The sequence below is a fragment of the Dipteris shenzhenensis genome, chromosome 32 (genome assembly GCF_047967505.1).
Source record: "Dipteris shenzhenensis isolate YYH24624 ecotype China chromosome 32, Dip_SZ_1.0, whole genome shotgun sequence".
In the NCBI taxonomy this organism is placed as follows: domain Eukaryota; kingdom Viridiplantae; phylum Streptophyta; class Polypodiopsida; order Gleicheniales; family Dipteridaceae; genus Dipteris; species Dipteris shenzhenensis.
This window is the reverse complement of record NC_141627.1, coordinates 33,599,359-33,743,537: the sequence shown is the minus strand read 5'-3', so window position 1 is coordinate 33,743,537 and position 144,179 is coordinate 33,599,359. Positions and strand designations below refer to the sequence as shown.

The following is a 144,179-nucleotide window of genomic DNA, read 5'->3' as shown; positions in this document are numbered from 1 at the left end:
TGGGGACAATGGTAGCATTTCTCTTAGAGAGTCTATCTCAACTAGAGTGAATTATCTCATCTGCATCGATAAATGCCCCACAACATCCCCAACTCTTTCTCTAATGTCAACCCCTCATCGTGGCTGATGATGCCTCACTATGGAGAGGCAACCTCTCTCAACTAGTGAGTGGCAACCTCTCTTCACTAAAGAGAGGAGGCCTGCTATATGGAGAGGCTAGAAGGGCATGAAACAAGGTCATGCGATATTGAAGAACCCACTGTATTGCCTCTATATTGGACTCATTAAGAATGAAGAATGCGATATGGACTATGGAGAAGAAGTGATTTGAGGGAATTTGTAATGTGTAAGGTGGAAAAGAAGAAAGTGGATTGCGAAAAAGCAAGAAGTGGAGTATGGAAAAGAGGAAGTGGACCATAGAAGTGGTTTATGGAAAAGTGGAAATAAAAAATTGGAATGCGGGAAAAGAGAGCAAAAGACAAGAAGGGGAGGTGGAAAAGAGAAGGGAAAAGACAAGAGAGGGGAAAGGCAAGAGAGGGGAAAAGAGAGGGAAAGAAAAAGGGGATGAAGGGAAAAGAGAGGGAAATACACGAAAGAGAGAAAAGAGAGAAGAAGAGAGTAAAGGAGAGGGGAAAGGAGAGAAAAAGAGAGAGGAAGGAGAGAAAAGAGAGAAAAAGAGAGAGGATGTAGAGAAAAGAGAGAAAAAGACAACGGAAAAGAGAGCAAATGAGAAAGAGAGGGCAAGAGATAAAAAGAGAAGGGAAAAGCTTGCAAATGAGCAAGAGAGAGCAAGAGAGAAAGAAAAGAAAAAGAGAGAAACCTAAAAGTGAAAGATGTAAAAGAGATGGAAAAGAGAGGAAGAGAGAGGGAAGGAGAGCAAATGAGGTAGGCAATGCAAAAAGAGAAGGAAAGATGTGAAAAGGAGGCAGAAAAGAGATGGGTAAAGAGAGGGATAAAGGGAAAAGAGAGGGAAACACAAGAATTGGAGATTGAAAAGAGAAGCGAAAGACAAGAGAGGGGAAAAGAGAGGGATGAATAAAAAGGACGGGGAAAGACGAGAGAAAAAAGAGAAAAAGACAAGGAAAAGCGAGAAGAAAGAAAACAAGAGAGGAATTAGAGAAAAAAAGAACAAATGAGAATGCGAGGGCAAGAGAGAAAAAGAGAGGAGAGAGACAAAAGGGAAAAAGAGAGAAAATAGGGTGAAAGAGAAAAAAGAGAAAAAAGAGAAAAGAGAGAAAAAGAGAGGGAGAGAGAGGGAAGGAGAGACCGAAATATGTGGAAAGGAGATAGAAAAGAGAGGGAGGAGAGAGGGAAAGACGCAAAAAGGAGACAGAAAAGAGAGGGAAAAAGAGAGCCAATGAGAAAGAGAGAAATGTGAGCAAATGAGAAAAGACAGGGCAAGAAAGAAAAGAGAAGGAAAAAGCTTGCAAATGAGAGAGAGAGGCCAAGAGATAAAAGAGAGAAAAAGAGAAGGGAAAAGAGAGGAAAGAGATAAAAGGAGAAGGAAGAGAAGAGGAAAGGAAAATCCTACACCCATCTTATTTGCTTATGCGTAAGGTGTTGTTAATGGCACTACAACAGTTCAGCTCATTTTTTATGCTTTTTTCAACGAAAAATACACTAATTGTTTCCCCCAAACTCTGATATACATCGAAAATGACATCTATATTAGCATTCATAAGGAAGCATAAAAAATAACGTTGTTATTAAAGTCAAAATTTATGTTGATATGCAGACTTTCGATGTTAATAGCAATGTTTATATCGACACTCTTATCGATGGTTACTGAGTTTTCTATAGGCCTCTTTTGACGCTTTTTTTGATGTTAATATCGATTCTCGAATACACGTTTTGATGAAAATATTGACGCTAATATCGATGCTGGTAGAAAAATCCTAAAGGCTTAACGATGCTAATATCGACGGTTAATTTTGTGGATAAAATTTTTTAAGGGGAGATTAGGGCTTAATCTGCCCTAATCTGCCCTTTTATAAAGATCTCTATTACACTATAGTGGCCATATATTGAATTGTTTAGAATTGTTCATTACAAAATTGTCATGTTACATCATATGAGGTAAAATATTGACAATATATACAAGTCTGCACTCTCTCTGTATGGTTGTTACTCATCAACAGGAAGATGGGTAGAATGTACGAGCTTGTCCTCGCTGTTCCCATCCTTGTCCTCATCCTCTCCACTCCCACTAGCACCCGCTCGACTATCATCACCCCCATAGGCTCCCTCTCCAAGTGCTGCAGCATCCTCCTGGTGAGCATCTCTCAAGTATTCATCTCCGTCATCCTGTTCAACTCGTCGGCACACAATTTGCATGGTTAGTATATATATATTTGAGAGCATTTCCAAAAAGGTAAATGTAATAAGGGCTTACATTGAGGAGCGATACAAATTCTCCTCTCTCTGTGAGTAGGTTCATTAGAGCTTCCATGTTGGTGTTGCATGCATACTTGTACTTCTCATTCGTGCATTCTTGACCCATTTGCATAAAAAAAAATCATAAGTATACATGTTAGTTTTAGTGATCGACATGCTACCCAAAATTATACAATAAAAGATTGAAAGAAGAGGTACTAATAAAAAAGTTTTCGAATGCAACCCTCCCACCAGAGCCCAAGTGGGATTGGCCCACTTTACTCTTTCTCACAGCTGCAAACTTCTTTTGTTGAGCATATTTTTGCAGGTCCTTTAACTCCTTTTTAACAACTTTCCAATCTTTTGCATGGACACAAGCAGGCTTGGATTCCTCGGCCTTAGCCTTTCTATAGATTTGATCTTTTTGTGACTTTAGCACCTGGGCCATTTTATTCAGCATCCAATGGTTGTCAAACTCAAGGTCCTCAAATGTCACAGGGAGCTGCGCCTTTAATGTATTCAGGATATAATCATTTTTCTTTTGTGGCTACTTGCAAAAATCCATCACTACCCTCTTGAATTTGGAGGATACAAGCCGTGCATTTGTTTTATAATCTGGGTACCTCTAGAATCCATTATTATTTTATACTCCCTACTAACCTCATAGGGGAGGGTGGTGAAAGTTTGGGAGTCTTGACTCCCCCCAATGGCACTGCGCGTACCAAAGCCCAATTTTCTATGTCGATGTTGTTTGTCTATCTGCTTGTCTGTTTGTCTGTCTCTCTCTCTCTAGGTCCACCTTTGGTGGTGCCTTGGGAGAACTCTGTGAAGGTTGGTAGACCTAACACTCACTATCTCTCCTCGTCCGACTCATGCATTAGTCTTTCCCTAGTATTGGGATCTAGCTTCATGAGTAATTTGCACACCTTCTTTGTACTACTACCCGACGTAGTACTATCGAAGGAGGATCGCTTTATATTGCTTGATCCTCCACTCGGCATCCTTCACAAAATGAAATGGGAGGGTTTATTTAAACTCTATTTAAACTTTTGAAAAGATTTTATTTAGACTTTAGAATGCATTCTAATTAAACATGCCTATGCTTAAAGGGAAGAAGCATGTGCATAAAGCTTTGAAGCAGATGCATAGAGCTTAAAGCTTTAAATCATATACATAAATCTTTGAAGCATATGCTTCAAACTGGGCATAAATCTTCAAGAAAGGATACAAAAGAAAATAGAAAGGGAGAAAATAGATGAAAATAGAGGCCAAGCATGAAATGTTTTTCACCATCACTTGTTTCTATTTATATTCTTGATGGACTCGCTTGCTTATACCTTGCTATCTTAATCGAAATTGTCTTTTGTATTTCTCTCCTTGTGCGCATCGTGGGTTCGATGGTTGGTGCTCAAGCACTTGGCAGATGAAGATTAATATAGTTTGTTGATTAAGATAGCAAGGGAGGAAGTGAGTCCAATTAAGAATATCAATAGAAACAAGTGAGGATGAAAACTTTTTCATGCTTGGCCCCAAAGAAAGCTTAACGCTTTGAAGGCTATGCAATGTATCTTATCTTAAAGATTTATGCATATGCATAAAGATTAAAGCTTTGAAGGATATGATTATTTTCAGGGAAGGGAAAGGGAATTTTTTTTTATAGAAAGGGCAAGGATTCCAGGGAATCACCATGGTGAAGTCTCCATCTGCTTCAACAATGTGTTTCCTAGAATCCCCGCCTCTGAATAAAGCTTTAAAGTATATGCTTCAAGCCTTGAGAAGCATATACGTTTGAAGCAAATAGCTTAAATCTTTGAACCATATGCTTAAAGATTTAAATCTTTTAAGCATATGCTTGAAGCTTTATGCATAAAGCTTAAAATTTTAAATCATTAACCTATGCATATGCTTTAAGCTTTAGGCATATGATAATTCAACTTATTAAGCATACATTTGTTTTAAAAGAAAGAGAAAGCATATATTTCAAGCCTACTTCTAAAAAACATACATTCATAAATCCTAACACTCGTAAATTGAATTATTTAAACATACATACATTTTGAAATAAAGGGTGTTGTCTCTGTGCCAACATGGACTTAACTTTCAAGGCTAGTGCCGTGTCATCACCGAGTCCCTTAATTACCTTGCGGACGATGAGGTGATGCAACTCACAAAATCCAAAGAACTCACGCCATGGATCTGCACTCCCAAAAGTCTGCATGCAGACATAACTTGGATGCAAACCTATGGTCGAGTCTCAGCAATCCGAGCTCAAGGACACCTTGCGCCCTACCAGACCACCACCTACCAACCCCTTGGAATAATAATACTCTTTAATCGGGTGCTACGGGCTCTCCAAGACTCACTTGAGTCCTTGGTGAGCAATTTTGAAACAATTCACGTAGCATACCGTGAAGAAATAACCGAGGATGAAGAACAAAATGCAATCACCCTCTTTCATACCACCACCCCCCCTGCAGATCACCGCCTCCACTAGATCTCACCCAACCCACCCAACAAGCTACCCAATGTCCTCTCCTTGGACAACACTACCTGAGTACTTGTCCAATGCCTCCAACACCACCACTGCACAACACGGACCCTCCCCATCCATCACCTTCAATGCTCCGGTCGACCTCCCTGACAAGACATTCAACATGCTGCTCAAAGCAGCACATTTTGTACAAAGTATCGATGCCATGACTCCTATAGCCCCCCCAGAGACAGAGCCAATGCCGCTTGTTGCTGAGATGACGAAGCTTTGCCATCCCCGTCAAGGTCTCCTCCTGAAGATGTTCATTGGCATCCACATTTGTGGTCCTTCCAAGAGTTGCCAGATAGGAGCCAGATAGTGTGCTCATGCACCATTGGAAGCGCTAGCTTGAGGGTTCCAACCTCCATCGCTACTATGAGATTCTAGAAGTGCTCCCTCTCACACAATTTATAATGCAGTCATTCGATGACTAGCAACGACAAGCGCATCCCAAGCGCACACAAGGAGGATACAACCTTGCCCCTATCCCCATGACCGATGCAGATGCCGGTCTACAGCCCAATTGGTGGCTCCCCTTTTTTGAAGCTGAAAAAATTTTGGCCCTACTATTGCAGTGCGCCCATCGATCGTCGAGTCCACCCACTCTACATGCCCATGAAACGACGTTGGACTTGGGTGGGCCACCTTTCGAGCTCTCTAGCAATAGGGCTCCAATGTGCTGTACAATTTTCCGAAGTACAACTTCCCAAAAGAAATGACACAGGATGGTTTTTGCTCTCACCTCTAGTCATTCAATGACACCTACGGCTCCGTCCCCAATCTAGCCATCGTCGTCGCCGTCCGCTTCAATCGCCTCATCCTCTTACTCCTCTGTGATCTTTCTACCCACAGCTGCCCCATCGACAACCGCATTCACAATCTGACCAACCAAATTGTCTTCAACCCCAACGTTGGTCCATCTCAGTTCCAGGAGCTCGGCCTCTACCTATGTGTCCACAACCTCCATGGGCATCACCTCCGCACTTACGAGGATATGCATGCATCCCATTTTTGGAAGTACCACTCGTACCTTGCTTGCCTCATGTCCAGGTAGTTGGACCGCTATGCCATCTTGCAGTTAGTCCTCTCCACCACCACCCTCCAGTGGGGCTGACCCAAGGATGGATCAGCAGCAATAGGAAAGGGGGCAGTTAACATCCACAGAGTACAATCGCCAAATGTAGGGTAATCAATGAGTAAAGGTGACCAAGCCGAATGATCTACTTCAACAGGATAAGCTCAAGGGAGTTTGATACCCAAATACACCAAGGTCAAAGATTACAAGCAACGTGCACACCGGAGGAGTATAGCTCAAACTCAGGGAGTTTGATCCCCAAATACCCTAAGCCCGCCCAAAAGTCCAAAGATTCCAGGCAACGTGCACAGGTTGTATGTTCTAGCTACCCCCGCCCAGAACTTCTAGACCACGAAGAGTGCATGCGCCTTGCACTATTTAGCTCCACATCCACAAGAAATAGTGACACCAACAAAAATAGCCCCGGAAGAAATACAGCTCAAACTCAGGGAGTTTGTTCCCTAAGTATTCCGAAGAAAAGGCTTCCCAGCAACATTCAGGATTTGATTACCTTTGAGTGTCTCACGGAAGCCTAGCCTTGTCACTCTAGGTTTTGAGCCGCGTTCATGAGGTTCAAACACCAAACAGGTGAAGGTGTGAGGGCGCACAGGGAGTTTGAGCCCCAAATCACCCGAACCTAGGAGTGGCAAGGCTAACACAAGCACTATTTGGGAACTAGTTAGGACCACCTCCTAACACTAGGCTTGTCCCAAGCGCTTTAATATGGTTAACAAAAGAGCTATTTCTGCTAGTAGGGAGAGTCGGTAAGACTAGCAATATGCCTTGGCACCCTACGAGCCCAAGAGCCCATGGTTGTAAAGTGAGGGAGAGTGCTAAAAAGAAAAAGGGTTGGCCCTCCCTTCAAAAGGTGACTTGTATAAAAGGCCAAAAGTTTGACTTTGGTCTTCATTGTTGTTTGCACAAGTTTGAATACAAGCTCCCTCTTCTCTTCCAAGAGAGTGTTTTGGGTGTTCTCTTGTTTCCATTGTAGTGCCTTTGTGGTTGTCACTCTATCCCCCTTCACTCCCTTCTCCTTCTTCCCTTCCTCCTCCTCCCTCCTCCCTCCTCCTCCCTCCTCCCTCCTTCTCCCTCTCCCTCCCCTCTTCCCCTTTCCCCTTTCTCATGTGAAACCACATTGCAACAATCCAGAGGCTGCATGAGTGACACTTGCAAATGGCTCGTGCTATGCATTGCTCCCACAAGGAGTAGCCGGGAGTGGAAGCTCCGTCGGCATATCTTCAACTACCCCATGACACGTGAGTCACCGCTGAGACCACACCACAAAATGTGACTTATGTGTGCTCATCTTGGCTAGCTAAGGAATTGTATATATTGTCATTATCGTTCAAATATCTTCTTTGTTGATTGATTATTTTTCTATGGTAGTTGAGGACCTTATGTGAGTTCTTCTGTTGCTACTAGTTTTCTAACTAGGTGATTATCACAAGGTTGTATGTTATGATTTGCCACTTTATAAAGAGCTACTCTATGCTGGGGTCTGCAAAGGCATGTATAGGTTTGCATGTATAAGTTTACTTGCGTAATGATTCTACTTACTATGTGCATTTTCATGCTTTATGCATCCTTGACCTAGAGTCGGTGCCATCTACTCTTTCTTCATAAGGTTTCTAGAGGCATCCTCTTTGTGTGTCATTTAAATTCTCATAGAGCGTCACATTGTTCACAAGATCATCAATATGGGTGCAAAGGATGGCCAATATGATAACATTTCTACTGGTTCGGTAGTAATCTATTTAGCTGTTGATTATATTCTTTATTTGTGGCATCACCAATTGTGACTTCAAAGGTGCATGGAAAATGTGGAGTGGTGCATAGAGCCTATTGCATATACTCTAGTCCCTAAATGTAGCATTGTACAAGTCTATTTCAATATTCATGTACAATTAACACGCCGATAAATTAGCATCACATGCCTTTGTTTCCCATGGTGGTACACCACACAATTAGATATTGCTAATCTATAAATACAGTTTAACAAAAGGGAATGGTCATGGCCTCATGATCTATTTGAAAAACATATATATCAAATACAAAACTACTTTTCAAGGTTTGACTTGGAATCTGTATACATGGCAAGAAGTCTAGCAAATTTCAAGTTTTTGTATTTACAAATGGCTTACTGGTTTGTTTTTCTTCCATCCAAAATGTGCATCCATGAACAAATATGTATATATTCATGTATGCACATGCACACATATAGACATGCACAAGGACGTGTACATGCATAGGCACACAGGTGCGCTTGTGTGGCGTAAATGAATGCGCAAAGGAACACAGACACATACATGCAAGCATGCACTTGCCTTGCACTATGCTAATGAAAAATTCAATGAATCTAGATTATTGAAAAGAGGGATGAGAAAAGGAGTTACATCCATTACATGTGTGTAGTGATAAACAAGAGAAACTCTCCTCTTGTGAAGTTTGAACTTTGTATCTAGAACAGAGATAGAATTCAATTTGTGAAATTTCAATGTCAAATAGATTATTGGAAAGAGGGACGAGATTAGGAGTAAATTCCATTACGTCTGTGAAAATTTCAATGAATTGATTATTGAAAAGAGGGATGAAACGAAGTTTGAACTTTAAATGTAGAATACATAGATAAAAGTCCTCATTGATATCAATGTGTTTGTGCTAAAGCTTGACCATTGATGCAGTCTTATGTACAAGTAAAGAGCCTCAGTGATGGCATGAACTCCCTTACACCACCCGAAATGACATTGGAGAGCCTGGGTCTTTGTCTATTCATCAACCTTGTATAACTGTTTGATGTTGCTGCTGCTGTTGCGATGCTTTGGTCTTTATCATGGCAGCTGCAGCTGCCTGTAACGAGGTAGTGTCCGTTGATGGCTTTCTACTCCTGTTACATAAGCACGGCCAATCAACGCACTCTGAAGGAAAGCCCAGAAAACAGTTGAGGCATCCCAGAGGACATTACTCCTCGGCCTTCCCTCTCCCTCTCTCGTGTGCTGTGCTATGGCGCTTATTTATGCCTTTCTGTATCTGTGATCTTTACCTTCGTTTGACGTGTATAGGGAATCCTGCCTTGGGCACGTGAACTGGTAGAAATTCTGAACCATCTTCGTTTCCATGGCGTTCCCAACTACAACAGTTAATAATATCCCACAGATCAATTCTAAGGAAATGGGGTGTGACTACAACCTGTCTAAGAATCGGAAATGAATATTTACTTGACATGCTACAAGGGTTAAATCTTAAAACTGGAAGACAAGAATAGACGCCCTATATAGCCGATCACCTGTATTTCAACACAAAGTGGTGAATGAACACCATCAATTCCAAATGAAGCAACTCTCTCCCCATGCACGCGTGAAGGCCACTTCCAAATGGCGTGAAAGTATACAGCTTCGGCTGCACCTGCCCACGATCGCATCAAAACAACCATTGCCAAGGATCATAAGTAACTGCTGGGCGTTCTTGGGCAAGAATCAAGGCTCACAGCAGAGAAGTACAAAGCTCTGGAGTCTACTTTGTGTCGGGAAGCTACTTGATAAATAAGCTAAGACGAAGCCTTACACTAAAACGAGATGAATCGAAGTCCTGGGGGTGTGGGAAATATTCTGGGTTCATATGGTATGTTGCATGTGCCACGATAACTCTCCAACCTCGAGGGAACACGATTCCTGGTTTGAAACCCCAAAACAAGTTATTAGATACAATGCTTCACCTTCACCTATACGCTTGGTTCTATAAGTTACATAAAATTTTTACTATGCGATTCACTGTCTTCTGAGTAATGCTGCTCATTCCCGCAGACCTTGATATGGTACATCTTCGAGCGCTTCTCTGTACGAGAATTCTACAACGTTGGCAAAGCGCAAAGTTTCTTTGATTACCTGCAGGCATCAATTACATTATGATGAAAATGTCGATAAAATACTATGCAGTTGCTTTCGTCATCATATAGAATCAGTTGCACATTCCAGAATCTTTAGAATTTAAGGTCCTTACCCGTACTGTAAGCTGCATCTTTTCTTTCACATCGTACCATTTGATATTTTCATCAGAGCTCTTCTTTCCTCGAATCACGTGATGCTCGGTCTGGTCGAAAGAGGCGAGTTAATAAGCTAGGCATGCAAGCAACTCTCGATTCTGGAAGCAGGTAACCGTGTGATCCTGTAGGGATGAAATGGTGTGTACCAGAACCCTCCCTAGAAGATCAGGCTGTTCTGTAAGCATCTTTATGGTCCAACACAAAGCGGCCGCAGAGGAATCGTATGCAGCGTAAAGGAACGTGAGAATGTTATCGTGAATCTCTTCAGGCCTCAGCTTCGTCCCATCCTCATCTTCCAGCGTCATCATCAGTCCAAGGATATCTCCGTGGGGAGAACTGTCCAAGCTTCTGAAGCTGATTATCTTGTCTAGAAGAGCACACGCCTTCTTTCTGCTTTCCTGGACGACCAAATGTAAGGTCAAGCGGGGTGCTTATTAGAAACACGACTCGTTCTTGTTTGCAACAAACAAAGAATATGCAGATCTTGTTGATCGGGAATATATAGTAAATCAAATAGGGCAATCACGTGTGTGCAGCAGGTTGATCATGAGAACCTTGATTGCCTTGTAGTAGTTTGTTCCGGGTACGTTTATCGGCAAGGAGCTTACTCCACGTATCAAGTGTTCGCATGCTCTGGTAAGCTCCTCCTTCTCATGTTGAGGCGCAACACCAATTATAAACTCCATGGCTACCTTAAAAACGTACTGATAGCTTTCACGCGGCACCGCAGACAAAAAAAATTCAAGTCTCAGCCACGATAATTCACATTGCGAGCGTTTGAAGTCTTTATTGTTGGGATTCTTTCCTACACAAACTTGTTCTTCTGGAAGTTAAAAGCGCTTATAGAAAACCACAAAATTCAGACATTCGAGAGAACGAACCCTTTTGGCCTCCTCCAGCGTATTAATCACCCTTCCCTCCCAGTGCCGAAGGACATCTAGGGCAATGGATTCAATAACAGGAATGGCGCGCTCGAGAGCTTCCGGAAGCAATGGGCTATGCAGGATCTTCCGGAGATCTGCATGCACCTTCTCGTGTTGATAGCCGAAGAAATTATCCCCAAGTAGTTTCTCGATCATGGGCAACCCGCGTTGGCGAAAGGAACTTGCCTGGTCAACCAGGACAAACCTCGCTGCTTCTGGGCCAGCCACAACGATCGACGGGTATCCAAACAAGTGGGTCTTGAAGACGTCGCCATATCTGCGGAAGCACAAGGAGCAGAAAGCTTAGTTCGAAGTGGAAGCTGATCGCCAAATACATTTATACATGCTCCTCGGCCACAATGCAAAAGCTAAGAATAGACAACCCTGCAGAGCTCTTTTGGAATTTCTTTTTTTTTTTGCAAAGATCTCTTTTGAAATTTCTAGGAAAAGACTGCCGATAGAAGTTTGATGAGTGCCTGTGACGAACAAGACGAGAAGGCGATGCTGAAAATCTGCAGGCTAGTTGCTTGTGCAGATAAAGACGCTACGTTGATGATACTTACTGTTGTTGCCTTGTGATCCAGAAGGTTTGGCGCTGGGTCTTCAAAGCGAGAGACTCTCCTAGACAGGGCAAGCCAAGGGAGCCCGGTGGCAATGGCAGACCTCGAGGGGTGGTAGTTCTGAGCCTATTGTAGAGAGGCAGCAATGCTGCTGTGGCTAGCATCACCGTGCCAACGGCAACCCATACAAGCTCCATTTCCCTGCCCGTCACCATGCTTGACGGTTTGTGTATACTGCTGCTATATGATTCGTCCTTAATCGTACAGCCAGCCTTTATCTTTGCATCTCAATCGAGGATAAATTCACCATAACCTACGTTCTGGACCTATATTCGGGATTTATCTTTGCATCTCAATCGAGGATAAATTCACCATAACCTCGGAGGATTCAGCCCCTCTAAGTGAAGCAGATTGCGGAATGGGCATCACCCGAGGCTGATGAAGTTCACTTTAGGTCCATAGATATGACTACTCTTAGAAGGCACTGAATGGTTGAAGATAGCTCTGCGGCTTCCATCCAGGGATTGTATTATGCGGTGTTTAGGCGGGCGGATTGATGTCTGTACGCGTTTGATGAGAAACAAAGAAGGAATGTGATATAAGGGCTTCATGTTGCGATTGCTGTTCAGGGACCATAAAAGCGATTTTGCAAAGTTGCGACGTTCAAAATTTTGGTTCAAAACGTGAGATTGTGTGAGAGAGAGAGAGAGGATCGATCGGGATCGAGTGGTGAAGGGTTGTGTTTGTGGAGCTAATATTGTGTGGTGAATGGACGTGTGCATGTGCGCAACGTTCCACTATCAATCCCTCACGATCATACATCATCGAGGTCCTCTCTAGGTTGAACGTATGTGTGGGTGTGTGTACCACTCAGCCCCTCTCGAGGGCAGTTTGCCCCTAGTAGGTGATGGTCAAGAAAAAGAAAGGAAAACCAGATTTGCGGGGCCGGCAACCTTTCCATAGTGGATCACCTAACTACTAACTCAAAATTGAAGCTCAATCGTTGTATTTTATCAAAATTTTAAGGAAAAAAGAAAATCAGTAAAATAGTGGACATGAGACTCGACACAAGGTCCCTTAGGACCCGATCCTCCTTGCAAATATCAAGGGCGGTGATTTATTATTGATTTTGTGATGTCCAACAAATACATGAATAAGGCGATACAATAACTGATCCTCGTTGCAGTTTATACAATATTGTCACATAAATCACTACAACCAGGTGTAGTCATCCTTCAATCTTGCATCCATCTTGGATTTCCTTGCTCCTTGGCATCGATAACATGCATAAACGAGAGGAATGTTGTAAGAATTTAGATTGAAACCAAGAAATTTTGAATGGACTAGTAATTGAAAATACTTATATAATAATATATAATGTAAAATTATTATAACCACAACGGGCCCTTTCCTGGGTACCGAGATGCCGAGAATATTAGCGCCAAGGATAAGTCTCACGAATGGATAAGAAACTGGCATATTACCTGAATGTCAATAGTCGTAATCGTAGTCGAATGCCAGTAAAATCACTACGAGATCTCTGCGCGATAGGCAAAATTCAAATTCTCATCGTCTTTTGGCAATTTCTTTGATCTTAGAGACAATATCCCAAAAATTTGCCAATATGAGCCTGAGAGGCTCTGCATGTGTCCTTAGCAGGATGATTCCAACATTCTCAAATCGTTTAGTAGAATCTAACCACTATCATTAGAGGAAGTTTGAAGTAGAGCACGTAACATTCTCACTCTCCACTTAGACGGCATTACGTGCCTCTCCAACCTCGAGAAAATGGGAGTTTGAACACTATAGTAAGTCGAGCTTTTAGGCTTGCAGTGAGAGTAGAGCATAAGGTCATCGCAAGGCTCTCCAAAGCTTCACATGCCAAGGCTATGCCATGCTAGCCTTCATCTCTTCAAGGCCCTTGCTAAGCTTATGTGCTAGCACTTGCTTAAACACAAATCCATCTTGGCAGCATGCTTGCAGCTACTTAACACCAAATCTTGGAGGTTGGCTGAACCTCACAACAGTGTCTCCACTGTAGCTGACGTGATGCGCGGAGCTCGCGCGAAGTGATAGACAGATAGATTGATTGATCAACATCATTCCCATAGAGCTCTAATCTCTCATTTGTCTCGCAACCTCAATCTATAAACAAAAAATACTGAATGCACATTAAGACTTGGAGAGAATCTTAACTTGGAATCTTGGTTGAAGACACTCAAGAAACAAGACCTCTCCATTATTGCTTGAAGACATAGACAATGTTGACAATCATGTGCTTGTTATGAATTATATAGATTTATGACAAAAGCACTTCTATGCTTTTCTCCCATTCTTTTGATAAAAAGCTTACTATGATTTTGCACCTTGCTTTTCACACTGTAAGATTTTCTTGAAAAGAAACAAGGCAATATGCATTTCAAACCATAATGGTATTTAATGGGTATGATACTTTAGGGAGGACTTAAAGTAATTGATTTCTAGACATGATTTAAACTAAAAAAGTTTAGGGCATCTGCACAATACGATACACATAAGAGATAAGCACGTAGGAGGATAAAAGCACATCGATGCATATTTTTAACACGAAGCTTACAAATATATTCACTAATTTCTAAATTAGTTTTTGATATTGTACATACTCCTTGTTATATGATTGACTAATATACATTAATTTTTTGAAGAACATTTTTTTATTCTCAAACTTTTTTTTATTTTTTAAAATTATTTATTAATAAAAATAAATATTATATTAATATTTTAAAATTAATTTAACTTAGAGATTTTATGGGAGGTAGGATATAATTAGGTTTATGATAGTTTTTTAGGTTTAGTATAAGTAGCATAAGTTGCAGTCCCTCCTTCATTCCGTACTTCATTCTTCAATCATCTTGGTTCTCTATTCATCTGAAGCTATTGCATGAATTGGCAAAATTTTCAAAATGCTACAATAGGTGAGTTGCTTCCAACCTATTGCATATGCAACAACTTCCAACTGTGAAATCGATTCTCTCTCTCTCTCTCTCTCTCACACACACACACAATCCTCTCTCACCTTTTTTCTCCAATTTTTCCCTATTTCCCCCAACACCCCTCTTGCCCTAACTCGTATTTACCTTATCCTTCCTCCCTAATTACCCTTATTTTCCCTAATTTCCCCTAAATTTTATTAGTTTTTCCTTAAACCCCCTTCTCTTCCTATTTTTTCTAATTTTTTTCCTTATACCCCCCTATAACTTTTTCCCAATGCCCCTTGTTCCAAAACGTTATTTCCTTATATATTTCCTCTTACTTTTCTGAATTCTTCAAAAATTTTAATGATTTATCCCCCATGTTTTATCTTAATTCTCCTTATTTTCCTAAGTTTCCTTAAAAACTGTTTATTGTTTTATTTTTTCTTATTTTTCCTTTATTTGCCTAGTTTTTTCCTTATTGTTTCTTTTCCTTAAAAATTTTATGCTCTGCCCTCCCCCCCCTCCCTTTTTCTACTCTTTACATTACTCCTTTCACATGCTTTTTTTAAGGGTTTAATTCCACTCTTTACATTTTTTAAAGTTTTAAATTCCCCATCTCTTAATTCCCTTAATTTTATCTTTGTTTTCCTTAAATTTTCCTTATTTCTATCTTTTTTCTTTTTCTTTTTTTATTCCTTATTTCTATTTCTTCTTATTTTTTCTTTTCTTAAGCTTTCCTTTTTCTTCTTATTTTTCCATATTGTTTCTTAATTACCTTAATTTTTTCTTAATTACCTTAATTTTTTCTTTGTTGTCCTTAATTTTTTCTTATTTCTATTTATTCTCATTTTTTCCTTTCTCTCTCTCTATAAAACCTTTTTATAAGTCTCTCTCTACTACAATTTTTTATTCCTAATGAAACCCACTAAAACCCAACCCCAACCCCCCTGCTCTGTCAACTACTTGTCGCTCCAATTCTCCTGACTTCCTACTTCCCTGATCGTCTCTCTTACCAGACTCAAAAACTCCATTACCTATAAAATGCCTCACCATACCCGCCCAGTCACTCCCAACTGCATCCTTCCTAATTTGCTCTCATTGCTCTCTCTGGTCATTAGGGAAAAAGGGAACTCATTTTGGGGCCCTGTAAGAAATTCACTATTTTTTGATTTATTTCTCTCCTAAAAGACCTCAAAAATAGTAAAATACGGAAACGTGGCTCAGATTTGTCAGTAAGGACTACAGAACTGTCAATTCAAAAAGGAATAAGATAATCTTTTGTCTGACTAACACGATTTTGTATTAAATATCCTCTTAGATTTTTTTTTGTTTACCAAAGATTCCGCATCTCTTTGGCCGACGTGTGCAGGTCTTTCATTAAGAGTCCATCACTAAACTTAGTTATTGCAAGTTTTCAAAATATTCACATGGATACCGCCACACTTCCACGATTCATGTTACAAAATGACTATGAGATTGAAAAACAAACTTCGCAACCTGAGGAGCACAAAAAATGGCCGATACTAGTGAGTCACTATCTGAGAAGAAGCGATTACACCATCTTCACATCGACTTGGAAGAACAATATGCTCCAGCACAAAAAAGACGAAAGGATACGGTGCTGAATGCTCAACAGCGGGAAAATATGAGAAGAGAAGGGCTTCAACATATTGACTTATGGTGCGATGGAAGCATATATCCAAAATGTCAAGTAAAAAACTCTACACCTCCATTTGTCAATCCCACCACATTACTGAGGTTTGCCGGCGATGGACAAAATGGACTTCTTGGTTATATTTCAGCGCAGTCTGCATTTGCGAAAACGTATAAAATGATGTACCTACAAGAAAAGGGGGCCAAGATGGAGGAGATAGCCATTCGTGCAAAATTGGAGCAGCAGTTGCAGAATGAAATTGAGGAGCATTCAAAGAGTAAAAAAGAGTTGACAAGAGCAAGAAAGAAGAGAACCGTGCTTGGAGACAGACAACGTAGCAGGAAGATTAAAAACATTGCAAATTTGAAGGCTGGGACTGGTGGATGCAAGCGACGAATTCAGGAAGCAAGGTTAGATTGAAATTTATCATTTTGTATACTCAAAAAGGCTCTCTTCCAGACTATATCTATTTCGTTGATTGTCGCAAAATAAGAATTGAGGTGCTGAATAATATAGTCATATTGTGTTGTTATTACAGGAAATTATTGGAGCCTGCAAAAGAAAATATGGACCCGAACCTTCTTCCTGTTAAACAAATGAAAGGATTGCTTTCTTGCGGTGTAGCAAAAGGTTTGATTGAGGAAAAAAAATACAAAACAGTCAAACGCAATGTTGTAGAGGACTTTGTATCCAATAATCAAGTTGATGGCACTATAATCCAAGAGGCTCTTGATGTTAGTGGAGTTAGCAGGAAGGGATATAGTTCGATTTTCCATGCGATATCCTCAACTTTGAAAGATCAAAGGATTAAACGAGTTTTACTGCCAAATCCAGCAACCGTGTGGAGGATAAGAGGTCATTTGAATGAAAGTATAGATGAATTTATTGGGCAATATATCCATATTGAAGAAATATTTCATGGTGTTAAAGGAACCACTGTGTATGATCCTTGGAACAATATATTTTTAGATCTGCAACAACTTCAAAAAAGAATGGTCGAGTTTTATGGAATAACATTTGAGGAGTGCAAAGGCATTTTGAAATTTGTTATCAAACTGGATGAGTGTGAGGTTGTAAAGGAAAAGAAAATGGAAAGAGTTACTATTACATTGATGAATGGAGCAATTGATACATCATTGACTGAAGCGAGTTCGAAGTATTTTAGTGTGCAGTCAGAGAAACACATATGGTGGTTAGGCTCGTTCCAGGTATGATCATGGGTTGTTTTATACTTGATTTTGGTCATTGTTTTTAAATCTGATATAGTAATACTTTTGTTTCCTATAATCTCGCAGGTGAAGACCGAAGACCATGAAACACTAGATTGGGTGTTTCACCACACGGAAATACCAACAATAATCAAAAGACAAGTGCAAGGCGAGAATCTCCATGTTGCAGGAAAAGGTGATTTTCAAGTAGAGTGGCAGATGGCCGGGGATCTTAAAACACTTAAGTGCATGTATAACATTAGTAAAGGAGGCAACTCAAAGTCTCCTTGTCTTTACTGCAAAGAATCAGCTCAAGTAATGGATTCAAAATGGTGGAAGAGAGCACCTAATAGAGATAAAGTTGACCCTGAATTCAAGGCCATTCTGGACATTCCACTATGTAATGTTCACATCTGCACATTGCATGGTCTATGTCGAATTATTGAGAAATTGGTATTTTTATATATTGGATTTGCTTGGAAACTCCGTCCCGAAAAAAATAGAAAGGATGCTCTTCAAGCATTGGAAAAAGTGTTATCCGATATAGGCCTGCATGGAGGAGATGTTCAAATCACAAAGGATTTTAAAAAGTCTACCAATGGCAAGGAGGTACCAAACAAGCCCTCTATTGGTGGTGTTAAGGCAAGAAGATTCTTGTCTCGACCCAAACACAGTAAGCAAGTAAGGCAAGGTAGAGCAGTTTCAAAGATTAATTATGGATTGTGGAAGCAAGTCCATAATGTTGTGAAAGATCATGAGGCAGATGGGGAAGCACGAAATAGGAAGGCAGAGGTGTGGAGGTCTCTTGATCAACTCTTCATGTTCTGTGACAAAGTAACATGGACAAAGAGTGATTACAAGAACTTTGAGGAGGCAATTAAACATTTTGGAAAGTCAATGAAAGACGCGTGGACAACCTGCAATATAACTCACTACATGGTAAGGTTATGTCTTTTTCTTTTACTTAAGTGTGATCTTCTTTTTTTTTATTACTTACTATGCATTCTTATGTCTTACAGCATATCATATACAACCACCTTCCCTATTTTTTTTTTAGACACACACAACACTATGGAGGGAGTCAGAAGGCGAATAGTCTAAAGGAAGTCTTCCAATGGTTTTACCGAGGCATACTACAGAGGCTGCATGCTAAAAGAAACGTTGCTAGCTCCAAAATCAAGCTTGCTTTTCTTCTAGCCCAAAAGCAAAGACGAAGACAAGCTCTAGACAATTCAATTGCAGCAGAGAGACATAGACAATGGAGGGAATCGAAGATATTTAGAAACCATAAATGGACAAGTAAACATGAATAGGACTCATTTGTAACTTATTGGTGTTATGTCCACATGTTTTCAAACTCATTCAATAGAAATTTTTTTAGTGGAACAAGTGACTCTTGGTGTTATGCATGAAAAAAATTTCAATGTGAAACATATGATCTGAACTTAATACAATTTGTTTACAATTTCAATATATTGTTCATTTAATATTTAACGACACCACTCTATGTAAATGTACAAATCATTTCATCATCAACTTATTAATCATTTATACAAGATCATACCAGATATCAAAGACTTTATACAAATCAGTTCAAATTTAATATAATGTTTGTGCTATATTCGATGACTAAATCCTATTTCTCCCAGGGCCTGCCGATCGGAACTCTCTTTTTGATCTTGATTGGAGTCTTTTTCTTCTTTATTGGCTTGATGTCGACTGTCTCTTTATCCTTTTCTTCAGCTCTCTCCACCTGTTCCTCTTCTTGGACTGTGTGGCCTGATGCAATCATGGGTGGCTCTCGAAACCTTACGAGCTGGTGTTTTCCATAGCCCTCCAGATATTTGGGGTCCTTAACACCACATGCTAATGCATAAGAAGTGTAAGACAAAAAGTAAGCAGCCCTAGAGGCCTGCTTATTCACATAATCTCCAAATATATCTATGGCAGACAACCTCTCTATCAAAATGATCTTTTCCTTTTGCCATGAAAGAGCATGTCCACCTAAAGCCCTGGACAAACATTTTAGGAAGTAAACAATGGCTTCTCCATTGTTGCTCAACTGCCTATGGTAAATAAAGATCTTGGCACTGCCTAGATCATGAATATAATGAGCTAGGCCTGACATTTTGCGAAACCCAACCTGCCTGCTTCCACTTGATCTCTGGAGGAATGTGTCATCCTCAATTTGTAGCTGCAACATATCAAAGGATTGGAGTGAGACAATACACAACCTACAAAACTAAAGTTAAGCAGAAGTCAAAGTATATGGTTTGAAGTACCTTCTCATTTTCATCAGCAACAAGCAGTTCATCTTTCCAAAGATTTATCCCTCTCCCTTCTTGTCCAGCCTCTTCTCTAGTCTTTTCTGTGTATAGTGCTGAGAGATTCATAGCTTCCTGTGTGAGCTGGAAGGCAGCTTCATCTGGCTCTTGGAACTTTTCAGCCTCTTTAAAACAAAATGAAAGGGCCTCTACAGGATCAAACATTGTTTCCAAAGCCAGTAGTGAATGGTCATCCTCTATGCCAACCTCCTTGTCAAGCCTTGAAGCCTGGGCAATAAGGGAAATGGCATAGTCCTCCCTCAAATCAAACATCCACTCTATATCATGGAGGAAAACATAATCCTTTCCACCAATCAACACACCTGGAAGCATGGGCACTGCATAGTTGCTGCTCTGAACATCAAAATCTTCAACTGGCTCTGCTCCCCTCAGAGTTTTTTTCCTCAGTTGAACAAGGTCAAGAGCAGCCACTTGCAGCACCTCATCCTGAAGGTTGATATCTTCTTCTTGCTCTGCCATTTCTGTGACCAAAGAAACATCCTCCTTTTCAGAAGCTTCAGATGTGTCTTCTTCTTCTATTTCTTGCCCTTGTTCATCCAAAGACTCCTGACTGAAGACAATGTACATAAGAAATGCCATGCTCTCCTCCAGCACTCTGCACTTTCTGGTGTGTAAAGTACAGTTGAATTTATAGTGATCAGGCAGGCTGTCAAATCTTCTGTTCACATGGTACCTCAACCTGTCATTGGAGACAATATGATTAAGGTGCACAAAAACCTTTTCTCCTCCCACAATTCTTCCTGCCTCTGTCAGTTCTTTGAAGGCATCCTAATAGTCTGAAAGAAAATCTTTGTGCTGCTCCAGTACAGAGCTCATTGTGAACTCCATGTTGAAAATACTGTGGTATATATGGAAGTTACTCTGAGCCTTGCATTTGTGAAGAAACTCAAATAGGAGCAAATCTGGAGAACTGTCCTCTTCTAGTTCCATTTGTTTCTTGATGGAAGAATCAGCACTCTGCTCCAGCCTCTTCTTTTTGCCTGTTCAAAAACTTATATACTATGAATTCTATATGCTGACATATGCAATCAGTGAATGCATTGTATATCACCAGATAATTCCTTCATGACATCTCATCACTCACCTGGTGATTGCTGTGGTCTAATAATAGAAGCAGAAAAGTCCAGCTTCCTCTTGAAAGGTGGGGCCTGGGAGCCAGCTGTTCCAAAACAAAAACATTTCTCATCATCAAGGAAGATTTCCACAGGGCTAAAGATAGCAAATTAATGAGGTAGAAGTGAGAAACAAATAATACACAGGAATTTGCAACAAAATGCGATATGGGCTGTTTAGAGAATTGTAAACCACTCTCCTCGCATTTTGTTGCAAATTCTCAAATTCTGTTCATGTGCATGTCAAATCAAGCACTTGGTTCATCTCAGTGATTCCTGGACACTATGATCTCATATGCAAGAGAAATAATGGAATGAGTGAAACTATTCATGAGGAATGTGTCAACAATAGGAATTTGCAGCAAAATGCGATATGGGCTGTTTAGAGAACTATAAACCACTCTCCTCACATTTTGTTGCAAATTCTCAAGTTCTGTTCATGTGCATGTCAAATCAAGCACTTGGTTCATCTCAGTGATTCCTGGACACTATGATCTCATATGCAAGAGAAATAATGGAATGAGTGAAACTATTCATGAGGAATGTGTCAACAACACGAATTTGCAGCAAAATGCGATATGGGCTGTTTAGAGAACTATAAACCACTCTCCTCGCATTTTGTTGCAAATTCTCAAGTTCTGTTCATGTGCATGTCAAATCAAGTACTTGGTTCATCTCAGTGATTCCTGGACTATGATCTCATAAATGAGTGAAACTTTTCATGAGCAAGGAGTCCACAACAGGAATTTGCAGCAAAATGCGATATGGGCTGTTTAGAGAATTATAAACCACTCTCCTCGCATTTTGTTGCAAATTTCTTGTTTCTATTCATATCAACCTACAATCTAATTTCTGTGTGATTTACCACATTCTTGAACAGTATTAATTGAAAATGTAAGAAGAAGGATGGAGCTGAGTGAAGACATTGGGACATCAAAAATCCAATGGATGGAAGAAATAAATGTTGAAAAACATTGAAACCAAACTAGAACTCTGACCTTTTTTTTCCTTTTCCATGCTGATTGAGTTGCACTGGTAAATCTCCTGCTCTTTCTCTAGCTTGAACTTTGCACTCTAGGTAACCTGGAGATCTGGCAGTACTGTCTTCAGGTAGGTTGCAGTCTAGATGGAGTGTGCTGGGTAGGAAAGGATCAGAGAGAAAGGATCATAAGAGAGTCGTGGCAGGGATGAAAGATTGGAATCCAGGGGAGGGAAAAGTGGTTGTGGTATTGATGATGAAATCATGAATGGCACAAGTTCCAAGGAATAAAGCGTTGAAAAAGTGTTGAAATCTTTGGCCATCAAAGATTTCAACACTCACTCTGGACAAAGTGTTGAAATCTTTGGCCATCAAAGTCACCCTGTGAGCATGGGCTGCTACAAGCATTGCATCCTCAAAATATTTCTCCAGGTAATCCTCTGCCATTTCCTGCAAGGAAAGAATGGCAGTTCTATTCCACCTGAACCCAAGGTTCCAACTGTCACAAATTTCTCTCACCAGTCTTTGAAAGGGTGCTTTGGGTATTGCAAAACCTATGGCTTTCTGTTGCCTCCTTATCTCCCTTAGCACACCTGCACCCTTATTCAATCTTTTGGCCTTTTGCTTGAGCAAGCTCATTGGCTTACCCTTCCTGCCATGTGAAGCTCTTCCCTTTGGAGGCACACTAAACTTCTTGGAACCTGTCCCAGATGCTGTTGCTGCAAGACCTGGTCCTTTGCCAACTTGCCTTGCAGTTGATTTGGTTCTTGCCATCACTCTGAAAAACTGCATACAAAGGATTGGAAAGAGATCACAGACATGAAGAACATGTTCTAACAAAGAAAAGGCAATCACAGGGGTGGAAGAAGCCAAATAGAGAAATTTGCAATAAAATGCGATATGAGCAGTTTGGAATTTCAAACAGGTCCACATCGCATTTTGCTGCAAATTTTTTAAATGAAATGCTGGTGCACTCCTACAGTGATTTCTATGTTTCTCCAACCAAATACAGTATGAATGGAGATTATGCAAGAAGATCACACGCAAATATCACACTTGAAGATCTGCATTTCTACAGTGATTTCTCTGTCTTGGTTTGAGCCTATGCATTTCCATACAGGATGTAATTTTTCTATTTTAGGCAAGAAGATTGCAGAGACTAAGGGGAGTCACAAAACCAGAACATGTTCTCACAAAGAAAAGGCAATCACAGGGGTGGAAGAAGCCAAATAGAGAAATTTGCAATAAAATGCGATATGAGCAGTTTGGAATCTCAAACAGGTCCACATCGCATTTTGCTGCAAATTTCTGAAATGACATGCTGGTGAACTTCTATAGTGATTTCTTTGTCTCTCCAGCCAAATACAGTATGAATGGTTTTGTGCAAGAAGATTACAGCTATGGAAGTCAAAAAACCAAAACATGTTCTAACAAAGAGAAGGCAATCACAGGGGTGGAAGAAGCCAAATAGAGACATTTGCAATAAAATGCGATATGAGTAGTTTGGAATTTCAAACAGGTCCACATCGCATTTTGCTGCAAATTTTTTAAATGACATGCTGGTGCACTCCTACAGTGATTTCTATGTTTCTCCAACCAAATACAGTATGAATGGAGGTTATGCAAGAAGATCACATGCAAATATCACACTTGAAGATCTGCATTCCTACAGTGATTTCTCTGTCTTGGTTTGAGTCTATGCATTTCCATACAGGATGTATTTTTTCTATTTTAGGCAAAAAGATTGCAGAGACTAAGGGGAGAACCCATTGTTACTGACCTGGAATCTATCTGTGGATGTGCTGTGCTGCTGAGGAGTAATCTGTGCTGAGGATCATTCTGTGCTGCTGGACAAGATGCTGATGCTGCAGAGTATGGAGGTAGGGAGGCAAGAGAGCAGAGCCTGGAGGGCAAGAGTTCTAAAACAGGATACCACAAAGAAGTACAAATAGAATTAAAGAATCATAAGAGTGATAGGAGTTGTTTAATTTGCATTCATATGATTGGTGGATGAGGATCTATTTAGTGGGGATTGGATTATGTGATGAGGACTAGGTAACCCCTCACCTTTTAGTGGGTGGTCAACCCCTTTTTATAGTGTGGATCATTCTTAGACTTTTGTGTTATGAAGGTAATAACTAATCTTATATCTAGTGGATTGGATCTACTTCTTGTGGTCCTCCATTCTCGATCTCTTCCTCTCCTATCTTGTGAGCTTCTCCTTTCTCCATCTTGAGCACCCCCTTCTTTTTTAGATTTGTACAATAGAGTGATAGGAGTGGTTTGACCTGCATCCACATGATTGGTAAGTCAGGATATTGGATGGGGCTTGCATTAGGGCTCACACCACTTGTATGGTGTGAAACATTCTAGCCTTCTTTGTTATGAAGGTGATAGCTAATCTCATATTTATTGGATTGGCTCTACTTCTTGTGGTCTTCCATAATTTATACATGAACATAATAGAACCTCCATAACTTCATAACCACTTGTTATGATGTAAAAAGTCACATAGAATATAAACATATTAGGGCTACATGATGTTGGAATGCCAAGACTTAATTTAGCCCTTTTAGAAATAGGCTCCCTATGTGTGCTACATACACATGTACCAATCTTTGTTGCTACATGCACAAAGCAAAGATAGTGGTGGTACACATGACCGCACAGTAAAGAAAGCACCCAAATGAGTGGGTGACAAAAGGGAATGCAACAAGCCCAATAGTGGATCTAATCATTGGCCTTCAAAAATTTACCACGCACATCCTCAACAATCGATGGAAGTGGATAAATGACCATGGGAGGCTTGAACGCAACTTTGGCCTTCAACTACAAATTGAAATCTCTATGGGCTTGAGCCTCCTCAATCATCCTATCTATTTGTAAAATTGCAAAGTGCAAATATATACAAAGCATCAATTTGAAAAACTACAAAATTTTATATACAAAATATTAGCTCAATATCACAAGTTATTTTTTTAGACAAGCTTTTGTAATGATAAGGTGCTAGATGGAGAAAATAATGAGCTGTATGGCATACACAAAGCAGACAATATGTGTTATGTACCATAGATTGTGCTACAAAACTTGTTTAACAATGCTCTCAAGGGGATCACTCATAAATATGTAAGTGTAGCGCATGGATTCAAAAAGAAGTGCTTTCTTATATCTTTTTTTACATATTTTTTCATACAAGAATATGATTTAAAGGTGGTATTCATAGGATGAATTGAAAAAGGATGTGTTTTATTCATATTTTTTTAATAGATAAGGGACTTTTACATCAGGCCTTGAACGCATGTGATACAAAGGATTTACATATAGTGAAACCCCCAAGCATGGGGTTCACTCATAAATATGTAAGCATAGCACATGGATTCAACATAAGGTATTTTTTAAATCCTCTTTTTACCCATCTTTTATAAACAAAAGGGTACCATTTAAAAGGGGAATTCAAAATTGAATGAGAAAGCGTGCAATCATCCACTAAATTATGGTCTATGCACAAAGGGTTGGGGGTATTGTCTCTAATATCGACAAAGAACCCACGACTAGAGAAGCCGAGAAGCATGCATGGAGGAAAGAAAATGACAAGGCCATTGGCATGATGGGGAGAGTGCTAGGTGAAGATTATTTTCATCACTTAGATGTCACGAAAAATGCAGCAAAGAAATGGATCATGCTTGAAGCTCTATTCAGTGTAAAGATGCATCATTCCAAAGCCAACCTGAAGCAGCAACTTTATGACTTGTGAATGGATGACAATGAAGATCTGGCCACGTTCCTAAATTGCATGCAAGCATTGTTGAAGCAGCTGCACAAGATTGGATCCAAGGTCGATGAGGATGATCAAAAAGCCATACTGTTGAAGAGCCTACCCTCACGATCCCATGACAGGGAGAATAGAGAGAGAAGCTTCCTGCTCAAAAGAAAGTAATAGATTTGAAAATAGGGTTGGAGCAAGAGAAATTTGAAATGGAGCTCAGAATTAAGGAACAGGGAAGAGGAATGAGAGAGGAGTGTGGTAGTTGGATGGGAGGATTTGGTTTTAGGACAAATGGTGCAAGTTTGGTTACTATTGAGCCAATTTTTCCTACTCTCAATCAGTACCCGTGTATAGAACAATGTGTACCAAGTACTAATACCAAATACGAATGTCAAATAACTACGGGTCTTGATCTAGTCAAAGAAACTCAAGAGATAAACAACATTGAAATCAAAATGAAATCAGTTCCTCTAGCAACACAAGGTCATGGCAGCAGCATAAACACAATATTAAATGCAAAAAGTGGACAATTGAGAACAATGACTCGCTTCATGAAATAATGGACAGAAACAAATACAATAATGACAGAACAATTGCAGAGCAATTTATAAAACAAGGAGGGGCCAATGAATATAACTGTACACAAGCCGTTGCGCACATACAAAATTTATGCAAAAAAAGCCAACAAAACACGCTGCAAGAACAAAATGATGATACTTCAATGAATAATTCCAACATTCAAGTGCCTGAAAAACATTCAAAGCACACTAGGGAAAGTATTTCCCAAGTAGCCTTGAATGACAAATAGAGAACAAGGAACAAGACCACCCGCTATTGTCATAGTCCATGGTCATTACACGATGATGAAAAGCTCCTTTCAATGCTAAAGAATCACCATTGAAATCTTACAAGGACATTGCTAATACCTTTGCAAGTGACATAGGACATACTACTAAGACCACATCCCAAGTCGCTCACCATGTGAAATATCTCACTAGGAGAAAGGCTATCCATCAAGACAACTGCTCGAGCTTGACAGAAGCAAAGGCCGTAACATGCTTCAAACATGCTATTGCCGATACTCCTACTTACCCTTGCTACTATTGTCATAGACTATTTTTCCTTCAACAGGTAACAGAAGCAACTGTGATAACATTCTTACATGAAGAAGTTGCATTGCATCGGCTCAACTTTATTGACAGTGTACACGTATGCAAAGCTTGCTTGCAAGGTGTTAACAAAGACAAAATTCCACGATATACTGACCCAACTAAAATGGATTTAAATACATCTATCAAAGAGATATCAAGTTTAAACCAACTCGAAGAACGCTTGATAGCACCACATGCAACTTTTACACAAATACGACAATACTCTGGATATGGGCAATATATCATGAAAGGGAGCATCATCAATGTACCGAACAACATAGATATTGTACAATCCATTTTGCCATGCCAATTAGATGATGGAACAACAATTTCTGTTGTAATAAAAAGACGTTTGGAGTACAGAAACCCATACACTACGGGAACCGTGCATCCAAACCATGTTATGAAAGCTCTACATATCTTGATCGACAAGCCTATTCACAAGGAAGCAAACATACCAATCTGAGCAGAATGGCTACCACTTTTCAAGCTTTCAACGACTACAGCAAAGGCCATCAACACTGAAAATACAGAGAATTGTATCACTGTGCACAAAGTAACACATATGAAGCATGCACTCACATGCTTTTGCATGGTTTTACAAGTTCACACACTATCTTTGACAATGAAACTCAAGTACTGGCAATAGCTCCAAGTGAAGACCAAAAGCCAATATTCATACTGACAGACAAACACTATGAAGAGCAGAACTATTCAACTTTATTCAAGCTGGATATCCAAAGTTAGAAAAAAACTTATAAAATAATAGCTACCACCAAAGTATAAAATAGGAGATTCTTCACGAAGACAGGCGCCATGCTTTACATACACCAAGTCTTTTTTTCAAAGTAGTAAGTATACTTTCCAAAAATGTTGCAAGCTTTGCATGGATACGTATACGAAAATCAAAGCTACAAGGATGTGAGCTCACACCAAAAGACATTAAAACAAAACCTAATCTGGATAAAATCCTACAATCGGACATAGGATATCGAGACTTGGTCCAACTTCGGACATCGCCAGACTATCTGGAACACCTGCGCAAACAGGTGTTTGCAATGATCAGACAGCTAGGGCCTCCAACATTTTTTGTGACCTTCACAAGTGCAGAGAGTAGGTGGGCCACTTTGACAACTGCTCTAAGAAAACTAATGACTCAAGAACTTGGGCATGACAAAAGAGAAATTTATGTGCATGAGATAATACGAAATGACCCTGTAACATGTGCACGCTATTACAATCACCGAACGCAAGCACTGAGAACACTCTTGAAAATGTACGATATGATGTTTGGACAAGTAGATGATTTTTTCTCAGTCACAGAAGCCCAAAATCGAGGAAGCCTTCATGAGCACCTACTCCTTTGGAAAGAAACGCTCCATGCTACAACAACACAACAAACGATAAAGTAACAGAGTTTGTAGAAAAATATATATCTTGTGAGGAAAAACTATTGGACCCTATTATCTGTGACATCCATAGAAAAATATATATCTTGTGAGGAAAAACTATTGGACCCTATTATCTGTGACATCCAAACACATCATCACACTTACACTTGCAAAAGAAAGGAGCAACAAACATGTCGATTTCATTATCCTTTACCATTAATGAGCAAAACGACGATTCTTACACTGCTAAAAAATCATTGCAAAGAAGTAATGAAAACACTACAAGAAATATACGAAGCATTAAACTCTGTCTCAAGTTCAGATGACTGAACATTGCTACAGTTATTAGAAGAACTTAACTTAGATGAAGAACAATATCTAAAATGCCTTCGAAGTAGCTTATGAAGACCCACTCTTTTTTTGAAAAGACCGTTGCACAGCATATGGACAAATTGCTTCACCAAACATGTAGCGCCTCTTTGGCAAGTGAACACAGATGCACAATTCATATTGGACCCTTACACAATGGCAAGCTACTATACATTGTACATCACCAAGGTTGACAACACAATCACAAAAGAACTACGTGAAATAGTGGCGCAATGTCATTGAGACCAAACTGATGCAGCAACTAGGATTCGAAAAATGGGAAGTGCATTTTTGAACATGTAGCAAATGTTGACACAACAAGTAGTGTATATAATTCTATTACTTCCAATGTACCATTCATCAAGACCATGCCAGTTCATCAATACATTGCCATCAAAAGACCGTGCTTTTGTTTTGAAACCGTCTATAGTGCTGCAAACCTTGCCAGATGATTCGACCGATGTCATATGTCCATCTTTGATTGAGAGATACATTTGCCACGGCCAGCCTTCATTGAGACTTTCAAAAGATATAAGTCACAAATAATAGAAACTCAGGACAAGTTCACATGCAACGTGCAAACAACTTGTGCCAGCAACAGCATAAAATGAAACGAGATAGAACAAAGATCTCATGAACTAGCAACAACTAAATCACACAACACACTATGGATGGAAGCTTTTCAAGGAGCAACACTGCCAAAACCAGCTACAACAATCAACATAACGAACTATGATCCCACTCCTTATATAAATGCCATTGCCACAAACACAGTTACAAGACAGGAGAAGACGAACCAACCAATGTTTAAAACAATTCAGTTAAAGCATGTCATGTTATCATCCCTAGAATATCATCATCAAATTCAACGCTAAAACTGAGAACAAAGGCTAATTTTTGATGACATAATGTACAGAAAGAGAATGAGCCCTACCATTCCATTGCATATTTTCATCACCGGAGTGCAGGAACACGAAAAAGTACTATCCTAAGATTACTAGTGGAGCAACTAGCTAGAATCTACAACAAAGGACTAGGCGCTGATCCCTTGAAATTGAAAGTTCTAAAAATTGCATACACTGGTAAAGATGCATGCCACATAGATAGAAGTACAATTCATGCATCTTTAGGGATTCTAGTTAATTGTAAGAACTTAACACACCTGCACTTACAAAACAACCCTGAACAAGAACCTTCCACTACCAACAATAAACTAGACATGCGAGCTAAGGCTTGTAGCGAGCTCAAAGCAATAGTAATTGATGAAGTTTCCCTTGTAGGTAGTAGAATGTTCAGATTCATTGATCAGAGATTATGTGACATCATGCACGTTCAACATTTGCCATTCAGTGGCCTCGATGTTATTTTAGTTGGTGACCTATGCCAAATCCCTCTTGTAAGAGACAAATTGATATTCCACGAAACATCGGTTCTCCAACCTGCACAGTTTTGGCAAGATTGCATTTACCAATACAAGTTGACAGAGCCTATGCGGCAAGAGGATCTAGAGTTTGTAAGCATGTTGAACAGGTTCAAAACAACAATGCAAATAGATAACAACATAAACAGCACTTGCTATAAGCCTCTCCCAGCTAACTCAACAATTCCTCACTTGTTCTATTATGTCAAATCAACCAAACACCACAACAATATGATCCTCAACAAAACAATAGGACATTCTTTTACATTTCATGCAACTAATACACACAAAAGCACATGCCCTGAACATTTTTACCTACCTGATAATCCTCAAAAAATAGCTGGTTTGCACAAAACCTTGTAGTTCAAAATAGAAATAGCCATAGAACTATGTGTGGGAACTACAACATTAACAACAGACTAGTAAACGGTGCTGATGGTGTTTTCAAAGGAACAAACATTGACAATAAAGGTCCAATTATCTAGATCGAATTCCATAACCAAAAAGCAGGTGAGGTTACATGCTCAAGAAACAAGCACTTATATGTGGATAACATATAGAACCAACGGACGCTGATTCGACAAATAACAAAGGACATCAAAATTGGTCAAAACAGGCACCACACAATAACAAGAATGCAATTCCCAACACAACCTGCGACTGCTAGAACAATAAATTGTTCCCAAAGCATGACATTAGATAGTCTTGCATTTGATCCAACAGGTTCAACAAAACACGACCTAACGTATACAACACTATCACATGTACGCCACAAAGATCAATTGTACTTGCTAAAGACAATATCACACAAAAAATTCAAAATTGATCAAAAGGTCCAAAAGGAAATGACAAGACAATCCACAGAAAGAGCATGGAACTTAGTTATTCCAAATCTGCATCAATACAAAGACAGACACTTGATTCTCCAATCATTAAACACAAGATCTTTACCTTCGCATTATGAAGACATCAACCATGATCCTAATTTACAAGCCTTTGATATACTCTATTTGCAGGAGACAAGAACCCATGATCCATCCCTCTACTTTGACCGATCGCAATATAAAGCAATAACAACAAACAACAAAATGGGCACTGCTATACTCTACAACAACATGCTATCACTCCACATTGTCCAAGTCAATGCCACAATTGAAAACGAGTTCATTGCAGTACACATCAAGCCTTGTACAAGAAATTCATTATTTGTCATTTCGACATATCGCTCTCCAAGAGCAAACATTGATACATATCTACATGAAGTGCAAGATGTGCTGATGCTCTCACCACCAACATGTCCAAGAATCGTGCTTGGTGACTTTAACATAGACATGCTAGCCTCCAATTCAGAACAATTAAAATTACAAATGCTCATGGACAGCTTTAGCATGAAGCTCACATTCAAACAAGCAACAACGGTACATAACTCACAATTAGATCATATATGGACAAATGCTCATTTACAAGACAGCATATCTGGCACCATATTGGACTGACCATGTTCCAATTTACATTGCCTATCACATGCCAACACATATCCCACAATTCGTCCCTCCAGTGTAAGTTCCTTACTATCCCCACCAATCAACAAAATCACTATTCAGTACCATAATAGAGACTCTAGAAAATTGATTATGTTTATCTTATGCACATTTACATGCTTCTTAAAATTAAATATGTTTACGTCATGCACAATGACTAGGGCATTTGGCTGCACCTAATGCCAACAAAGCATGCATCTAACCAAATTCCTTGTCCATTCAAGAGACCCCAATGTACACCCTCATTGCTTCAAAGACCTCTGCTAAAGAACAGCATCTCAGGTAGTAATAAAAAAAAGTTTCAATTCTACACATTCTTAACATACTTTCATCCGCTACAGTATTCGGTTATAGTTAACACAAACAGGAGATTGTCTATCTTTTCCAGATCCCAAAGAATAAGATACAACAAGAAAACAAAGGGCTTGACAACAATAGCATATTTCCTGTCTTGAAACACTCTTTCACAAATTCTAGTTCCCCCAAGAGAAACACCACCACAGTTTCTCAATGTACATGGCTTCAACAATTGACCCTGTTTCTGTAACAGCTACATGGTATTGATATAATAACAATACTTTCATATTTCATATATTCACGTACACATACATTCTTTTTTTTTCGACACAATTGTTTTTAAAAAAATGTTAAACTTTACATTGAGTATAGAAGGCAGTGTTCACGAGTACTTGTACTCCCTTGTTTATTTACAAATATAAATATAAATATAAATTTCATATATACATATATATATATATATATTTATTTATTTATTTATTTATTTTTATATTTTTTGTTTATTTGTAAATTAATAAGTATATGTTCAAACATGCATATATATATAATTTTAAATATACCTAACTAACATATCTAACCTAGGTTAATTAGCTTAACAAACATGTCTAACTAAATCCTAAACCTATATCCTAACCTATGGTTTACATAAGGCCAACCTAACTAAACCTAAACCCTGTTAGATATCAATGCTCCACTCTCGTGTAAATACGCGAGAACCAGCTAACTCTACTTGTAAGCCCCCCATATGAGGAGAAGGCATTTAAGTAGCTCGGTTATCCGGTAGGTCCTGGTTTGGACACCAAATGGGGGCCATGTGTGGCCTGATGGCTGGACGGCTTCAGATAGAGTTGGCATACTGCCAACTAGGCTACATGCAAGTGCGGGAAGGCATCCCATGATTGACCGCACTGAGGGTAGACGGAGCATTTCTCGAGGCAGCCCACTCTCAGGTTGCGGGGCCCGTTTGGAGCCCCAGATGATCCCGGTTCTATCGTGTGGTCGGAGGCCTATTTCGAGACCGACATCCACTTGGCCGGTTTGGGTGGATTGGGTCGGTCTCCCAATTGAGTCTAACCGACTATGACTAGTGGCTATCTAAGAGCAAGCCTGTGAAGCGCATTATCATCACTGGCTACAGCAACCCTGATTCCTTAGCATCCAGCCTCCGTCCTCTACTGTTTCCAGCATGCCATCGAAGCTCCTCTCACAGGAGCGCACGGTTGGGAGGCAGCACCATCTATTGTATCAGTTTTACAGTAATCAAATTTTTGATTCTCCATACTATCTGCTTTTCTCTCTTGCATACGAGATCCTGTTATCTGTTAAGCACAGACGTTATATTGTTTTCTTACATGGTATCAGAGCCTGGACTCTAGCAAGAAGATTTGGTAGTGTGTTTTTGTTTGCGAGCAGATTGTGAGAGATGGCGCAACCCACAAGACTGCGAATCCCACCGTTCGACGAAAGCGGAAAGTTGGACGGCACTAACTATCCACTCTGGAAGTTCAAGATGAAGAGAGGATGAAGACCATCCTAAGCGCATACGAGCTTTGGGATACTGCTACTGGGGTGGACCTGAAGCCGGTTGCGAGACCGAATCCAGCCAATGCAGCACAACAGATAGTATCAACTGCGGATGAGATTCTTGCGTGGATAAGAAGAAATGCAGATGCACTGTGTTCTATTGTCTGCAATGTAAGTGATTCTGTCATGGCGTTAATTCAACATGTCACCACAGCAGAGGAGGCATGGATCTTGAAAAATCAGTACGAGACCACGAATCATACGCGGATTCAAAATCTAGAGACTCAACTCGCGAACGAGAAACTGTCTGAGTCTGAAACGGCATAGAAGTTCATCACCAGGGTGAAGAATCTGCGTGATCAGATGACTGCGATTGGCATCACCATCACCAATGAGAATCTAGCACGAAGGTGCATACGGATCCTCCCACCAAAGTACAACGGTCTTGTTACGACGCTGAATACGCAAAATAAAAATCCACCCCTCAACTTTGAGGATTTCAGCGCAATGCTTCTAGAGGAGGAGATGCGTCAAAAGATGAGGACTGGAGAAGATTCGGCTTTCTATGCTGGATCAAAGAAAGGTATGGGTAAGGACTCTAGTAACCCATCTTCTTCTGATGATAAAAAGAGAAAGAAGAAGATCAAGTGCTTCTATTGCAACAAGGCAGGGCACAAGCAGAATGAGTGCCGGAAGAAGATTGCAGATGAGAAGAATGGAGTAAAGAAAGAGTCCAGCAATAGTGCACAGACAGCACTAGTAGAGCTGTTCGTAGCAATTGAGGAGATTTGCACGGAGGCAGTTCATGTACCTGTGGATGAACCTTGGATTATTGACAGTGGTGCATCACGCCACATGACCAATCGGAAGGATTGGTATACCTCTCTACATCCGATAGGGAATGACATCCTGGTAGCAGTCGGCAATGATGCAAAATGTCCAACAAAAGGAAAAGGTACGATTGCTCTCAAGTCAGATGGAGTTGTAAAACAGTTGTCTGATGTTCTTTATGTGCCAAATATCAAGAGGAACTTGTTGTCCGTTTCTACGATCACAGATCGGGACCTCAAAGTTCAATTCGATAAGAATGGTGCACAGATTTTGGATCTTCAAGGGAAGGTCATTGGTAAAGGTACACGGCGCAACAACATCTACGAACTCTCAGCTTTCAGTGCTCGAGCCAATGTGAAGAACACTAAGGTGTGGCATGAGAGGTTTGGTCATCTAAACCTTAGTTCTTTAAAGGAGATGCATAAAAGTGGAATGATTGCAGACCTACCAGAAATTACAGATCTGCCTAATGTATGTGAGGCTTGCATGATGGGCAAGAAGCATCGATAGCCCTTTCCTAAAGAGGCCAGTAGGGCAAAGGCTCCTCTAGAGCTCGTTCACACGGACCTCTACGAAAAGATGGAAACGGAAGCTTTGGGTGGTTCCTACTACTTCATGACGCTGATCGACGACTACAGTAGAAGGATATGGATATACTTCCTGAAGACTAAAGATGAGGCTTTTAGTAAGTTCAAAGAATGGCATGTAATGGTCGAGAAAGAAATGGGAAGGAAGGTGAAGAAGTTGAGATCAGACAGAGGTGGAGAGTTCAAATCAAGTGAATTCGAAAGTTACTGCAAAAGTCACGGGATCAAGAGGCAAAAACCCCCGCCACATACTTCATCATACTCCTGCCTATTTCGCACATGACGCGCATCTTGCGTTCTGCTACTCCATTTTGCTGTGAGGAAAGATTTGCCAAAGACTTTCTGGGCTGAAGCATGTAACACGGCAGTTTACATTCTAAATCGTAGCTACACGAAGGCTGTGAACGGCCGAGATGACTCCAATGCAGGCCTTCTCTGGTAAGAAACCTTCAGCTGCACATTTCAGAGTTTTTGGATGTGATTGTTTTGTGCATGTCCCTGATGCTAACAGGACCAAATGGGAACCGAAGAGCCGGAAGTGTATTTTCTTGGGCTACAGTGAAGAGGCGAAGGGTTACCGTCTCTATAACCCTATTACCAAGAAGGTAATAGTAAGTCGCGATGTGGCCTTCTCAGAACAGCCGCATCAATTGGAGGAGGATGCTTCCTTCCCAGACAACCAGGACCAGGATATCCATCTAGTACAACCACCAACAGCAGACCGAACTCCCCCAACGGTGCTTGGGGGGATTCAAGATAAAGAAGAGGAAGAAGAGCCTGCAGAACCACAATGGCAACAGCCATTCCCGAAGTGGGTAGAGCAGCTTTTGGACGACAGAGAACCTCCAACCATTGAGGAGGAACCATCCGAACACCGCCGGTCCAAGAGATTAGAGGAGCAGAGAAGGGCGCAGGAACACTTGGTCAACTACGCATTGATGACAGTGTAAGCCCCCCATATGAGGAGAAGGCATTTGAGTAGCTCGGTTATCCGCCGGTAGGTCTTGGTTTGGACACCAGATGGGGGCCATGTGGTGGCCTGATGGCTGGACGACTTCAAATAGAGTCGGCAAACTACCAACTAGGCTACATGCAAGTGCGGGAAGGCATCCCATGACTGATCGCACTGAGGGTAGATGGAGCATTTCCGGGGCAGCCCACTCTCAGGTTGCGGGGCCCGTTTGGAGCCCCAGATGATCCCGGTTCTATCGTGTGGTCGGTGGCCTATTTCGCCGACCTCCAATCGGTCGGTTTGGGCGGACTGGGTCGGTCTCCCAATTGAGTTAAACCGACTATGACTGGTGGCTATATAAGAGCAAGCCCGTGAAGCCCATTATCATCACTGGCTACAGCAACCCTGATTCCTTAGCATCCAGCCTCCATCCTCTATTGTTTCTAGCATGCCATCGAAGCTCCTCTCACAGGAGCGCATTGCTGGGAGGCAGCATCATCTATTGTATCAGTTTTACAGTGATCAAATTTTTTATTCTCCATACTATCTACTTTTCTCTCTTGCATACGAGATCCTGTTATTTGTTGAGCACAGATGTTGTATTGTTTTCTTACAAACCCTGACTAACATATCTAACCTAAATTAATTAATCTAACTAGGATATCTAACTAGCTTAATTAAACCTAAATCCTAACCTATGGTGTATATAAGGCCAAGGTCTTATGTGGGTGCCCCCCCACATAAGGCGTGCAACTTATGTGGGGGGGGGCACCATATCTGCAAGAACACAGTTGAGAAGGTTGCTTAACTCAAATCATTGCATTTTCCTTGCCATGATGAAAAGATGTCGATAAAATTGGATGGAAAATGAAACATGTAATAGTGAGGAGATTGAGGCGAGAGCAATAGTGCCAACAATATCTCACACAACATCAATGATGGGACAGACAAAAATTGTAATAGGGCAATAAAAGCGAGAAGAAATTGTAAAAATTCAAAGCCAAAACCACAAAGTAGAAATCAGTATATCAAAAGGAGAAGAAAACACATCGAAAAGAATAGAACAAGGATATACCCAAAGGAAGCAATTAGAGGAAGTAAGGGGTAAGTAGAGAGTGATCGATGGGATGGCAGGAAGGAGGCCGAGAAGGAGAGGCGAACAAGATGGGAGGGAGCAGGGAGAAAGAGGGAGAGGAAGAAGGGGGCAAGACTCGAGAGAGAGCAGTAGAGTGAGAGGGAGGGGCTGGGAGAGAGCGAGAGAGGAGGAAGGGGGTGGGAGAGAGCAATAGATCGGGAGAGGAGGAAGGGGCCATGATAGAGTGAGAGAGCGGCAGAGCAGGAGGGAGGGGGCGAGAGACAGAGAAGGGGACAAAGAGAAGGAGGGAGGGAGTGAAGCGACATAGAGAAGGAGTGCGGGAGCAAAGGAGGGAGGAAGCAGCCAAAGAAGGGGAGGGAGGAGGAAGGAGCATGCAAGAGGATTAGATGTGTAGGATTAGAGGATTGGAGGGGAGGCCAGAGGATTGGAGGATTGGAGGCGGGCGGGAGGATTGGGGGCAGGTGGGAGGGAGGGAGGAATGGGGCGAGGGGAGGATTGGAGGGGAGGCAGGAGGGAGGGAGGTGAGGATTGGAGGGGAGGTGGCAGGGAGGGAGGGGCTGAGCAGGAAAATGAAGAGGGGGGAGTGATGGAATGAGGGAGGGAAGGAGGGAGGGAGGGGGCACGAGGGAGGGGATGAGGGATGGGGAGGGAGGGAAGGGGAGGAAGGGGGGGAGGGGGAAGGGAGAGATTAATTGGGAGGGAGGGAGGGGGAGGGAGGGAGGGAGGGAGAGATTAATTGGAAGGGAGAGATTAATAGGGAGGAGGAAGGGGGTAGGTGGGAGGAAGAGGAGGAGGGACGGGGAGGAGGGAGGGAGCGGAGGGGGGGAGAGGGAGAGGGAGGGAGAGAGGGAGGGAAGGAGTGGGAGGGAGAATTTAATTGGGAGGGAGGGAGGGGGCAGGAGGGAGGGAGAGATTAATCGAGAGGAGGAAGGGGGAGGAGGAGGGGGCAGGGGGAAAGGAGGGAGAGATTAATTGGACGAGAGGAGCCACTAATTGAGAGGGAGAGAGAGATTAACATTTGATTAAGTTTTTGGAGGGAAAATTAGGAGTTTGAAAATTTCTATATAAAGAGCTGGTCTTTCTTTTCCCCCTTCATTTTTTCAGTCGTACTTGGGGAGCAAACTTTCAAGTAAGTCTTGATTATTTAAAAAAAATCAAATTCGTGCTCTATCTAGAGGAGGTTGTCACTTAGGGCATGATATTGAAAAAAAGCCAAAAATGAAGGTTAAAAAACATAAAATACTTGAAAATGTAAAGAAAGTATAAAAGGTATGTGAGCACATAAGGCATACGCCTTATGTGCCCACATAAGGCTTGAGCCTTATGTTGGGAAACTAGGATTGAGCCTTATGTGAGCAGATAAGGCCTGCACCTTATGTGCCCACATAAGGCTTGAACCTTATGTTGGGAACCCAGGATTGAGCCTTATGTGTGCACATAAGGTGTGCACCTATGTGCTCACATAAGGCTCAAGCCTTAAGTCATTTTATCCACAAAAAATTTAAAAGTTTTGAAGTATATATTTATTTTTTAATCAAATTAAAATATAAAAATGAGGGTTTTAAAAAATATCTCTCCATATTTTATTTGTAATCAAATTAAAATATAAAATGAGGGTTTTTTTAAAATATAGATTTTGAATCTTATTTTAAATAAAAATATAAAAATTATGGCTTTAAAAAAAAGATTTTGAATTTTATTTTAAATTAAAATATTAAAATGAGGGCTTTTAAAAAACGTTTCTAGATTTTGAATCTTATTTCAATTTGATAAATAAGGAAAAATATATTGAGGGTTTTAAAAAACTTGTCTACTATTTTTTTTAAAATCAAATTAATACAATAATTGCACATTTTTAAATATTTTTAAATTTTGTACAATAAAATGCTGGTTTTTTGTTCAACCACTCTTGACATTGGTCATGAGGGTATGAATAATGGACCAACGTGTATTTGTGATATAGGTAGACTTGGTGTTTGCACTGAGAGGGAACCGATCCAATGACGTACTCAATCAAATGCTTTTGGATTCAAACTATTAGCTTATTGACCTTATTTAAAAGATTTCCATTTCCAAGCTATTACAAATCATCAAATAGTTCTCAAGGCAAGAGAAATGTAAGAGGTGACAAATGATGGCACCAATTCCAGAACCCAAGAGGCATGTAATGCTATCCAAATAGAATATACAAGAAATTATAATGAAAGTTTGTTGTAAGAAACTTTGCCTTAGAAGAGTTACAAAGGAAGATTGTGAGGGTATATGTGTAGTTATTTGGAGCAAGATAGGGCCAAATAGACATAATCATCTTCTTCAAGAGTTTTCTTGCTTCCGTTAACAACCTAAAGGCAACTTAAAGACAATGCTACGCAAACATCAGTTAATGTCGATGGTTGATGGACTAGTCACACTGAGCATACTAGTTGTTAAGTGGATTATCACATGGTACCTATTGCCATGACCTCATATTGCACAAACAATGCCAGATGGAAGTATCGTGTGCCAATGCTATCTTGGAAGACAATGCATTGCCACAATCTCATATTCCACAAACAATGCCAGATGGAAGTGTCATGCGTCAATGCCATCTTCCTTTAGGAATGACAAAGAAGGTTGTGCTAGAGTCCATTACTAGAACATTACAAGACAGAGAAGAGAAATAAATTTTTAGACTACTTTTAGCAAAATTTGGCACATACAATTTTGCAATGTGAACACGCCAACAAAGCAAAGAATGTCAAAACGCAAGACATGTGATGAATAGAAATTTTCCATTGAGCATAGTTAAGGCAAGAAATGACAAGGAAAATATATAAGATGGAGAGAAATCCATTTACATCATGTGCAAGATGCTAGAATGGTGTATGCTTCTTGGAGGGAGGTGGGATTATTGGCAGAGCAACTTGGAGCAAACTACAACCATCATCTCGATCTGACGGCAAGTGTAATGGAAAATTGATTGGCAATTGCTATACGGAGAAAGGACTAAGGCCGATCGTGTCTAGAGTAGAAGAAGAGCCTAGCAAATCCGACAAATAGAAAACAACACAGTGGGAAAGCCACAATGAGAAGGCCCTTGGGATTACTGGCAGAGCACTTGGAGCAAACTACAACCATCATCTCGATCTGATGGCAAGTGTAATGGAAAATTGGTTGGCGATCGACCCTCTGTTTGGATCTTGACTAAAGGACTCAGAGGTGATCTTAAAACAAGATTTCTTTGGTTTTTAGATGGATGTCAACATTTCCCTCTATGAGCATCTGAATGAAATGAGAGCTATTCTAGAACAACTCCTAGATCTAAAGGTGAAAGTTGAAGATGATGATATTAAAGCGGTTCTTCATACTAGCCTCCCACTGACCTATGTTAGGATCATGAAAATTTTATGAGTGAATGTAGAGATATCTTTGCCCAACATGATTGCAATCCTATTGGATGATAAGCGTCAACAAAAGATCGATGAAGGTTATGATATGGAATGCTTTTATCTCCAAGGTGCCTATAGGTAAAAATAAGATGGTGAAGAAGGATAATCGCCCATGACTGTCTTGTGGCTATTGTGGAAAACCCAGGCACCAAGGAGAATTCTGTTATAAGAAACGTGAAGACACAAAAAAGAATAGAGAGGCCAAAAAAGTGAAGGAATTGGCATATGCAGTAGAGGCCCATGAAGATTTCGCAGGGTTGTGCAAGGTGGAGGACACAACCTATGAAGAATATGCCTTTAGGGCTACATAGAGTTCCCAGATGATGAATAAGCTTTTGTAATAAGGCCAACACCCCATTGAGGCTATTGTCTATCTAAGTCAAGTCAGTCTTGTATGCCCAGTCGAGTGATAATTGTAAGTTTCTCACAATGGCTTACTTTTGAAGACTCACACTTGATTTTGTGGAGGGTTGTTTGGTAGGTGTCCGAGTTTCTATCAGCTTGCAAGGCCAAATTCTTTGTTTTGGATTTGCAAAATTTGCTGACAGGTTACAGAGTTCATTTAGAAGCTACTTACTCTTCATTTGAGGGGGGCATTGGAGGCAAACTTCAGAGGGCTTTAGATTAGAGCGGCTTAGGGGGAATTAGTATGCATTTTGATGTGTTTCAGTATTGCATGCTTAGCATGGAAGGATCTCCGTGAAGGATAATATCTAAGCACAATTCTAGGAGTTCCCTTTAGTCACACACGTTGATATGCATCGTGATGATCATTCCGTCCGCACCGAATTTGCTCAGCTTCTTTACCTCATGGCATGATACATAGTCAATTGTTGCATCATCCGAGATGTAGTCTCTTACATACTAGCTGGAATATATTGTTGTCTCTTATTCATCTCGGTCCATTTGATCTTTATGCAGTCTCCATAAGTTGACTATTCTAGTAATATTGTATCTATGGTTTCTTCAAAGACTGCCCATAGGTAGGTGTAAGATTGTACGATCTCCACTGTGGCTCCCCTCGGTAATCGAAGGTGTGTTGGTGAAGTTCTACTCATGAGTTGTTGAAAATCATAACCTTGGTTTTGCCAAGGTTTAGTATCAAACCTCTCTTTAAAAAATACCCCTAGGGCATCTAGGTGTCTTTGTAAGCCTGCTACTAAGGGACTATGTCATCCACATACAATAGTATATGTATCATCATATCGGCTAGCAATGATTCCTCTCCTCCTAGGAAAACAATGAAAGTTGTGATTTCATCAATGTAGAGCACAAATAGTGTCGGTGAGAGGGGACATCCCTGCGTCACTCCTATCGTGCTCTCAACCCAATCTGACAAGCCTCAGGTCCCCGTGACTGACTCGTACAAGCTCATCACCCCCCAAATCATGACTTCTAATCTACATCACCTAAAGTCACTTAATCATGTAAGATCATGGGACTATGTCGAAGGTCTTTTGAAGATCTACAAAGTGGGCATAGACTTTTTGTGATCTCGGTCTCGCCTCCCCGATGAGAGAGAGAGAGAGAGAGAGAGAGAGAGAGAGAGAGAGAGAGAGAGAGAGAGTATGTTATCGAAATCAACACTTCATAAAATTTAATGAAATCTAAGATTTTCTTTTTAAGACTGATTTTGGACATGCTAGATGTGTCTTTTTATCCGAGTGTACACATAGGTTATCCTAGGAACTCCAAGAAACCCATTGAGTAGGGTTTTGAATACAATTTACATTACTCTATTATCTAGGTTATCTAGGAACTCCAAGAAACCATTGAGTAGGGTTTTGAATACAATTTACATTACTCTGTTGTTAGACATGCCATAGAGAGAAAGTCCTTGCATGGTCATAGAATTACCAAATTTGGCAATGAAATAACCTTTGAATGTTTTCCAATCAACGATTGATCTAGCTCTTATCTAGATTTTTGCTTAGGTTCTGAGCATTTGAGTTAGATATGCCATTTTTATGTATATACTAAACCTCTACTAAATAATGGCATACTAACCCAAATCCTTAAATTCATTGAAATTGAGAGCTCACGATAATTGTTAATCACAGACAATTATTTGTACAACCTATCTCTCCCCCTATAAAATATAGAGGGAGGAATAAAAAGTAGAAGGTTAGAGGTCGCATATTTTGTCATAGCATAGTGAATGCACATTTTTAAAAAAGAGATTGAAAGATAGAAAATGCTCAAGGTTTTACACTTTTATATTTCAAGACAATTATATAGCCTATAAATTTGTCAATTCAAATAACATTTAATTCTTTATGGTATTTGCCTATTGATCCAAGTTTTTGGAAGATCATCTAAAAGCCAAAACATATATTGAACAAAGTTGTGTGGCTCAAATTATACAATATTAGTAGACGTTCATTTCTCAAAGATTCGTGAAGGAATCATGTAATATTTTTTTAGTTACACACATTTTCACTATGGAAAAACACCAATTCAAATATTAAACTCATGAAAATTTGCCCTGTCTTGATATCCATTTTTTAGCTATAACTAAGGCATTAAACGAATTATGGTCAATAGGAAAACAAAGGGGAGAATAAATGCTATAAATGATGATTTTGAAGGACATTGGCCAAAGCAATTTGAATAAACTTTTGAGGTAAACGGAAATTTCCACAAAGAACAAGTTTATAAAGACTTGAGGTAGAGATGAAGTTGAAGATAGAGATGGAGATGTGAGATTTATGATGTAGGAGGGAGCTAGTATATTGATCTTGCATGACACCATCATGCAATCGATAAATCCTAAGAACTCCTCCATGGACAGACACAAGAGAGTTAAATTACAAAATGCCTTTATAGTTGTTAAAATTAAACATAAGCTAAATTCAACTATTGCTTCTAACACGAACTCTAATGTTAGCACAAGAAAATGTATTCCCATTGCATGGGAGAAGTTAACCAAGGAAAATGTATTCCACTTACCTTGGAAAAATGAAAATTGCATTTACAGTCAGCTTGTACAACCACTACACTTGTTTTAAGTAAATCCCAAACAACCACCATGCTTGTTTTAGTAAATCCCAAAGAACCCCATGCTTGTTTTTGTAATCCCAAATAAGGGAAAATGTATGCCGTCTATCTTGTACAACCACCGAAATGGTGATCACAAATCATGAACAAATGAATTGTATGCCATTCATCTTATAATAATCAAAGGGAACCACCACACTAGTGACAATTAATCCTATCATGTGCAACCAACCACTGCATTTGTTGCGATCCTAAATTATCTTGTATAAATGCAATTGTTGATATGGCCCTTGAGGGGTCCCCTTTAGGGACAAGGGCCATATTGACATGCCACTAAACATATATGGCATGTCGATATGGCCCTTGCCCCTAAAGGGGACTCCTCAAGGGCCCATATATCAGCATGCAAGCAACCACCATGTTGGTGACTACTTATCATGTACTACCACCATGTTGGTTGCAATCCTAAAATAGCTTGTATAAAGGAAACTTTTGAGACCACTTATCTTGTACTACCACCGTGTTGGTTGCAATCCTAAATCAGCTTGTATAAAGGAAACTTATTTTTTAATGGCTACAAAATTTTGACAACTCTGGCAATAATTAAAGAGTGGTTCCATTAATAATGGAATAGATACATCCATACATTGACATCTTTTAGCTACATCCAATTGCTTTGAGGTCTTTTAGCGCCTTGATGAGAGAATCGGCCCTTCTTGCTCCTTTCCTTTAGGTATTGATTCCACATTTTACTTTCTACATTGAGCTCCCTTCATCACGTTGCTTTGAGCTCTTTGAGCTACATCTGCTCTCTAATGGGAGGATCAACCCTTCTCCTTGAGGCTTGAGTTTGGGCTTCTTTCCTTCGGGCCCCTTTCTTTCAAGGGGTTGGTTCTTCCCTTCAAGGTCCTTTCTTTTTGCACATCCAGCCCAATTGGAAAATGCACTTGCAGCATCTAATTTCTCACCATGGATAGCTGCTGCAAGGCAGAGGCCTATTGATCCACCCACAACTTGGGCAATGGCAAATGACAATGTTTGCATTTCAAGGTGGCATCCACAAACACCCGCATTGGGGCCATCGAATCATGCACTCATCTATGATGTGCCCACAACAGACCAAGCACGTATGACCTTGCCACATCTCAAGAGGATAGTCATTTGATTTAACTATTGTAATTGTCAATACTGTGGTCTGACCCTATACATCAGCAAGTTGTTTCTTGGATCCTTCTTGCCTCACCTTGAGGGTGTGGATGTTCTCCTTCAACACCTCCAATTGTTACTCACTCTTTGCAATAGCATCAGATTCCATCAGTTGCTCTTGAAGCTAGTGACATTGTTTAGCAACATCTGCATAGGCATCTTCCAAGACATCCACTCTATGTGGGGTTTCAGTTAGGATAGAGGAACGCTTTTTAAATTTTCAAAAGCCATGGCAAGCTTGTGCATAGCCCTAGTGTAATTCAATTGTAGGAAGTTATACTTGTCTTGCCAATATTGCATAGTCTCATTGTATTCTCCATCGTGGTTGCTGCTCTTTGCCCGATCTACATCCTTCCCAACCTTAAAGCTCTCTCGTAGCTCCTGCATGAATGCTCTGGTTTTTGCATTCTCCCTTTTCAGTTCCTCTATCATTTCGTCTTTATCAATGTTCAATGCATTCTACATATTGTAGAGCCATTTGTAAAGAGCCTCCTTTTGGGCTCTCTAATATTCTATAAGTTTTTTCATCCCTGCTAGATCTTGCTCTACATTGTCCCCATCCATTCTAACTTCATGAAGCTACTAATACCATAACTTGATGGGCTTCTCTACTTCTTCTCTTCTATGCATTTTCATCTTGGCCTTTTTGTGAATGGCCTCAGCTTGGTGTCATGCCTGCAAGGCCTTTACTTCTACCTCCTCTACCTTAGCTTCTATACCTCCCTTCGGACTCTCTCACATAATTCTATCTTTGTTGCATCGGTGGCTTTCCTATGTAACTCATCTTCTTATCATATTGCTCAAGAACCGATTTGACAAAAGTCCCCATCAATTGCATAGCAACTCCGATTGACTGAGATGACAATTTGGATTTGCCATCCTTGCAATTTGTTAAGTTAGTCATCACACTTTTGGAGATCATTCTTGAGAAAGAGACCATATGTCCACTCAATTGATCTATTGTTACTTGAACATCCCGAAACTTCACGATTCCTCTCGTATCACGAAAGTATTTCCTTGTCTATTTTAACACATCCTGAACAATTGTTGGCAAGCTCGAAACCTTGACTCCACCATCTATGCTAATCTAAGTGTTGGGGTATAAAGATAAATATCCTTTCTCACAACTTCTCCAAGAATTATGTTTGCGATTTGCCTTCAAGAATGCCTAGTGCCTTCTCAATCATGCTTTCATTGATGTTAATCCTCTACCTTTGACAAACAATATATCCCTCCTTCACATTCACTTCATCTATCAACTTGGTAAAGTTGGTGAGAGAATCCAAATCGGGATTGTATGAGGAGCTTGCGTATGTCATGATTTCAAGATTAGGGGAGGAAACATTATCTAAGAAGCTCTCATATGTCATGATTTCAAGATTGGGGGAGGAAAGATTGTGTGAAAATCTCTTGCACTATGCAGAGGGGGAGGGAAATTTGTGTGAGAAGCTCTCAGACTGTGCAAAGGAGGAGCAGGATGACACATTTTGGAGCTCGGTGAGTCCATGGCCATCCATTGTGAGAGGGGACAGAATTTTTAGGAAGAGTGCAAGTGATAAAGGTTGAGAGGCAACGATGAAGGGAGTCAAAAATGGCAAAGAAGTAAGGTATAGACAAAATAGTGAAAGGAGTCAAAAATGGCAAAGGAAATGGAATAGTGGAGGCTTAAGTAGAGTGAGGGCCACCGCGGTACTTAGCTCAAGCAAGGGTCATGTTGGTGGTGGCTGAGGCCTATTTAGCAGTCATCGTGGTGTGGCTAGCCAGGCGTGTGTGATTAATTGGTAGCTAAACCATCGAACAGTAAGACAACCTTGTTGCTTCCTCTATGGATTGGCAAGTCATGCAGTTAAAAACTGCCTACAGGGGAGAGCTAAAGCCAAACCCAAGGATCCTCTTGCACCTAATAACACCAAACAAACTGAGAAATGGATCCCCAAGGTCCCTACTCTTGAAAAGTCCCTTCCTTAGAACAAAAGTCCTGCCAAGCCCAAACCCTCTCTGGACAAAGGTAAAGGAGCTACATGAAGTGAGTGAAAAAGGCTGGAGGAGATCATGAAAGCAAGAAGGTGGGTAAGGGAAAGACTGAAAAGTTGTGAACAAGCAGTATGAATGCTCAAACTTAGCTCCTTCAAACTCCTAGTGGTGGAGACATGCATGGTGACTGGCATTGAACTCGAGATAGCATTGATAGAGTTAAGTCACCGTTATTCCATGAACTGCACGATCCGACAACGGCTCCCCATACTGGATCAAAAGAAATGAGCACCTCTCATTGCATGGGAAATGGACATTGAAGGCCCCCTTCATGATGGTATTGCCGCAACCGGAATCCGTTCATCACCATAGGTAGCATGTGGCCTTAGAGATCCGCCAAGTAGAATGATGTGGACCCACAATCATTAAAAATCCAAAAAGGTCCAGACCATCTCATTTTCAACTTGCTCGGCATTCGTCCCATTCGACTATTAAAAATTAGCACAGCTCAATTTCTTTGTAGAGTCCAAATCCACCCTCCGTTTCGTGCGTGCTTGTAGCACTTGTGTCAAGTAGTATTGACACAAGTGCTTGCATAACTTGTGTCAATACAAAGGAAGAGAGTCCAAGGGAGGACAAAGGAAAAGTGAAGATCGAGGAGATCAATGCAGTCACACATGATAGTGACAATGACGTTCTCTTCATGTCTAGTTTATCTGCAGAGTTGCTTACCACTTCAGATGATGCATATTCCCAGGATTGGATTTTGGATTCTGGTGCTTCATTCCATGTTACTCCCCATAGGGAATGGTTCTCCACTTATGACAGTGGAAAGACAGGTTGTGTGCATCTTGGAAATGACTATGCATGTGACATAGTGGGAGCAGGTGACATAAAGTTTTCTTTTGCAAATGGGTCTGCATTTGTTTTGAAACATGTGAGACATGTGCCTAAGCGGACCAAGAGTCTTATTTCAGTGGGTCAGCTAGATGATGCTGGTTTTCACACACCCTGGTAACGCCGCCAGCATCCAATCTCTAGCCTGTGATCTAGAAGGGTGTGACCCAAAGATGCAGGCAAAAAGTGATGTGGAGCCCCCTAGTTCCACATCTTTCTTGAGCTGTTGCAACTTGTCTTCTGAAAAAATGACGGTTCTCGTGGCCGGTGGAAGTGGACGAAGATTGGCTGAGTGGGGATCCATTTGCCAATTGATGTGAAAAGGCCGATTCAAACACTGAAAAAGTTCCATTCATGAAACTACTACCTAGGATGCCCTGGAACACGGGCACTGGGGAGGAAGGAGAATAGGAGAGGGTAGGAGAGAGGGGAAGAGGGGGAGAGGAGGCGGGGAGGCAGCAGCGGGGGGGAGGAGGGGGGGGGGGAAGAGGAGGCGGGGGGAGGCGGAGGGGAGCTGCAGGTTAGGAAGGGAGGGGGGGGAGGGGGTTGGCTGGGAGGGAGAGGGTGGGCAAGGGAGAGGAAAGGACGGGGCGGGGCATAGGGGAGGGGGCGGTTGGGAGTAGGGGGAGAGGGTGGGCGAGGGAGAAGGAGGGAGGGGGTGGGGGTGGAGGAGGGGGCGGGGGGGTTGGCGAGTGGAGGAGATGGAGGGCAGGGAGGAGGAAGGGGAGCAGGAGGGTGAGGGAGGAGGGAGAGGGGGTTGACAGGGAGGGAGAGGGGGCTGGCAGAGGGGGAGAGGGTGGGCGGGGGAGAAGGAGGGAGGGGGTAGGGGTGGAGGAGGGGGGCGAGGGGACTGGCAGGTGAAGGAGAGGGAGGGCAGGGAGAAGGAAGGGGAGCGGGAGGGTGAGGGAGGGGGCCTTTTGAGCTGTTTTTTTCTCATGCATGACATGATGTACTTTCCCACATTCGAGCTTGCTCTTGTGGCTTTCATTCATACTTAATGAAGTAATCTCTCCCCAAAAAAAAAATTGGGCTGCTTGCTACTACTAGTCATAGAAGGGTAGTAAAAAAGCCATATGTGTACTCTCTGTTCAGTCTTGAACACCTTAACACTCCCTAAATTAATGTTCCTTTGCCTCTACAATGAGTCCATCACAAGAGTAACTGTGTGGAACCATTAAAAGTATACACTCTGATCCTAGAGCCCAAGAAGATGTTTCAATTACCTGAATTGAGTAAGTAGGATCGTTGTACACTTGATTATAGTTTATCATCATTGGACACGTCCTCTTTGCATCCGGATGTTTGATTTTTAGTTTGACAATGAATTATTGCTTGAGAAGTTTAGAATCTTATTATATATTGAGGTTTCTTCTTATAGCCATTTCCCCTACGACTCATATGCCTCTCAGGTAGGTGACGATTTGTTTTCTTGGCTTGAGGACTTTATGCTATTTGAGTAATGTCATGGGTCTTAGCTCATTTATTGATAATGAGAATGCCAACTTTTGATTACTAAGAAAAGGACTAACGGGGCTCCCTTAGCAATTTTTTAAGATTTCTCCACATTGGGGAGAAAAGATATTGATTAAGGGAGTCTCCTTCTGGAAATTATATATTATGGGGGTATCCTTTTGGAAATTGTAGTATTAAGGGAGTCTCTTTTTGCTTATTGTATTTACTAAACTATTTGACTTTTTTCTAGAAAAAATGCCAACCTTGGTCTTGTAAGAATGCCTATATTTGATTCGTTTATAAATCTTGTGGGCGTATGGGAAGCACTTTGAACCTTATACGTATTTCCAAGTATTCCACCCATGCTCAAGGGGTAACACAACTAATGGCATTATGGTGGGATTGATTAGTAGGAATCTCATTTCATTGCTTTACCTTTAGGAGGATGTTGGACATATATGTCTTAACCTTTTTGAAAATGGACATATATGTCATAACCATATTATTCCATGAATGACAGTTAATGTTTAGAGAAAAGATTCAGGTAAGGATAGTAAGTTTTTTAATCTATGGCCCAAGTATAGGGGAGGAACTTGCATGTCTTTTTGCACTTGGAATTTCGCAATATGAAAGTATGGGCAATTGTGGATTATGGTACAAATAATTGTGCCTTTTTGGGATTACTCAAGAAGAGAAAACTCCCCTTGGGAATTCCTACTCTTGGGAATTTTTCATGGGTAATATCCTATGGATATGAGGCAATGACTTGGAATAATTATCTTTTACCATGATTACAACATGACCATTGTGATTTTTTCTGATAAGGCTTTAAGGGACCTTTTAGGGCAAAATCAAACCTTCCAAAGGTTTTATGTTACTTCTATATTTCCATAAACCTTGAGTTAATTTTGGGAATTATAAATGCCAACCTTAGCCTTTGCTAGAATGTAAGAGTACCAAGATTTAAATTATGCAATTTAGATAGAGTAACACGGATAACAATTGTGTGCTGGCATTGAAGCCTGGCTTCCACAGCTTAAATGAATTGTTCTAACTTTCATTTGGTTGTGATGGTGGTAGATGAGTTGGCACACCTATCTGTCAGATTTGCAAGTGTAGTATTGGGCATGATATTATGAAAAAAGGATGTTGGCAACCTTGAAGAGTACACTTGAGGGACTTATGATGAGAGATATAGTACTCTCAACCCTGTTGTGCACACTTACATGAATGTATCCATTTGTAATGGGAACTATAATATGACTTTCTTTAAAGCTTGCTTAATTTAGAAATCATCATAAGTTTTTTACCATTGCAAAAATTGACAAGAAAATGTTCTCTTGGATTCTCTTTTTAAAATGCAGCTAGAGTAATCAAAGGGAGTTCTCTTTGCTTGGTGATTCTCTTTGTTGCACCCTTAAGCAATAACTTAATTGTGAACATAGTCTTGATGAAGCAATGTCTTCCAAGGGCCTTCCAAAGCTTTGACTAAGAATGTGGAATAGTGAAAATATAGATTCATTGAAGTAGTAAGTAACACACATGGTGTGCACCTTTTTGGAAAAAGTTTGTATCCTTTGGGATGATAACATTGAAATTGGAGTATATGGTATGAAAAATGGACGATAACCCCCTCTATACTTGCTTTGAATCACATGTTTGAAGTTGGACTATATGGTATGAAAAATGGAACATAACTCCTACTAAACTTGATTTGAACCACTACTTGAAGTTGGTGGAAAATTTCATGCACCTACAATGGGTTATTTTTGTAAGGGTTAGGGTTTCCTTTCACATCACTCTCCCTCTCCTTCTACCCCATTCCTAATCCCCTTCCCTCTTTTGTTGAGCCGCCTCTTCCTTTGGCATTAGTTTATTTATCTTGCTCCTTGGCTTTATTGTTAGGCTATCTATAGATGCTCCTTGTTGCTCCCTCTACTAGATCCTCTGCTGGTTGGCTGTCTCTTTGAATTCCTTTCCTCTCCCATTGTCAAACTTTTTCTTGGTAGCTCATTGCTAATCTTTTATAGAGCTCATTCCTCACATGGTAGATTTTTCCCCTCTAGTGGTGGTCAGCTCAATGGGAGGTGGCTTCTTGTCTATCGCACGAGTTCTTTCTTTTGGTTGCTTTACTGTTGGTTAAGAGTGGTGTAGAATTGATCCTACAATGTATTGAAGACGAGAAGGATGGTGGGTGGGGGAGGAGTTGTACACATGCACACTCACTCACACTGCCCGTGCATGTGTGCGTGCTTGCATGCATCATGTGTACATGCATGGACAGGCACGTACGCACATGCACGCGCGTGCACACACACACACACATGAACAAGGGAGATATTGGTATTGAAATACATGAAAACATCTACATGACAAAAGATTCGTCCAATTGATTTTTTTTTTGACTTAACATGCAATCACCCAAGGAGATTTCAAATAAAAAGATTACTTGAAAAATTTAAGCAAGTGAAAAAAGAAAAGGTCAAAACATAACTAGGGAGAATGAAGTAGGTAATAGGCAACCATAATCCCCATCCCAATGATTTGTATCTAATACCATGGCTCCTTTCTGGTCTTAAACATCCCATCTAGAAGGAATGAAAAAGCCAATAACTATGACTACTACAATGATGCTTGTATTTTTAGCCCATTTCATGGATTCAAGATAGAGGCAGGGATGAATGAAATCAACCTAGAAAATAGGTGTGTGAGCCACTCATATATGAAGGGTTGATATTGTGACAAGTCTGTTCAAGCATTAGCATCCATTTGCCTTGACGTAACTACTACATATAGTCTCAAATGTAGGGGAAGTGAGAGAGAGGAGGAGAGTTGGGAGAGAAAAGGGAAGAGGAATGGAGGCATGTTAATAAAGCAAGTACTCAATGGTACTCAATTATGGGAAGTAGCAAAAGGTAGAAAGAGGGGGGAGGAGGAAATTAAAGTTTCTATGCACAATTTATTTAGCAAAGGGGAGAAAGAGGGGGGACGAGGAAATTGAAGTTTCTTTGCTTAATTTATTTATCCCAAGCTTGTTTACCTCATGAAATAAGAGTAATATTATTGCTTTGAGGGGGGGGCTAGCTATACTAATCTAGTATGTTTTAGGTATACCCTGGTTGTAATATTGACAACATAATGAATATTACTAAATTACATCAATAGATTCTTCATCATATGTGGGAACCAATTGCTCGATTCCCATTCCTCAATAAATATATCTAGATATCTTGTATGGTATTTTACCTAAATTAGATCCATCTTCAAATAAGTCTCTATACATGCAACTCCCCCATAATTCAGGGAACTATTTATAGGCTCCCATGCATACTTGTGTACATAATTTGATGAAATTTTTATATGATGTTGTACATACTCCCCAATGCAAGCATGTATTCTCTCTTGTTCCTTGAGAAATGTCTGGATAATGTTTTGTTACTAGTGGGGCTAATGCTTTTGATTTAAATGGTGGATCATTATTTTTACCTAGTATAGTACTATAGTAGCTCTTAAGACATGACCACTATTATTGACCTTGAACTGTCAATTTGCAAAAAGAAAATATGCATGTTGTACTCATTGGATATGATATTCCTCAAAATCACAATCATTTGTCTAATCTTATGTTATAGCTGCCCTAAATCGCTATAATATTAGTCACTTATAGTGCTCTATTTGGGACAACTCTTTTTGGACCACCAATTTTTGCACCTACTCCCTTTTAATTGATTAGATAGCATATCCTAGGTAGCTCTTTCCTCTACAATAATGGGTGATATGCCATTCAAATGCTTCATCAATCAAGGATATGGGAAACCATGATGCTTTATCTTTTCATCAGATTGGTCCTCGCCAACATGAAGACATGCTATGTCAAAGAGTTAGAGAAATCTTTTAGGATCTCCTCGTCCATTGTATTTTGTCCATTTGAGTTTGCCAAATTGCCTTCTCCCATTGTTCTTGGCATTGTTGCATTGTTAATTGAAGAAGTTGTCTACATTTGCATCCAATCTTTGATCTGCCACGTATGGAGATATATAAAATTGTTGTAGGGAACTAAGGGTACAAAAAAGTTTTAAAAAATAGGTTGGTTCTAGAATTCTTCTTAATATTAAGTACACAAATGGTGCCAATTTTTTCTTTCAATTTGCTAAAGATACGATGAAGCTAGATCTTAATTTTGACATCTGTGGACCAAATGATGGCAAATTAATGCTTAAAGTTCTAGCATACAATCTAGATGCTTGGGTAGAGGGATTTGAGATGGAAACTCTGTGGAAAAATTACCATTTTGAGTATTCACATTTATTTGTCGATGCTTGAGGTTCGTTTGAGCTCTTCATGATCTTGTGCAAGTTGTTGGAGAGAGAAAATAAAGTGTGGATGGAGGAAAATAGAAAAAGAGAGACACTATGGCAACTCACTAAAAGGTAAAGAAACAAATTTAAAAATCCAAAGGCTTACAAAATGGTAGAGTACATGAGAGAAAGATCTACTTAATGCATGAGATAAATTGAAAGCAATTGAGTAAATAATGAAGTTTCAAGGTGAATTGAGGGATCTAATGAAATGAAATTCTCCTCAATGTACTCAAAATAACTCTGGATAAGAAGACACCCATGCATGGGGTCAAATCTATAATATAGCTTGTGGCCTTCAAAAAGATATTCTATAGTCGTATTGTACAAGGGGAAAGCACTATATGTTACCATAGATATTGAGTGCACATGGAGGGCAACAAAAATCATCATCATAAAGGCTAAACATGTGCACAAAATGCCAACACACTCTATAAGTAGCTTAGCCTGACTACCAGTGTAGTAAATACAAGCAACAATACTACATCAACGTTTGTACTGCCACATTAACATATTTGACCTATGAGGCCATGTCTTTGAATCTACTAGCAATGAGCAAACCAATGGAGCCCTAATGTGATGAGTCAATCATATGTTATCCAAGCTAATTGATATTACATTAAGGTACCAATAGTTGAGCATAATTGCAATGAAAGCTCCAATTAATAAGAGTTACCCTAAGCTACTTAAGCATGTGACTTACAGACTTACTCCATTTCCACCACTATCATAAAACTTCTTGGAGAACATGACCTAATGACATAGATTATGCCTTTTATGAGCCCTATTTGTAAATAACTTCAAACATCGAAAGAGAAATTTACTGGTATAATTTTATCAATTTTGCTAATTGACGTCCTATCAATTGAAAATTATGCTATAGCATTTAGATGGTATTACAATCGTGCTCATGTTATGTTAAAATAAAATTGACGTACACTAACTTCATCAATTTTGTTGATGGATATCATACCAATTTGAAGTACTGCTACAATATTTAGATGGTATTACAATTGTTTTACTTCAATGTTCAAACTTGGGACATATAATCCAATTACTTGCAACCTTAATGTAGCTACTGCACTAGTGTGTGTAAAATACCGACATCCGTCAATAGAGCATGATGTTGCGAATGATCATAGTGCAGATAGATGCTTACTCAGGAGAGAGAAGGACATGGGAAAAGACTCAATGCTTGAAAAACACCATACGAGTCAGCTTCCGAAAGGAGCTAATAATGTAAGTACAAAGACAAAATCTAGCTATCATAAAGAAACCAACCTGTTTCCAGAGAACCGAGCTTACAGCGCCTACGAGATTTCAAGAACACAAGCTAGCAACCAAGGTAGGGGCTATACATCCAATGAATGCCTCACCCAATAAAAGTGTAGAAAATGCTTGAAGTCCAAGCCTTGCAAAAACGCTTTCGCCGTTCGATAGCTATTCTTGATCTTGCTCCTAGATGGCAAGGAGCGTATAGATAATGTCTCGCTAAATGGCGACGAGAGTGGCTACCCGTAGAGAGACTTGCTAGCCTCCCATCACAAAGCTACAATGAGCCACCCAAATGTTCCAAGCAGTGATTCTGGCTACCGTCTCTCAAACATTATAATCCAGTGACTGCAATGATCCTCAAAAGAATGATAAGAAACTTTCCTCTGCGAACCTCTATGTCCTAGAGGTCAAGCCACACACTCAAATCAGTCTACAAGCCATTGTGAGGCTAAGTCCTGCTCCTTGAGTCACTCTATGGCAACCAGAGCCGCCTCAATGGCCTCTCTCATGCCTACAGAGCCTGTCACCACCTAAGAGCCTGAACTTGAAGCTCCTCACTCTCCTCTGGACGGCAGCCGCTACCCAAGATGCTCACCCCTCCTCCAAAGTCCTGTCTAGTTGTCGCCGCAAGATCTCTATTACGGTTTGTTGCACCTCTTCTTCCTGTAGAAGCAAGTCAGGGATGTGGACCCCCTTCTGTAGAAGTCCATGATGAGGCTAATCAAGATCAACACTGTCAGGGAGTGATCCGACATCATTGTACATGCCAGGATGCTAGTGGACCTCCCTCTATGCCTGGCCCCGTTCCCCACCTAGAACCTATCAAGGCGCTCTAGTAGACAATCGTGCCTCCTCTAACCAAAGGAGAGACGTGAGCTGCAAGGAAGCCTAGAGAACTCGACTCCCTGCCACCACTGATGGTGAATTAACTGCTCCCACGCACTGCGCTTTGCCAAGGGTAAAGGAACTCCCCCCTACTTGTCCTCAAACTCCAGGTTAATGAAGTTTCCTCCAACAACCTAAGAGTCAACGTTTGAGAGGCACTCCGTGAGCAACGTCTAGAGGGCTAGGTGCTACTGGCAAAAAGCAGGGCATACACATTCAAGATGCATATCCTGGAATTCCCCATCCGCAAACCCATCCATACTGCTCTCCTAGTGATGAGATCACCCCGGTCGTATACCTTGGGGCAACCGCCTGTGAAGCAAAGATACATACCCTGCCACTCCTGCTGACTGTGGGGGACCGAACCTTAGGGCCTCTCCTTAGGAAAAGGTGACGACGATGATTGATACCTACTGTTGGGAAAATATGCTCCTTTATTAAGAGAAAGTCCATTGTCCATCCTACTACGGCCCTCTATAACTAATGACGGAGTATCAATGCTTGTAAATGCTGACGTGCATGATCGTGGAGCCCGTGGAGGTTCCAACTCACCAAGGTTCACCTCATGGTGAGGCGGGAGGGTGGAGAACAAGGCCCACCTATGAGTGGGAGCTTACACAACGACCTCAGACTTTTGAGACTTCGAGGGGGGCTAGGAAGGAGAGTAATCCGTATCCATGCACCGTCATGCTAGCGACATCACCAGATCTACTCCAATCTTCAAAGCTCACTACACATAAAAGAAACCTCTACCCCAAGCCTGCTAGCGCACTGCTGCAAGGTCCAATACTGGTTAAGCTGAACCTCTCGCCCCAAGCAAGTCACTCCAATTGCAAGCCCCCCCACCCCGACCCCCCCCTTCCCCAACACCACCTGTCTAGTAGGAAGCCCAGTTGAAAGTTAGTTGTGTTACAGTGTGTGATTCACATCTCCCTACTGTGGGGACAACCACTCCTCAATCATATGGAATAGCTAATCTCTCATAGAATAACCTGGATGTCTACCACTCCTCTCCTGTGGAGGCAAAGTTGAATACCCAAAGAGGCGGTACCGAGAACCAAAAACTTTAATGCCCCCCCCCCTTTTGCGAATTGCAAGCGGATACTCGTCTAGGATCTCAAGGTAGTTCCATGGTCCGAGCCGCCAAAACTCCCTCAATAATGACTACCCTGGCCGAGGCTTCAGGCCACGAAGCTGTGAGAATGGGTCGCTGGCTTCTGACTACTCCTCAATAGCTAAGTCTTGCACTAGAAGAGCACTATAAGGATGAAGCCACATACTGTGAGGGGAGGACCCAACCTTCCTCGTGCCCAAGAGCTGAGGTTCTGGGCGAGGCTCTGATGAAGTAGAAAGCTGGACTACTATCGTGTGAAGAGGGGGGGAGGCAGAGGGAGAGCCACAAGTAGTGAGAATAAGTACCTTAGAGGGAACAGCCGGAGGGGAGGAACGGACATAGCCGGAGGGGGTTGCAAAGAGGAGGCGTCTCTTCTGGGTTACTGCTGTGCAGATTGAGTGCACTGGGCCACTGGCTTCGGGAGATCTGTAAAGAGATCAAAGAACGTCATCCTCCAGGATCTTGGACTGGCATTAGGAGGCACCCTCAACTGCTCCCCCTGTCACTTGAAAGTTGCCTCTCCAAGTCTAACGCGCCTTCGGTTCTTCATGGCCTTCTTGCTCGGCTTCTTCCTCTCCACCCTAATCCTTTTTTCCCTTGGAAGGCTCCACCCAAGGGGTCTGGGACTCTTGCTCTGCTGCTGCCTATGAGACCCTGAGCCCTGGCCACTTGAGACTCCCTTTGCTATCATTGCCGAGCTTCGAGGGGGGGACCTTTGTCCTCTCAAAAAGTCACGTGCTAGTTGACCCATCTATCTGCAATGGAGACACTAACCTGTAACCCAGAAACTTCAATCCTCTAGTGAAGCTGTTCCCTCTGGAGGATCTCAAGATAGATCTCCTCCAGAAGGGACTCTAGATTCTCTAACAACCAGCCCAGGTCAGGAAACCCCATCATCTTCCATGACCGAGGCTATTGAATCCGACGAAGACTCCAGCACAATGTCACACATCTCCAATGGAAGAAAGGATGGACTCCCTCGGGAGCCCCAGGAAGCTAAGTGTCACCGGGAAGCGGCGCAACTGATGGGGCGTGTCCATGTCCTAAACTGTGAAACCATGGTAAAGATATACACCGAGTGCGGGCCAAGCAAATGGGGCTCCATTTCACGAGTGCCAGGGTGGTGTCACGTGAGCTGGATTGGAGGAGAAAAACTCCTTGCCCATAGATGGTGACCTGGATGTGGTCCCCCTCTAGCACCAAGAGCGCTGCACTGCCAGAAGAGGAAAAAAGGGGGGCGAAAAGAGGGGAGAAAAAGGACCGGAATCCTCCCTAAAGGTTGGCTGGAAAAAGCCGGCAAAGCATTTTTTCCAGCAAAGCATAAACGGCTCACAGCGAAGGTACGAAGGCTCGGGCATTTGGAAACCTCTGCTATAAGCACTAAAAGGAAAGCTCACAGCCAGCCAAGAAGGAACACTAGTTGTGGGGGCTGTCCCCAACTGCAAGAGCAGCTCATAAAAACTATCACTGGGACCTTGAAACTCCTGAAGCACTTAAGAACTGAAGCGCACAGCGAAGGACTCGAAAGAGCCTCTGCAAAAAGGCCGCACTGATGCGGCGACATCTAGTGAAGCTCCCACCTCCATCTCTCCAGCGGGACTGACCAGCTCCACAATGCGAACCAGCAGTGTGGGGTCGCGCCAGTGGGATGGGCTTCTATACAAAATATGGGATGAGGGGGAGCACAAAACATTTCTGGCTGCTCGAATCACCACCAGGGGCTGCCCGATCTTCTAGCGCCTGTCCATGGGGCACCCGGGACCTGAGGTGCTGCAAAAGAGGCCACTCCAGACATCTGGGCGGCAACAGCAGCTCACCCGACCTCTTGAGCTGGGTGCAGGTCTCCACCGAAGCAATGATGAGGAGAAAAAGGCGAACATAAGGGCGGGGGGAAGAAAAGATCAGAGGCGAGAAAAGGGGGGGGGGAGAGGCGGCTGAGGAAGGAGCTAAGGCGAGGGAACGAGGGGCAGCGAGCGCCGAACAGGGAGCTCAGTGTTCAGCCATCTGTCCTTGATGATCAACGAGGGCACCTTTCAGAAGGGGCTATGTGCTCATTAACAAGAAGGTGATTATAATCTTTTGATCTGCGATATTCAATCTAGCCCAAAGTTCTTTGTAAGAGAACTACCATAAAATATTGGCAAGTAGCCCCAGGGATTCTGGCAGGTTCTGGAAGGAAGAAAGGACCATGGCGAGTGCAACAGGTAGTTTAAGGTGGCTTCTTCCCTGGAAAATCAGTGCCATGCAGTTGATCAGCTAATGCAGCCAGTCCAAACATGCGACAGAAGGAAGTTGGAACTGTATAGCCTACTGTGTAGCCACGAAGGGCTGCACATAGGCTAGCAAATTGCCAGAGGCAAGTGATGGAGGCTAGGGAGTGTTCAGCGGCTCGTTTGGAGCATACGTGAATAGTTTTGGACAACCCATGCTTGCTTTTGGAAAGGGGGTAGCATAATTAGCTTTGGGCTAGATCAGAGGATACTAAAGTTGCCCAAAGGTAGCTCTGTATAGCTACAGACCAGATATGGACTAAAAAGCTATGACAAGCATAGAAAGCTATGTTTTAGCTACTCTTGGAAAAGGGGATGTAGAAAGCTAAAGAAAGCTAACTTTTAGGACTAATGCTGCTATGTTGGGAAAAGGGACTGCATGAAGCTAAACGATGCTATCTTTTCAAATCTTTTTAGAGCCATTCAGCTACTCACATGAGCTTCTCATTTGACGCGACTTTAACAGATGCTTCAAATACTTCTAAGAAGCTGATTAAAACAATCAATTATTAAATGTAGAACTTCATAGTTTCAGAGTGTCAAACAAGAAAATTCCTTCGTGGTCTAATAGCACTCAAAGGATTCATAGTTTTTCATGCAGAACTCATCTTGAAAGGACACTCTTCACCAGTGGAAATATATTACTTGCCAATAAAGGGTTCCTTTGAGCTTAGGGAAAGAATTACAGAGCACATTTAAAGAAGTTTGACTAAACCAAGACGAGAGCTGATGCATTGCAACTGTTTAACCTTCCGTCGTTTGAGAAGGTTGAGAGAGAAAAAAAAGGCATTTGCAATGCGACATTGTGACAATATTCATTGGTTCTCCTTTGCAGAACCTTTCCTCAAATAGCCAGCAATAAGGGACAGTTACGAATCTACCTTGGTCTAAGAGGAATGTGCACCAATCTCAACGCTCCTAGGTACTAGATTTTTAATGTAATACTTTGACCCACGTGCTAAATCTATCTTAGCCTGCCTCCTCTTTGGGATGGACTCAATGGTGCACTGTGAAAAACCCCGCCTTACAAACCTGAAAGCATAATCAAGGACACTTAATGAGAAAAACAACATTGTAGGATTTCATTTGGCACACATCTGCTCAGTTATAGCCTTGCAATATAACCATATAAGAAAATGTGTGTATGTGTGCACCTGTGCATGTGAGCTTGTGGGTGTCATGACTGGTTTCAGGGCACATCTCTTACTGTAAGGGGCATTAGAGGGGTTAGGGCCGTTCCTCTTACCTGCTCAAAATAAAAGTGTACTTACCTAGTACGGTTTTCACAAAGGGCTACCTCGCACCCTACACAATACCTTTTGCAATCTGGACATGCTGCATGGACATCTTGACGCTCAGCCTCAATGTACACCCACAGACCCTCAGTCAGCTCATCATTCGCTCAGCTTGACTCTCACAAATCCTCAACCCCACCATATGCTCACGTTCCCTCATCCCTAAACTCCCTCTCCACTTGAAGCCTCTTCATCGGCTCCCTCTCCATACTCTCAGCCGGTCCGCTCAGCCTCTCCAATCTCACATTTGGTTCTAAAAGGATTGGCCCTCTTTCAGGACTCAAATAAGGTTGTCCACTTTGGCCTCTATATTGACGAGCTACCTAGTTTTAAATCTTCTGATGCACCTCTTACTAGGAGATCATAGAACAGTTCCATTGCCTCTTTTAAGAGGGATATAAACCCCTGCCTCGCTTCATCAGATACATATATAAGAGGTACCTAGCTGTTTTCACTTTGGAGGATTAGACAAAAGGATCACCTATCAAGGGCGCAAGTGACACAAAGCTAGATCTAATCTAGAGAAAGGCATCACCTCTCTTCCAAGATGACGACTCATTGGAGCAAAGACCATCCAATAGGAGGACCAATATAGAGGATTTGTCCAAACAAGCTTGTTAACGCATCACTTCACTCATCACCACATCATGAGATCCCTATTCTCAGTAGGTCAAATCTAACTAGAGGGGTCTGCATCTACACATCAAAGAGACCAGCAGCAACTAGATTCTCAAGGGCACATCCCTGACGTGAAAGAGTGTGTGTGTGTGTGCGTGCACGCGTGTGCATACATACGTATGCGCGCACACGTGCAAGCCCACGCACATGTATGTATGTGTACATAAATATACATAAATACGTGCACGAGTGTGAGTACACATGCACATACACATACCTCGAAGTATAAATGTGCAGGCATATTGCTACATAACGTGTTCTTCATTAGACAAACTTGTGTGCGTGTGCGTGTCTCTGTACCCTGCCCGTACATGCCTGTACGGCCCTCGTCCCCTTCCGTACCCTCCTCCTCAGCCTCTGCGTCCGTACGGATCTTGCAGGCTTCGGTCTCTTCCCTGTGCGCCTCGGTACAGCTCCCATACAATTCCGTACGCCAACCGTACCCTGCTGTCCAGCCCACGGTCCTTTCCGTACAGCTCCGTGTGCTTCTGTACAGCCGCCTTCCCCCGTCTCAGCCTCTGCCGTACCTCTGTCCGTACCCTTGCCCTCTCCGTCCATACATATTTCCCTGCCTATCCCTTCTCCCCAGCAGCCAACTGTTCCTGCTCTGCAGTCTTCCGTACAGCAGCCATCTTTTCCTTTCCATCCCTCCATATTGGATCTGCAGCATTATGTACAGCCTCGGTCTTCTGCTTCAGATCTGCAGCAGCCTGTATCTGATTTGCAGCAGCCTCCTGCTGCTTCGTCTGATGGTTCCTTTGTCTTTATCCTCTCCTGCGCGTGTCTTCACTCGGCGGAAGCATGGTGGTTTGGCTTCTTCGCGCTTGCTCAAGTCAGCGAAACTGGATATTGCGGATGGTCCCTCTTCTTCCTTTCAGTTGGAACTTCTTCGTCAGCTGTGTGCTGCTTCTGTTGCAGAAGTTCCCTCGGGTTCACCTCTTGTTCGGTCTTTGGATTCTACCCTTTTGGTCTCCAGTTTTCGACAGGCTCAACAGTTTGGGGTTTGTCTCTTTTTTATGGGTAGGATTCTTTCTGCAGCACAACTCCGTCGATGGGCTGAAGTTGCAGTGGGCCCGAATATTATTTCTTCCTTTGTCTTTATGGGCAAAGAGTTTTATTACGCCCAGTGTCCTACGACTGAGGTGGTGGAGAGTCTTGTTAGCCGTGCTGGGGTTCCTGGGGCAGGTTTCTTTACTTATGCGATGCCTTGGGATCGACTTTTTGATCTGGCTGCTTCTCTTTTGACGTATTGTCCGGTTTGGATTACCCTCAAAGCGCTGCCTATGCCTCTTCTTCAGCATCTTCCTACCCTTGCAACGTTTTTGGGGAGGCCTCTGCATATTCTGAGACAGGTTTTCCTACAGGCTACTCGGGATGTTCGACTTTGTGTTCTGTGGGATATGATGCAGCCCGTGCCTTCTACTCTGGATCTTGATTTGGGATTTGTTCATCTGATGTGAATCAGGCTGCATTTTGCCTCTTTTCCTACAGCATGTTATCGGTGCCGCTAGGTTGGTCACTTTGCACGTGATTGCTCTTCTGCTTCCAGGACCACTCTTCCTGCTCCTTCCTCAGCTATCAAGATTACTCTCCCTTCTCCTCCAATTTCTGCTATGGCTTCACTGGAGAAGCCTTCTCTTACTGTTCCGAAGCACTATTGGAGAAAGATAAGTCACAGGCCAATCTTTCTGCTGCTAAGGAAGTTTGGGATCGGACTCTTATTGAGCATCACCAGCCTTCTTCTCCTCAGGATATGGATGTGCCCCTTGATGAGGGCATTATACAGGATGATGTGCATGCTATTTCTCCAGCTGATACTCGAAGTGAAGCTGATATGATCAGCCCTGATTTATCTGATGCAGCTCTTTTGTCAAAGAGTGCAGATATTGCTCCAGTTCCTTTGCCTGTGATGACTATGCCAGAGTCTCTTTCTTAGGATGCAGATGTCTCTTTCTCTGGAGTCTTTTCATCCTATGTTGCAACAGGTTTTTGACCCTGTGATTCAAAAATTCAGGCTCCCAGCTTATATTAAGAAGAATCACAAGGGCAAAAAACAAGTGGTTTTTATTGATGGTGTAGTTTCAATGCATCAATTTTTACAAAGCAACAATTTGAAACTGGAGAATTTTGTCTTTGATCCTCCTCCAGTTTGAATCTTGTAACTTTTTACTTGGCTGCTTCATGACTTTTGCTCTGAGGCTTTACTTGTAATTTTTTCCTTTGTACTTATTGGTGGGTTTTTACCTCTTTTTGGGGTTTCCCACACAGAAATATAAGATTTCATCCAAAAAAAAGTGTGTGTATGTGTGTGTGTGTTCCCGTCCCAAGGAGACGGTTCTACATCTTCTTTGGACATGCCCAGGCTAGAGATTTTCTTCCTAGATTTGGGTTTTATCTACATACTCGCTTTCCTTGCGCTTCTTTTGGCAGGTGGTTTTGGTTGTTTGGGAGATATGCCTCTACATTGGACTGTGATTATTTTTTTGCACGGTGTTGCTACTGGCCTTTATGGTCATTATATCATGCCCAAAACTCTTTTCCTCTGTGGATCTTTATTGCTTTTTCTGATCCTCCCTGCATCAATTCAAGATGCATACGCATAGGGAGATCTTCCTCCAGCCTAGTTAGAAGCTTTCTTTCACTGTTTTTAGCTTTGAGTAGAAGTTGCTCCTCTTTGGAGCAGCTTTGAATGTACATTTTCTTTTAATAATATACTTTTACAAAAAGTGTGTGTACGCATGCATACATATTACAAACATACATACATGTTTTGCTATTATATAATGTGTGGGGCTTGGGCAATCTCGTTGAACAAATCTTCTAGAAGGTCAAAGGGTTCTCAACTTAGAGTCATGATTCGTCTTAGGATTTGAATTTCAAACCATTGTTGTTACTATTCGCTTGGATTTCATGTGGGAAATGATGTGTAGGCGACTTTTGTATTTGAAACACTTAAGTCTTCACAAGATGCAATACCCAATAGAAGCAGGTCCAATGATTCCTCTCCCATCCAACATGCTATCCCCTCCTTGAGTCCCCTACCCTCTAACACTTCGAGGAAGGTCACAGACTCCCACCTCACCCTACCAAGCTGGCACCGGGACACTCTAGAGCAATGAGTTGGGGTCTTGAGAAGCAGGTTGCATGGCAGCCAGCTATCCCTTTGGATTGAAAAAACGTACCATGGATTGCCGATCTGTATCGTATTCTCATGTTCCTAATAGAAGGTTCTTTTCTTTGGGAAAAAGAAAAGTAGTTCAAATCTTGACATCCATACCCATGAAGTCAACCCCCCGAGAATCCCCTTTAGGAAAGATGAGTTACCAAAGCTACCTACTCTTTTGAAAAAGCCTACAATGCAAGAGGTTAATGAGTATAAGGCGACGAACGTTGTGAAAAAAGGATTTATAGTATTACAAGTACTTTCAGATGTAAAAGAACCATATGTATTACATAACATTGGTCTTGACAGTAAGGTCCTTTGTCCATTGCAAGCTAAGGCCTGTAGCATGCCCTAATCTACTACATTCATCCAAACAAATATTAATTCATATTTTGGCGGTAATACTGAAGTAATGTGAACTATAGTAGAAAGGCCATCAATCTTCAATGCCAAATACAGGACAAATGGCTACCATGCCAACACTTCAACATAAGAACAATATCGTGCGTAGCAAGAAAAGCAAGGAGCAACAAAGGAAATCAATCAATGAATTAGAATAGCACAAAGAAGAAAAGGAAGCCTTGTAAAAGAATGTCGGTGAGCTAACAATTGAAGGATAGAGCACTTGGAATTACAAGAGGTCCAAGACATAACAAAAACACAATGGCATAATAGCATTAGATAACACTACGATGATCTCCAATATTCTAGGCATGATGTTTCTATCATCTGGCACTACAACATTCAAAGTTGCATAGCCATTGCAAAGAACCCAATATTTTATGCTTGGACAAAGCATATTGAATTTTGTTTGAGAAAAGATCATCACCAAAAAGATCAATCTTTCGTGTTGTTGGACAAAGGAGAACGCTCTATATATCTTTACGACAACACTTTGTCAGAGAGACTCGAGTATATGTTGCAACTTCAGAGCATTAAACCTAAGGAAAAGGCTAAAGTCTAGACATTGAGGGGGGTGTTGCAATATAGCTTCATTGCTCACCTATAAGGCCCGGGGTGTTGCAATATAGGTTAGTTGCTCACCTATAAGGCCCCCAAATGATGAGAAGCTCTGACCATGTAGGTCAGATGAAGACAAGGTGCGTGAACATTAGTATGCATCCACCATCATCTTTATGAGATGGGCAGCCTTGTTCAAGACATCATATGTGACAAAATCAGTAACGTACAACCTGTTCAATCCTCCCTAGCCAACGATTAATCACGGGGCAAGCACTCAATTTTCCTCCCAGCCAATTCTCGGTGACAGCAAACTCTCAAAACAACAACCCTACGTGAAGGCTCCAGCTTGCATATTCCACCAAGCCCCAATTCCCTAGATGGATCTAGTATGCCACATGTCTTCATTCTAGGGTACCTCTTAAATGAATATTTACTACCCCTCTCTTGGGATATCAATTTATTCACTTGCCCCTAGGCACATTTCCCACTTAATGCATTTAAGACCCATAGCCTTAGACCCATCTAGTCAACGCTTGTCACCCTTATCAAGGACCTTGACATTAACCCCTTTGACCATTTACATAAAGCCCAAATAAATATAATATAAACATTGATCCTTTACAAAGGAAAATGTCGACTGACCCTTCCAAGGTCATGTTGCCTCAACTTGAGCGTAACATTCCTTCCCTCTTCAGGCATTAGCGTCCTCGATGATAAAGTATGGGCATATTCTCCGTAACTAGTATACGGATTCCCAGGTAGCTTCTGATAGAGGTAAACCATGCCATGCAACCAACACCGTGGGTATCTTCCAATTGCGTACTTGCATTGTTCCTCGGTCCAGGATTCTTGTTGGTTTGCGTCTTGTATTATCCTCTATCTCCTGAAACAAAACAACACTCTCGATTAGTGAGTCACCTGTATGCAAAAATTTCTTTAAACGAGAAACATGAAACACTGGGTGCACCTTACAACCCTGTGGTAATTCTAATTTATAGGCTACCTTGCCTATTCTTTTTAGAATTAACCACGGCCCACAATATCGGGGTGATAACTTAGCACACCCTCCTGCAGTCAAAGACTGAGTGCGAAGGAACTCTGAGAAAAACTTTTTCTCCTTCCTTAAATTCTCTAACGAATCTGTTTTCATCCGCCTACGCCTTAACTCTATCCATAGCTCGGCGGATGTTAGCTCTCGCAAGTGCTAGCATCTACCGCATCTGAACCACAAAGTTCGCAGCACTAGGCACTTTCTGAGGTACTCCAACTGTAGTTGGATTTGTTGGTCTATAACATAGTTCAGCTCAAACAGACTGAACCCTGTAGAGGAATGTTTTCTATCATTGTAGGCAAATTCTAACAATGGCAACCATTTGTCCCATGTATGTTGCCTCAATGAAACATATGCTCTAAGCATATTCTCTAAAATTTGGTTGATTCTTTCTGTCTGACCATCCGTTTCTGAATGATCTCCACTACTCATTTCCAACTCAGTCCTTAGTGTCTTAAACACTGCAGTCCAAAAATGACTGGTAAATTTGACATCCCTGTCTGACACTATGGATTTGGGTAATCCATGCAAACGAAATATATGTTTAATAAACAAATCCGCCACTTGCGGGGCACTAACGAACTCTCTAGTTGGAATGAAGTGAGCCATCTTGATAAGACGATCAACTATCACAAGGATAGAATCATATCCACCTTGTGTCGTAGGTGGACCTACAATAAAGTCCATGGAAATACTCTCCCACCTACCTAGTGGTATTTCCAAAGGTTGTAAAGTCCGGGTGGCTTCACCCGCTCTACCTTACTTACTTGACACAAAAAACAACGTCACATATTCATGAATATGTTTTTTCATTTTCGGCCAAAAGAAATCTCGCTTCACGAGATCATATGTTTTCTCGACTCCTGGATGTAACACACTAACTCCTAACTACAGACAAATCACGGGAGAAGCACCACTATTGTTCCACCCAGCCAACCTTGCTGAAACGTGAGAGCCAACAGAGAAAATTCCCAAAAGCATGCGTTAACAGTACATTCTCTTCTCTCACTAACTCCAACAAGCCCCAATTCCCTAGATGGATCTAGATGCCACATGCCATCATCATAGGGCCTTACTAATGCAACATTTCACCCCTCTCTTGGGATGCTTTAGTTTCCTTTGCCCCTAGGCACATTTATTGCATTAGACCCTTAGCCTTAGATCCACCTAGTTTGGTGCTATCAACCCTCACCTAGGACCTTGACATTAATTCCCTCTCGATCATTTACATGAAGCGCAAACAAATATATTACAAATATAGATCCTTTAAGGGAAATGTCGACTGATTCCTCCGAGGTCATGCTACCTCGGCTAGAGCATAACACTGGATGTCCCGCACATGGGCTATCATGGCATTGTTGAATGACTCTCTACCTCAGATCATTCTAATTAGGTACTACTACCTTGCCATTTCTTTTCAACATACCATCTCTTATGGTATATCTTGCATAAGTTTAGCCTTTTCTGGATGCCAGGTCACCCTTTTCCCCGGGATTGAATACATGAGCCTTAGGCCAAAGGCTCTGGATGAACTCGTCCACCTTTTGAGTTTCTCTAATCTCGGTCATTAGAGCACTCTCTAATACCGTGAAACTCATATTATGCATAATGCGTGACAATGCATCATCAACTTTATTATCCTTCCCTCTTCGGTACCGAATCGTCAAGTTAAACTCCTGCATGAGTTCTGCCCACCTAGCTTGGCAGCCTCTCAAGTCAGGTTGTTTACAAAAATGTTTCAGAGTATCATGATCAACATCAACATAAAACTCTGACCCATACAAATAATGTCTCCATGTTTTCAGAGCGTGGACAACAGCATACAACTCTAATTCATGAGTTGGCCAATTTCGTTGAGAGGGAGAAAGCTTCTTGCTTTCAAAGACTACTGCCCTCCCTCTTGGAGGAGAACTGCTCCTACCGCAATGCCACGTGCATCGGGTACAAGAAAAAATGGTTTCTGGGGATAAACTATTTTTAGCATCGGACCTAAGACCACAGCTTGTTTTATGGTGTTAAAACTCTCCTGTTGATTCTGTCCCCATATGAAATGTACTTTATCTGAGATCAGATCAGTCAATGGCAATACTATTTCGGAATATTCTTTGATATGCCTTTGATAAAATTGGACAAATCCCAAGAATGATCGCAAAGCGGTCAAACTCTAAGGGATAGGCCAAGTTAGTATCGCAGCCACTTTCTTTGGATCCATTTCTACCCCCTCAAGAGTAATAATGAATCCTAAATATTCAAGTCTTACCATACACAGTACGGTTTTCTTTTTATTTACATAAAGACTAGCTTTCCTCAAAGTATTGAACACTATTCTTAAGTGTTCGTGATGCTCATCAATACTTTTGTTGAACACAAGAATATCGTTAATAAAATGTACTACAAACTTTTTGATATACGGACGTAGTAAATCGTTCATAAGCATGACGAATGTAGCTAGAGCATTGGTAAGTCCAAACGGCATTACCAAAAACTCATAATGTCCAAACCTGCTTCTAAAAGCGATTTTTGCACATCCTCCGCTCTAGTACGGATCTAATGGTAGCCACATTTAATATCTATCTTATTGAAAATTACGGCCCCATGTACCGCATCTAGCAAATCATTGATCCGAGCCATCGGATACATGTGCTTAATAGTGATATTATTCAATGCTCTGTAATCTATACAGAGGCGAAAAGTATCATCTTTCTTTTTTTTAATATCACTGGCGAAGCAAAAGGTGAGAAACTGGGTTGAATCTGCCCCAGCTTGAGATATTCTTCCAGTTGTCTTCGTACCTCCGCTTCTTTGGTAAAACTTAACCTATAGGGAGATCTATTTACAGGTTCTACCCCTGGGATTAGTTCAATCTTATGCTGAACATTCCGCTCTGGAGATAACCCATAAGGTAACTCATCCCTAAAACAATCAGAGAGCTCCTCTGCTATTTGATCAAAAAGCTTGGTCATCTCTTCATTTTGGGTAACATTAGTGCTAGCCGAAGAATTATCAATCAGCTCTACCGATGCTGTACAAAGAAACAAAAACTCTTCTTGAGCTTTCCGAACTTCCATTACGGAAACCAACGGTCCTTGAGGATATCTTTTTCACCTCGTAAGACATACAGCACATCATTCATCTTGAGTTGATAAATGTGCTTTTTTCAATCTATGGCTGGATTCTTCCTAGAATGCCAAGTCTTACCCAGGGCTATGTCTGCGTGAGCAAGCTTTGTCATTTCAAAATCAAGCTTCTCAGCATAGTCCTGAATTCGAAGTTCCAATTGGGTACACCTTTGGTCCCATACTTCATTTGAACTTCCGTCTGCCATTCTAACTGTATATGCATAGTCAGATGGCCTAGTCTTTAATTTCATCCTCTTTACAAGCTTGGAGTTAATTACATTGTGCGTTGACGCTAAGTCAAATAACACAATGACGTCATGATTGGCTACTTGCCCCTTCATCTTAATTAACTCCCTATCATTAAAGGTTGTATACACCATTGCTGTGGGCTTTGATAGGACATTATCAGGTGCACTGGTTACTAGCTTAGCAACAGACACACATAACAAAATAAGTACTAACCTTTAAGAAGATCCCGCTATCTGAATCTGCATCTGTTCTGCTCTGGGACTTTCCTCCATTTCCATGTCACATTCTGAGATCACCATCTCAACCATCCGACGATCCTTGTTTCGTGGACAATCTTTCCACTGATGAGCCTAAAGGCATCCAAAACACAAGCCTTCTCTCCTCACTTTTTCTCTTTGCTCTCCGTTCAAAGAAGACTTCAACCAAGCCCGTGCTGCCATTGGTGTTACTTTTCTTTTTACTCCAATGGTGGTACTTGGTTTAGGAGTCTCAACTGGCTTCGCCTGCTTGGCTTGACCACTAGGCTGTGAGGCACTCCCTTTGCTAATCCACTTCTTCTTAAACCCAGTTTTCTTTGGGTACTCATATCGAGTCCTAACGTGCACAAACCCACTTAGTCTGTTCCCTTTGGCATCCTCATAGTTCAGGGCTATGGCAATTGCTTCATCTAGCGTGTTCGCATACTTAGCCCGAACTTCCATCTTGATCCGATCATTCAGTCCAAAGATAAAATCTTTTACCTGGATTGACTGAGGTAGAGAATCATAAACTTTCATTACACTTTGTCTGAACTTATCAGTGTACTCCGCCACTGATAAATTTCTCTGACGAAGGTTTCGATATTGATCCCAAGCTCGGGATGCTTCATCAGGAGGTAAGAAGTGTTTTCTAAATTCTTTTTTAAACCCCTCCCAAGTAGAGGATGCCACTCTATCTTTCTGCTGTTTTATCCACCACCTATCCGCTACCTCATTAAACATATGGGTGGCCTCGCGGATTTTCTTCATATCATTCTTGATTTCACAAATGACGAAGGCCTCGTCCCATTTGTGTAACCAGGTCTCTATGATATCGGAACTACGGTCAGACATCCGACTAGAATACTTTTCTAGCGTATAATTGGCAATATTAGGCACCTTAGCCCTCCTAGGCTCAATCGTATGAACACTGGATTCACGCTCCATTGGAGCTTTACCCTTCTCTTCACGAGATGGTCTAGCAGACATACTATGAACCATTTTTTTGAGCTCGGATTGCCCTACATTTGCTTGTAATTGTTGCACTAAAATCTATTGCAAGGCATCCTCCAATAATGCAATTCTACCAGACAGTGTATGGCCTGCTGGACGCGACACCTGGCCGAACTCCCGATTCTACGAGATCCACCCTTGAAGCTTCTTCTTCCACTTCCATTTAGGTCGATTGGGGGTTTTTTTAAAAATAATAAATAGCACTCTATATAAACTGTAAGTACAAACTGTCACAACTTCCCTATGCTAGGAAATGCCTGCAATTTAGACAACAACTTCGCAATTGAAAGAACCACGCCTTCCCTATACTAGGGGGATATCATCAATCTTTAGTAACGCGAGATAACCAAACCCATAATAAAATTTCGATACACAAACAACTCCAAGGCATAAAGAAATAGAAAGCACCCTGGTCCAAACTTCAGTGTTCAGGCTCTTGATCGCCTCTATTCGACACCACGCCACTTCGATACATCCAAATCCACTCAAAAGTGCCTCTAAACTGATTTTCCGTCAAGTTCCGTCAAGTTTCACACGAAAAAAAACGGGATTCCGTCAGTGACGACGGAAATTCCTTAATCAATTAAATTTTTTTTTTCTCTTAGGCAGACTGTATTGCAACCAAGCTCCCTGTAAGCCACTCCCAATCTGTATTTATGATCTGTCCTGCAACCACCTGCCTTTACGTTGGATTCAGGAGAAGATTAGCCGTCATAAACAAATACTATGATAGCGACATGAACTCTTGCATCCACGCAATCTCTATGGTCTGATAGGCTCCCCACAAGTCTCTCGACCTTTCAACGTTTGCTCAAGCTTAAGGTGGATAACGATAGAGAGCTTCTTTTTCAGACGCACACTATGCAGGCGTCATACAAATTCGAGGTAGCGATACCAACCACTTGATACGCCTCACCCATCGCACCCTCCTTTAAAGCGGGCAAACCTTTCACGTCTCGATTTTCTTGCTTGCAGCCGTGGATATTACGATCATCTGTCTTTCAGGATAATCTTGACATCGCCACTCTAGCTTCCCAATGCAGGTGCCTTCATCTATCACCATATCACAAATTTAATTCGTCATTCAAACTTTCCCGCACCTTCGTGACCTGACGCTTTGATACCAAATGACAAAATCAGTAACGTACAACCTGTTCAATCCTCCCTATCACGGGGAAAGCACTCAATTTTCCTCCCAGCCAATTCTCGGTGACAGCAAACTCTCAGAACAACAACCCTACGTGAAGGCTCCAGCTTGCATATTCCACCAAGCCCCAATTCCCTAGATGGATCTAGTATGCCACATGTCTTCATTCTAGGGTACCTCTTAAATGCATATTTACTACCCCTCTCTTGGGATATCAATTTATTCACTTGCCCCTAGGCACATTTCCCACTTAATGCATTTAAGACCCATAGCCTTAGACCCATCTAGTCAGTGCCTTGTCACCCTTATCAAGGACCTTGACATTAACCCCTTTGACCATTCACATAAAGCCCAAATAAATATAATACAAACATTGATCCTTTACAAAGGAAAATGTCGACTGACCCTTCCGAGGTCATGTTGCCTAAACTTGAGCGTAACAATATGGTTGTCCAGATCATCTCGATACATCCAAAGGGATGTAGAGGCGGCACACAACCACCCAAGGTGATGACATGGCATCTAGCACATTAATGGCACCTAGCACGAGGCATGTACGGATGTTGTTAACATGGCAAACAGTTGTGATTAGATGCTGACATAGCAGTCATCCTATTAACGCAGCAGCTGGCTGCTGGTTGGTGACTGGTCAATTGGACTACTTGTCCCCTCCCCATCCATCTCATGGGCTATAAAACTGGGAGTTCCATTCACCATCTCCATCATCATGTTTGTTTCCCTCATCATTTCTTGAAGAAAGCAAGAGTGTTCAAGGCATAGTGCATCCGTGCACTCTGTTCCTTCACCTCTAGTCTGTGCAAGGAAAGAGGGAAGCCTGTGGAGATCATGCATTCCTACAGTTATCTAGGAGCAGTTTTCACGAGACCCATTTTCACGATGACTCACGTAGCTAGGCACGGCTTACACGAGGTCAGGAAGCCTTGGCTCGACTAGAGCGACAATACTTCCAGGTACACTTTCAGGACCCTTCGACGAAGGGATGGCCATTTGATGAGCTAGTGAGGCCCACAGCCATGTATGCAACAGCCTTCTAGGAGAGTGACCTCTTAGCAGTTGACTGTAGGAAATTTCAGAGTATATAGGTGACTATAAGATCTTGGATGATTCAGAGTAAGCCTTTAGTTCTTCATCACATAGTATAGGCAAAGTTTGCCATGACATCGCTTCAGATTGATGCTACCTTACAGACAGTTACATTTCTTCATAGGATCTGAACTGTGCCTAGCTAGAGATACCGAGGCTGGCACTAGAATCATCCAATACACTAGTAAATAGTGAGGTTAGCATAGCATGGTATGCACACGTGCCTAGAAGGTTTGCCAATCAAGGTATTCAAATGAGTCGACTGCCCCCTTTTCAGTACAACTTGGATGCACCAAACCCCCTAATCCCACGTGATGAGAGCAACCATATCATACGGTTGGATCTACTCCAACTCTATACGCTACAAACTTGGGGGGCGAGGGGGACACCGGCAATCCCCATCAAGATCCAATTCTACCGCGACCACTATTTGAGAGTATTAGAGATCATCAAACCATGGTACCTTGAGGGCAAAGGACTTTCACATGCATTGAAGATAGCCATCGGACAGATGCAAGTGTCGTCCCATCAGTTGAGGATCGAGGCAGAGAGAGCTGCAAGCACACCAAAAGAGCATATATGTAGCTTACGCACACTGGAGGAGGTAGAGACTGAGGAGCACTTCCTGTGTACTTGCCCAATCTATTATGAGATGCGTGGACGATACCACTGCCTCTTTCAAGAGGGGCTCACCTCCCTCGACTGATCCAATTCCATGACTAGGTCTATGTTGATCTCTACCTGAGCGAGATGCAACGGCACAAAGAGACCCTATTGAGGCAGATCAGACATCAAGAGATGATGGCACCATAGGAGACATTATAGATATGACATAGCGACGTCACCGATTTCTACACTTTTGAGTCAGCCCCAAAATACAGCGGATGGAGGAGGAGGTAGTTGACATCAGGACACTGTGGATCAATGGGAAGAGAGGACATGGAGCTGCTGAGCTAGAGAGGCATAGAACACACACAACACATAGGGTCACCACAGCGCATATGATGGAGGTTCATCCTATCTCAGCTCTCAGAAACCGTTCGAGCCAAGGGGTCACTCTTGATATGGCCCATTGGATACAGAGATCACGGAGACCGCAGCCCTCACCACAGTGAAATTCACTCAAGATGGGAGAGATGGAGGAGTTCCTTACAAAGATTAAGTCTTTGATTGGGGAGCTGCTGGATAGCAAGACTTTGGCCAAGCTTGCTCGGCGCCATAGACGAAAATGCATGATCTCAATAATACTGACAAGGCTTTCAGTGCTTAAGCTATTATGTATGTATACAGTGTGAATACAATGTCTACAATTGATACATATATTTGTATTTCTTGCTTTCATTTTGTCTTTATTTTTTATAATATAACAATTGAGGCTTACACCTATTAAATTTGTATTTATATACACAAAAACAAATACACATATATATGTGCAAAACTGCGTACATAAAAAAAGACACACTTATATGTACAAAAGTGTTACTTACATACACACTACACTACTTAGTATCGTAATGTACGGTTGGTGAATGAGGGACAGACAGACGTACGTACAGACAGACAGACAGGAGACAGAGAGTACCAGTCTGCAGTTCTAGTGGTGAGGAGAAACAACCTTTCCAGCCCCATGTTAATTGCCTTTTTTTCCATATAATCTGCAATAAAATAGAAAGGGTTGAAATTTGCTGCATCAATAAGCACAACTGAAAGATTAACGATCAGGTTACTTATAAACTGCACAGAGCTCTCTGAATTTGTGTAACTATCAGGTTATGTATAAACTGCATAGAGCTCTCTGACTCTGTGTAACTGCACCTTTAAACAAAATTTTCAGCTTTTATCCAGAGAAGCTCAAACAAAAGATAAGCATACCAAGCAACTTATCCCCTTGGCCATGGCCTCGGCACTCTAGGGAAACTGCTAGAGCTGCCACTTCTGCACATTTTTGCTCGTCATAAGCAAAAAGAGCTGCGCATGCTATGATGGAACCGTCCCTTTCCACCACTATGAAGGACCCAATATCTTTGATAAGCTGCAATTCACAACAAAGTAGCATTGACAACCGAGAGGTTAGAAACTCCTAAATTACAGGATTTGCCTCATAATTCTATCCATTCTTGAAGGGATTCTCCTCATGTCCCTGTCTTGACTATAAAGGGCTGAGTTTCTTACGCAACAAAGAGTTGAAAAAGGTCATAAAAAAGCTTCATTGAATATTACAGCTGAAACTCAGAGATACCTGTTCACGAGGTCTGTTAACCAGCACCCCACTTTCCTCCAAAGGCTGAAGCAGTTCTTCAATCCTAGGCACATCACTTAATTCGGCCGCTCTAGTACCCTCATAAAGGTCACTATGTAGACAGTGGCACACAATTAGGATAGCTATAATACAGAAAAGTAATTATTCACATGCATAAAATATTAGAATTAACAATCAATTTCTATGAACACAGATCCAATCTATTCTGTGCCTGCAATAGTTGCCCTCAAAGCATATGTTAATTGTAATAAGGTAGAATCCAATGAAAACCACTCACAGTCAATCTTATATTCCTTCATAGGACTAGAATATATCAATCTTACAAATTGAAATTTTTATAAAACAAGTCAAAGGACAAAGAAAACAAGAGTAAATGAGAAAACTAAAAAATAAAAATAACTTAGAAGCAAAGCTACACTTATGTTCTCAACAATGCCCAAGCATAAGCAGCCATCTGGGTTTCGAAAGATTCCAGAATCTTAAATCGCTCACTCTGATTGATATTTGAGAAATCAAGATGCTTACACACTTGCCTTGCAACCATAGTGCCAATGCCATCTCTTGTGTACAATTCCAGAAGTAGCATGCCTTCAATTGTGGCGTCCAACAAATGTACACGTCTCACACCACTCTACAACATCACAGCTCTGAGTTATACTTTTGCAATGCCATATCAACAGGCAAATCTGTCCTCTTTTGTAAATCTTAAATAAAGAAAAACACATACACAGTATTACCCTGCAAACAAAGACCGCAGCTGTCAACTCTGATAGATAACCATATGGTCTGGTTAATCTCTCCTCCCCACCAATTGCAAGACCCTGTCCACCAGGTGTCGGTGACCCATTGCTACAGTAATTATTCATCCCCGTTCCACTATTGCCTGCGCCATATTTTTTGCTACTTCCATTTGTGGAAGAACTGTTTGCACTACCATTGACAAGAATACTTTCTTTTGAAAATTTTGCTTTTAGGCCAAGGCTTTTCATGTAATCAATACCAGCAACAGCCTTCACATAATTCGCAGCTGTCACACTTTGTTCTGCCCGCTTCCTGATCAGCTCATCTGCACCTTGAAGTGTCATAAATCTTATGAGGCGTCCATTCTCATCCAAAAAAGGACCATCAAGGAAGCAGATGAGCTTGTCTGCCTGAAGATCTCGTGCACAAGCAGTCGCTACTTCGTACGTGCTGCATAAGAGATGAGATCTAGTCAAGCAACAGGCTAATGGCACAAAGATGAAAATATGCAAACATTAGTAAACTATGTTAACTTGAATTTACTGTAGGCTGTAGCAAGGCTGTTTTTGTACAACAAAATCATTCTTTGCAACGCTAATGCAGGGATGTTCATCTTCTTCTCTATTTCACAACCAGTGCTTTGGGATGGATCCAGTGGATGATAAACCATGATTCCAACTTAAAAGTCCCTGCATAGAGGACAAAATATATTTGGCCTGGGTAACAGGTTCCTTTCAATACCTGCAGGCATATTTGACATTATACACATGTCTCTAGAATCCAAGCTTTCGGCGAAAGAGAATTATGTATGTTAAACAAAGAAGAATCTCTTACAAAATTTGGATGGCTTAGATTATCAAAATATTTCTAATTCGCTTTGTTTTTGCTACACTCTAGACCTTACTGTACTCCAGGCAACTCGTAAGTCGTCATACTCGGCATGTCAGATCACTAAAGCTTGCATAGCGCATACTGTTATACAAGGATTATCATATCATTAAGCTAACAATAATGCTTTGGAGCCTAACCCCGAAGGCAGAAGCGACCTTGTTGCTTCGGCGGCTCAAGCGGGCGGTGTTGCTCGAACTGTTGGTGAGGCATGGCGGCGGATGAGGTGTGAGTGTTGTACGCGGCCTTCTCCATGTGGCGAACGGGCGTGGAGGAAGCGATCTTGAGGTGACCTGAGCTGCTGTTGCTGCGTTACTGTTCTCGGGATGCTGGTTCTGATCTAAGTGTTGTTGGGTGTTGAACATCGTTACTGGATTGGATTGATTTCTTATGGAGCCCTATGAGCTAGGAGCTGAATGTGCAGGGAGCAGCTGAATGAGCTCTTGAGCTCGATGGAGCTCTCACAAGATATGGGTGAACTGAAAACAAAGTCGCCGAGGAGATCCTTCAAGACCTTGGATGGAGGTGAGTTTAGATAGAGGATCAAGGTCTCAAGCCTCCCAGAGCACTGCCTCATATTGGATATCTAAACTCACCTTGGATGGAGGTGAGTTTAGATAGAGGTCCAATAGACGGGTTATCTGGCGAGATCTTGTCCTTGTAGTGCGAATCGCACCTCCACCCACCCGCAGCCTCACCTAGGTCAATACGGGAGGGTTAAAAGGATAGACCTCACGTCCAAACAGACAACAATGCAAGTCGGAGACCCCTTGGGTTGAGCCATCTGAGGGGGTTTGGAATCGCATGGACCGTAGGAAGCTAGGCAAGAGGGCTGCAAAGAACCAAAGACATCATAAATGCCATCGACAACAAGTAAGCACGAGGCCCCAAAGGAACAAATAGAGAGGGCCCCTTCAGATCACCCTCGACACTTGAGGGAGAAGGGAGAGGTCTTCTTTGATCTTCAGATAGACCCTATCCCCCCAGCACCCTAGGGTTCCCAGGTGGCTCAGGAGAAGGAAACTACCTCAAGGCCAAGTGCAAGAGAGGTGCCCCCCACTCCTCCTTTGTTGCCTCTAGAGGACCCTCTCCCCCCTCTGCCTTCACCCTCAATTGGTCCACCACCTTCCTCCTCCTCTTCTACCCCCACCTGCCGATGCCCCCTTGCCCCATTGCCTTAGCAACCCAACCAATGATCACCCTCACAACCGGCCCCCAACCATTGCTCCCCCCCCCCCTGACTTCCCCCTCCCCGCTTGTCTAGCCTCAAAGCGTCGACCTTGGCCTAGTTGCCTTGGCCAGAGTGCAACTTTCTCGCCACCATCAAAAAATTGCCCCTTTACAAGTAGGGCTCCTACCGCGCTGGCATTGGAGACTCTCCCATTTTTCCCTCGGTCCCCAAGGACGAAGCCTCGACAAGTGCAGCGTCTCTTGAGAGAGTTTCGATGTCCCAGAAGATAACCCAACTGCACTCGAGATGTCAGACTTAACCTTGGAGCCTAACAAAGAAGGATCTATTGGAGCAGTTGGGAGCCCTTCCCATTCTTTCTAGGGGCTTCAACTTCGTAGCCACAAGAGAGGAGCCATGGAACGACTTTATTATGTGGAATCAAATGTTATGCATGATGGAGGCTTGGATCTAGCAATCGCAATGATCCGATTTGAGGTCCAAGGAGCAGCTCAGGCAGGCCACATATTGGCCACTAAAGTAGTGCACGAGAGTAGTCTAGGAGTGGAGACCTCTTTCTTGATGCAGTAGGCCCTGAAGGATGCGTTCAGCAAGCCATTGTACAAATACAGACTACTCCCGATCCAAACCCCCACCGAAGTCGTGAAAATCCATGATAGTCACACAAACTTCCAATCATAGGAAGGCCTTGTTTGCCACCCCACCCCCCAATGAGTTGGAACATGCATGGTCTACATGATCGGGCATGTCAGCATCTGCACCCATTGATACTTCATTAGGAGGTGCACCATGATTTGGTGGGACTAACAATTGGCATTCTTGGCGTATGTTTTTCAGCTTTGGATATCAGACAAGGGTGCTCATTAGCGAACGGGTGGTGTGGATTGGCTTGAGGATGGGATACTCTAGGATCCTAATCATGAACATGTATGCACCCACTTACCAGCAACGAGCATCATTCTAGAGACTGCTTATCAAGAGCTTCCCAGATGTGGACTCTTGGGGTGTTGGAGGATACTTGAACAAACTAGAGTCCAAAGAGGGCAAGCAAGGGAGAGCCTCCTTCTGACGATGCCATCTTCAGAGCACAACAATTTGGAGCAGTTCACATTCGCAATTATTGGCCCTTGGCGAGAGTTAAGAGTTCTCTAGACTCCCGAGTAGCCTTCACTAATGGTAGCTTGACGGACTACTTGAGAGACTCAATAACTTCTACGTTGGGGACTGGACTATGCACCGAGATAGAGCCATGAGCATCTTAACCAGGACAACGATGAAAGATCACTCCCCGATCGTGCTTCACTTGGAGCAGCCCCGTCATGGACTCCCTCGAAAGGGGTTGCAGGTTCCCAATGAATTGCTACACGAGAGGGAAAGGTCCAACATGCCATATCAGAGATTTGGCAGCAAACAGATGTCCTCCAACTTGGTAGCACGTGCCATGCAGAGGAATAGTGTTGAGCTACAATCGCACGCACCTAAAACTTAAAAGACGGCATTCTCTTCAAGAGCGGGAGAGCACTAAGACTAAACTTGGCCTCCATAGTGAGACTCAACAAGTAAGACCTGGCCTCTTTGTGGCTTGTAGACAGATATGAGAGTGCACGGCTGACCTCAAGGTCACAAGGATCCACAGAGCAAAGTTCTCTAACAGCTCCTCTAGGGCGCATTGGGTCCAGCAGAGGAATAGGATGACTGGTAGTTTTTTCAAACCATTGGCATGCGCTCAACAAGAATCCAACCAGACTTTAATGCACAAGCGTTTAGTTGTAAATGGGAAGATACTACATTTTGATGATAATGGTGTTATGTTACCATGGGAAGATACTATTGAGGAAAATTTCAGTCACACGTTAGCAAACACAGAGATGAGAGCAAAGATCACGCACTACATGAAATACTTATTGGATATGTGAACCACTCATTATACAAGAGAATGCAAAAGATGGGCCAGTCCAAGAAATGCTCACCCCCCGCCCCCCTCCCTCCCTTCTTTCATGTAGCATTTTTCTCAGATTTTGTAGCTTCACATGTGCTCCAAATGCAGATTCGTTCATCCTTCAATGGCCTCACATCACACGTCAACCTAATTTAAGGCCAAGACAATAAAAATGTTTTCGCTCACACATACTTGTTTGTAGAAAATTAACTTTTAAATAACCATTTAAGGATACATGTAGGCCTGAAACTTCAATCACAGAAATTGATGCAAAACGCCTCATGCAAAAAAAGACAATTTCCCCCATATTCTTCTAGTGGTGCAGCCTTGGTTGTACATGCTTACACAGTTTGCTGTAATTACATAACAATTTAAAAAGAGGACAAAAAGAAAAGGATTTTCTTTCTATCTTGTTTTTCCCCCTGCTTTGTTTTTTTGGGCCAACAGAAGGATGGGGAGACCAAACGCAGAAAGGGGGACAGCAGCCGGGGTGGGGGGAGGAGGGGTGGGGGGGGGCGGTGGGTTGTCAAGTTTCAACAGAAGGATGGGAGACCGAGCGAAGAAGGGGGCAGGCGGGGGGAGGGTTGTTTTTTTGGTTCAACAGAAGGATGGGAGACCGAGTAGAGAAGGGGGGGAAGAAGGGGGGGGGGGGCCTTGGACCAAGGGGGGGGGCTTGAGGTTTGCTATTAATGATACAAGTATCCTCTATGTGGCTGCACTGGACAATTCTAGCAACATCAAACACTGAATCACATTAATGGTGGAGATGGAAAAGGTGGACACATCAAGATCTTCTAGCATTTTATACAAAGTTGCTAACAAAATGTTTTGGTTACCAACCCAAGAAGAAAGATTTGATACGAGTACCCAGCTTAGACTACATACTTGCAGTTGAGTACCTCTCCAGCGCTTGAATAACCCAGGTTGGACAGGATCACAATACAATTGTTCTCTAATCTTTCCTTTATACGAGCAGTGTCTACCCTTTTCACTTCTCCAGTGGCGCCATAGTCAACCCCATCAACAACACCTCTTTGCTGTCAATTGAACCAACAAAGGCCACCTTACTTTTGCAAGCAAACAATATAGAAAATTCACAATTTGCAACTCAGATATAGATCAATCCACAATACCCAACGAAAGCATAAAAGACACAAGTGTCCCTCACATATTTCAACAATCCAAGCATTAAATCACAAAGGACATATATTCATAACCTGCAATAGTTTATAGATCACCAGGCATTTAAGACCTTACCCAAAGTTAATGTAACGAATGAGACTTCTTGGGAATGGCTTTCTAAGTATTTTGCTGAAACTCCGCTAGAATACCATTTTATTCGGGGAATGCCAAGGAACACGTAGGAGCGGCTTGAAACATGGTTTTCTGTACCTTTGTTCCAGCTTATCAACCACTCGTTTCCAGTTTGTCAGGTTGAAGCAGCTCATTTCAGCCTTCTAAATCTGGGCAAGTCTAGAAAAGGCAATGCAGTCAAAAACAGCTTCAACTCACAACTACTTGCATGGCCACTGTGCAAACTTATATGGGAGTTCCTCATTGCCGCATGATTTTGATGCTGCATAAATTGTGTGAATGTACAGCATATAAACATGTACAGCTGTCCAAGCAACTCCCACAGCAGTCCATTGCGTGTACAGAAACTTATGTACAGGCAACACAGCATATAGGAGGTCCATACATCACTATGAAGAGTTCCAACGAATAGTAAATTATTCAATTTCTATTTTCATATAGCCAGCATATTTGGTAGTTTTGGACACATTTTGCAAGTGAGCACTCTTGATTGAGCATGCATTTTGAGATGTCACAATTTTGTGGCATGCAATTCTTGAGATTCTTCTTATTTTGTCCTCTTCTTTAGCATAGTGCTGCATTGGATAAATTTTATGGTGCAATTTTCTAGCCCACAATCAGCTCCTTGCATCATACTCAACCTTATTCTTATCCTCATTCTCCAAGTTGGGTAAAGCCATTCCCAGTACTCAAGCATCAAAACTAGACCAGGTGCACTCAAGTGACAACTGAGAGGTTCCACCTATCTCATGCCAACGAGCTCACTGTCAAGATCTTTGATTATGAGGCATTGCTTGCCATACAATTTTACTGCTCTATAAGCCATACATCTGCATCCCCAATTTGCATACCTGTAATGCCAAATCACCAAAAAATGTGCCATGGGCCATGGCAGGGTTTCCCAAACTGAAATGGACGGATCTTGAATAAAATTTTGCTTCAAAGGCTGCAAAAACAAGCTGCAACCACAGGTCTGCATTGGCCTATATCTATATATACCTTTGTAAGACTAGAATATGTCCAATCATACAAATTTTTTGTTGTTCTAAAGACCAAAAATCTACACAAAAAATAAAAGAGAAGAAAAACGAGGTAAACAAAAACTTCTATGAAAAACAAAAGTAAGACATACTTAGCAAGCAACACAACACTTGAGATGCACCGACATAGGGAGACTTTACTACAACAGATTAGAGAGCAACAGGAGGCGACCAGACCACAAGATAGAGAGGCTGATAGAGCACAGCGACACATCACATACTTCTATGCATTTGAGTTAGCCCCAGGACACAGCGGGATGGAGGAGGAGGAGATAGCTAACATGCGGGCAGCCTGGATCACTGAGAGAGGGACGTAGAGACCACCTGTGGCATGGAGAGTGACTAGAGCACAGTCTATTGAGTCCAGCCTATTACATCTTTCCTTAGGGGGAGACCGCCCGAGACGAGGAGTCACTCTGAACATAGCCCAACGGGTTCAAAGATCAAGGATACCATGCCCTCTGAGTTTGAGTCTCAGCTCTTAGCCTACTTCAGCTAGTTGTTAGACTCTGGTTTTTGCTCGAGCTATTGAGCTTTGTAGATTTTTAGCACTCAACAAGGGCCCTAGCACGCCCTTTGCTCCAGCCCACTGAGGCTTGTATGAGATTTTCCTTTTGGTGGATTCTGTACCTCGACCCATAGGCCTACAAGGCCTTCCACGGACGTTAATACATCTCTCTCTCTCTCTCTCTCTCTCTCTCTCTCTCTCTCTCTCTCTCTCTCTCTCATAGGCCCGCGAGGCCTCCCATGGACATTAATATATCTTTCTTTCTCCCATAGGCCTGCGAGGCCTCCCCTGGACATTAATATATCTTTCTTTCTCCCACAGGCCCGCGAGGCCTCCCGTGGACATTAATCTCTCTCTCTCTCTCTCTCTCTCTCTCTCTCTCTCTCTCTCTCTCTCTCTCTCTCTCTCTCTCTCCTGCGTGCCCCAAGAGGTTTATCGGATTGGGTCGAGAGCACGATAGGGGTGATTCGTGAAGCAGGGATGCCCCCTCTCACCGACTCCATTTGGACTCTACATTGAATCCTTCATAGACCGCCTAGGGGATGAGGGACCACTATTGGCTGACCTCATAATACAGATATTGCTTACGTAGATAACATTGTCCTCATATCATCTTCAGAGGAGGGGCTGCAGAGACATTTGGAGGCCCTAGAGGTGTTCTGCAGAGAGAGAGACCTGACATTCAACCTTGGGAAAACCAAGGTTATGATCTTCAACACCTCGCACGCAGTGCTTCACTGACATAGCTTCATCTACTCAGGTGAGCCAATGGAGACAGTTCAGTCCACATACTTGGGAGCTGTCTTCACAGGACCCATCTTCACAATGATTCATGCAGCCAGGGCCTCACTCACACGTGGGCAGTGTGCTATGGCCCGACTAGAGAGACATTGCTTTCAAGCACACTTTCAAGATCCACCGACGAAGGGCTGCCTTTTTGACACTTTAGTGCGGCCAATTGCTTGCATGTTGCATACACCCTTCTAAGGGAGTGATCTCTTGATGGCAGAGTGGAGGAGATTTGAGCGGTTACAGGTGACTATGGGGTCTAGGATGATTCGGAGTAAGCCCTCAGTCCCACATGAGATAGTACAGTCAGTGTTCACCATGACACCTCTCCAGGTTGATGCCCTCTTTCAGACAGTGACATTCATCCATAGAGTTTGGGACTTACCTCACTAGAGACTACCAAGGCTGGTCTTAGAGTCATCCAGATGACTAGCAGAGCGAAGCAAACACATGGTATGCACGTATATCAAAATGGTTTGCTAGGCACAGTATTCAGATAGACAAGCTTTCCCCCTTTTAGTACAGCATGGATGCGCCACTTGAGTCGATCCCATGAGATGAGATTAACCATCTCATACGGTTAGATCTCTTCAGCTCCATACAGCTCGGACTTGGAGAGGGGACCACGAGCTCCCTACAAGATCCAATTCTATCGTGATCACATCCTGAAGGTATCGGAGGAGGGATTCATCATTAGACCCCAGTACCTCATAGAGGAGTATCACAGGCATTGAGGATCGCATCGGCTGAGGATTGAGGTTGGGAGAGCCGCAGGTATACCCATAGAGCAACCAATCTGTATGTTATGCACATTGGGGGCGGTTGAGACAGAGAAGCATTTTCTTTGTGTCAGTCCAGCCTACTATGAGATCAGGGGACGATACCACTGCCTCTACTTGGAGGGGAGCGGCTTCGGTCGACTCTCACACCTGATCCACTTCCATGACCAAGTCTACATTGAGCTCTATCTGATGGAGATGCGCCGACAGAGAGAGACTCTACTACGACATATCAGAGAGCAGCAGCAACAAGTGACTAGGCCACAGGATACAGAGGATGCTCAAGCACAGTGACGCATCATAGACGTCTATGCATTTGAGTCGGCTCCATGGGACAGAGGGATAAACGAGGAGTAAGCTCAAATGAGGGCAGCCTAGATCTGCAGAGGGAGCCAAGATGCCGTAGAGAGAGGGAGAGACCACTCGCGACATGAGGAGCGGCTAGAGCACACTCTACTAAGGTCCGTTCTGTCACAGCTTTCCTCCAGTGGAGACTGCCAGAGAGACGAGGGGCACTCTGGACATAGCTTAATGGGTTCAGAGATCGAGGAGACTACGCCCCCTGCCACATTCTGAAACAACCCGAGAGAGACGCAGATCCGGGATATTTTCACAGCTCACCAGAGAGCCACCACGGTGAAGGGCTTCAGCTTCTGAGTCCTAGCTCTCAGTTTGCTTTAACTGAGCTCATTAGACCAGTATAGATTATTACTCAGCTTAGCGTGCCCTTTGCTCCAGCCCATTGAGGCTTGTATGAGTTTCTCTTTTGTGCACATTGTCCCATAGGCCCATGAGGCCTCCCACAGACGTTAACACATCTTTCTTTTTTTTGTGTCTCTAGAGACATGTCATCATATTACTATGCATTTGAGTCAGCTCCACGACACAGTGGGGTGGGTGGAGGAGCGAGCTGATATGAGGGCAGCATGGATCAGTAGAGAGAGCCGACACGATGCTCCTGAGTGAATCATCTTCCTCCTCAGAGAGGAATAGATCATGCAACACACTAGATGAAGCTTCCTGCTCAGGTCCAATAGATGCAGCATAAATATTCTTGAGCTTGTCCAGGTTCTCCTTGGCTGAAGTAGTGAGGTCAAGTTGATGAAGCAATTTGTTGACCAACCTCACACCAAGATGCGCCAATGCTTTGTCATGCTGCTCAACCCTAGATGCAAGTGGTGCTGATGAATCTTCACCACAAGGACTAGGCTCCATAGTAGCACACTGAGGTAATAGATTTCACAGCAGCAAATGAAGAACCAGCAAGCTGAAATGAATAACCAGCAAGTAGAGGGGCTGGTCTAGGCTTCACACATCCGAGGCGGTTGAAGAAATGCGTGAATAAATGTTTCCAGCAGCTGATTGATGACCTCGGAGGCTCTAAAATGCAAACCTTAATGAAAACACAGCAGGAATATGCACCGAGATGTAGAACTAAACCAGAAGAAGAGCTGTTGAGGTCGTTATAACTGTTCGAACTGCCGGAGCAGAAGTGTAGGTGTTCCAAAGCACAACAGCAGGTCCGAAATCAACAAAGCAGTAGCTGTAGATGCTCCAAGTGCGAATATAGGTCTCCAAATCTGTAAGGCTGCTCAGCAAGGCACTCCGAATTGCTGCAGCAGATCACCAAGCTGAAAGTCGGCTAGTATTTATATGCTGGAGCACTGGAAATAGCTCAGAAGTGGCTGTTGAAGGCAGCTATACAGCAGCAGCACATGAAACCCTAAATTCGGTGATAGAAGGCTTAAAAACGACCTCCAAAGTCCACACGTGCAGACCCCTCTTGCAGGATGTGCCGACCAGCAAGCAGGGAGGGAGAAAATATGCTGACCAGCTATCCGAGAGGCTGTCAAGGGCCTAGCTACAGCTCCAAGAGGGCTCAAATGAAGGCAACAGGCTGCGGAGGCACTAAGCAGATGCAAATGGCTGAAGGAAGGAGGCAGCTAGAGGCGAAAATGAGCAGGCTGCATAGGAGAGGCGGCTGAGCAGATTTAGGGTTTAGGGTTTGTTGGAGAAGATGATGACGTGGCAAGACGGGCTAGGGCAGGACTGACCTACTCTCATACCATGTAAGAAACGGTGGAGAGAGAGAAAGAAAGAAAGAAAGAAAGATATATTAACGTCCACGGGAGACCCCGCCGGCCTATGGGACAAAGTGCACAAAAAAGCAAACTCATACAAGCCTCAGTGGGCTGAAGCAAAGGATACGCTAGGACCCTTGTTGAGTACTAATCTATGCTAACAGAATCATAATCATAATCATAATCATAATCATATCATATCAATCAATCTATCCGGCCGCTAGGACGAAGCCGAAGCCTGGTACAATGATGGCTCTCTGGTGGGCTGCAAAAATATCTCGTATCTGCGTCTGTCGAGCTGTCTCATGCTGCAGTGGGGGGCGCGGAGCCCTTCGTTGGTGGATCCTGGAAGTGCGCCTTGAAACACTGCCGCTCTAGTCTAGACAAAGCACTACGCCCTCGTGTGAGTCGTGCCTAGGCTGCATGTTTCATCGTGAAGATGGGTCCTGTGAAGACTGCTCCCAAATATGTGTATGACTGCACTATCTCCACTAGTTCACCACGGTAGGTGAAAGTGAGTCAGTTAGTCACTGCTCATGAGGTGTTGAAGATCATAACCTTAGTTTTCCCAAGATTGACCGTCAGATCTTTCTCTCTGCAAAACACCACTAAGGCCTCCAGATCTCTCTGTAGTCCCTCCGCTGAAGAGGATATAAGGACTATATCATCACCATATAACAGTATCGGTATAAGGAGATCCCCTAGTGATGAGGAGAGAGAGAGAGAGAGAGAGCTAGGGTGTGAGGAAGTGGTACACAAATGAAGACATAATGAAAGGCTTTCATTCATTCATCAAGTATAGCAAGACAAGTGAAGTACAAGTCTTATATAGGCTACACACTCACACACTTGCACCACGTGCATATGGGATAAGTCCCATGATCACAAGTGGCACTCATACAAGACTCACACAATTACTAGTACTAGATCTCCTAGAACACACACAAACACATCACATCAACACTCTCTTTGGCTATGATATCTCCAACATGTATAAGTTTCACCTTATGGATTCTCTTCAAGAGGAGCTGATGGTGTTCTTTCCCTCTCTCCTTGAGGCAATAGAGAAAATGGGACCAGTTCATTATTATGCATCCTTCCCCTTCCATTCTTCCTTTTAGTAATAACAGGATATTACCTTGCTGTAATCTCAAAACAGAGGTTTATTTTACAGCAAAAGTCAAATGTCTGCTGCACAAAACTGCTCGTACATTGCATGGCAGCAGTTTCAAATTGTACCTATTGAAAAAACTTGTAGAATATGTATGATTAGTCGCACCTTGTTACCACAGCTATACAAAAGTAGTATGGTCTGTTCTGGGCTAGGCCTGCTGCTGTATGGGCTGTCTCAAGCTGCATGCTACAGGCTGGGCTACATCTGGTTGTGAGCCTCTTCTTTGGAGCAAGTTCCCATGATGAAAGTCTGCGTACTTCTGGTTCTGACTTGGTGTCCACGAGTTCGAGTCCAACAAGGCCGGATATAAGCCTAATCAGTCCATAAGGTTGGTTTGCAAACCTCTAAGTGAGATCATTCACGTTTCACGGTTTTTGCCAGGTTTCTGATTGAGGCTATGCTTCTATACCATCCTTGTCATGCTGCTTCCCTTTGTTCTGGCTGCAATTTACTGGAATATGCTTCCTTCTACAACTCACCTAAGTTTGGAGGCGTCTCAGATCTCCACAGCCACAGGTAGGCCTTGTGCACTCCTATAGCTAGGTTAACATCAATCAGTTTTCCTAATCCTCAGAAGCCACCGGACCTGGTCAAGCAGCAGTAAAATATGGTCGCCCAGTCTATTAAATGGAAACTATTTTTTGAAGCTGCTCAGTCACCTGAGACTTGATACGCTGACCTAGTCGATCAAACAGTCTGGTGGGAAGGCTAACCTGCTACCCTTGCTCATCTAGTATCACTGTTAGCTAGCAGCATAAGATCTGTATGGCATGGGCATTCCAACATTATTAAAGAGGACTCCAAGACTTGTTTGCACGACATTTTTGACATTTGAGGGCTCAATAGATGAAGAGGTCTTCATGCAACATGTAGTAAGTAGCAGAATACTGTTCAATATCATAACACAAAGATGGGGCTAGTAAAGAAACCATACAAACCTTTGCAGCAACGAAATTGCCACTTGCAACGCCAATCCCCACATGCCACCTATCATTTTCACCATGACGACGTAGCATAGGGATAGAAGGTCCACGAGACAGTTTTGCTTCTATGCCAAGTCTAAACTTGCCAGCTACCTCCATTGAGGCTTCCAATGCAGCAGCATCTGTGATTCTGTACGATCCCACATATTGAGGCTTGCAGCCTGCAAACAATATAGATTAGGTATGTGCAAAAACAACTAACTTTCTTAAACATACAAGTCATAAAATGAGTTGCTTCCTTCTTCACAAAGAAGACCAAGAGAAAGTGCTACATACTTATAAATTAAAGGAAAAATATGGCCCACGCCAACAATTAAGCAACCAACCAAAAACATGCACCCAACAAAAGCAGCTTTTTATATGAAGGAGATTGCTACCTAAAGTTTACACCTTTAAATTGAAGCAAGCAATTATTAATTACACAGTGAAACAAAGGCAGGTAAGAGAGAGACCAAAGATGAATAAAAGTTCAAGGAAAAAAAGAGGCACCTATGTTCCAAGGGATAAGATTAGAGGCAGCAGCAAGTTGATCTTAACAATGTTTATAACTGCCTCTTGTTTGACAGGTTACAGATTCTCATTGGACCATTAGGATACAATATAACAGGTGCACTTTACCACGCACACTTAATGGATATAATGAAAGTAGAGAGAACCACATTGATGGATATAATTCAATACACATTGATGGATATAATGAAAGTAGAGAGAAAGAAATATGGAAGGATTTATTGACGTCTGCGGAAGGCCACCAAAGCCTATAAGGCCAAAGAAAACTGAATCCTTCATTGAAATACAACCCTCGCGGGGAGTATTGGGAGTGTCTATCATACGTCCCAGAAGCAATTGATATTGAATGGAAAAAACTAGGACAAACGTGAACGAAAAACTAGGACAAACATGAACGAAAAGAAGCTCCGAGTGTCGAGGGAACTCCATGGAAATATTTGAGATGTCGCTCATATTCTCAGCTCCACTCTGTGGGATGTACTCTTAGGTGGTGCGAGGCAGTTTGGGTTGGGATGTCATAATGATCATACCCCGGATGGGGCAGATGCTTACAGTTTGACTCGGTCCAAATAACATCTATGTCCATAAAGGAGGCAAACTTATTTATGTAAAGACCAAAGAGGGTGGGAGAGAGGGGAAACCCTTGCTTCACCCCAATGGTGCTACTTCTCCTCTGGCACCCCTGTATGGTGTGCACTCTGCCTTTGACCATTTCACAAAGCCATGACTACCCGTGTAACGTCATGCGCCATATCCAAGTCTCGAAGTCGTTCAATAAGCCAAGATCGAGGTACAAATCCGAAGGCCTTCTGAAGTCTACAAAGCAACAATAAACCCTTTGTTTTTCGAATCCAGCCTCCTCAATGAGGGCTCTCAAGGTGAAGATATGATCCAGTTAGTGGAATGCTCCTGTCTGAAACTTGCTTGCTTTAATGCTGTGTTGATGTAGGTTTTCCAAAGGCTGGGGTCCTTGATTGTTCCTTTGTACTAAGCCTCATACTCTTTCCTAGTCTTATCCTAGTCAAAGTATCCTTGATTGGTCTTGGAGTTCCAACATTGCCTAAGTACTCTGCACTTGTCATCATACTAATTATTATGGGTACAGACCCTTGAAATCCTGGGCTTTTGAGTGTGTACAGAAAGGAATGTTGTGCTGCGATGTGGATGGCATTAGTGAGAAGGAGAGCTTTTGTGTTTACCTGGTTTTGCATCTATATGCTCTAGGAAAGTGACGAGATCATTACCATAGATGTGATCTAGAGAGTAATTTAAATGGTACTCATAGTATGTGGAGGGGGAAAGCCTATGAGAAGTTGACATTAGTGGATGCACTATGAGATCAAAAATCTATGCCTCTGATCTATGGCCACCAGCATCCCCTTGGAAGTCCAATATCTCTACCTATGGTGTTAGAATTATTATTATAATTCAGCAGTGACCAATGTAATGTAATAAGTAGGTTAGGGGCATTTTATTCTCATTTAGAGGTTTTTCACAGTTAGTTCACTAACTACAATTAGTGAAGGATAAGGTTTTGTCACTTAGACAAAACCCATCCCACTTCTTGTAACAGTCACTTCTTCTATTGCAAGTACTACGTTCAGCACTCTTGCTTCCTGCTCTCTCACTCTCTCGTTTCTAACATTTGGTATCAGAGCAGACATTGCTTCCCAGACCTACACCTTGCTCCTAGCTTCCTTGCCCGCGAGCTCCCTGCTCGTCGTCCGTACAGTCGATCCGTACAATCTGTACGGACTGATTCCGTACAGCCCGCACACCCGTCGTACACCTCCTGCCCGTCTGTACATCAGTACGGATTTCGTACCTGCGCGTCAGGTCAGTACGTCCCGTACAGCTCCTGCACCGCCGTACCTGCGTTGCCATTCCGTACCATCGCACCTTTGCCGTACCTTCGTTGTACGAATGTCGTACAACAGTACAGTTATCGTACCGTCTGCATTTCGCACGTGCGAACCGTACAGCTCGTACGTCGTCCGTACCATCGATTAGCTCGTCAGGCGTCTGTACATCCGTACGCAGGTGTCCGTATTGCGTGTCACCATTCCGTACATGACTGCGCTGGTTGTCCGTACTCCATATAGCTACCATCCGTACAGGTTGCAGGTCCGTACAGTGCAGAGCGTGTACCTTCCGTACACTTCGATTGTAGAACCTTCTGTGCAAGCTCTATCCTTGCAGGTACTCTTACAATTTTGTTTTTTGGCATGCATTGTTTGCAGATAGCCATTTTTTTGGCTTAGATCTTGCAAAAATTTGGGGCATTCCGTATTTGTGGACAGACATTGCAGTTGGGTTGCAGGTTGTCCAAGAAATTTGGGTTTTTGCAATTACATTGCAATTTTGCAGTGAAATTTGGGACTTTTGCAGGCAGAGTGCAATTTGTGCAACATTTGGGGCTTTCAGACCATTTTCCCTCTTTTGTATGCAATCTCCCACAAGAAATTGGGGCTTTTGCATTCAAGTTGCAATTTTGCAGGTAAAAGGGCAGTTTGGAAGTTTGCAGACAGTTTTGGACTCAGTACGAGTCAAATTGCAGACTTTTGCCACCTTTTGCAGATTCTATTTGCAAATTTTTGGGCATTGAGCGGAGCATTGTGGTGCATTTTGAGCCTTTGGCAGGCTGTGACAGTATTTGTCACTGTGGGCATATTTTTCTTTGCAGATTTTACTTGTGCATCTTACATCCCAAGAAGGGATTTTACTTGTTCAGTTTGCTGTATTTCTGAGTTTATCTAGCAAAAATGGCACATAACAACTCAAATGAGGTGTTCAGGGTTCTCACATAGGAGGATAAGTTGGATGGCACCAACTACTCCTTGTGGAGTTTCATGGTTTGAAATGTCTTAGTTGGCAGAAATCTTTGGGATTATGTCAATGGAGATGAAGAAAGACTAGATACAATGCCTATACCTGTCACTCCTACAGCTGGAGGCAGGGGTAGAGGTACAAATACAGCACAGGTGATTGGAGCAGCCGCTCCAGGAGCTCCCACAGCAGAGCAGAAAAGATGGGACTCTAGAGATGCACAAGCTCTTTCAGTAATTTCTCTTTTTGTCAAGAGGTTCATTATACCTCATATTCGGTCATGCAAGACATCTATGGCAGCTTGGGTAATACTAGAGAGTATGTTTGCAGCAAGAAACAATGCCAGAGTTTCCTTTCTGAAGCGAGAACTTTCCCATACACATATGGAGGAGGGAGATTCCATGAATTCTCACCTCACGAAGCTTCAGGATCTCAGGGAACAATTGCTGAACATTGACGAAGTCATTCCGGATTCAGAGATGATCTCCACCACTCTAAACTCTCTTCTTGAGTCCTATCTTGGTTTCCACACCTCGCTGAATTTGTCATTGAGGGGGGGCAGCAATCCTCTCTCCTTTCACGAGTTGGTAGGACTTCTGTTGCAGGAGGAACAGACACGCAAAAATATGGCAACCCAGGCTGGCGAGCATGCTATGCTCTCTAAGTTCAAGCCCAAGGATAGAGGGCAGCATAAGCCACATGCCCATCAGCCCACACATCAGCATAAAGCTGATTCTGGACAGCCTTCTTATAAGGCACAGGGTGATATAAACAAGCAAAAAAAGAAGGGCATCTATCATTATTGCAAGAAGCCAGGTCATTATATTGGAGAGTGCAAGAAGCGCATAGCCAAAGAAAAGAAAAGGGATTCCGGTATGGCTGTATCAGATGCATCAGGTCCACATTGCCATGATGGAGGAGATGTTGCAGCCAACTTGGTTGAAGAGCACTATGCCTTTTTGACTTGCACTTCAGATTTTTCATTGGGTAGTTCAGATACTAGAGCCACTAATGATGATGACCCATATGCTTTTTTGACTTGCAGTTACGGATCCTTCAAAGGATGAATGCTCTTTCATTGTTGATGAAACACTACATACTTGGTATTTTGATAGTGGTGCTTCAAAGCACATCACTTCCACGAAAAATCTGTTTGTAACTTTGCATTCTTCACCCACCAAGAAGAAGGTCACTTGTGCAAATAATTCTTCACATTCAGTGTGTGGAGTGGGAGACATTATTCTCACATCCACTAATGGCACAGATTTCAGAATATCATATGTACTCTATGTGCCAGGTATAAAGAAAAATTTGCTTTTAGTGTCCTCACTCAATAGAGGAGGATTTCAGGTTGTTTTTGATGATGACAAGTGTGCAGTCAGAGACAAAGAAAATGAATATGCTTTGAGGTTGTCTGGCACTTTGTATCGAGGTCTTTTTCAGTTTGATTTATATGAAAAAAGATCCCATCTTGCATTATCAGTTAGCACTCCCACTGCTGCAATGCACAATGCAGAGTATTGGCATGCCAGGTATGGGCACATGAGCTATGGCAGCTTAATGACACTTCAGAGGCATGATATGGTTGATGCATTACCTCCTTTGGAGTCGCCTCCTCCTCATGCATGTGAAGGTTGCATTCTTGGCAAAATGCATAGGCTTCCCTTCAAGAAGGATGGTGCAGTGAAAGCTACAAGAAAATTGCACCTTATTCACAGTGATGTCTGCGGTCCCATGAGGACACCTGCTTTTGGGGGTTATCTCTATTTTGTTACATTCATAGATGACTTTACCAACTACACTTGGGTCTATGGTCTCAAGGCAAAATCAAAAGTGTTTATGCATTTCAAACACTTTGTGGCTATGGTTGAAAATTAGACAGGACTCAAGGTGCAGACACTTCGCACAGATCGAGGGGGGGAGTACATGTCTTATGAATTTGAGACATTTCTGAAAGAAAAAGGCATTATGCATCAGCTTACAGTGAGGCTTACACCTCAACAGAATGGCAAAGCTGAGCGGAAGAATCACACCACCATGGAAATGGATAGATGCATGCTCACAAGTAAGAAGTTGCCTTAGGTTTTGGCTAGAAGGCCTCATGTGTCCCAACTATATTTTAAATCGGGCTCCTACAAAGGCTTTGAAGACAATCACTCCCTATGAGGCATGGCATGGGAGAAAGCCTTCAGTGGACCACTTCAGAGTTTTTGGTTGTGTTGCATATGCCCACGTGCCTGTGGAGTTCAGACACAAGTTGTCAGATAAGGCACTAGAATGCATTTTTGTGGGATATAGTTCACAAAGCAAAAACTATCATCTCTACAATCCTGCTACACGCAAGATTTTTGTCAGTAGAGATGTCATATTCTCTGAAAATTCTGCACATACAAATGCTGAATTTCATATTCCGGCCTCTTCAGATGATGTGTTTGAGGGGATGCTTCCTATAGCATTTGGTTCCCCCGCTGAAAATCAGAATTTACAACCACCTCCGCCAGCTCCACAAGTACAGATTCAGCCCCCAGCTGAATTGGTACAACCTCAGGGTGTGGATGAAGTTGTCAGGCAAGAAATTCAAGAGATACACGCAGCCAAAACAGTCCCGCATTGGTTGCTTCAGACTCTTAGGGAGAGTAGAATTGAAGCTCCATTGCCTGGCAAAACTCGTAGTGCAATAAGGCACATGGAGGGAGCTCAAATCAGCTTATGCAGGTATTCTTCTTGATGAGGAGGAACCTGAGACATTTGAAGAAGCAAAAGATAATCATTGGATGAATGCCATGCACGATGAGTTGCAGTCCATTCATAAAAATCAGACTTGGGATGTTGTGGATTTGCTACCAGGTAAGAATGCCATAGGTACACGGTGGGTTTTCAAAGTCAAAAGAAAGCCACATGGGTCCATTGATCGGTACAAGGCAAGGCTGGTTGTAAAAGGATATGCTCAGAAAAAGGGCATAGATTATGAGGAGACTTTTGCTCCTACATCCAAAATGACAACCATCAGGTCAGTTATAGCCATGGCTGCAAATTTTGAATGGAATGTTCATCAGTTGGACATTAAAACAGCTTTCCTTAATGGAGACTTGTTGGAAGAGGTTTATGTCAAACAACCTCTGGGCTTTGAAATTTCAGGAAATGCACTTCAGGTATGCAAGCTGAATAAAGCTTTGTATGGGCTGAAACAAGCCCCACGTGCATGGTATGCCAAAATTAATGCCTTTCTGACCAGCAAGGGGCTGCACAATAGTCCAACTGAGAGCACCCTCTACATCAAGAAGGATGGGGGGGATATTCTGGTCATCATTCTTTATGTAGATGACATGCTGCTCACCGGATCAAATGAGGAAGTAATTGCAGATTTCAAGGCCCAATTGAAAGCTACATTTGATATGTCAGACTTGGGCTTGTTACATTTCTTTTTGGGGATCCAGTTTATTCAAGAGAAACGTGGCATTGTTATGTCTCAGTCCAAGTATGTTCAAAAGCTCTTGGATAGATTCAACATGCATGATTGCAAGCCTACGTCCACTCCCATGGAGCCAGGGCTGAAGCTTACAATGCATGATGCGGGTGAATCAATTGATGTCACACTCTATAGTCAGGCTGTTGGATGCCTCATTTATCTCTGCAATACACGACCTGATATTCAGTTTTCAGTTTCTCAGGTGAGCAGGTATATGCACAGCCCAAAAATTATGCATTGGCAGGCTGTAAAACGCATCTTTCGTTACTTGCAAGGTACAAAGTCTTTTGGCTTGATGTTTCCCAGGGGGGGTGACTTGCAGATGCATGCTTACAGTGACTCAGATTGGGCTGGAGACTATGATACTAGGCAGTCCACCAGTGGGAATTGTTTCTTTCTAGGACATGCTTGCATTTCTTGGTTCAGCAAGAAACAGTCTACAGTGGCTACCTCCTCATGTGAAGCTGAGTACAGGGCAGCTTTCACAGCGACAGTTGAATGTGTTTGGCTGCGTCGTTTATTTGCTGATCTTCATCTTTCATTGGAGGGTCCTTCTCCGATTCTCACTGATAGTCAGAGTGCTATAGCAGTGGCAAAGAATCCTGTGTTTCATGCTCGCACTAAGCACATTGAGGTTCACTATCACTATGTCACAGAGAAGTTGCATGTAGGAGAGATCAGTATGATCTATGTGTCAACACATGACAATGTTGCAGACATCTTTACCAAACCACTTCCACGTGAAAAGTTTGAGGCATTTCGTAGTGCCCTGAACTTATATCCTTTTGGTGATTGATCATTTCCTTGTACATGACATTGGCACTGCAGGGGGGTGTTAGAATTATTATTATAATTCAGCAATGACCAATGTAATGTAATAAGTAGGTTAGGGGCACTTTTCCCTCATTTAGAGGTTTTTCCCCCTAACCACAGTTAGTTCACTAACTACAGTTAGTGAAGGATAAGGTTTTGTCACTTAGACAAAACCCATCCCACTTCTTGTAACAGTCACTTCTTCTATTGCAAGTACTACGTTCAGCTCTCTTGCTTCCTACTCTCTCACTCTCTCGTTTCTAACATGTGGATCAATGATCGAAGCATTGAAGTCTCTGTTAAGTAGGAACTCACATAATTGCTTGTATCTCAGACGTCCTCATAAAGTACTAGGAAAGGTGAGACTTGCCCTCACCTTGATGCCATCCAAACATAATTGGATGTCTATGGTTTCTAGTCTAGAGTGTCCTAAGTCGACGGATCCACAAATAGCAGGCATACTCGTCCATATCGGCCACTATGATTTGTCTGCGGGTGATATCAAAAGAGGATTCCCACTCCTCTTGACTCTCGCACCCCTTCGTCTGTGTGGGTCTCTAGCTTTGGGTGCAGACTAACATGTGTACCATGTACCATGGGTAATCCTCTCTCTAGGCTATGCTGCGTCTCAATGAATATAATGGGATCTTTCCTCAAAAAAGTCTTTGCATTAAAGAGAGAGAGAAAGAAAGTTTATGAAAGTCTTCGGAAGACCAATGGATCTACGAGACTGTGAAAAAGCCGATACAAGCAAGCTGAAAGGCTGTGGAGCTACTACGAGCATCAACACCCATACATAAAAAACAAAAGATGAATGCTACATAGTCATATCAAACTAATAGTCATCTCCCTCGTCACTAACATCATAACCATCATCAAATAGTCTGTCATCTGAACACAAAAAAGCGAGATATGCTCCAAATGTCACAATTGTGGTTCACTCTATCCCCCTCGTTAATGGTGGGATCAGAAAACTAGAGATAGAATGCGGTCGGCTGCCTGTGGGCATAGTCTTGCGATGTCTCTTGGTCACAGCTCTACGTCTGACAAGTGTGACCGTGACCCCTGCCGGTCGCACCCCTACTATGAAGTTTGAACAAGGAGGGGATGTCCCCAAGCATGATCTGTGTGTCAACCCTCCGCCTGAGCTGTCGGGTCACTAGATCTAGATCTCAATCACGTCTAGGGCCAGTGAAGTGGGAGGCTATATGGTCCGGCTGGAAGAACTCAGTGATTTTGCTCTGAGAAGAGTCTATCAAGATATGCTCCTCATGTCTTTGTGATCGAAGTAGGCGCTCACGATGTTGGATGTTGGACTGCCTCATGGATGAATGTGGCCAAGCATCGCTGATCTGAAAAGGAGAGGAACCGAGACAGCAATCCAAAGCTATCTAAATAGACAATAGAAGCGCCCACGGATCTCATAGTAAACTGGGCATCTGAAAGTGAAATGCTCCTCAAACTCAATCTGCAGTAGATTGCATAATGTGCATATACGTCTCTCCCTGGGTAAACCCTCTGCTCGACCGCTCTCAATACGGAGTCTATGTAAAGAGATATGAAACTGTCTAATAGAGATCCTCAACGCGCGCACGCGGAAAAGAGAGAGAGAGAGAGAGAGAGAGAAAGAGAGAGAGAGAGAGAGAGAGAGAGAGAGAGAGAGAGAGAGAGAGATTAACATCTGCGAGAGGCCTCACGGGCCTATGAGACAAAGTACACACCAAAAAGGTAACTCATACAAGCCACTGAGGTCTGAAGCAAAGGGTTCACTAAGACCCTTGCTCAAAGCTAAAAAGCTAAAGTGCTAAAACTAATGAATCAAGTGTCAAAATGCTAGAGTAGTGAAAGCCAAATAACAAAGGAGTGTCAGGTGCTCAAAGCTAGCACTCCTAGTGGTAACCTAGTGGCTCTCTGATGAGATGTGAGGAGCTCTCGTATATCTGTCTGTCGAGCTCTCTCGCGACGTGGGAGAGAGTATGGTCTCCTCGATCTCTGGATCCGATGGGCTACGTCAAGAGTGAGTCACTTGGTATCCGAGCTAGTTCTAGGCAACATTCGACAAGGAGTCGAGAGTCCTAGAACGCTAGGTTTATCCTCGTGTGAGCAGCATTACAGAGGCGCAAGCCCTCACTAGTTTTCGAGCGACAGGAAAAAATGTCGAGAAACCACCGTGCCGAACGGGAGCTGGAGGAACGTCGGGAAGAGCATTATGACAAGGTGATGGATGAAATCGACGCGGAGGTGGTTCCATTGAAGGCCCAAGACAAGGACAAAGGCAAAATGCAGGGAGTACGCGAGCCCACAAAACCAAGGACAAGGACAAGGAAAAAACTGACAATGAGGGGGACTCGGCCACGCCAATGTAGGAGCATCTCAACAAACGTATTAAACCAGGGGGGAACGCAATACGAGGAAGCTCCAAGGGGAGCTAAAGTCTATGGCAGTGTTGCTCGCAGAGATGCACATTGCCATAATGAAACCAGGGAAAGATGTCGAAGGACCCAATAGCATCGACAGCACAACTGTCAAACAAGTACACTAGGCAGTGTGACTCGATGGTCGTGAAGAAGTAGATTCATGACATGGACGACTTCCACACCATGGCGAGTCTACCAGAAGATCAACACGTCATGGTGGCGACTAAGTAGCTGACAGGCGACGCCTACACTTGGTTTGCCTTTGAAGAAGCCAGCGGGAACCTTCATGACTTTAAGGAGTTGAAGGAGAAGTTGGCAGCCTACTTCATACCTGCCAATGAAAAGTTCAAGCTTCACGATGAGTGACACGCTCTACGTCACATTGATGGTGGCTTATCGAACTACATCGGCCACATATATCGTATTCTGATGCTCCAGATGCCGAAGATGCACGAATATGACAAGCTCCACGGGTTTCTCTATGGGCTGCAAAGCTGGGTCTGAGTGACATGGAGAAACATGAGCCCAAGGAGTACCTACATGCGGACAGTGACGGACATTGGAACATAATCGACGGATACAACCGGCATGACGGAGGTGGAATGTCAGGAAGGCCAAGCAATGGCCAGGTAAGTAACGGCAACAGGTCCAAGTTCGAATCCAACTCACGAAAACGGGCGAAAGGTCACATGTGGTGGCAGCGTGGCGTTAATTCCCAAGGTGCCAAAAGGTGGCTGTTACGAATGCGGGCAGGATCATTACGCACAAGACTGTCCAAGAAAGGCTGAATCTTCTAAGTCATCGCGGATGACTGCTATGTAAGCTCAGGGAACAAGATTGGATGCGAAAGACGATCTTGAGAGCAATAGGCTACTATGTACACCTAAGTCACCTCACGTACTTATGAGGGTGAACACGGTTCGTTGCACCATGCTGAGGGTGGTCCCGAAGCCGCCAAAGACATCAGTACTCAAGGTTCAGGAGCAAGTGCCACATGAAGTCGCGATTCCAGAGGTGGAGCTGTGTAATCTGAAAAGTCTGCGATACACGAAGCCAAGCAATGATTATGGCATATCAGATGGCGACCTGGAACCGGTTAAAGAGTCTTTGTCCTTAGATGAAGGGTCCTCCGACCGCTTCTCCAAGAAAAGGGGATGCAAAGGCTCTCGCTCCAAAAGGACGACTCTTTAGTGACCTCGTCCAGTGGGATCGACTAAGCTGTCACATTCATTCGTACACATAGGACAGCTGGTCACAGGTACTACAGATAACGCAAAATCTGCACTGAAGGTGCAAACTTTAGCTTAGTGAGGTATGCTAGGTTGGAGTGTGTGTCGTAGAGTTACCAAGGGCAGCAATTAATAGTAATGGGGTCCCAGCCCCTTATAAATACTACAATTTTTTTATTAGTGTATGTTGAGTTGTAAATATAAGTGCGGTCTAAGTTGTTGTAACGTTGAAGTAGGACTTCAACTCTTTTAGGGTGGTGGAGAGTATATGGGAGGTGTAGTCCTCAACCATACCACTCGAGACTGACACGTTATGCCGTTTTCCAATTCAGACAAATGTTCTTTGTCCATGCTCTCTCTAGTGATCTTGTGCTAGCACTCTCAAACATGGGGTGGGTGGAGCGCATGATAAAGCGAGGGGGGTTGGGGTAAACATGCAGGCGGGTACCTAGGTGCAGGTCGCGGCACGTAGGGAGTGACAGGCTCGAGATCTCGACGGACGAGGGGACGTGGATTGCAGAGACCCCTGCCTATGTTTTCGGTCATAACTTTTGCATACAGACTCGGACCAAGATCAAACATAGCAAATTGTCTTCCACAAGTCGAGCTTAAAAGCTGCAATTTGCTCAATGTGCGTCCCAGTCACAAGCATGTCATCGACATAAGAGTACTAAAATGAGCAAATCTATCCCACTCTTGCAGATGTAAAGAGTACCCTCAGTGGAGCTGTGCTGTGTAAGCAAATGAGCATGTATCCTGGAATACCAAGCACGGGGCGCATGCTTCAATCCATTGAGGTCTTTCTTTAAGCGGCATTCCTTACTTCCAAATCTTCAACCTCAAAGCCAGGAGGTTGGGTAACATAGACCTCTTCCTACAAATGCCCATGAAGAAAAGTTGTCTTAATATCAAGCTAATGTGCCTCCCAATGAAAATAGGCAGCAAAGGCAATAACAATCCGATCCTGGAATGAGGACAAAGGTCTCCTCAAAGCCAATTCCTTGCTACAAAGCATAGCCCTTAGCAACAAGACGGGCTTTGTAATGGTCCATTGAAAATCAGCTTTCTATTTAATCTTATAAGCCCACTTAGTTCCAATGGCATTCGTGCCTGGAGGCATGTCACATAACTCCCAAGTGTTATTCTGATAGATAGGATCCAATTCAGCTTGCATAGCCTTCAACCAACATTCATTCTGAAAGGCATCCTTATGGCATAATTACTCTTCATTGCATGATGTAGCAACCAATGCACAAGCAACCAAATTAGCATGCTCTTTCGACCTTTTTGGGCTCCTGTATTTCAACTATCTCCTGGGCAAGAGCCCTCTGCACAATATCCTGATCAAGCTTAGGCATATCAGGCTGTAAATGGGGCTGAATTTCAGGCTGTGCATGTGGCTGCTGTCACGGGGATGTGGTGATCGTGGTGAAGTGTCCAAACTAACTGTCACTGAATTTAGGCTAGGGGCCTTAGTTAATGCCCAAAAGGTACCTATGATTTCATGTGCAATAAGTGCAACTCTTAGTGCTATTAGAGTGGTTTCAATTTCTAAGGTCATTGATTTGGTTCAGTGAGGTCATCCTTTAAAAATTAACCCCCTAGAGATCCTACAAACTGGGGTCATTGGTTCCCAAGCATTAGGGTCATGGTGTGCCAACTAACCCCCCTAGGGGCATTAAATTCCCACGCCTCATTTTGCCATGTGTCTGTGTGTGGAGCTAGTGGGGCCTCTCTGCTTGCCTTGTGACACCTAGGTGTCACCCCTGGAAGTCCCTGGAAGGCCCTGGAGCCCTTCCTTTCCTTTCCATGCTGTTTTGAGTCTTCACCCCTACCAAAAGTCCCTCGTTTTGAACATGGTGGATTTTTGCAGCTTCTCTCTTGGTGGCTGAAGTCGATTTTGGAGCTTTCTTCCCGACGGTTCTCCTCCCCTTGGTGCTCTCTGCTGCTGGCATGCTTCCTAGACTTGGACACCTCCATTATGGGCCATTTCTGGAGGTTTTCTCGACTTTCTTCGCGACAAAAGTCTTCCCTTCTTGCATCTGAGGCCATATTCTTGGACGCCTCACTTCCTGCTCCTGTCTCGCGCAAGGCGCACTGAGAACTGAGGTGCTGGTGGGCTGGAATCTCCATTCTGGTGGGCGCAATCCTGGCGGATCTGTTTCAGCTTGCTGAACCCTCTCTTTCTTGATCTTTTCAGGTGCTCGAAGTCACTCATAGGCAGCTCCCTCCTACCAAAGTCTGTTGTCCACTGCTCAACCAACTTCTGGGGCTGTTCCGGGCTGAAACAAGATCTTTCTGTTGGCTGGATTCTTATCTTCTTCTTATGCTCTACCCTACTGTCATTCTTACAGAGATTCTGCAAGGTTGGATGCCCTACCATTGGCCCGGAAGAGGATTGGGGGACTGATTGTGATACTCTCTTCCTGGGGGTGCAGTGACAAGCCTTGGGCTCACAGAACAATGTTGGTAAACTGAAAGGAAAGAGTAGAGTGGACACAAATTCAGAATACTTGCATATAGAATGAAGAAGAGTGAGGTCCTTATGTAGGCACCTCTTACATGCTTACTAACATCACTGATGACTTCAGAGCTCCACAATCATCTCCTCAATCTGCTCCTAGATTCTCTCAATCATCCTATGTGGCTTTTCACCACCTAACTGTGCTTATGGGCACCTAACTGTGCCTCTAGCACTCACACATAGAAACCAAGGTGTGCCTGAGGCATACACCTTGAGATATCCCAACAAACCCCCCCTCAAGGGAATGCCTCAGGCTATGTCAAGGATACAGCTAGCACAAGGTGTCTCATGCCATCTCATGGTGGTCATGGATCTATCAATGGCTAGGATCTCAAGCTAGCAAGGGTTCCCATGGGTGTAAGGTAAACAAAGATGCAAAAAGACCTTCCAATGGTTATCTCCCTTGCATGTACATGCACACAATATCTGCAGGAGGTACCATGGAGCAAAACACATACACATGGCCTACATCATAAGGTGACCAGAGGTGTTTACAAAACACACAAAACACAATAGTTTATTTCATTCATTTTGGAGGACTATCCAGGCTGAGTACCTTGACTCAACATAAAAAGAGAGATCTGAGCATACATAGAGATGATTTAAAATGCATAATCTCCAAAGGATGCCTCATCTTGTGGAGGCACATCAACTGAAAGTAGATTGGCATTTTCTGTCTTTGCTTTGGCTCTGCAAAACTTCTCATGATGATTGTTTTTGCCATAGTGTTTGCATCGATTGATTTTGAAGCAATCCTTTGAAAGGTGATTTGTCCTTCCACAATGATTGCAAGGTGTAAACTTGCCCTTCTGGATTTTTACAGCATAAGCTGTGTCATTGCCTTTCCTGAGCTCCATGTGCCTTTCTTCTTCTTGGAGAGCAGAGATAATACCTTCAAGATTAGGATTAGGAAGATTTTTCAAAGTGGTAACAATATGATCATAATCTTCAGGCATACTCTTAAGCAACACTGCCATAGCATCATCTGAGTGATAGGAGAGTTGATAGAAGCAAGTTGAGTCATAAGACTCCGCATGTAATTGACATGAGCTGCCAAAGGAGTGCCACTAACCATCTTCAATTCAAAGAAAGAGATTTTAAGTGATAATTTTGAGATGTGAGAGCTAGCACCAAAAATCATGTCAAGCTTCTGCTAAGCTTCTAAAGGAGAGTCAGAGATGTGATGAATATAATCATCTCCTAAAGCAAGAGCACTGATACCATATGCTTTCTCCTCTCTAGTGGGATCCCTTGCAGGGAGTGTCGGAGCTGAGGATTCTCCAGCATTGGAGGCTGTAGAAGAAGAAGTAGAAGTCGGTTTGACAAGTCCCCAGAGGTTTTCTCTCATCAATGCAAATTTCACCTTCATCTGCCATGTGTGGAAGCCCTTTCCATTGAACTTATCTATATTCAATATGGTAGCCATGAGAGGGTCTAACCCAGGTATTGGGCAGTGTCTTCTCTCTTACAAGGCTAGAATAACAACTGAAAGGCTTCCAAATATAAGCATTTAATGTAGCAAAGACTAGTGACCAAAATTCAATCAATGATGCTTTTTCTTACATGCTTCATAGAGGTGGCTAAAATGAAAAGCTTTCCAATCAAAACCAGGTATAGCAACTCAAAGTAAAGCTGAAGCCACAGTTGTACCGATGTTATTGAAAACTTCAAAAACTCAGAAATGCTAGAGTAGCATCTTATGTAGCATCACTCTGAAAAACTTGTCAAAACTGTCAAAATCAAAAGACTGAACTTGGAGGGCTTGAATCTCACTCTCTAGAGCAAAGACAAAGGGGGCTTCTGAGGCAAAAGAAAGCTTATATACCACAGAAGGTCCACTGAGGAGAAAGGGCGCAAAATCACGTCAGGGCGCCATAGCTTGTCTCTCCATTTTCGACTGGTTTTTCTCTGTTTTCAGCTTGAATATGCAGCCATTGCTGCTCAGATTTCAGCACAGGATAGCTCTAGGTATGGACAAGCTCCCTCTGAAAGGAATTAGAGAAGCATGGAGCATTCTGAGAGAAAACGCAGGAAGAAGGGTCGACGATCTGCGTGAAATGGCGACGAGCAGAAGCGATAATTCTTCAATTCCTTGCAGCCAGGGGTTCGCCCCTTCGAGGTGTATCTCCAGCAGGAAGGGCGTGGAGAATGGCAGAGAAACGGAGGAGAACAGGCTTAAGCAAATTTTGGGAAGAAGAGGAAGAGATGGTGAAGAAGAAGATGGAGAAGAAGATGATGATGTGGCAGAAATGGGATCAAGGGGGATCAAATGGCTCTGATACCATGTTGGTAAACTGAAAGGAAAGAGTAGAGTGGACACAAATTCAGAATACTTGCATATAGAATGAAGAAGAGTGAGGTCCTTATGTAGGCACCTCTTACATGCTCACTGACATCACTGATGACTTCAGAGCTCCACAATCATCTCCTCAATCTGCTCCTAGATTCTCTCAATCATCCTATGTGGCTTTCCACCACCTAACTGTGCTTATGGGCACCTAGCTGTGCCTCTAGCACTCACACATAGAAACCAAGGTGTGCCTGAGGCATACACCTTGAGATATCCCAACAAACAATCCCCTTTTCAAAGCAGGTTGAAAAGTATTGTTGTGTTCTCCCAAAGAGCTGCGGGACTATTGTACTAAGACACACATTTCTAGCATGTCACAGTTGATAGAGAATGCCAACAAAGCTTACTCATACAGGGTAGAGTCTCAGGCTTCAAAAGCAACTTCACGGAGGAGCCAAAGAAACCACACCAAGCTGGAAAAGTTCCTCTTAAATCAAAGTTTGTGGCAAGACAAAGGAGAAAACAGCAGCCCTCTTCTCTCACTCCTGAAGAGAGGAATAAATTGTTTGCTGAAGGGAGGTGTTGCTCATACTAAGCAGCCTCATCACTGCTGTGGAAAGGCCCTAAAAGAGGCTGGAAAAATATGTTTTTTTTTTTTTTGGGGGGGAGGGGGGGGGCCTAAATCACCTAGGACAGTTAGGACAACACTACCCTAGGACTATTAGGACTGATAAGACACTGACTTAGGCTAGCCTAACCCTCCCTTTAACCCCAGTTAGTAACTAACCTAACCTAGGTCCAAACTAACCAGATCTAAACCTAACCCCTAACTAAACTAACCCTGGGTAAAGTCTAACCTAGGGTTTGCAAGAGGCGACAGGCTAGGCAACAGGGAAATGCAGTGAGGGCGGCGTAGAGCTTCTGATCACCATCACACAAGCAGGCTCTCGCGTGACCACACAACAGGAGCCGATGACAGCCGAGCAGCAAGAAGCTGCATGGTTCGTGATGACTGGATTGCGTCTGACTGCGTTGGGCATCGGGGAAGGACGAGGAAGGGGCAACGCACTCCTTGCACGTCGGGCTGAACATAGATGCACTACGAATCAGAGACAGTGGCTGCAAAGAGGATCGGGCGACGTAGTGGCTGCCAGCTTTGGATGGAGCTGATTGATTCATTGTGCACCTTGGTGGTGCTTGGAGCTTTGCTGCTCTTGGAAGGCCTCAGACACTGTGGACAGCTTTGTTGCCCCGGTGCAAGCCTTGTCCAATGACTTGTCGTGAGGCGGTCGTCAGGTGGGCAGTAGTGATCGTCAAGCGTAATGATCGTCGAGGCTTAGTCTTTCTTTTCTTCTCTCATTCAACCACACAGAAGAGCAAGGCAATTTGTGATCCACGCCCAAGAAAGTGCTCTGATACCAATGCAAAGAAAGGGAAAGGGGGCAGATTGGAGGAGGGAGAGATAGGAAGAGGGAGAAGGAGAGCTGTAGCCTCTCAAATCCCTTCCAGTCAGTAGCTGAAAGGTCACTCCCCCAAAAAGGTGCTGCATACATGACAGTTGGTGGGTCCTGGAAATGCGCCCGGAAGCACTGTCTCTCATAGGGCTAGGGCACCCTTGCCTAAAGAGAGTCGGTGAGAGGGGGCAGCCTTGCTTCACCCCTATGGTGCTCTCAACCCGGTTTGATAAGCCCCAAGAGCGCGGACTCGCCCTCTTGTAATGAAGGGAAAAAAGGGGCCAAGTTAGAGGTCCTTTAGGTGGAAAATGTGGGGGGACTATATAAGTTCCCATCCACCCCCTACTATGTACTTTTTGATGTGACATTAAATTCCTATCTACTCCCTTCTCCTTCCTCCTACGTGCTCCCTACACTCTCTCTCCCAATCTCTCTCTATCTCTCTCTCCGTCCTTCTCCTTTCTCTCCCAATCTCTCTCTTCCTCTCCCTCTTCCCCTCTTCCACAATTCTATGCATGAAGTTCGAAGTTTCCTAGGCCTGTGTTCTTACTATAGGAGATTTATCAGGCATTTTGCTGATATCGCAGCTCCATTACATGACCTTACTAAGAAAAATGCAGCCTTCACATGGGGAATATCACAGAAGAAAGCATTCAATACACTCAAGGAGAAGTTGACTACAGAGCCTATTCTTGTAGTCCCAGATCTTAGTCCCGGATCTTTATCAACCTTTTGATGTTGATTGCGATGCTTGTGGAGAGTGTGTTGGGGCTGCATTACATCAGAAGGGACATGTAGTAGCCTACGAGAGCCGAAGATTGCGTGATGCTGAAAGATATCTGGGAATCTATGAGAAGGAGTTATTGGCTGTAATTCATGCCATCCATACATGGAAGCACTATCTTTTGGGTGCAGATTTTACTGTTAAAACAGATCACCAAAGTCTGAGATACTTTTTGACTCAGACCAAGCTTTCCGAGAAGCATATGAAATGGGCAAACAGGCTGTCAATGTATCATTTTCAGATTGTCCATACCCCAGGAATTCGGAACAGAGTGGCAGATGCCTTGTCCCGAAGACCCCAGGTCAATAATGTGACTATTGTTTATCATCAAGACCTAGAAGGCATGAGGGAGCAATATGCTAGTGATGCAGATTTTGGTGAGATTTTACAGCAAATGCAAGAGGGGCAATCCACCAGTCACTATTCCCTGAAAGATGGGTATCTAATGAAAGATGATTGCCTATGCATCACCCAGGAGATGAGGAAAAAGATTTTGGAGGAATGCCATGCACCTCCCTATTCTGGACATAGAGGAATTACAGCAACAACTCTAGCACTAGAGAGGTATTTCTTTTGGCCAGGGATGCGGAAAGATATACATCAGTTTGTTATTGAATGCCTTACGTGTCAGAAAGTGAAGTATGATAGACGGAAGGCACCTGGCCTACTTATGCCTCTTCCCGTGCCTCAGGCACCATGGGAAAGTATTACAATGGACTTTATTTTTGATTTGCCAAGATCAAAGTCAGGGAATGATGGGATTTGGACTATCATTGATAGATTCAGCAAGCAAGCTCATTTCATTCCGGTTCGCAAAACCATATAGGCAGATCATATGGCTAAGCTTTTCATGGCACAGATCTTTAAGCACCATGGTATGCCTAAGTCCATTGTCAGTGATCGAGATCCCAGAATGACCAGTCTATTCTAGAGAGCTTTATTTGATAACATGGGGACGAATCTGAATTTTTCTTCTTCTTTCCATCCCCAGACAGATGGTCAAAGTGAAGTATCAAATTCTACAGCATTGGATATGCTGAAATGCTATGTGGGTGACCAAGGTTCAGAATGGGAAAAGTACCTACCATTAGTAGAGTTTGCTTACAATAATACAGTACACAGCTCTACAGGGAAAGCCCCCTTTGAGGTCATTTATGGGAAGGTGATTTTGCCACCTATCTTGAGGACCAAGGATGAAATATTTGCAGCTGATCAGTTTGTGAAAGACCTCCAGACAGCTTACAGCCAAGTCAGGACAGCAATCGAAAGGTCTCAAGAGAAACATAAAAGAGCTGCAGATAAGCATAGGAGACAGTTAGATCTCAAGGAAGGGGATTGAATACTTTTGAAGTTTGAAAAAGCTAGGCTCCACAAGTTTAAAGGCAAACACAAAGTGTATGCAAAGTTATCTCCCAGATACTATGGCCCTTTCAGTGTTACAGAAAGAATAAATGAGGTTGCATACAGGTTAGCATTGCCAGAGCATTGGAGGATTCACAATGCATTCCATGTGAGTCTTCTAAAGAAATTCTAGGGGCCAGAGCCTACAGAGCCAGTATCAAAGGATCCACCAAAAGTGGATGAGCTGGAGGAGGTCCTTCAGCTAGAGCAAATTGTCTACCATACTGTACGCAAAGGCCCTTAGGGCAAGGAGTTTTACAGGTATCTTGTAAAATTCAAGAATTATACGGCATTAGATGCCAAGTGGATGGAGAAAACATGTTATCCGATCATCCAAAGCTTTTGGATGTTTACAAGGAAGCTTTTCAGTTGAGGTCAACTGAATAGAAACCGAGGGGATGTCACCACAATGTAAATATCCTAAGTCAAAGTACAGTTGACCATTTGTTTGATCATAATTAAAGAGTTTTATATGTGTTAATTATGGTCAAAGGATTGACTACGGTCAAAGATACTTGACTCTGGTCAAGTAAACCTGACTTCAGTCGGGGAGACTTGGTTTATTACCAAGAGAGTTAACTATGGTTAACCAGAGAACTACAGAGCTGACTACGGTCAGAGAGTGTTGACTTCGGTCAACGAGACTTGGCATGCGTCAAGAGGGTTAACCACGGTTAACCAAGATGTGCCAACTTCGGTTGGAGAGACTTGGCTATAATTAAGGCGCCTCGACCCTTGGTCAAAGCCCCTTAATCATGATCAAGAGAGTTGACTTCGGTCAACAAGAGAATAAATATATATACTATATTTGTTATGTGTGCACATGTGTTCAATGGGGACACCCACCGTGACTAGAATTAGTCCACAGTGTGTTATTTGCATGCAAAGCGCTAACAATTAATGGGTGCCATGGTGGTGCGCTTTAATTAATTGTTGCAGGTACTAGGAAGAGTGATTTCCTAAGTGCTACGGGAGCCTAATCAAAGTCTAGGAGGCGGTTTGCGTGACCAAGTGCTTCGAAGACTCCAGAGTTGCCCTTAGTGGCATGTAATAGGACTTAGTCTAGATTTTAGACAAGTGGCATGTTGCCAATTTGAAATGAACTTGAAGCTCTTGTAATATGGATTCACGTTGGATATGTAGCAGCAGCTCTACGCTGAACTCTTGTAACAGATTCTCTCTTCAAGAAATAAAATACCTTCGGGGGGGTCCAGCCCGACATGTTGTCCTGGGCCCTAGTGTCTCTGTTGAGAGAGGGAGAGAGGGAGAGAAAATGAGAAGTGTTTTGGCTGTCCTTTGCGGGTAGTATTTCATATGAGAGTGTCTCTGCTGTATTTTACGACTTAGGTTGCATCAAAAAGCATAGACACAAAGGAAAATGTCTGAATGGTTCAATTCGCCATTCGCCCTTCAACTCCCCCCCTTCCCCCGTGGGGTCACAAAAAAGGAGAGAGAGAAAATATAAATTGAAAAATGGAAACAGCAAAGGTTCACTTATTGAAGGGGAATAGGACTCTCAAAAAACATTGCATTGAACCAATGAGCCAGACGACCATTGAGAAAAAATTTCAAATAATTTGCATTCCCACCAAGGTGGAAAAAAATTGTCTTTGGCAATTCGTATAGAAAATTGATGATGCTATATTCTCACATTAGGAATGAGAAGAGAAGCATGAAAGAAAGTCTTGTTAGCTTCAAAAAGAAACATCCTTCAAACTACGCTGGAAAAATGATACCAACTGACTAGTAGGTTACCGAACTCTTCCTTGACTCAACGAAGACTTTCATACATCAATAAATGAGCTTCAAAATTGCAATCAAGAGTTTGTTATGAGCATACACTTTTTCAATTCCAATTTTGTTAATACCTAACATTCCAGTTATAAAATTTCCACAGAGGAAGACAACAAGAAGTGATATACATGAACTTGGCATTACTCAAAGACGGAGAAAAACAAACTCCCCCAATGTTCATACGGCATTAAAAGTAGATAGTTAGGTTGGTCAAACTAGAATTGCAAGGTCATTTTCCCAAAGCTCAAGGCTAATATATCCATGTTTTATTCGCAAAAGACATCAAGTTTGCTGACAAAAAGTCATAGTTCAATTATCTACCTCTTTGACGTAGAAGCTTGTCAATCTGTATATGAGTTCCTGGTATAATGACAAGTTTGATACCTAGACCATGAAGAAGAGAAATATCCTGCACAGTGCAAAGCATGTGATCTCTCTCTCTCTCTCTCTGTCTCTCTCTCTGTCTCTCTCTCTCTCGCATGCTCCCTCCCGCATGCGTGCAGATGACATTGGTATTAGAGCTTCAGTCTGTAATCCACCTTGACTACCGCGAGCGCTCGCTCCCTCTCTCTCTCTCTCTCTCTCTCTCTCTCTCTCTCTCTCTCTCTCGCACGCGCAGATGACATTGGTATTAGAGCTTCGGTTTGTAATCCACCTTGACTACCGCAAGCGCATGGTCTTGTTGAGCTTCAGAAAGGACACACAGACCAGCATCATGGAGCAGCAGAGGAGAGAAGAAGAGCAAGATTTCGACTACCAAGAAGACGAAGAAAGTACACTTCCGCTCAACAATCAAGTGATGTAAGAGAAGATTATGGAACAGAATCGACTCCTCTTGGCCTAGCTCGAAAAAACTCCATGGCAACTGGGTGAAAAAGACAAGCAATTGGAGGAGACACAGAAAAAGCTCGAAGAAAAAAAAATTACAGAGGAGGACAAACCTGAAGAAGGCAACGGAAATCTCCGAATTCGGAAACCTGATGTTCCTTATGCGCAAACACGAGGCAGCACTTAGATGTGACGAGATGGCCTAAGCCAAGAAGCAGCACTCACTTAATCAGAAACTCCAACACAAACAAATGTTGGCCACTATGCAAGCTAACATGAGCACAGCTTCACCCTCGAGTTCGACAACAACAAAGGTGACTCCACTCACCCGGTCCACCCTAGTTACTAGGGAGCGGGAACATTTGAAAATTCGGGTGTCGCAGAATGGGAACGTTCCAGGAAGGGGGAACCGGAACCGGAACACCATGTCATACACGACACGTCATCATATGGCTTAAAACTATGTTAGAAAATGAAAGAAACTAACATTTTACAGCTTTAAACTATATATACAAGCTCTAAAATACCCATTTGAAAGTTTCAAAGATCCCCCCCCCCCTCCCCAAAAAAGTACGTTCTGGGACCGTTTTGGTTCCAGCGTGCTACCTGGAACGACAAAGTCCACCTAGCCGCACCCCATCTGACCAGTGAGGTGGTAACCTGGTGGCTACATTGGTCCAATAGGTATATTGATCTGACCACACATGTCACGAGTTTCAAATGGGATACATCTGTGACCGACCTCAAAGCTCAGATTCTCCCGCCTCCGTACTTGTTGAATCTGGAAGACGAATTCGCTTGTCCTGCCCAAATGGTATGCCCGTGTCTGAGATCACTAAGCTGAAGCAGTTCATTAGGGGGTTGGACTCAAACATCTGTTTCCCTGTCCGGAACTTTGACCCGCTCACCTGCGAGCGTGCGCTTACCCTAGCTCAAAATCAGAAAATGATGCTGAAGAGAGGAAAGCCTAAACAGATCCAACTAGGAGCCAGAGCCCCGTAGCAGTCTTCAACCCCAGCTCGCCAAAAAGATGGGGTGCACTCATGAGCTTGCAGTGGACGAGTTCACACCCAAACTATGCACTCAGATCACACACAAGGCCGAAAATTTTTATTTTACAGTTCAGAAGGCCTCTTTTCAGCGTGACCTCTTTTCAGCGAGACTTCATCCTCAGACTGTTATTAGGATGCAACATTATACCGGGGATCCAGTGGTTCCGATAATATTCACATGTGCTCCATTGGCAGCATGATTCCTTCACAATTGTCGAAGAACTACCTCAGCCAGCCATCATCCACGGGAACAGAAGTATTCCTAATATTCCTCTAATCTCACACATCCAAGCAGCCCGAGTTGTTCACAAAGGCACGGTGTGCGTGTTAAAAATCAACCAACAGAGGGTATGCACAGCGGAGGACTAATAGAATAGCCCAGAAGCTCACACAATGTGTGTGGGGTATTGAATCACGAACTTCTTTACTTAATGTGCATCACATAGATGTGCAGTTCAGAAAATAGACAGTAGACATAGCCAGATAAAGAATCCACCAAAACAATATATTTCCGTCCAAAACTATGGACACAACAAAAGAGATAGATTCAGAGTCCCACCAATCATGTGGTCCTCTGATCTTACCAAAGGTCCTTCTCTATCTGCTAGTCTCTTCTAGAACCCTGAGTCCGCGTGCTCCACCTCAAGTGTAGTAGACTCTCTGTCCAGAATGTTCTCCTCCACCTTACTGCCTGGGTACAGCCTAGGTAGGCAGCCTCCTGTGAGCTAGGTCTGCAGCTTCAAGGTCTCTTTCTCCTCCTGAACATAAGCCCAAAGATAGCCCTGCTGCTGCTCCTGCTGCTGGCGGATTGGCTGCTCCAGAAGATAATGAATGAGGGCCTGGGTGGCCCCCTTTTATAGGCCCAAAGCCTGCTGCAAAAACCGACTCAATCAGCCTCATTCTGGCCGACCAGTCTGCTGCTGGTCCAGCCCTTTAAGGGCTCTCAAACCAGGGCCTTAGGCCCACACTTCTAGGGCTTTAGCCCTCCTTTCAAGGCAGGGTCCCAGCCCCCTTGGTCTGCCCTATATAAGGCCTAGTTGGCTGCCTCCAAGCAACCCAACCAGCCTCTCTCTTGGCCGACTCTCTTCTGGTCTGTCCCGCCTCTGCTGCACCCCTTTCCGGCACCCTGTTCTGCCCACACATGTGCGCCTTTGCTGTTGTAGCTGCCTGCCATGTGTCGCCTTCCATCAGCGCCATCTTGCTGCTCTCCAATTGTTGGGGTTTGTCAATGTCCTGCCTCTCCATAGGCACACTTGTGATTCTATGTGTGCGCTAGAGGGGCAGTTAGGTGTGTTAGGTGGAGCTAGATGCTTCTAGAGGATAGGGGAAAGATTCTAGGAGCTTGGTGGCCTTTGGTATGAGGTCGTCTATGATGTCAGTTGGATGTAGAGGTAGCCTACATATGGCCCTCATTTCTCTTCATTCTATGAGACAGTTCTTCATTTGTGTCCATCTTCTTGTCTCCATTTTGCTCAGCTTGCTCTTTTCAACATGGTATCAGCCTCCTTGAGCCTGATCCCGCCACCTCATCATCTCCTGTGTTGCAGCTTGTGCTTGTCGTCATCCTTGGGATAACAAGACGATGATGCTGCATCCTCAACCTCTTGGCTCTCTCCTCCAACTCCTCGTTCCTTATCCTGGACGTTCGTTCCCCGAGACTTGAGTAGTTTCTAAAGATCTTGTTACGGAACTTCTACTTAAATGGCCGCCGTCAAGCATCATGTTCTGGCAGAGGAAGCGACGCTTAAGCATCTTGGGTTCGTCGAAGTAACGGTCTATTCTGCCTCAACATATGCAGCAATGGCGTACGAATTTGTGAAAAAGTGCTCAGGCTCTTTGAAGCCTCATGTCGATGCTGTCGAGAAAAAAGTCAGAAGCGTTGTTGGACCTATATACCACAAGATTGAGGGTATTCCTCACGAGATTCTACTCTTTGCTGGAGTCCTTAGCATGTGCCGTGGAGACCCACGTGCCTCGGAAGGTAAAGGAGGCGTCATATACGGTTTTTGGAATCGCCAAGCAAATCCAGACTATTTGATATCTGTGGCTGCGGAATTGCATAAAAGCAGCTTTGTGGAGACGTTTAAGGCTTACTATGCCAGATGCGAGCCAGTAGCAGAGGAGTGGCTTTACTCCGTGTGGAAGAAGTTTCTAAAGCTCCCATATTCTGTCGAGGTTATACATTGCGTGGCTCCTCCTACTCTATTCTGCGCCGACAAGTTCAACCACGTTATAGCCGCTTTGAAAGAAAAGTAGCTTCCTTTGATTGGGTTCGTGCCCTCCTTGCCGGTCGAGCGCATCAAAACCATTATTAAGAGAGATGCCTAGTTTTTGGATTGCGTTCTACTATCCATTCGTATTTGTCTTTCTACATTTGTACATGATGAGTATGTTTTTTGAGCTCCACTTGTATCTCCCCTAGTTGTCAAGGTACTCTGCCTGGACAGTCCTCCAAAATGATTGTAACAAACTGTGAGTTCTTTGTCCTCACCTCTGGTCACCTATGATGTAGACCATGTGAGTATGTGTTGTCCCCTTGGTACCTCCTGCAGACTTGTGTTTGATAGATCCATGACCACCATGAGATGGCATGTGACACCTTGTGCTAGCTGTATCCTTGACATAGCTTGAGGCAGTCCCTTGAGGGGGGGTTTGTTGGGGTTTGTCAATGTCCTGCCTCTCCATAGGCACACTTGTGATTCTATGTGTGTGCTAGAGGGGCAGTTAGGTGTGTTAGGTGGAGCTAGATGCTTCTAGAGGATAGGGGAAAGATTCTAGGAGCTTGGTGGCCTTTGGTATGAGGTCATCTATGATGTCAGTTGGATGTAGAGGTAGCCTACATATGGCCCTCATTTCTCTTCATTCTATGAGACAGTTCTTCATTTGTGTCCATCTTCTTGTCTCCATTTTGCTCAGCTTGCTCTTTTCAACACCAATTGCTTTGTGCCAAGCCAAATCCAGGGCCAGATGCCCCGTCATCTTTCCTGCACATAAGCTCCTCTTGATGCAGCCTCTGTTTGCTGTAAGGTGCTGCCCATGTGGCAGCCCCCTCTCTCTTTCTTGTCTGGGCATATCTTGCCCTAGGTCTCCCTCCCCCACGCTCTCCTCATATGGGGGCTTACAGATGGGGAGGTGACCTTTCCAACAGTGCGCACTAGTGTATGTCCGCTGTCAGCTAAATTCAATGCAGCTAGCTCCTCCTTCGGGCCATGGCCGATCTAATCCAAGAGTTCCAAGTCATTATGCTCCAAGACGATCTACCACCACAGCTTCCGCCTCACAAACCAAAGGACCATCAGATTGAATTCGTCCCAGACTCTACGCCTCCTAGTAAATTTCCATATCGATTATCTAAGTCTATGGAGGTAGAGTTAGAACAACAGCTTATCAATTATTGCACGTTGGGTTTATCCGGCCATCCTCGTCACCTTTTGCGGCTCTAAATTTATTTGTCCAAAAAAAGGATAAGTCGGCACGACTATGCGTCGACTACAGGGCACTCAATAAAATTACAATCGGCAATTAATTTCCCATGCCCCGCATAGAATATATCTTAGAGCACTTCAACAATGCAAAATAGTTCTTAAAGATAGACCTTAAGAGTGGTTATCATTAGGTCCGAATATTTGACACCAACATCCCAAAGAAAGCGTTCAGGACAGAGTGAGCTCATTATGAGTTCATAGTGATGCCATTCGGTCTCAAAAATACACTACCAACATTCAATAAGATGATGTCAAGGGAGTTTGTTGAGCATGTAGGAGGGTGCCTGTTCATCTTTCTAAATGATACCTTGATTTTCTCAACCACAGCGGAGTAGCACTTATGGGATGTGCGGAAAGCTCTTCAGCTTCTGCACAACAATCAGTTATATCTCAATGCAAAAAAAGTGAGTTTGGACTGATGGAAATCCAATATTTGGGCTATATCATCAATGCCATAACATTCGCTTGAACCCCGAAAAGGTTCAAGCAATCACAAGCTGGGCAGTCCCCACGACGGCCCAGGAGATCCGATCTTTTGTGGGGCCTTGCCAGGCCCATAGCTCGCACATGTCCAGATTCTCCACCACCTCAGCACCCTTAGCACATCTATTAAAAGGGATTAAGACACGCCGGCAAACAATATCCGTAACCCACGCAACTTTGCAAGCCTTCCACGAGACCTACAACGTGATAGATTGTGAGGGAGAGAGTAGGGAGTGAGGAGACTCACTGCACACACACACTAGTGGGGATAATCACAATGAGTGAGTGGTACCTCCCCAAGTACACACTTTTATATTATGGATAAGGTAGTAACCCTTAAGTACAGCTAAGTACAAATGTGTACTTAGCGTACTTAAGTGTCCTACACTAAAGTACAACATAAAGTACTATTTACATAGGGTGGCCAGTGCCTTTACCCCAACAACCTCCCACTTAAAGGCAGTGTGCCCTCAAGGAGAGAAAGAATATTGGCCTCAACCAATACCCATAAGAGATCTGCAGTGTGCAAACCTCTCTGCAGCTAACCCTTTGGTTAACAGATCTGCCGGATTGTCATCTGTATGCACCTTAACAAGCTGAATTTGCTTGTTTTCAAGCACCTCCCTGATGAAGTGATATTTCACATCTATGTGCTTCGTCTTTGCATGAAAGACAGGATTACGTGCCAACTGTATGGCACTCTGACTGTCACAATGCAACAATGGAATCTCCAATGGATAACCCAAATCTGCCACTAACCGAGATAGCCATATAGCCTCCTTGCATGCCTCAGTGGCTGCAATATATTCAGCTTCTGTGGTAGACAATGCAACGCATTGCTGCATTCTAGATACCCACGACACTGCACCTCCAGTGAAAGTGAAAACGTATCCGGTAGTAGACTTCCGGGTATCAGGGTGACCGGCATAATCAGAGTCTGTATAACCCTGCACTTTTGCATCTTGACTGCCGAAACATACACACAAGTCCTGTGTACCCTTCAGGTATCTCATGACACCTTTTACTGCATTCCAATGCTTTTTGCCAGGTTTAGCCATGTATCTGCTAACCACTCCCACTGCAAACGCAATATCGGGCCTGGTTGCAACCATAGCATACATGAGACTGCCACACGCTGATGCATACGGGATCTTTGACATCTCAGCTCTCTCAGCATCTGTCTGAGGGCTGTCCAAAGCACTGATTTTCACATAAGGAGGCAATGGAGTACCAATACTCTTCCCCCCTTCCATGTGAAATCTCTGCAAGACCTTGCCAATGTATTCTTTCTGAGACAAGTATAGCAACCGCTTTTCCCTATCCCGAAGTATCCGCATGCCCAGTATATGGTTGGCATCACCAAGATCCTTCATATCAAAGGTTTGGTGCAATCTTTTCTTCAAGGCATTGATCTCCTTATGAGATTTTCCAGCAATCAACATATCATCCACATACAAAATGAGGATCAGTAAACTGCCATCTGAAGCTTTCTTGGTATACAAGCAGTGATCAGTGTCACTTCTTTTATATCCTTGGATTCGCATGAATGTATCAAACTTATGATACCATTCTCTGGGTGCCTGCTTAAGACCATAAAGACTTTTCTTCAGCCTGCACACAAGCTTCTCTTTTCCCTTTACTGTAAAGCCTTCTGGCTGCTGCATAAAAATCTCTTCATGTAAATCACCATGAAGAAATGCCGTCTTGACATCCATTTGGACCAAGTCCATATCTGCATATGCAACCAATGCTAATACAGTTCTGAGTGTTGTCATCTTAACGACAGGAGAGAATATCTCATCAAAGTCAACACCATATTCCTGCTTGAACCCCTTGGCAACCAGTCTGGCTTTATGCCTTGGCTTTTCACCAGGTGTGACCTTAAGTCGATAAACCCATTTGCATGGCAGTACCTTCTTACCAGTAGGCAAGGATACCAATTCCCAAGTGCCATTCTTGTGAAGGCTGTCCATTTCAGCCTTCATAGCAAGATCCCATTGAACCTTGTCTGCCCTCTGCCTAGCCTCTCTGTAGCATGAAGGCTCTCCACAATCAGTGAGCATCAAATAATCAATGCCTGGAACAAATCTTTCTGGCTGCCGCGTCGGTCTAGTTGACCTTCTAACCCAATGACCATCGTCTTGAGCTGGCTGTCCAGCCTGTTCATCACCCAGATAAGGTGGCTGTCCCATGTCTCCTGGCTGCATTTGCATGTCAGGAAGATCACCTAACTGTGCTTCATCCATTGGGATGTCTTTTGCCATACCTGGCTGTCCATTAGGACCTGCTGCAGCATCATTTAATGGCTGGTTATGCTGCTGTTGTGGCTGATTTACAGCCTGTTCGTGTTGCCCATGATGCCTGTCATCATCAATAGTTACTTTTAAAGGTCCCTGCTGTACAACAGGTTCCTTGAACATGATGGTTTCATCAAACACGACATCATTGCTGCGTATAAGTTTTCTGTTCTTGGGATCCCAAATCCTGTAGCCCATCTCACCTTTGTCACCGTAACCTAGGAATATGCATTTAAGAGACTTTGGATCCAGTTTAGTTCTGTCCTCCCTGCGTACATGCACATACGTGACACAACCAAAGACCCGTAGGTGTTTGTAAGACGGAGGCTTACCCGTCCATGCCTGTTCAGGCACACCGCCACATAGTCTCTTGTTTGGTGACCTGTTAATAAGGTGCACAGCTGTCTTTACAGCTTCAGCCCAAAATGTGTGGGGCAATGCAGCATGTGACAACATGGATCTGACTTTCTCTTGAATGGTCCTGAACATTTTTTCAGCTGTACCATTCTGTGGAGGATCATATGGTGCAGACAACACCCTTTGAATACCCTTTGCCTCACAGAATTCTTGAAATTCTTTGGACAAATACTCTCCACCATTGTCAGATCGTAAGGCTTTCAGTTTTTTGCCTGTCTCATTTTCGACCAGTGCAACAAACTTAGTGAAAGCCTTGAACGTATCACTCTTCTTTCTGAGAGTGTAAACCCACACTTTGCGGGTGGCGTCATTTATGAATGACAGTATGTACTTTGAACCTCCTAAAGAGAGTGTAGGCATCTCACACACATCTGTATGTACTAGCTCCAAGAGCTGTAATTTCTGATCTGACCTTCTCTTATGAGGTATTTGTACTTGACGACCGTAGAGACAAAATTCACATTTCTTTAAATCTGAAAATTTTAGACTCGGCAAGTAACCAAAATGAGCCAATTGCTCCATTCCCTTAATACTCATATGGCCAAGCCGGCTATGCCACAATGAAATCTTTGGCAGCTCGGTGGCATTTACATCAGAATGTGGACAATGTCCACCATGAAGTGAATACAAAGTATCAACCTTAGGACCTTTGGCAATAGCCATTGCCCCTTTGCTGATTTTCCATTTCTGATTACCAAAGGTGGTATGATAACCATCGTCATCCAACAACCCTGTGGAAATCAAGTTTTTCTTCACCTCAGGAACATGCCTGACCCCTTTGAGCATTAACTGCTGGCCATTTTCAAGAACAAGCCTGACATCACCTATGCCAATGATAGAACATGCATGGTTATCACCAAGAAAGACAACTCCCTTTTGCCCTCCTGCATATCTGACAAACAGATTTCTGTAGGATGTCACATGAAAGGAAGCACCTGAATCTATAATCCAGGAAAACATATCTGATCCATCACCAGCATGAAGTATATGAGCCTCCAGTGAAGAGGTGAAACATATCTCACGTCCACTGTCACTATCACTAACATAAGTAACATTCAGCTCCTCTTTTTCTTTGCCCTTAGACTTGCCTTGAGCCTTGCCTTCTTTGGCTCTCTGGTCGTTCTTCTTTTGAAAACACTTTTTCTCAATATGTCCCTTCTTGCCGCAATAGTTGCATACAAGATCACTCTTAGAGCGGGACTTGCTCCTCTCTCTTTCTTTGTCTTTTCCACGTGTTTTGGACCTGCTGCGTGCATTCAAAGCATTTGACTTCCCAATAGCATTGTTCTTTCTGTTCATCTCTTCCTGTAGAAGAGCACTCTCCACATCTGCAAATAACAGAATGGCTTTTGAGTTGCTGGTAGAAGTCCTGAATGTGTCCCATGACTCAGGTAGAGAACATAGGATGAGTGTAGCTTTCAGCTCATCATCGAGCTTCAACCCCTGGTTGATCACCTGGCTGAATATGCTGTTAAACTCAATAATATGAGTGGACATAGCTGTCCCCTCCTTCATTTGAAGACCAACAAGCTTTTTTAGCCAGTAAGCTTTTCCCGTGGCACTTTTCTTGGCATAAGTATCCTCAAGACGTTGCCACATCTTCCACGCAGTAGGTTCATCCCTGATGCCTACAACCAGTGAATCAACAACTGTAAGCATAATGGTCGACCTGGCCAAGCCGTCCATCTTCTCCCACTGCTCATCAGTAACGTTGGGGGGCTTAACACCCTTCTCCTTTATAGGCTTGTACTGGTCCTTCTGCATCAGCACATTGTAGCATTGTGTCCTCCATATGTCGTAATTTTTAGCTCCTTCGAGCTTCTTTATCTGAAACAAGGACGACACGTCGCTGCCGGAACTCATGGTAAAGAAAGTAGAGTTTGACTCCCTGTAGTCGTGCAATTAAGCACTAGTCACTCCAAGAAAATTCCCCCGCAGCGGAAGTACGATCAAAAGTGAATTTGGTACTGTTTCAGTGGCACAAAACCAACTGAATATTTTTCTCCCACTTGCTGCAGAAACAGTACAGCAAACTGTTCCTGTGTTTTTCGCTGGCGAAAGTGCGGTACGGCTGCGTCAAATCGCTCCAGAAAAATCCCAGAACTGATATAATAGAAAACAGCAGTATTTTTGACTTTGTTGATAGCCAAACCTGATGTTTGACAGTCCCGGACTGTCAAAAAAAAAAGAACTGTAAATCTCTGATTTTTTGATGAAAATCCCTTATTTTAGACCTCCACATGCTTCATACACTTCCCCCCCAACTGAATTTACAGTTTGGAAGTGAGGTGGCTCAAAAGCCCTTTGAATGCATGAAGAAAATCAGAGATTTAACATACAATCTGAAAAGATTGACCTTTGACCAAACACTGTAAGTCAAATTTGAACTTTCAAAGCATAGTAGTGCTCCACGAGATAGTCTGATGTATGTAGAGTGCTTCCACTTGACAGATTGCCGGTCAGGCAACAAAAGCCCCAAATTTGACGAAAGTCAAACTTGGTCAAAATCGACCAAATCTGTACCAAATGTGGATGTACTTGCAGCAACAAACTAAAGCATTTGTCCCACGCATAATAGCATCAAAAGCCCCTTGAATTGACGGCACATTCCGTGCATTAACACAGTAAATGGCATCAACTGATACTGCTCACAAGGCATGTGACTGCATGTGGTTTGACCTGCATCCAATGGCATACACTGCATGTGTCTAAACAGATCTGACCATGCATATACCCAGTGCCAACACTGTGTACAATCACTGGCCAAGTGATAAGACCTGTCTCAACACTGTTTGCGGCATAATGCCTCAGTGCGAGTGTAAGCCCTGCCCCAAGTAGAACACCTAGCTCATATGCCAATGGCGAAATACAGTGCTGTCCCATGGACAGCGAATAAACAGGAAAGAATTTCTCCTCAATGTATGAGCCCAATGAGACTCAAAGATCCTCCTCGACGTGCGGGAAAGCACAAAAAATAAAAAAAATTTGGTGTCGAAGTGCAAGAAGGTACAGCTTATCCTGCGTACCTTTGCACGGTACGGCGATGTGCCTTTGCGTCACAAAAAAAAAGAAAAGCGATGTACCAAGAAAAAAGGAAAAAAGGGCTTGTACGGCGTATGGTTGAAGGAGGCGATGGCTTGGCTGACTTGGTGTCGGTCCTGTTGGCCGACGCCTGGAAATTGTAATCGAGGACGAGGGAGGGTGGATTTGAAGTTGGCGATGGCCTGGCCGTTTGGTGTCGGCCCTGGTGGCCGACGATTATCGGCCTTGCAACCGTGCTCGCTGGGCCACGCGTTGTGCTGCAGCTCGCCCACGCATCTCCCACTAAGCCTTGCAGCGCTGTCTACGCGAGCTCGCCCACGCCTCTCCTGCTTTTTACTCGCGCTGTCTACGCGAGCTCGCCCACGCCTCTCCCGCTCCTTTCTCGCGCTGTCTACGCGTGTGCCAGCGCCTTTGCCATCGCGATGAGAGAGAAAGAGCTCTCTGTTCCAGCCCGTTGGCTGAGAGAGAAGGAGAATCCGGAATACGACGCTGTTCCAGCCCGTTGGCTGCGAGAGAGAGAAAGCCCGTGAGGATGAAAGGAAGGGAGAGAGCCCGTTGGCTCTGATACCAGTTGATAGATTGTGAGGGAGAGAGTAGGGAGTGAGGAGACTCACTGCACACACACACTAGTGGGGATAATCACAATGAGTGAGTGGTACCTCCCCAAGTACACACTTTTATATTATGGATAAGGTAGTAACCCTTAAGTACAGCTAAGTACAAATGTGTACTTAGCGTACTTAAGTGTCCTACACTAAAGTACAACATAAAGTACTATTTACATAGGGTGGCCAGTGCCTTTACCCCAACACAACGGTTGGTCACCACAGCTCTTGCTATGAAAAGAGCATCTTAGGATGATCCAATGCTGGTCATTACCGATGTGAGCAATGTAGCCATCAGGCCAGTTTTACAGCAAGAAGAAAGACCCATGGCGTACTACAGCAGAAAGCTCAACCCTGCCGAAAAGAATTACTCGGTCTATGACAGAGAATTACTCGGCATCATTCAGGCATTGAAGCATTGGAAGCCGTTACTTTATGGACGGACCTTCACAATCAAGACAGACCATCAAGCCTTCAAGTGGCTTCAGACAATGCCTAGCTCCCAATGAAGCGATTGGCACCTAAGTAGATAAAGGACCGCTTGTTGATGAAGAACTGTCTATGGGTGCTGCAAAAGAATACTCCACCATACTGTGCTCTAGGGTGGAAGACCCCTGTGTGGATGATGGACTCACACTGGTAACTGTGGAGGGAGCTGTGAGTAGACCATGAGAAACTGCTAGTCCGGAAAAGCATCTGCTTTTAGCCTCGCCTGTGCTGGACCTCGTATGCTGACAAGTCGACACGACGTCTAGACCGATGCGTGGCCACCTCAAGGAATTCATGTTCCAATAGAAGCCAAAAACGGTCCAATGTTGTTGTATCCTATTATCTTCTTTTCCTGTTCGGGCTACTCAGAAAAGAGCCGATTCTACTCAAGGAGATGCTACTCTGCTTGAGAGGTGCTCTACTAACTACGACATGCAGGAGATCGGGCTATGCTGCAGAAATAGGACACCCAACCTCACCCATAGGATGGCTGAAAGGGGCTGCTGGAGGCTGGGAGCTGATGATGAAATGAGGGGAAAGCCCCCCTTTATCTAGGGGCTGGAAAGGCCCATTCTAGCCAACCCAACCACCCTGAACTGGCCAACCAGCCAGTCAGCTGGTTGGCTGGGCTGGTCGGACTGTTTGCTCAGCCCTAGGGGCCCACCTAGAGGGGGTTGAGGCTGCCTATACAAGGCACCTCCCCCAGCCCTTTGGGGCCCCAAAACCTGCTTAATCTGCTGCGTAGGGAGCTGTAATTGGTTGACAAGGCGGCCAGTTGTCAATGCCACCTGGGCATGACCTTGGTGCATGTGACACATATCATCCTCACCAGTGGGATTGTGGAGACACCTAGAGGCCATAGAGGTGTTCTGCAAAGAAAGAAAGAAAAAGCAAGAGAGAGACTTGACATAGGCCCAAAGATCAGGCTTCTGCTGCTCCTGCTGCTCCTCTGTCTGCTGACTTTCTGGATAATAAATGAGGCCACAAGCCTCTCCTTTTATAGGCCCCAAGGACCCCTTGAACTAACCGACCAGCCAGCCCTAAATGGGCCGACTGGCTGGTCTGTTTGGGCCGACCAGTCTGCCCCAAAACAGCCCTTTAAGGGCTCACAAAACTAGGGCCCTTTGGCCCACACTCTAGGGCTTTTGGCCCTCCAATCAAGGCAGGGGCCCATCCCATATAAGGCATGCCACTGCCCACTGGCAGCCCCATTTGCTGCTCTACCAGGCACTATTCCGTACTGTTGCTGATGTCATCCCTGGTCTCTTCTCTTGGGTCCCTACTGCTGTCCTCTACTCCGCCTTATGCTCCTGCAGATCAGCCAGGTACCCGCCTCTCTTCTTTTGGGGCACATCCTGCCCTAGGTCTCCCTCCCCCACGCTCTCCTCATTTGGGGGCTTACAGATGGGGAGGTGACCTTTCCAACAGAGGATACAGGATTGTCTAGTCATTGGATGCCGTTCACCGTTTGAAGTTGAGCAGGGAATTACAGGGTGGGCTTGACGGGAAGTCTGAGGGCGTTGGTTTGCCTATGCAGCAGCTTTCCAAAGACCTTTGTAATCAGCCACTTGGCTTCAAATGAATGTCAAATAAATACCGCAAGGAGGCGCCAGCGTTTGGGGCCAACCGGGGTCTTTGTTTCTGAGTAGGAGCGCTCTAGCTCCCCTGTGATTTGTGGTGTGGTGCATAATTGCTTGTCTTTTTACTGTGTATGCTGTAATTATGTGGATCCTACCACCCTTTACGTTGTTGAGGCTGGTTTCACCGTGATCTTGTGTGACAACCAAAGTTGCATGGCGATTGCGAAGAATCCGGTGTTTCACGCCAGAACCAAGCACATCGAGGTTCACTACCATTTTGTTCGAGAGCTCATCATCGATGGCATTGTTGAGCTGATGTACGTCCCCACCGCCGACAACCTTGCTGATGTTTTCACGAAGGCTCTCCCTCGAGAGCAACTAGAGCATCTGATCACACGCATGGGTATCCGCCCACCATTGGGTCATTAAGAGGGGGTGTTAGAATTCGTGGTTAATGCCCCACATGTTTTGCCCCACCATTTATGAGGAGAAGGGGGAGTGATTGAAAGGGGGTCGCCGACCGGTCAAAGTCAATGGTCAGTGGCCAAGGTCAAAGTCAATGGTCGGTGGTCAATGGCCGATGGTTAAGGTCAATGGTCGGTGGCCAAGGTCAATGGCCGATGGTCAAGGTCAATGGTCGGTGGCCAAGGTCAATGGTTGATGGCCAGCAGAGATGTCGACCGCCACAGCCTCTTCAGCCCCTGCTTTCCCTTCCTCCTCCCCCAGTTTTCTCTCTTTCACTATCCCTAACTTTGGAGAGTCTGGGAAATTGGACGGGACTAATTACCCGATCTGGAAAGTGAAGATCCGGAGTCATTTAGTGGCTCGGAAGTTGTGGAAGCTGACTACGGGAGTGGAGTCGAAGCCGGAGGACATGGTGGACAGGAAAGGGGAGATAGTCATGGCAGTAGATAGAGAAGAGCTTGAAGCTTGGGAAGACAAAGATGCCCATGCCCTGGCAATAATCATAGGGACTACGGCGGACTCCGTTCTTCCACATATCCAGCTGGCCGAGACGTCAATAGAGGCATGGGCCACCCTGAAAGATTTGTACGAGACGGACAACACCTCTCGGATTTTGCTTCTTCAGCATCAACTCTACAATCTTGATATGGAAGAAGGAGATACAGTACATAGCCGTTTGACGAAGGTCAAGGTGGTGAGGGATCAGCTGGCAACAATTGGTCAGAAGACAGACTCATGCCATTTGGCCTTGATGGTACTGAGGAGACTGCCTCGGAGTTTCAAGAGCTTTGTTACGGCTGTGACAACAGGACAGAGGACCAAACCGCTGATGTTTGAGGAGTTGGGTCCATTACTGCTACAGGAGGAAGCTCGGGAGAAGCTCTACAACGAGGACAAAGACGACAAGGCGATGCTGGCGACGGATTCCGCTGGCAAAGGAAAGGGCAAGCCTAACGGTGGCAAGTCCAAGAAAGACGACTCTGACGACGAGGGGACTTCTAAGAGGAAGCAGAAGAAGAAGTGCTTCTACTGTGATACGCCAGGACATTTTGCAAAGGACTGCAGAAAGAAAAAGGCGGATCAGAAAAACAAAAAGGAGTCTGCTGACTCAGATTCAGAGGGAGAGGCAAAAGCAAATGTGGTAATCAAAGAGTTGTTCCTGGTGACATCACCGAGTGTTATCGAGGTCAGATATGTTGATCTAGAAATCACAGTGAGGATGTCTGACATAGAGATGTGGGTCGACGAGGAGTTAGATGCCTTTGTGAAGGTGAAGGATAGCATGGAGCGCTTGGTACCTTCCAGGTGTGTGGCTGTCGACACTGACACGAGGGTGGATTCCATGGAGGGCCCTGAGGTCTCATGGTCAGATGGATGCTGGAGTTCAGAAGGGAACAGTACAGGATTACACAGGCTCTTGGCGGGTGCCTCATTGAGGTACAGGGTTTGCTTTCAGAGCGAACATTCAGGCCTGTATGTATTTGATATTTTGCATTTGAGCCTTTATAGCATGCTGTGGAGAGACTCTGCTCTTCATTTGTCTCAGGTGATACGAGATTGGAAGGAATTGGCATTCTTTGAAGGCAGAAGGGGAAGTATTGTTGCTTCTTCAAATCTCGGACGCAAATTGCTAGAAGGTGATGGACAAAGAATACTGAAGCCAGAAGAGTACTTGCTTGAGAACTCAGCGAGAGTTCATGGTCCAGGTTATCTTGAAATATTCATTGGTTGCAGACCTTGCCAAAGGAAGGACGGGTTGAAACAGACCCTCAGAGCATGGTGCCTGGAAGACTCCAGGTTGTTCACTCATTATGAGGGGGACAACTGGAAGATCGTGACGGCTGGATTGCTCAAGTTCGAAGGCGGGAACGTGACGGAAGATGATGGTGCCAGGAGGTGCTACCAAAGATAGACCTGTGTACCAAGATGGTGTGCGGAAGTGGAACCAGACCTGGTGGAGCAGGAACCACTGGATGAAAGGCCAGGAAAAGATTTCGACATCGAAAAGTTCCAGAGGACTACGACCAGGGAGTTACTGGAGCATGTTCATCGACGTGTTGGCATTGGACCGAGATGTGTCGGTGAGAGGGGATGTTGGAAAGGTCACCTCCCCATCTGTAAGCCCCCAAATGAGGAGAGAGTGGGGGAGGGAGACCTAGGGTAGAAGATGCCCAGAGAAGAGAGAGAGGGGGCTGCCACATGGGCAGCACCTCACAAGAGAAGAAGGCTGCAAAGGACGGAACCTGTGGAAGGAGCAGAAGGCGGCGACAGCAAGCCCTAGATCTGGCCTGGCAGGGCACGATGATGTCAGCAGCAGTACGGTTCAGTGCAGCACTGCGCACGTGGCTGGAGAAGAGCCTGGCAGAGGGCAGAACCAGCAGCAGCAGGGTGAACAGGCGCTAACATGGATGGGGCCTGGTGGAGCAGCAAATGGGGCTGCCAGTGGGCAGTGGCAAGCCTTATATAGGGCTGGGCCCTTGCCTAGATTGGAGGGCCAAAGGCCCTAGAAGTGTGAGGCCAAAAGCCCCAGGTTGTGAGCCCTTAAAGGGCTGGACCAGCCACAGTCTGGTCGGCCAGATTAGGGCAGGCTGGCCGGTTTTTTGACAGGCCCCTACGCCTCTAAAAGGAGAGGCTTGATGCCTCATTTATATATCCAGCAAGTCAGCAGACAGAGGAGCAGCAGGAGCCTGATCTTTGGGCCTACATCCACGAGGCAAAGCAGGGCCAGAGTTGCTGCAGACTGAGCTCACTTGGGGCTGAGCCTAGGCTGTCTACTAGGGCAGCAAGGTGCTGAGATCTTTGGACAGAAAGTCTACTTATGCTCGAGGTGGAGCACGCGGGCTCGAGTCTAGAGATAGCCAGCTGATAGGAGAAGGACCTTGTGGTAAGATCAGAGGACCACACCATTGGTGGGACTCTGGATCTATCTCTCTTGTTTTGTGTCCATAGTTTTGGACAGAAATATATATTTTGGTGGTTTCTCTATCTGGCCAGTTCATTGTCTATTGATGAGTCTGCACATCTATTGAATGCACATAAGTAAAGAAGTTTGTGATTCCACACCCACACCGCACACTGTGTGAGCTCCTGGGCATTACTATAAGTCTTCCGCTGTGTGTACCCTCTGTTGGGTATTTTCTAACAGAGACAACACGGGACTGTGCCCACAGGCAACCGGCAGCATTCTATCTCTGATTTCATGCTCTCGCTCCCCCACCCTTGACGAGTGGGGGATAGGGTAGACCACAGTCGTGGCATTTGGAGCATATTTCACTTTGTACTCAGATGGCAGATGATCTGATGATGATGATGATGATGATGATAGTGATGATGTAGAAGACTATTATCCTAATATGACTGTAGCATTTTGCATTTTGCTTTTTGCATCTCTCTCTCTCTCTCTCTCTCTCTCTCTCTCTCTCTCTCCAGTTATCACATCCCAGGTTAAGAATGGACTACAAAAAAGCTTAAATTTATGAAAGGGAGATAAAGGCGGCAATGGCACAAGGGAAAATGCCTTCTACATTTCATGACATGAGCAAATACGCAACAATATGCTGCTGTCAACAGCCCAAAAATGCTTCCCTAAAAGCAAGGGGAGAAGGGAACCCCGTATAATCACAGGTATGACCAGGATTGTAACGATGCAAATAGAGCATGAAAAACAGCAAACCCAACAGAGAAAGAGGACACAGCTCGAACATATAAACAGGTGGTAAGGAACCAAAAAAAGCAAGCAGCTTGAGAGCTTCAAGAAGCTGAAACAAAATCCCAAAAAGTTTTTTCAGAAATTACACGACTACAAACCCCAAGAAAGGAAGGCACAATGGGAAGACATGATAAGGTTTGTCAAAAGCCTTTACAAAAGAGAGAAGAGAACATCAACCACAAATTGCTCCCACTCAGCCACTAGCAAGTGACTTACAACCACAAAAAGATTCTGATTTTCAGCCTGAATTCCCCCACATTGATCAAGCTACCATAGAACAAGCGTGACCAAAGAGAGGGCTGATATAAGGCAACAAAAAACAGTACCTAGATGGCTGTTAGATACATTAAAGGACAGCAAACATGCTTTTCGTCACATGCAAGGACACTTAGTGGAGGTTGCATTGATTGCTACAGCTTGCACTGAAGAGCCACTATGTCACAAGGATGCTTTTAATAGCAAGGATTGGATGGCTGCTATGAAGTCTGAGTTAGACTCAATTTATCACAATGGCACTTGGGATTTGTGTGATTTGCCTGATGGCAAGCATGCTATAGGCACCACGTGGGTGTATAAATGTTGGAAAGGTCACTTCCCCATCTGTAAGCCCCCATATGAGGAGAGCATGGGGGAGGTGGACCTGGGTCCTGAGAGAAGGCCACATGGGCAGCACTATGGCTGCCATGGGAGCAGAGATCAGAGAAAGAAAGACGAACCTAGAGGAGCCATGGTGGCTGCAACAAATGAAGCTCATGGACGGAAAGTTGGCTATGGAGGCTCAGCCTGGATCTGGCCTGTCAGAGGCATGTTTGGAGCAGCACCAAAGGGCGAAGATATCCCAGGAGGTAGGTGCTTGTATGGCGAGCCACGTGGCAGTGGGTGTAGGCAGGTGCACGACCTGAAGCAGGGCCTTGAAGCATAGTTACGCTGAAACGCCGAAACGGCGCATCAAAGACCCGAAACACCGTTTCAGCCGTCCCAGACCCCTTGAAACGTGAAACGGCCCCGAAACGCGAAACGCCGTCTGAAACGGCGATCAGAAACGCCGAAACGGCATCTGAAACGCCGTTTCAGACCTGAAACGCGCTGTTTCGAGTGCCGTTTCGGGTCTGACCTAAAAAGAGGGCAAAAACAAGAAAGAACGCCGCCCGCCGTCGCATGTTTTCGCCCTTCTGCCTGCTGCTCTCTCCCCCGATTTCTTGCCCACCTGGTTCTCTCCCGAGTCTTGAGTCCCAGCCCTACGAGTGGCTGCTCTTTTGGACACCCGGCTTTGGTCACTGGTGAGCACATTTCCTTTCTCTATGCTTCTCTTGCCTCAAACATCTTGCTGTTTTTTGGCTGCAACCATTGATTCTTGGCTTTTCCCTTTGAAATTTGATCTATTGCAACTTGTACAAGTGCTCTTTTTGCTCATGGATATGGCTTCACAAAGCGTTGTCCCTCAGCAAGAGAAGGAGTTCACCCAATCGGATTATTGGTGGAGCCAAGTTGATTTGGTAGGCAAGTATGACTCCAAGAAAGGAGGAGCTCGCAAGTTTAGATGCAGATGGTGTGGATTGGAGCGAGGAGGGAACCCTGATAGGGTCAAATGTCATCTTCTTGGCATTAAGGATGGGGAGATTGGGCTATGCTCCGTAATCTCACCACAAGAGAAAGAAAGGTTGCAAAGAGAGGTTGAAGTATTGCCCACTACAAAAAGGGCAAAGACAATGACTTTCACTGGTGTAGGAGCTTCTTCAGGTGCTCATGCAGCACGTGTTCAGCAGGCCACTGCATTTCGGAGTCCTCTTCCCTCTGCTACTACGGCTTCTTCTTCTGTGAGTGCACATGGAGCTCCTGCTAATATTCCTGCTACATCTCGGTCTACTTCACATAGGCAGGGCAGTCTTTACACATCATGGCACCCGCAAAGGAAGGCACAAGTAGATGCAGCTGTGGCCCGATTTTTTTACTCCAATGGGATTAGCTTCAATGTTGCTAGATCACCCTACTTCAAAGAGATGGTGTCAGAAATCAAAACATTTGGATCCACATATACCCCTCCCACATTTAATGCTTTGAGGGGCAAGCTTCTAGAGGATGAGGTGGTGGCAGTTAAGCAAGCTATTGAACCTGTGAAAGAGAAATGGGTAAAGTATGGGGTAAGTTTGGTTGCAGATGGATGGAGTGATGTGCGAAGTCACTCACTAGAGGGTATCCTTGCATATTGTAGGGGATCTGCACTCTACATACACTCCATAAAGTGTGGAGTGCAACAAAAAACAGCACCTGTATTGATGCAAATGTGGGCAGATGCAGTGGAATATGTGGGGCCGTCTAATGTTTTGCAACTTGTTTCAGATGGGGAAAATACCAATAAGGCAGCAGGTGCATTATTGGAGCAAAAGTATCCTCATATCCAGTGGAGTGCTTGTGTAGCACATTGCTTGAATAATTTATTGAAAGACATTGGCAAATTGGATTGGGTCAAGAATGTTGTTGACAATGGAAAAGAGGTGGTTAACTTCATCACACGACATAATTTTTCTCTTGCTTTGTACCGTAAATTTGCCAACAAGGAGCTTTTGAAGTATGCAGAGACAAGATTTGCATACAACTTTTTGATGCTTCGCAGGCTCCTTGAAATGAGACCTGCACTGAAACAAGTTGTGGCAAGCCCAGAGTGGGATGCATGGCCCACTTCTAGGCAGGCTCTTGGAATTTATTGTTATGACTTGTGCATAGGCAGTGATGAATTTTGGGCTGATGCATCTCACATTGTTGATCTATGTGTGCCTATTGTGAAGCTGCTTAACCGAGTTGATGGAGATATGCCTTTTCTTGGTAAGGTGTATGAGGGGATAGATCGGATGATTGAGAATATCAGAGAAATAGAAAAGGATCCCCAAAGGTTGAGAGAATTGGAAGAGTTGGCTGTGAGCAGATGGAATCAATATTACTCTCCCATGCATGCAGCTGCCTTTGTGTTGGACCCGGAGTTTCAACACAAGGCAAGTGCACAACAGAGTGATGCATGTTAGCACCTATGTGTTGGGAGTGTAGGGTGACACCTTAGGTGTAGGCCCGGGGCACTTTTTACTCCAACTAGTGGAGGTTTTTTCCCCGGAGCTTGGCAGGCACACTTCCATGTGACCTGCAGGGTGTGCTTAGCAAGCACAACCTTATCCATGTATATGATGTGACTTTAGTCACATCTTCTGAATAATTCATTCGAGCTTTTTGTGCTTGCTCTCTCCTCGTGTGTCTCGTCTATGCACCAACAAATGGTATCAGAGCGTTGCCTTTGACCGACGCTACGTGTGGTGCTGCTCTCTGCTGGGCGACCTGCTGCTGTCCGCACAGAAGTGTGTGCGTGGAGCTGTTGCTTCAGAACCATCCCGTGGAAGAGAGACTTGCTGCCTATCAGCTGCTCGTGGAGCTGACAAGCAGCTGCCGCCAATGCCTGAGCGCTGCACCATTGACCTGTGCGTGGAGCTACCTGGCTGTTTTGCTTCAAAACGGGCTGACTACGCTTTTGCCTCAACAAGCAGTCACCCCTGTGGAAGCCGTCGTCTCCTCCTGTTGCCGTAGCCGCTGCTGTGCACTGCTGCCTACGCCTGTGCCTCAATAGGCCGTCGCCCTACCTGTGGTAGCCGACACCTGCGTGGAAGCGCCGTTGCCACGTGACTTGTGCCGTCTCCACCTGATCTTCCCCGACGACCTGCTCTGCTCTAGCTCGACACCTACGTGTGAAGCCTCTTCTTGTGGAGAGCTCCCTGCACTGTGCCATTGTGAAGACACGCTGCCTACGCCTGTGCCTCACCTGCTGCATTGCGCCATCGCCTTAGCCTTGTGCCAACGCCTGTGGACACATTGTTGGGAGGCTGCCGCTCTTGTGCGACGTGAAGCTAGGCGACTACTGCCTTTGCACAGGACGGGCTACCTATGCTTGTGCCTTAACTGGCCGTAGCTCTGTCGTGGAAACGCGCAGCCTGTGACCTGTGCTCCTACTGGCAGCCACCCCTACCATCTTGTCGTGGATGCTATGCGATAGGCGATTCGTGTCCATCCGCTCCTGCTGTTCAAGTGCGTTCGCCTGTGAAGCTATCGAAAGCTGGTTGTCAGGTCTGAGAGTGAAACTTACCTCTCATTTTTGTGGCTATTTGGTACGTTCTGGTGGTTTTGGCCCGTGTGCCTCGGGGTATTTCTCTTTATTTTCAGGTACATAGTCATTCATGGCAGAATCAGAGAAGTCTGAGCAGAAGGTACATGCCTTATTGGTCTTGAGATATTTGCCTTGGGATTTGTGCATTTTGAAAAATTCTGTGCAATTGCAATGGCAGAAAGGGATGTATTTGGACTGCTCTCTGCAGAAGATAAGTTGGATGGCACCAACTATCCTCTCTGGTCGTACATGATGCGACATGTGCTTGTGGCCAAAGGCTTTTGGGGCACTGTGGATGGCACTCAGTTGTGTCCACATGCACCAACAAATGCTCCTTCACCTAGTTCAGAGGGTGAGTCATCTCGGATTACAGAGATATCACAATGACCTACTCTAGAGCAGAGTCGATGGGATGGCCGAGATGCCAATGCACATGCCTTGATAGCATTATCTGTTAAAAGAAGCATTATTCCTCACATCCGGTCATGCAAAACAGCAAGGGCAGCTTGGGAAAATTTGGCAAAGTTGTACCAAGTCAGGAATGAAGCCGTGTGGCATACTTGAAGAGGAAATTGGAGACTCTTCCTATGCTTGATGGTGATTCCATGGATGATTATCTCACGAAGGTAAAGGATTTACGGGAGCAATTAGCATCTGTGGATGAGATTATTCCGGATGCCTCGTTGGTTTCTACAGTGTTGCAGGCCATCCCCGACACGTATGAGAATGTGTCCACTACTATGCGGCTTATGATGAAGGGTAATCCCAATTCAATTACCTTCGATGAGCTTGTTTCTGTACTCTTGCAAGAAGAGCAGTCCAGATATAATAGGACCGTGATGCGTGTGGCTGATCAGGCTTTTATTGCCAGCCAGAAAGGCAAAGGTAAGGCTGCATTTCAGGGGGGCAGCAAGCCCAAGAAAGATGCAGGCCAGCCATCTGGCAAGTATGAAAAAGAGGGTGATAAACCCAAGAAAAAGGGGAAGTGCAACTATTGCAGGAAGCCAGGACACTACATTAATGAATGTCGCAAGAGGCTTGAGAAGGAAAAGAGCAAAGGGGCCAGCATGGCAGTGACGGATAATGTCCCCAAGTCGGATAACAAAGAGGCTGCAAATTACACTTATACATCCTCCCATGATGAAGAATGGGCTTTTGCAGTGTTATGCAGTTACAATCCGTCTATTCATGATGCATGCCTATCTGTGAGTGATGCCAATGTATGGTATTTTGACAGTGGTGCTAGCAAGCACATTACCTCACAGAAGGATTTGTTTACATCTTATGCAGCTGGTTCTCATGGAGGCACGGTGACATGTGCCAACAACTCCTCCCATCCTGTGCAAGGAGTGGGAAAGATTGTATTTACCGCAGCAAATGGTGGTGCATTTACACTCTCTGATGTGCTATGGGTGCCTGGCATCAAAAAGAATTTGCTTTCAGTTTCAGCCATTGCCCGTGGTGGCTTAATGGTGAAGTTTTTGGATGACAGATGCACCGTACATGACATTAGTGATGGTGATACAATTGTGGCTTCTGGAACTTTATGCCATGGTCTTTACAGACTTGATCACTATGAGAGTGCTTTGCATGATGCTTTATTCACCACCACCCCATCACAGTTGGCAAATGCTGAATTATGGCATGCTCGATTTGGCCATCTCAATTTCAGAAGTTTGCTGCGTTTACACAGCCATGAAATGGTGTCCGAGATGCCACACATACATACTCCGACTCGCCATGTATGCGAGGGATGTATCTTGGGGAAGATGCATCGCACACCGATTCCCAAAGATGGGACTGTCAGAGCTGTCCGTAGATTACAGCTTATACACAGTGATGTTTGTGGTCCTATGAGGACTCCATCTATTGGGGGATATCTGTATTTTGTCACTTTCATTGATGATTTCTCTCGTTTCACGTGGCTCTACCCATTGAAGGAGAAGTCAGAGGTGTTTACAAAATTCAGACATTTTATTACTCAGGTTGAGAATTATGCCTCAGAAAAAGTGGGGACACTTCGCACTGATAGAGGGGGAGAATACATGTCCAAGGAATTTCACGCATATCTTGCAGAGAGAGGCATCATCCATCAGTGTACCACTCCATACACCCCAGAGCAAAATGGGCTCGCTGAAAGGAAAAACAGGTCGGAAATGGAGATGGGTAGATGTATGCTCAAAGGCAAAGGTTTGCCCAACAGGTTCTGGATGGAAGCTCTCATGTGTGCAAATTATGTACTTAACAGATGTCCCACAAAGGCCTTGCATAATCTCACCCCGTATGAGGCATGGCATGGTAAGAAGCCTTCTGTTGCTCATCTCAGAGTATTTGGTTGCTTGGCCTATGCACATGTGCCACAGCAACATCATACTAACTTGATGATAAGGCTCTCAAATGCATTTTCGTGGGGTACAGTGTTGAAAGCAAAGGGTATCGGCTGTATCATCCATCCAGAAGGAGGATTATTACAAGCAGGGATGTCATTTTTGCTAAGGATTCCACTCAGCCATTGCTGTCCTGTCAAAAACAGCCTGATGTCTACTCCAAGGATGTGTTTGAACAAATGCTGCCCATGACAACTGAAGGTCCCTCATTTTCAGAACATTCCAGTTTGATTCCCCATGCTGTTACGCAGGCCGGTACAGCAACTAATCAGCCTATTGTGGCTGAACCACATATGCCTATAGATGAGGCAAATATTGACCAGGCAGTTGATGAGGAAAGGACAGCCATTCAGTCATCCAAACGGGTGCCCAGGTGGCTGATTGAAACATTACGGGACAGCAGGTTACATACTCCTTTACCTGCGAGGACTCGTGCAAAATCTCATCATGCATCTGGGTTGTTTACTGATTATGCCTTTCAGAGCACATGCAGTGATGAAGAACCTCTGACATTTGAGGATGCTGCAGAGGACAGTAATTGGATGGCAGCCATGCATTCAGAATATGATTCCATCATGCAAAATGAAACATGGCACTTAACTGAATTGCCTCCAGGCAAAAAGGCCATTGGTACTAAGTGGGTCTACAAGATTATATCGGAAGGCTGATGGTTCAGTAGACCACCTAGAGCTTGGTATGAAAAGATACACACATATTTGGTTGCCCAGGGATTCAGCAACAGTCCAACTGAAAGTACCCTCTATGTTAAAAGGACTCAGGATGTTTTTTTGGTCATTGTTTTATATGTTGATGACATGCTGCTCACAGGCCCCAATGAGCAAAATATTGCAGCCTTCAAGGCTGAATTACATTCCTCATTTGAGATGAGTGATCTGGGCCCTTTGCATTTTTATTTGGGCATTCAGTTTATACAGCGGGATGATGGTATTGTTCTGATACAAATTAAGTACGTCCAGAAGTTGCTTCAGCGGTTCTCTTTCCAAGATTGCAAGCCAGTTGCAACTCCTGTGGAGACTGGGATGAAATTCAGCATTGAAGATTCTAGGGATGCTTTTGCTCAGACATTGTACCAGCAGGCTGTGGCTGTTTGATTTATTTATGCAATACACGGCCAGATATTCAGTTTGGGGTCTCCTTATTGAGCAGATTCATGCATTGCCCAGGAACCAAAGCATTGGCAGGCTGTTAAGCGGGTGTTCCGCTATTTGCACGGTACTATGCACCTTGGTTTATTCTTTCCCAAGGGGGCTGATCCACAGCTGCATGCTTTCTGTGACTTCGATTGGGCAGGATGCTTTGACACAAGAGTGTCCACTTCAGGTTTTTGCTTCTACTTTGGGCAGTCATGCATCTCTTGGTTGAGTAAGAAGCAACCCTCCGTGGCCACTTCCAATTGTGAAGCTGAGTACAGGGCAGCTTTCACAACCACCGTTGAGTGTGTTTGGCTCAGGCGATTATTTGCTGATTTGGGTATGAGACAGGAGTCTGCTACCTCTATTTTTACAGACAGACAGAGTGCTTTGGCAGTTGCGAAGAATCACGTCTTCCATGCTCGCACAAAGCATATTGAGGTTCATTATCATTATGTCAGAGAGAGATTGTCTGCCTCAGAAATCAGCATGATCTATGTGCCTACACATGACAATGTGGCAGATATATTCACCAAAGCATTGTCTCGTGAGAAGTTCGAAGGCTTTCGCAAGCTTCTGAACTTACTTCCTTTTGGTGATTGATATCACATTTGCCTTGTACACTGTCACCACTTCACTCCAGGGGGGTTTGTTAGCACCTATGTGTTGGGAGTGTAGGGTGACACCTTAGGTGTAGGCCCGGGGCACTTTTTACTCCAACTAGTGGAGGTTTTTTCCCCCGAGCTTGGCAGGCACACTTCGATGTGACCTGCAGGGTGTGCTTAGCAAGCACAACCTTATCCATGTATATGATGTGACTTTAGTCACATCTTCTGAATAATTCATTCGAGCTTTTTGTGCTTGCTCTCTCCTCGTGTGTCTCGTCTATGCACCAACAATGCAGAGGTTGTTCGTGGTTGGAACCTCACTCTTCAAAAGATGGTGCCAACTCTTGATGGACGGCGGAGGATAAAAGACCAGCTTGCCAATTATCGCAATAAGGAAGGCATGTATGGATGGCCAGATGCACAGCATGATAGGTTTTAACTCATTTTAATTTTCAGATTTTAGGAACTTGTAATTTGTTATTTAATACAAAATTAGAAATCTGAAATTTATGAGTTTTGGAATTTCAGATTTCGAGTTGGGACTGTTACATGGTGGGAGGATTATGGAGCTGATTCCCCCGAGCTGCAAAAGCTTGCCATCCGCATTCTAAGCCAAGCTTGCACCTCCTCTTCTTGTGAGCGTTTGTGGAGTAGCTTTGCCCATATCCACACAAAGAAGAGAAATCGTCTGCGAACGCAACGGGCCAATGATCTTGTCTTTGTTAATGCAAACTTGCGTTTGCTTAACAAGATGAGACACGAGTATACGCATGACAAATATATTGGATTTCATAGCCCAGATGATGCCCACTCACCTGATGATGATGATTTGTTAGTAGAGGAGAATGATGATGAGAAGGAGGAGGAGACAGAGGTTGAGTCTCAGGATGAGGATGAGGATGAGCTTATTATTTGATCATATATGATATGATCCTCGATGTAGCCTTTTTTGGGTTTCAGGCTTTCAGCTTTCTTTTTGTTACTATGACATTTGGGCTTTGAAAGCTGAATTACAATTTCTGAATCATGATTGGTCTCTTAAATATCATGAATCATGAATCATTTTTCCATTTTGTAACTTGTTATAGGATTTATAAATCACCCCACCTTGCGTAATTGAAATTTGCATTGTGTGATTGGTAAATGGTTGAACAATCAAACTTGAATCTCCAAAGTTCAAAGTTACAATCAATATTAATGGTACTAGGTAGAGCTATAGCTTATTGTGCACTTTTTTTGAAGGTAGAGCACTCTAAATGTGTGTATGCATTACTCTAAACCCCCTTGATGACGTGGCGTTTCCAAGTTTCACCCCCTCTCAAAAATCCCGAAACGTTTCCGTTTCCATTTCCGTTTCCCGTTTCCATTTCCCCGTTTCCCGTAACTCTGCCTTGAAGATGGCGCAACAGGGCGGGGCAGACCAGCAGATGGGGTCGGCCACATGGAGGAGCTGGTTGGGCTGGTTGGAGCCAGCCAACCAGGCCAGTCATAGGGTTGACCTAGGGACTGGGCCCCTGCCTTGAAGTGTGGGCCAAAGGCCTTAGAAAAGAGAGCCCCACAGGGGCAGGTCAAGGCCTGGTCGGCCTGTTTGGGTTGGCCATAGGCAGCCTGACTGGTCGGTTTTTGCAGCAGGCCATGGGCCTATAAAAGGGGGCCATTCAGCTCATTCATTCATCCTTTTGGAGCAGCACTTCAGGGAGCAGGAAGGAGCAGCAGAGCAGCACCAGTTGGGCCTATGACCAGGAGGTGAACTGGGCTGAGGAGCTGCATACTTAGCTCACAGAGGGCTGCCCACCTAGGCTGACACACAGGGCAGCAAGGTGGAGGATCTGGACGGAGAGTCTACATACGCTCGAGGAGGAGCACGCGGGCTCGAGTCTAGAGATAGCCGGCAGATAGTAGAAGTACCTTGTGGTAAGATCAAAATACCACGCTCTGGTGGGACTTTGGATCTATTTCCCTTTTGTTGTGTCCATAGTTTTGGACGGAAATATATTGTTTGGTAGCTTCTATATGTAGCTGGATTATTGTCTATTGCACATCTATGTGATGCACATAAGTTAAAGAAGTTCACACACACTGTGTGAGCTCCTGGGCTATTCTATCAGTCTTCCGCTGTGCATACCCTCTATTGGTCCATTTCTAACGATAAACTCAAAAGAAATGCAGATGGCAGTGCCGATACAAGCGCATCTTTGTTGCAAATGGTTATGTCCAACAGTAGGGCATTGATTTGAGGAGACATTTGGACCCCCTTCACGCATTACTACTATCAGATGTGGCATTGCTATTGCAGCCCATCATCATTGGCAAGTGCATCAACTGGATGTCAAAACCACTTTCCTTCATGGACTTGCATGAGCTCCTGGTTTTGAATCAAAGGATCTGACAATAAGGTATTCCGCTTGCTTTGTACAAAGCCCATCATAGGCTGAAGCAGGCACCCAGGCTTGGTATGCCAAGATAAGTGCTCATCTTCTAAGACTACGTTTTCAGAACAGTCCAACAGAGAGCAGTCTTTATGCGTGATGCAAACTTTCTGATGTTAATACTATATGTTGGTGATACGCTTTTGATTAGACCTTCTACTCAGTATATTGCAGCTTTTAAGGTTGATTTGCGGCGGTCATTTGAAATGACAGACTTTCGATTTTCAAGAATCATTTTGGTAGGATAAATTTTAACCACTAAAACATATATACGTGAAAGCAACTCAAAGCGACTAAACATGACCTATTTGAAAGCCCAAGGAGCCTTTTGCCGTGTTTCTTTGACAGAAGGTTGTTTCAAAACGTTTCAGTCTTCAAGCACGAACAAGATTCAACTTATCATAAGTCATTAATTGAGGACTCTTGCAAGACAGCTGGTTGAGATTGTTAGTTCCTATGTTCATTGGGGGTGCATCGTCGCAAGACCCAAGTTTACCATGAAGCCAGTAGCCCAAATATGGTTGACTAGAGGATATACATCGCTAGCAAGATTGGAGCGATAGAGTGTTTTCAGCCGCTCACTGACACTAGTCGGACCAGCAGCTCTGTATGCAAAATCCCACCTTTGGACTCACTAGTCAGACCACCAGCTCTGTATGCAGGTGCCTTTTGAGCAGTGAGTGTCAAAGAGGCTGAGTGGGTTAATTTCGAGAGGCCACAAGTCATGATGCTCTCAAGAATGATCCACGCTAAGATATGCCCTTCACATGATATCATGCTCGCAAAGTTTGCAGTGAGGCCTTCCATTAGCTCCTTAAGGGTATGCTAGACACCTTTACTGTTAGAGTATATGCAATCGCCTGGTTAGACCTAGAGAGAGAGGGCTTATTTGTGGGGTGCCCGCCCCTTTCAGGCTAGGATAGGGAGAGTCAGATGCCTCTTTAGAGGGCTGATAGGAGGGCATGTTAGGCCCAAAACAGTGGGCTGGTAGGGCCAGCCTTGGGGCAGACCCTGGGTGCCTCGCAGGTCCTTATATAGGGCTGGGCCTGGCCTGGGGCATGCCCTGTTTATAGGGCCAAACTCCTCCCTTTTCCTAGCCCTCGCTAGTATGGATGCTTTATTAGATTTGCCTCAACCTTGACCATCACCATCTTCAGGTTAGATTATTCCTCAGTCTAGATCTATCCACTACATGAGCAGCAAAGAGCAGGAAGCCATATGGGCTGTACAGGAAGCCACCCTGGCTGCAGTACATGGCACAGGTTTATGGCATGGATCTGACCCTGTAAGAGGGCAGATCTAGAGCGCACAGCAAAGGGAGAAGACCACAGCAGGAGCTTCGAGCAGACATTCACCCATCTAATGTACACATCTGGTAGCACACTTGGCAGGAGTGTGCTACCAGATGTGAGGTACCATTTGAAGGGTATTTTGTGACGGTTTATACTTGCTATTGTCCACATTAGTGGAGCTTTGTAAACGTGATTGTTTTACTACATCTCTCTAGATCTGCGAGCGTTTATGTACACATGTCTTGTTGTACAGTGTGAGTGATTCTGGTATTATTTTCTCCTGTGTGGGTAAGCTTGTCACCTCTTTGAGAGTTTTCTAAGACTTCTTATAAGCTTCTTATACGAATCTGAAAACCCATACCAATGGGCTGCAGACCAAGGATTGGTACATGATTGTTCAAGGTTTGAATTCCCATCACTTTACAAATTTTGGGACATGTAAGCTGGGCCATATGAGGAGAGCACGGCCAAAAATATAGGGATTTAGGTTGTGAGTGTATTTGTATATTTATCTTTTGGTCCTAATGGCAATTTTGAAACGAAAATTAGCATGGCCCCTTTTCGTTTTACAAGATCTATAGCAAACATAATTTTGTCAACTCCAATAACTTAGCAACCTAATCATGGCAGATAATCTTTTATTTATAGAGAATTATGGCAGACAATCTACCTGACAGATGCCATCGATGTGTGGGCCATCAAAGACCTCAGCAGAAAGGACTATAACAAATGTGCTGCCTTGATGACCCTGAATGTACGGCCAAGCTTCTCTGAACCAATCGACAAACTGTCTCTGTGACTCTCTCGCTTCAAGAACGCTCGCCCGCTTCGAAACTTCAGTTGTCTCGATGTTTTCACTGACAGAACACCTAAGCCAAGAGTCTCTCCGGTATACTGTAGCAGCCGGTGTCAAAGCGGAGCTTAATTTTACTACCTTGTTGTTGTTCTTTGGGCGCTCCGAGCGTGCATTGCGGCTTCTAGGCAATGTTTCCCGTCTCATTGAGCATGAATCCGTCTGCAAGCATACAGGCACGTTCTGAGGCAAGTGAGAGCTCAAAATGGAGCGACAGGGAACCATTTGCAGAGCCACAAACTCCCCCAAGGCCACTGAGGAGGCTACAGGCTGCAAGGAGACGGGAAGCGAGGGCTAGAGATCGAAAAGGCGGAGGTGGGAAGGATGAAGAAAGCAGAGAGCCATCAGCATGGATGACAGAGAGCCATCAGCATGGATGACAGACGCTAGATTCAGTGCTGACGAACGCCGTTTGATTAAATTTGAGACACTTAGACTGTCTTGTATTTACACACGTTGATACGCCGCCCACATGGCACATCTATTTCGGAGACCCATGCTTGGTAGGTAGAGACACGTTAGATGCTCTTTCCCCGCTCTCGGGTGCGCTCGTAGATTCTCTAGAAATGGGCACCGGTGGCCAATCCAATCCCTAGAACATTGTCCAAAGTGTCGCTTTCTCGCACCTGGTTGCTCGCGTGGGAAATGGGCACCAGTGGCGAATCCAATCCCTAGAACATTGTCCGAATTGCCGCTTTCTCGCACTTGGTTGCTCGCGTGGGAACAGCCTCTTGCCAAAGTACATTCCAGGGAAGTCCATTTCCTAGCAAAGTAACCTCCACAATAAGGACCGTTACACACCGCCCTGTGCCTTGCCAAGCCAAGGAAATTGAGGGCCGTGTGTCCTTACACTCTCAAACGTATAAGTATTGCAAGAGCTTGAAGATGTACACATGGTTTGGGCTTGTACGATTGGTTGGCAGGTGTTCGAATCTTACTCTCAGTGGATTTTCAATTATGGGCGAGTGATGGACAAGGGCGTAGTGGTGGCTGCCCATGCTCATGGGTGCCCCCCTTTTTTCAGGGTAAATCATGCCTTGCCAAGTGGCGACCACATAAACTAACACCCCTTCTTGGGTGTCCGATGGCACCAATGTGAAGGCCCAATGCACACTACCAAACTCACCCAAAGATGGGCGGCAATGTGGCCCGATCAAAGTTTTTAACCTTGTTGGCCAACGAAACCCTCAACACATTGCCAAACCTCTTTCCATTTCTTACGTTAAGGTGGTAGCTAACTAGTGCCCATGATAAGTAATTTCTTGGGTGGCCACAATTGGCTCCCCAAACTTGGGCACCCACTTTATAACCAAAGTAGAGTTTCACTCCTCCATTTACATTGTCAAGAATGCATTGCTGACCAACTTTTTAAAGATTATTGTTGGGTGGTGTGTAAACACCCTGCCCATTGACCTCTTGCCCTTACATCAAGCACACATTGGGTAAGATCAAGCACTATGTACCAGACCTAACTCTCTCAGAGGATATCTAGCAAATATTGGTTGGAGTGTCAGCAAGGGAAGTCGCATTGGTTACTTCGCCTGCAAAGGTTGCTCTCCACCTAATCCTAAGCTGCCACCTAGGCTTGAATACTCTCATTCAAAAGAATGTTCTTTGTGTAGAAAGCTTTTAACTCTGGATCTTCTACAGCACAAATTTATTGGGAAACAAAGTCATACACACATGAAATTACAGTGAGACCAGAGGAGTGGCTTTGAGAATGTAGACATAGGGGGTGGTTGTCGTTAGCTCTTCCATAAGGCCCAATGTTAAGTCCCACAATCTTGGGGTAGATTGGACCCCATGCTGAATCACTTTATTTCTCTTCTTCTCTCTTTCCTAGTTTCCCTTTGGCTCTTTTGTACATGGTTTCTATGTTCATGAATTTGTGCCATCGAACACTTCAATTTGAAGAGGACCATGTTTGATTGTGGGGTCATGGCTAACTCCCTACAATGCAAGCAAATGACACATTGTACACTTACACTATATTGACAGAGCGTAGAAATGCGAGAAGACACAATGGGACCACATACGAATTAGCACACAAGTAAATGAGTGTTATGCATTAAATGCAAGAGCAATGGTCTATTCCTCCTTCATTTCTATGGTTGAGTTGGAGTTTGGGTCTTTGCCTTCTATTCCTTTAATTTCTCTAGTTCTTTTCCTTCTACTCCTTGACTTTCTTCATTTGTTAGCTCTTTCATAGGTAAAACTAGACTTGATGTTTGGTACCCTTCATCAGTGTCAAGCTTATTTGCATTTTTTCTATTGAACTATCCAAAGTAGTTTGTAGGAGTATCTTGCACTTCTCAACATACATTTGTCACACCTATCTTCTAGCTTCATGGTCTAACAATCATAATTATTTATAGCAAAGTGAGCAAAACATCTATACACTAATTCTACAATCATATGAATTTCATCAAATAAAGGTTTTATAGTATGTTGCAATACTTGAAAATCTTTGAATAAGGTGCTTCAAGTGGTTACCATGTCTTTTCTATGATTTGATATTAAAGAGTCCAATTTGTCCTTTAGAAAATACTTTAAGCACAATTGGATATATTGGTAAGGATGAACATAGTTGGCCTTCCCAAGTTTCAATAAAGCCTTAAAACTAAGCTTGGATTGGGAGTAATGAATAGAAATATACTAGAGAATAAATTTTTTCTAAGTTGGTTGCTCCCTTGGTGATATTGAAGTTAAACACCTTATCTTCCCATTTCTAAATCCTTTTGAATCTATTCAAACTTTTGAAGCAATGGTTTGCAATCGTTTCTTGAACTCTAGAACACTTGAACAATCTTAAATCTTATCTCCACTCATAACACTAGACTCCATGCATTCAAAGCCCAACCTTGGATAACTTAAATAAGCACAACTTTAGAAAACAAATATGTCCTCGATACGATCCCATGAATACTGATGCCTTTATATTACCTCAGTATTAAGAGCTAGCTTTATGTGAAGGTCATTTTGGTAGTCAACTTCATCCTTTGCTTGGTACTATTAAGTGTAAAGGTCCTACTAAAATAAAGAAATCTAATAGTCTAATAGGTATGCTCTAGGTATGCCTTTCAAGCAATAACTTTAGATATGAAAGCTATCCTTG

The 144,179-nt window shown here is 43.6% G+C and overlaps 2 protein-coding genes across 3 annotated transcripts; both read right to left on the bottom strand.

Annotated features, from left to right (window-relative positions):
* Positions 1-8,750: 8,750 nt before the first annotated feature.
* LOC147880638 (abscisic acid 8'-hydroxylase 3-like) lies at positions 8,751-11,715 on the bottom strand. The gene is made up of 10 exons (XM_087370648.1): positions 11,504-11,715; positions 10,899-11,217; positions 10,572-10,721; positions 10,164-10,415; positions 9,975-10,064; positions 9,781-9,859; positions 9,540-9,646; positions 9,262-9,380; positions 9,019-9,105; positions 8,751-8,862 (listed from the first exon to the last, which is right to left on the bottom strand). Exons 1-10 carry the CDS (start codon positions 11,713-11,715, stop codon positions 8,751-8,753), a joined length of 1,527 nt encoding a protein of 508 aa, XP_087226774.1.
* Positions 11,716-59,101: 47,386 nt separating this feature from the next.
* On the bottom strand, positions 59,102-141,427 carry LOC147880637 (putative amino-acid acetyltransferase NAGS1, chloroplastic). 2 transcript variants are annotated; one of them, XM_087370966.1, is made up of 10 exons: positions 140,882-141,427; positions 110,070-110,157; positions 88,193-88,398; positions 80,455-80,606; positions 75,550-76,003; positions 75,346-75,443; positions 74,792-74,903; positions 74,425-74,584; positions 74,135-74,207; positions 59,102-59,565 (listed from the first exon to the last, which is right to left on the bottom strand). In XM_087370966.1, the coding sequence occupies exons 1-10, from the start codon at positions 141,287-141,289 to the stop codon at positions 59,421-59,423; spliced, it is 1,896 nt and encodes a 631-aa protein (XP_087227092.1). In that variant the 5' UTR covers positions 141,290-141,427; the 3' UTR covers positions 59,102-59,420. The 2 variants fall into 2 exon arrangements, with proteins under 2 accessions (XP_087227092.1, XP_087227093.1); XM_087370967.1 differs by lacking the exon at positions 59,102-59,565 and adding an exon at positions 65,311-65,515.
* Positions 141,428-144,179: the final 2,752 nt, after the last annotated feature.

Excerpts from the sequence above, each read along its gene's own strand:
- LOC147880638 (XM_087370648.1), bottom strand. The coding sequence starts at position 11,715 with ATGGTGACGGGCAGGGAAATGGAGCTTGTATGGGTTGCCGTTGGCACG. Across the intron at positions 10,065-10,163 it reads ATCTTCTAGGGAGGGTTCTG|ACCGAGCATCACGTGATTCG; the intron begins GTACACACCATT and ends TCTTTCGACCAG. Across the intron at positions 9,381-9,539 it reads TCGATTCATCTCGTTTTAGT|GTGCAGCCGAAGCTGTATAC; the intron begins GTAAGGCTTCGT and ends GATCGTGGGCAG.
- LOC147880637 (XM_087370966.1), bottom strand. The coding sequence starts at position 141,289 with ATGGTTCCCTGTCGCTCCATTTTGAGCTCTCACTTGCCTCAGAACGTG. Across the intron at positions 74,208-74,424 it reads CCAAGGGGATAAGTTGCTTG|ATTATATGGAAAAAAAGGCA; the intron begins GTATGCTTATCT and ends ATTTTATTGCAG. Across the intron at positions 59,566-74,134 it reads ACCACTAGAACTGCAGACTG|GTTTGTAAGGCGGGGTTTTT; the intron begins GTACTCTCTGTC and ends TTATGCTTTCAG.